This window comes from Archocentrus centrarchus, chromosome 13 (genome assembly GCF_007364275.1).
Source record: "Archocentrus centrarchus isolate MPI-CPG fArcCen1 chromosome 13, fArcCen1, whole genome shotgun sequence".
NCBI lineage: Eukaryota > Metazoa > Chordata > Actinopteri > Cichliformes > Cichlidae > Archocentrus > Archocentrus centrarchus.
In genome coordinates this window covers 18,310,750-18,454,928 of record NC_044358.1, presented here as the reverse complement: position 1 = coordinate 18,454,928, position 144,179 = coordinate 18,310,750, and the positions used below count along the sequence as shown (strand labels likewise).

At 42.2% G+C, this 144,179-nt stretch overlaps 8 protein-coding genes across 11 annotated transcripts; 3 read left to right on the top strand and 5 right to left on the bottom strand.

The window, feature by feature from the left end:
• Positions 1 to 8,154: 8,154 nt before the first annotated feature.
• On the bottom strand, positions 8,155 to 9,084 carry LOC115790396 (odorant receptor 131-2-like). The gene has a single exon (XM_030744232.1). It carries the CDS (start codon positions 9,082 to 9,084, stop codon positions 8,155 to 8,157), a length of 930 nt encoding a protein of 309 aa, XP_030600092.1.
• A 9,915-nt stretch (positions 9,085 to 18,999) lies between these two features.
• Positions 19,000 to 19,938, top strand: LOC115790395 (odorant receptor 131-2-like). The gene has a single exon (XM_030744231.1). The coding sequence runs from the start codon at positions 19,000 to 19,002 to the stop codon at positions 19,936 to 19,938; it is 939 nt and encodes a 312-aa protein (XP_030600091.1).
• A 37,529-nt stretch (positions 19,939 to 57,467) lies between these two features.
• On the bottom strand, positions 57,468 to 58,406 carry LOC115790394 (odorant receptor 131-2-like). The gene has a single exon (XM_030744230.1). The coding sequence runs from the start codon at positions 58,404 to 58,406 to the stop codon at positions 57,468 to 57,470; it is 939 nt and encodes a 312-aa protein (XP_030600090.1).
• A 7,176-nt stretch (positions 58,407 to 65,582) lies between these two features.
• On the bottom strand, positions 65,583 to 66,521 carry LOC115790393 (odorant receptor 131-2-like). Its single transcript, XM_030744229.1, has one exon. The coding sequence runs from the start codon at positions 66,519 to 66,521 to the stop codon at positions 65,583 to 65,585; it is 939 nt and encodes a 312-aa protein (XP_030600089.1).
• Positions 66,522 to 76,666: 10,145 nt separating this feature from the next.
• Positions 76,667 to 78,238, bottom strand: LOC115790392 (odorant receptor 131-2-like). The gene is made up of 2 exons (XM_030744228.1): positions 77,318 to 78,238; positions 76,667 to 76,771 (listed from the first exon to the last, which is right to left on the bottom strand). Exons 1-2 carry the CDS (start codon positions 78,236 to 78,238, stop codon positions 76,667 to 76,669), a joined length of 1,026 nt encoding a protein of 341 aa, XP_030600088.1.
• A 3,653-nt stretch (positions 78,239 to 81,891) lies between these two features.
• Positions 81,892 to 83,749, bottom strand: LOC115790391 (odorant receptor 131-2-like). The gene is made up of 3 exons (XM_030744227.1): positions 82,829 to 83,749; positions 82,193 to 82,282; positions 81,892 to 81,945 (listed from the first exon to the last, which is right to left on the bottom strand). Exons 1-3 carry the CDS (start codon positions 83,747 to 83,749, stop codon positions 81,892 to 81,894), a joined length of 1,065 nt encoding a protein of 354 aa, XP_030600087.1.
• Positions 83,750 to 91,640: 7,891 nt separating this feature from the next.
• Positions 91,641 to 95,376, top strand: LOC115790675 (diablo homolog, mitochondrial-like). Its single transcript, XM_030744551.1, has 6 exons — positions 91,641 to 91,728; positions 92,128 to 92,260; positions 92,369 to 92,491; positions 94,267 to 94,377; positions 94,510 to 94,606; positions 94,924 to 95,376. The coding sequence occupies exons 1-6, from the start codon at positions 91,685 to 91,687 to the stop codon at positions 95,127 to 95,129; spliced, it is 714 nt and encodes a 237-aa protein (XP_030600411.1). The 5' UTR covers positions 91,641 to 91,684; the 3' UTR covers positions 95,130 to 95,376.
• Positions 95,377 to 101,103: 5,727 nt separating this feature from the next.
• Positions 101,104 to 136,796, top strand: nectin3a (nectin cell adhesion molecule 3a). 4 transcript variants are annotated; one of them, XM_030745451.1, is made up of 7 exons: positions 101,188 to 101,321; positions 118,541 to 118,691; positions 122,076 to 122,423; positions 125,943 to 126,245; positions 128,985 to 129,102; positions 130,487 to 130,638; positions 132,825 to 136,796. In XM_030745451.1, exons 2-7 carry the CDS (start codon positions 118,613 to 118,615, stop codon positions 133,478 to 133,480), a joined length of 1,656 nt encoding a protein of 551 aa, XP_030601311.1. In that variant the 5' UTR covers positions 101,188 to 101,321; positions 118,541 to 118,612; the 3' UTR covers positions 133,481 to 136,796. The 4 variants fall into 4 exon arrangements, with proteins under 4 accessions (XP_030601308.1, XP_030601309.1, XP_030601311.1 ...); XM_030745450.1 differs by having other exon boundaries at positions 122,073 to 122,423; XM_030745448.1 differs by lacking the exon at positions 118,541 to 118,691 and having other exon boundaries at positions 101,104 to 101,321; positions 122,073 to 122,423.
• The last annotated feature ends 7,383 nt before the right edge of the window (positions 136,797 to 144,179 follow it).

The following is a 144,179-nucleotide window of genomic DNA, read 5'->3' as shown; positions in this document are numbered from 1 at the left end:
TTGGGAGACAGGCGTACATTGGCTTTAATGCCAAATTCACTCATAAAAGAAACATAAGGAAGGGAGGGCTTTTAAAGGGCAGATAATCCAAGAACCAAGGAATCTTCAGGAAGTGAGAAACATAGTCCTCACTACCAAGAAGGGCAACTTGACAATGGGCAAAAGGAAAACACAAACATTATTCATTAACTGTACAAGGAGGTGGAATGACCTGCTGGGCATTATTGCCTGTCACACCTCCTCCAGTGCCCATTGGTCACAGCTGCAAGGTCTTCAGCCAGATAGCACCATTCACCAACATTTCGCTCCTTTACTCCTGGGACGTCTCCTGGTGGCGGAGCAGTGACCTCTTACACCTGAAGGATGTTCACCCCTGCAGCCATTGTCTGGGTTTGTTGTGTTCCCAGTGCTGGTCCTCTTTCCTTATCCAGAGCCAAAAGCTGCTGTTAGGGTGACAGGAGTCCTTGGTCCCGCTCCCCCCCGGGTTTGTTGATAAAAGACGGTAAAGGTCAGACTTTCAGTTTCGTTATTAAATTTATTAAAACACACTCAAAATACAAAAATAGTAATAATAATGCAGATTCATAATGATTTTACAAGCATGCTTGGAGACCACATTAAGCTTTTCCTTACCGCTCTCCAGAGGTGGGAAGTAACGAAGTACAAATACTTCGTTACTGTACTTAAGTAGATTTTTCAGGTATCTGTACTTTACTTAAGTATTTATTTTTCTGACTACTTTTTACTTTTACTCCCTACATTTTTACACAAGTATCTGTACTTTCTACTTCTTACATTTTCAAACAGACTCGTTACTTTTTAACACGTCAGAGAGAAGTTTGCATTTCCGGTCAGTGCGCCGTCAAACATCAAACGATCTGAGCCTAAACGGAGGAATAATAACACATTAGAGACAATCGTACTGGCGTATCCTCCATCACCGGGGCTTATCTCGTACAAAGGGATTAAATACGCAAACCCATATAATTAACGTCTCATTTATAGCGCTATAATCAGGGGTTACAGCGGGCCGGACCGAGTCCGTAAGTTGCGCTGCGGCACATAAACAGCTTAGCTAGCGCTACTGAAGAGGAGCGAGCATGAAGGAAGTAACGTGTGGCAGGTAAATGCAACGTTTCTAAATGCTCAACAAATATCAGCAAACACACAAAGTGTGTGCAGTTTGTTACACAGTGTGTCTGCTAGCTAAAAGAAGAGCTGCTGTATTTCAGGGAGAGCAAAGAGAGAGAAGTTCACTCAGAGATGGAGAAAGAGGACAGGAGAGGAAGAAGAGAGGTTAGAATTAAAGGTAAGGACTGGAAAATAAACTGAAGTATGCTGACGTTGTGTAATTCAAATATTCTATGAAAATACTGCAGTTTAGGTTAGTTTGTTGTACTGTATTTACAGTAAAGCTCTGTGTTGGACTGGAGCACAGTGTTTGTGTTCATGGTCAGAGTTACAGGTTACATCAGTGCAGCAGAGATGAGTTTGAATCAAAGCTGCTGATGCTGAGATTCATTCACTGAATCCAACATTTCTACAGCCTGTATGCTGTCAGTGTAGGGGATGGAGATCAGCTCAGATAGCTGTGAAATACCGGGTTACATCTTTGTTAATTCAGTTCATCCACACAGAGCAGTAAACCTCAGAGCAGCAGCAGCAGGTCAGCTGATCACAGCCTGCACACCAACATCATTTACTGCAGCTACAATAGAAATTTGTGATTCTTCTCCCCATGCAGAGCCACTACAGCTGATCTTAGGGTTCCTCCACCTTCTGAATCCCACTGTAACCCCTGAGTATCCTCATGTTGGTGTTTAGGTGGAGGCACAGTCACCCTCTACTATGGAGGACACAGAGAATAGAGCTGTGTTTAAATTCCCTTTCACAGTTTGTGTCCTATAACAGATTCAAGCTGAGTGCATTCATTAGGATTAAATTTTAGATTGGAGTAACGTTTGTATTCTCATGTAATATTATTTTATATTATTACAATAATATATAATGAGGTTCGGTTAGTTTTACACAAAAATAGCAGGTAGAAACATCCTCCAAAGAACTACTTTTACTTTCTTACTTTGAGTACATTTCAGAGCCTGTACTTTTTTACTTTTACTTAAGTAGAGAAGTTGAACCAGTACTTTGACTTTTACTAAAGTATTTTTTAACATAAGTACTTGTACTTCTACTTAAGTACAGAATGTCAGTACTTTTGCCACCTCTGCCGCTCTCTAAGCGTCTCTCTCTCTCTCTCTCAATCTGCAATGTAGTCTGTCTCCGTCTCCCCCTCTGCTCTTGTACCCCTAAGTTGCCTTACCATATAAGGAGTTCTTTTCCCTCCAAGGCCTCCTTTTCTATCTGTCCCTGCTTTCCATCAAGCCGCACCCTAACTGTCACTAACCTATTCTGCTCTGATTATACCTTATACTTCATAATATGATTATAATTCTTAAACAATTCCTTCTGTTCACAGGACAACATACATTTTCTGTAATGAGCATACAATAAAACAAATATCAAAACAGCCCTTGTAATATTTTCATCTCTCACTGCCTTTCTCAGCCTCCTCTGCCAGATCTTTAATTGCCTTCCTCAGATTTCTTCCAGTGATTCCTGCATCCCTCAAGAGGTGTGCGGCTGATAGCCCCACAAAGCCCCGGCATCCAGTCTCCACTGGATAGATGGTGGTCTTCCAGCCTGATTTTCGGCACTCTGCAGCCAACTCTTGATATTTGGTCTTCTTGCACTCAAAGGCAGCCTCAGTCTCCACCTCCAGTGGTACTGTGAGCTCAGTGAGGTACACAGATTTTGCCTTTGTGGACCACACTACTATGTTGGGATGTAGAGACGTGATGGTGATCTCAGAGGGGAAGCGAAGCTACCCTATCAAAGTCAACCCTCATGTTCCACTCTTGGCCAGGGGAAAAAAAGAGCACTGGTGTTTCGTTTGGCCTTGAATTTCTTCTTCCCCTGCCTTCTGTGACAAAGTTGGTGTGGTCCTCCGCTGGTGGTGGCTCTTTGTTGTCCTGGTGATGCACCTCCAGCAGTTTGGATAGCTTTCTCAAAACCTGGTCATGGCGCCATCCATAGCGCCCCTGTGAGAGTGTGGTCTTACAGCCTGATGGGATGTGCTGGAGGCTTGCATTGGGAGCATTGCAGAGCAAGCAGCCATCTTCATTCCCAAACCACTGGTGAAGGTTCCGAGGACAGGGAAGCATGTCATATATGGAATGAATGAGGAAGCTGAGCCTTGCTTGTGAGATCTTCCACAGTTCAGACCAGCTGGTGTTCTGGCTGACGACAGTTCTCATTAGGTGCCATAGCTCCTTGGGGCAGTTCTTATAGAGTTATAAGGGACTCCGTTGGGGCCTACTGAAGACTGCTTTCTTCACAACTTGTCTGACTTCACTCAACTTGGGGGGCAAGATGTTGAACTCAGCTGTCGGTGGCACCGGCTGAGGCACATACCCTGGTGTCCCTAGCAGGACATTCCCTAATGGATCACTGTAGTGCCTCTTTGCATGTTGTTCGAGCTGCTCCATGGTGGTTTTGCACTTCCCGCTCTTCTTCTCCTTCAACAGTTTTCTGGCATGCTTGAAGGGGTCCTTAAAAAAACTAGCTTCCTCTTTTTGTTTACATTTCCTGCGGATACGGATGCGTTCCGTTCTGTGAAGCCTGGATAGCCTTTGCCTGAACTTTTTTTGCAGGGCTTTCAGGCCTTCTATCTCTGCCTGCATTGCTTTCCTCCAGCTCTTATAGAGCTGTCGGCGCCTTTGCACTAGTTAGATTATTACCTTTTCCCTCCTCCCCTTTTCTCGTAGGATGTTCTCTGCTTGGACATAAGTTCACCAAACCTATCTTTGCAGGTCTCGTAAATAATGTCTATAATCAGGCTGAGTTTGAATTCAACCCCTCCAGGCAACGATTCCTCCAGTGTCTTGATCAAGTCTGTATCCCATATGCACCATTCTTCTGCATTGTTTGACTTTGGCCATATGAGCTTGTTCCTTCTGGCTGGTGATTTGGTCTCTACCTGTGGCTCTGTTCTGTGTGAGTTGGTGGGGATTGGGTCTTGGTGCTCACATTGGGATGGGAGGGGGTTGCCCTCTGCACAATGGCCTCCTTCCTCTGTGCCTTCAGTATCATTGGGTCCATCAGCTCTGTGGTTTTCAACCTGGCTTTTGGTCCCTTTTGTCTGACCTGCAAAGGCTGTGCAAAATTGCTGTTGGCCTTTCTCCACATACTTTGCTTTCCCCTGGTGGATTTGCAAGCCCCTGAATGAGGTCACTTTTCCCCATCCACATACGCACTTCTGGAGGATCTTCTCATTTCTCATATTCTCATTGTCCATTTCCACTACAGTCATTACCATGTGGTCCATCCTGTTAGGTCCAATATATATATATACACAAGGTAATGGGGGAAAGTAGGCTGAGACACAGGAAAAATACTAAAAGCACAGTACAAGGAACAACTCACCAAACAGGAAGTGCTAAACTAGAAAGACGGATACACATGAATGAACAAAACAAAGGGGCTTGACACATGGGAAAGAACACACCATAAGAAAGTCAATGCTAGTTAAGGTTAAAGGACTACTTAGCTTCAATGTAAACCTGTTAAATAAAGGAGCAATATCCAAAATATACACACACATTCTGAATAGCTGCCCTTATACATAGGATAAAGCCAAGGCAGCTTGGGAGGGAGAAGTTCGTAAAACTATATCAGAAGATACCTGAAAAAATATCATACAACATATACACACGGCTTGACTCAATTTAAGGTTGTCCATAGATTGCATTATTCCAATGAGAAACTGTCTAAACCAGGGCTCTTCAACTCCAGGCCTCGAGAGCCCCTATCCTGCAGGTTTTAAATGTGTCCCTGATCCAACACACCTGAATCAAATGGCTGAATTACCTCCTCAGTATGCAGTCAAGTTCTCCAGAGTCCTGCTAATGACTTCTATATTTGACTCAGGTATGTTGACGCAGAGACACATCTAAAACCTGCAGGACAGGGGCTCTCGAGGCCTGGAGTTGAAGAGCCCTGGTCTAAACTATACCCTGATGTTGTTCCAGATTGTCCTAGATGTCAGTATTCACCTGTCTCCTTAGGACATATGTTTTGGTCATGTCCATCCTTGCAGGGTTCCTGGACTTCAGTCTTCCAATCACTTTCGGCAATATCTGGCAAAATACTGCAGCCTAACCCTTTAACAGCTATCTTTGGTATAGTTGGGGGTGAGTTGAAGTTCTCCCACTCCCATAAAAATGCAATCTTTTTTAACTTTTTTTTTTTTCTATTTAAAATGTTTTTATTTTTTGTCTCTTTTTTATCTGTATCTATTTTGGGCTTTGTTGTTTGTTTGAGATGTGTGTGTTTCTGGGGATGCCACCTGGATTGCAAACTGGGGGGGGGGGGGTTAAAATGTGTAAGAAATACTTAACTATTGATGTCAGTGTTTTTAATATGCAAAAATGATAAATAAAGTTAAAAAGATAAAAAGGACTACTTAGCTCAACAGAGCTCTGATTGTGACTCAGGTCTATAAGTAAACTGTGTGTGATCTGTTTCTGAGTGGCCCAGAGTGCCCCTGGCTGTTGACTCTTTTCTCCCCTCCTGTTTTTTTTAAGATAAATATGGTCCACACTGCACTGACACATTCAATCCACTCAATTATTATGGAGGGTCTGCTCTTAATTTTCCCATTGCAATGGTGAATCCTGGTATTGAAGCTCCATTGCTTTCTTTTTCTACTTATCCATGCTCTTAACTCAGGGGTGAACATACTCAGAGTTGATTGAACTATCTTGGATCAGCTCTTTCTGGACCCAAAAACTCAGAGTTGCCAATCTCAGAGTTAATCAACTCAGAGTTTATGATTAGACTCCGAGTTTGTTGAACATGCTTCCTGGAATAGGCTCCCAAATTATTTAAATGACTGAATACTGTTAACATGAATTTGGAGGTACTGTGCATTACTGATTCAGCTGGTATTTGGATATATAGTTACAAAGAATAAAAAGAAAGTTTGTTTTTACATCTGAAATAAGAATTTTAGTGGTAAATTGATATTTTGAAATCAGATGTTTCCGCACTCCCATCAAGCACTGAAATAGTTAGCTTACAACCTCTTCGTATATCTGATTTGATAAATGGAAAACTCTATACATATATAATGTTAAAAGCTGATAGCTAAATAATTGCCATTTCATAATTATGTGATTCATAATCCGATTAGTCAACTAATCGTGTCAATAGTCGATGACTAATCGACTATCAAAATAGTCATTAGTTGCAGCCCTACTGTCATGCAGATCCTCCAGCTGCAGTTTGATCTCTGCCCTGCTCCTGCTGCTGTGTTAATAAAGTGCATTTAGTAGCTGGCTGCTGGGAGGTAGTGATGGGAATTCCAGCTCTTTTCAGAGAGCCGGCTCTTTAGGCTCAGCTCCCAAAGAAGAGCCGGCTCTTTCGGCTCCCAAATGGCTCCTTAGATTAAATTTTTTTTTTTTTAAAGTGTAAAATGAATTACTAATGTAAAAACATACATTAGGCCTATATCAAACATGTCTTTATATACTCAACATATAATAGAGTGCTCCAAATACAAATTATAAAACAAAAGATTGGAAATCAGAAAAAACAAGGGCCTTTGAGGAGTTGATCCTGTTTCTCTTGCCTGATGACCTGCCCTGTTTTGTTCTTCTAATTACACTGAGGGATGAACAATTCATATACAGTATACCTATGTAGGTTGTTTGTGCAGCCTGCTCGATATTAAATTTTAAATTTGCAGTCTACTTTCTGTCTATCAGAATAATCCTTTAACCTCAGGCGATCGCTGCTGAATCGTAGGTTTCCTGACCTTACTAGCCGCGGACAGCTGATTAAGACCTAGCTTCTCACCAGAGTCAGCTGGTCAAAGGAACTTGATCAGATGGCTTTTCACCTTAACTCCTCGACCATTCCTGCTATCGAAAAAATTCAAACGCTCCGAAATTACACTTCACAGTCACGTAGTGGTATTATGGTATTTGTGACCGGAAGTCCGCAAACGCCGGCACTTTTGAAGTACGCTGTGTCTCGTTCGACATGTTTGGAGGTATAAGGTTAAAATGAGTCCAGTCTTTGCTACGCTTTCCGTCACTCATTTTCCTCACCGTTCCGTGTGTAGCCTCTATGTAACGCGCAACTTCCTCTGGCTTATCCTGTGTCCCAGTGCATTTTGCAGGAGCCCCTCCCTCTCTGGTGTTTGTTTACTCACTGCGCAGTGTGTCCGTGGACCCTCCCCTCCCGCTCAGTATAGACGATCATATGCTACCATTCATTTTAACCAATCACATGCGGCTTCCACAATAAAAAAAAAAAAAAAGGAAACGAACGAAAAGAAAAAAGAAACGGCTCACTACCAGGAGCAGGCTCCTGTCGTTCACTTCAAAGAGCCGGCTCTTAGAGCCGGATCGTTTGCGACCGACCCATCACTAATGGGAGGGACTACAATGAATCTATATCCACTTCAGACACACACTCCAGTCCACGTCACACCAGAACAGTGTTCCTCAATTAGAACGATGATAACAACCTTTTTGACCGGCTAGGAGGTGGAGACGGCCCCTCCTGGCCCTTAACTATGGGTCTGATAATCATTGATAACGTGCATTTAATGGACTGATAACGTTCGAAGCGGGTGCATCAATCAGTGTTAATTTCGTTGACGAAATATTTTCATCATCCAATAAGTACTAAGGTAGGAGAGGCTATTAGATTTAGGAGGTAGTAAGTTTATGTTGCATAGAGTTGATGAAACACTTCAAACATTGCACTATTAATAAATGATAAAGACACATTTAATATGTGCATGCAACATAACTACATTTATTTTTAGCACGTTTTTCATTGTAACAACTAAATGTTTTATTGTTTGAAGAAGTTACAATCAGGAGTACAATAATTTTTGTTTGCACACAACTATTGCTAATGTGAATGAATGCCAAATTATAAACAATGAAAAGAATAAAAAGGTCAGATATTATGCACCAGTTTAATGTAATACCAGCAAAGGGAATGGCCGCTTTTATCAGTACAACTTTGAGCATCCCTGGAAATCTGAGTATTTCTATTGGAACATCATAAAAATTCAACAATTTAAGCTGCTGGATGTTTCTTATACAAGGCACAGAAAGCATAGTATTTCAGTGCATGAGCAAACATTTCATCCCTGAGGCCATAAATTAAAGGACTCAGACATCTTGGAGCAAGAATAAAGGTTATGTAATTAAAGTACCTCACATTAACATATAACTTAAAATCAATTTGGAGGACAGCAGCCTCTATGAATGAACTCCAGAGCTGGATGAGACAAAGCAGCAGCTGGAAACCATGAAGAACCACTGTACTGAGGCCTTTCCACATCAACTTCTTATTCTCTCCTGATGCAGCTTTAGCCACTTTCATTATTTGCACATAGGAGAAAACAATAGTGATGGACATAATCAAGAAATAAAGCTGACTTATAGCTGCCCTAAGATGACCCTGCCAACTGTGAAAGATGAATATTTCAACAGCACATATTCTTCTCTGGGTATAGAAGCTGTGGTTTGCTGATGCAAAGAAAATAGAAAGAATAACAATGCAGGGCACAGAGCTGAGGCTGTGAATGATCAGGGTCACGTGCAGAGCTCTCTGTGTAGAGCACAGCTCTGGATGGTGCAGGGGCATGCAAATGGCCACATAGCGCTCCAGGGTCATTGCTGTCAGAGTAACTGGTGTGACAAATGTGTACACAGACAAAACAATGTATATAATAACACACAACCACATTTGTATGGTGAAATTCAAAAAGCTCAAAATGAGCAAGACATCAGTGACAAATAAAAAGAGAGAATCGGACATCAGTGTAACAGCAAATAAGATGTAGCGCATGGTTGTGTAAAAAACATCTTTCATAAAAAATGTGGTGATTTGGAAAAGGTTGATGCAAATAAACATGGAGATAAATATCTGTACTATGATGACCTGATTACTGACTTTGTTTACTGCCAAATGATCATCAATCAGTGAGTTATTAGATGCCATATATTTCTCAGTTTTAAGCAAATGGTGGTTTTCAACACTCCATATATGGAGAGACCCAAAATTCAAGAACTCATCTATTTATATGTCTAGTTATAGATTATAAAACTAAATCCCACACAATGTATCTACTACAAAGCTTAAATAATGTCAACTCTAACAGCCTCACAGCAGCCTTATCTGGAATATTAATGAAGGAACATAATCAAAATGCATGTTAATGAAATAATTACATATCTATAATACATAAACAGATCAACAAATCACAAGACACCAGAGACTCATTTTACCAGCCCATCGCTGCAGTAGGTAGACCAATTCTGAGCAGTGTGCTGTCATAAGCTGCCTTTTATAGGTAAAACAAAAACACAAGTTGGAAAACCAAAGATGTGACCAAAGGAAATGCATTTGGGAGATGAAAAATCTAAATACACAACTACTGCATGTATCAGGTTTGTCTCAATGCAAATTATTAACTGTTTGAAAACAATGTCTCATAACTCAACTGATCTAAACTAATTAATGATAACAATATTGCCACTAGAAATGCGCAAAACATTTGTTTTGTGTATCCCAAATGACTAGAACCAGTTCTTTGTAAAGATTCAAAATAATTTGTTCACTGAATTGTTCAGTGCTTGTCTGGAACTTTGACTACACAGGCCGATTCTTTGAAATGAAATATGGTCACACAATGTACATTTCTCATGATCTCCAGCTTCGAATACCAGAAGTTCTCCTGCTTTGACAAATATGCTAAGTGGTCTTGAGCAATAGTTCTCCAGGCTTTCCGAATGTCTTTCAAAGTAAAAAGGCACCTAACCAAGATATGAACCAGTGTTAACATACAACTAAGCAAAGAACCAATTCTAATTTGCATCTAAAGACACTTTGGTACTAGCAGCCTTTTTAGAAAACATATTTGTTCCCATTTCTTAGTTGAATCTATTTTTTAAAATGCCAATGATAACACAATTTGACAGACATGAAATAGCATTTTTGCACCAACAAATCACTGCAGCATTTTGGGTCACCTGAAGGCTTTTAGGAGTTTTTAGGACAACCTGGTAATAATAAATTAGAATAGTCCCACCTAGCAGTAATAAATGCATGAATAAGCTTTTTAGAGATGTAAAAACCCAAGAAAGGAGTCCTACATGTTTGTTTATTATGTGCATTGAAGAATGTATTCTAGTCAAAAGGACTCCATCTGGTTAGACACCATGTTTCTAATATTTGAGGTCATCCAGGCCTTTATGTCTTGAAGACATTTCTACAGTTTAAATTATTGGTGTGTGTCATCTGGCTTAATGGGTAGATAAAGCTCAGTATCATCCACATAGCAGTGAAAATATACCACCTAGGGGAAGCGTGTATAATGAAAATCGGTCCTAGCATGGAGGTCTGTGTATGTATTTGTCATTCTTTTTTCATTTTAAAAACATATATTAAAAAATAAAAAATGCATCTGTTGGGTTTTATTTTTGCTTCATGAACAAGATGATAATGCCAAGGGTCAAACTGTAGGAAATAAGTATTAAATAATAAAGTAGTAGCTTAAGCGATAATTAAATAAACAATTATATTAAATAGAGAAGTAGAGAGCAGCAGATAAAGAGGCGGGACTGACCTTCACGCTCTCTGAGAGATATATTTATCTTATGACCTTCATGGTATCAAGAAAATATATTGTTCTTATTTCCATTCTTGATGGTTTTGCCAAAACATGTATGACTATGTCTAAGGAGGGTGAATCGATGTCACCGCGCTCTGGTACTAAGTAGAAAAAAAGTCAGGGCGAGTAGGCAGGTGTTTCCTCTTTCAGGGCGCTCTCACTGCTGATTGGAAGAAGCTTGTGCCAAGAGGCTGGGACCAGCCACTGGACCAATGAGGGAAGGCCAAGTCTAAACCACTGCTTTTCCCATCTGTTTGAACTGATGGGGTTTGTAGATAGAGGTAGTAAAAAGTGTAAAGTTTAGCCTAGAAAATTCGCTCTTCTCGGAAAAGGGTCACAACTAACTGTTTTTATGGGCTGTGATTTTCTGAACCGAGGGAGTCCATCTGCATGTAAAAAAATCTTCTGATTCTTTAATATATTAAATGTTTTAAATGAGAACTAAAGTGATTTAAACCTTCCTTCACAAATTAACGAACACCCTAACAGATGGTTATTTTATTTTATTTCATACTCCAAACCCATATAATGTAGAACAAATTATATTTCTTTTTCCTTTGAAATTAAAATATAATTTAATAAAGAATAAGAAAAATGGTCTGTCTTTTTATTTTTCTCAAACTGGAAATTTAATTCAATTCTATTTTATTTATATAGCACCAAACCTCAACAAACAGTCATCCCAAGGAGCTTTAAGACCGTAATCAAGGCAATTCAAGGCGCATAAATACAATGTGCTCACTTTGATTTGATGCTTGCTCTTCTCAGTTTGCTGCTTTCAGATCTGTCAGGCTTTTGAAGCAATTGTACACATGGCAAGAAGGGGACTATCTTCTATCTCAATATCTGCAGCTATTTTGCATTGTTGTAGAGAAGAAAGGGATTTTCCCCAAGGAGCATCAGATTTTGCACAGAAATGGCTTGAGTGGACTCTCTGATGCACATCTACAGATGGAGGTGTCAAAAGCCATAGATGAGGTTAGTACATACTTTTATGATGCGTTGTAAAACGTGAATACAGTATACAGTATGTACAAATATACTGTGGCCGGACAGGTTGCTCTCTCTCTCTCTGTCTCTTCTTCCTCTCTCACTCCTGGCTGTTGTTGTTTTGAGTGGAGGTGCACCTGTGGGTTCATTGCAGGGTGGCATCTCCTTTGGTATAAATTCACCTGGGTTGAGGGTTTTCATAGGTGCAAGGTCCAGTTTGTGGTGAATTATAACTTTTTAATTTATATTATTTTATATACTACCAGTGGCGGTGTGGCTCACTCCCCAGGTGGTGGATCCCCCACGGTTAAGTTACCCATTGTTTTTAGGTTTTCACTTTTAAATTGTATTTCTTAATAAAATATTTCTCCTTTTCTACCATTGAGCCATTTCTTATGTCCAGGTGTATTTGGCATAGAAGACAGACTTGTGAAATACTGCATGTCCAACCTAAGAGTTCAATTGTGCCCGATTGGTCTGGGGAGAGTTGTGAAGTGCACATGATTCCAGGTAAAAGAAACGACTACCTAAAAAGACTGAAATAACTACAACAAGCACCTGGTTTATGAACATGTATTAATTAAGGGCACATCAAACAACACCGTGTGCATTATTTCATAGGAAAGTGATATCAAACCACTTGGCTAACACAGGGTGTCCTCGAAGAATTTCTCAAAAACTGCTGCCACTTGAAGCAGCAGACCTCTACAAACAGCACCTGGGATCATCCCTAACTATGTACTCCACTTTTGGAGTTGATCCTTTTACAACTGAACAGGTCAAACTAATTGTCGGGAACAGTTTTGCAGACAAATATCCTGATATTACAGAACGCTTTTCTTGAGTGGTAAACAATGATTTTGCTCCATTTAAAGAGTCATTACTAGGGATGCGCCGATCCGATATTCAGTATCGGTATCGGTCCAATACTGGCCTAAATTACTGGATCGGATATCGGAAAAAAATTTAAAAATGTAATCCGATACATTAAATAACGTTTCGCTCACATTAGCTGCATTACAGGGCTCAGTCGTCTTCTTCTTCTTCTTGTGGGTTTGCGGTTGACCAAACCAGCTTAGAGCTGCATTACCGCCACCTACTGGAATGGAGTGGGGGATCAGGAGTTAGAAAACAACCCCCTCAGATCCTCCGTCGCTGCGATGGATTCCCTTGGACACTGAGTGGATCATCGCTGACATGTTTTTCCGCCTCCACCACTCTCTGCCTTGTTTGTGTGTTGTGCTCGCTGTGCTGAGAATCAGCCGTTATTTTTTTTCTCTACTTCAGCTCCCGGACATACTGCTAGCGAGCGCAGCTATTAGCACTAGTAACCGTCCAGTACCGGAAGAACCCCTTCCCCGTCAAAATATTTTTGATACTTTAATCCCTGATTTGTGACTAAATATAGACCTGCAGTAGAAATGTATTTAGGAGAATGCTTGTAAATATAAAGCATTACAAGATTGCGCTCACACAGCCCCTAGTTTTTCATGTGAACACTGATGACGCAACAGCAGCAGTCAGCTGATTCACGTGCAGTCTGTCTGCACAAGCGGAAAGAGGCAGAGCCGGCGTGCTCAGATGGAGCAGAAGGAAATGTTTTTCTAGTGTCCAAAAGAATTCAATTCAATTCAATTCAATTTTATTTATATAGCGCCAAATCACAACAAACTGTCGCCTCAAGGCGCTTTGTATTGTGGGTAAAGACCCTACAATAATACAGAGAAAACCCAACAGTCAAAACGACCCCCTATGAGCAAGCACTTGGCGACAGTGGAAAGGAAAAACTCCCTTTTAACAGGAAGAAACCTCCAGCAGAACCAGGCTCAGGGAGGGGCAGTCATCTGCCGCGACCAGTTGGGCTGAGGGGAGAGAAAGACATGCTGTGGAAGAGAGCCAGAGATTAATATCAATTAATGATTAAATGCAGAGTGGAGTATAAACAAAGTAAATAAGGTGAATGAGAAACAGTGCATTATGTGAACCCCCCAGCAGACTAGGCCTATAGTAGCATAACTAAGGGATGGTTCAGGGTCACCTGATCCAGCCCTAACTATAAGCTTTATCATAAAGGAAAGTTTTCAGCCTAATCTTAAAAATTGAGAGGGTGTCTGTCTCCCGAATCCAAGCTGGAAGCTGGTTCCACAGAAGAGGCGCCTGAAAGCTGAAGGCTCTGCCTCCCATTCTACTCTTAAGTATCCTAGGAACCACAAGTAAGCCAGCAGTCTGAGAGCGAAGTGCTCTGTTGGGGTGATATGGCACTATGAGGTCTTTGAGATAAGATGGTGCCTGATTATTCAAGACCTTGTATGTAAGGAGAAAGATTTTAAATTCTATTCTAGATTTAACAGGGAGCCAATGAAGAGAAGCCAATATGGGAGAAATCTGCTCTCTCTTTCTAGTCCCTGTCAGTACTCTAGCTGCAGCATTTTGGATCAGCTGAAGGCTTTTCAGGGAGCTTTTAGGACAGCCTGATAATAATGAATTACAATAATCCACCCTAGAAGTAATAAATGCATGAATGAGCTTTTCAGCATCACTCTGAGAAAGGATGTTTCTAATTTTAGAAATATTGCGCAAATGCAAAAAAGCGGTCCTACATATTTGTTTAATATGTGCATTGAAGGACATATCCTGGTCAAAAATGACTCCAAGATTTCTCACAGTGTTACTGGAGGCCAAAGTAATGCCATCCAGAGTAAGTATCTGGTTAGACACCATGTTTCTAAGATTTGTGGGGCAGAGAACAAGAATTTCAGTTTTATCTGAATTTAGAAGCAGGAAATTAGAGGTCATCCTGGCCTTAATATCTTTAAGACATTCCTGCAGTTTAACTAATTGATGTGTGTCATCTGGCTTCATTGATAGGTAAAGCTGAGTATCATCTGCATAACAATGAAAATTGATGCAGTGCTTTCTAATAATACTGCCTAAGGGAAGCATGTATAATGTAAATAAAATTGGTCCTAGCACAGAACCCTGTGGAACTCCATAATTAACCTTAGTGTGTGAAGAAGACTCCCCATTTACATGAACAAACTGGAGTCTATGAGATAAATATGATTCAAACCACTGCAGTGCAGTACCTTTAATACCTATAGCAAGCTCTAATCTCTGTAATAAAATGTTATGGTCAACAGTATCAAAAGCTGCACTGAGGTCCAACAGGACAAGAACAGAGATGAGTCCACTGTCAGAGGCTCTAAGAAGATCATTGGTAACCTTCACTAATGCTGTTTCTGTACTGTGATGAATTCTGAAACCTGACTGAAACTCTTCAAATAAACCGTTCCTCTGCAGATGATCAGTTAGCTGTTTTACAACTACTCTTTCAAGAATCTTTGAGAGAAAAGGAAGGTTGGAGATTGGCCTATAATTAGCTAAGACAGCTGGGTCAAGTGATGGCTTTTTAAGTAGAGGTTTAATTACAGCCACCTTGAAGGTCTGTGGTACATAGCCAACTAATAAAGACTGATTGATCATTTTTAAGATTGAAGCATCAATAATTGGAAAGACTTCTTTGAACAGTCTAGTAGGAATGGGATCTAACAAACATGTTGCTGGTTTGGAGGAAGTAACTATTGAAGTTAACTCTGAAAGATCAACTGGAGCAAAAGAGTCTAAACAAATACCAGCAGTGCTGAAAGCAGCCGAACATGAAGAATAATCTTTGAGATGGTTATGAATAATTTTTTCTCTAATGTCTAAAATTTTATTTGTAAAGAAATCCATGAAGTCACTACTAGTTAACGTGAAAGGAATACTCGGCTCTACAGAGCTCTGACTCTTTGTCAGCCTGGCTACAGTGCTGAAAAGAAACCTGGGGTTGTTCTTATTTTCTTCAATTAATGATGAATAGTAAGATGTCCTAGCTTTACGGAAGGCTTTTTTATAGAGCAACAAATTCTTTTTCCAGGCTAAATGAGCATCTTCTAATTTAGTGAGACGCCATTCCCTCTCCAGCTTTCGGGTTATCTGCTTTAAGCTGTGCTTTTGTGAATTATACCACGGAGTCAGGCACTTCTGATTTGAAGCTTTCCTTTTCAGAGGAGCCACAGTATCCAAAGTTATACGCAGTGAGGATGTAAAACTATTGACGAGATAATCGACCTCACTGGGAGCAGAGTTTAGATAGCTGCTCTGCACTGTGTTGGCACATGGCACTGAAGAGCATAACAATGAAGGAATTAGATCCTTAAACTTAGTTACAGCACTTTCAGAAAGACTTCTACTGTAATGAAACTTATTCCCCACTGCTGTGTAATCCATTAAAGTAAATGTAAATGTTACTAAGAAATGATCGGACAGGAGGGGGCTTTCAGGGAATACTGTTAAGTCTTCAGTTTCTATGCCATATGTTAGGACAAGATCCAGAGTATGATTAAAGTGGTGGGTGGGCTCCTTTACATTTTGAGAGAAGCCAATTGAATCTAACAATAGATTAAATGCAGTGTTGAGGCTGTCATTCTCAGCATCTACATGGATGTTAAAATCACCCACTATAATTATTTTATCTGAACTGAGCAATAAATCAGATAAAAAGTCTGAGAAATCAGACACAAACTCTGAGTAAGGACCAGGTGGACGATAGATAATAACAAATAAAACAGGTTTTTGATTTTCCCAATTAGGATGGACAAGACTAAGAGTCAGGCTTTCAAAAGAATGAAAACTTTGTCTGGGTCTTTGATTAATTAATAAGCTGGAATTGAAGAGTGCAGCTAATCCTCCTCCTCGACCTGTGCTTCGAAGAAGCCTTTTCGTCCCTGTAACCTCCATTAAACCTTTACTGGGAAACAGCTGGAGGTCCTTCATCAACCACCTGATCAGTAAGTGAAGAAAAGAGAACTTTGTAGCTGCTCCATCCACCCTGTTTGTTTCACACAGGGAAAAACTGCAGTACAGAAGTTAAAATATGCAGATGAACTGTTAATATGAAAAAAGTATTTCTTATCCAGTTACTTGAGTAATCAATATAAATAGAATACACAATTGCTAAAATAATCGATAGTTGCAGCCCTAATGAAATTTGCAACATGCCATAAGCATCACCTTCTCACACAGAAGCAGCAGGATTCAGGTGATAGTTATTGTTGTAAGTAAAGTTTATTTATATAGCGTTTTTCACAGACAGAAAAGCGCTGTACAATAATTAAAACACAATATCACCCCCCCCCCAGAAAACACTATGTTAAAAACATAATAACATTACCATATTAAAAGAAAAAGAATAAAAATAAAGTCAGAAACCAGCGTGGTTAAACAGAAAAGTTTTCAACTATTTTTTAAATGATGCCACAGAGTCAGCTAAATGGAGCTGGAGTGGTAAACAGTTCCAGAGCTTTGGTGCCACTGCCTAAAAAGCTCTGCCCGCCCTGGTCCTTAGTCTTGTATGTGGGACAACTAAAAGACTTTGATTTTGTTGTGTGAGAGACTGTTGACTTCTTTTTTTTTTTCTTTTTTTTAAAAATGTTTTTAAATGCCTGGATCAATTTTAAATATCGGATTTATGTCCGTATTGGCCGATATCCAAATGTAAAGTATCGGTATCGGTATCGGACATAAAAAAGTGGTATCGTGCCATCCCTAGTTACAACTACCCAACCTATTATGGTATTATTGGGCAGCCCAGATTAGAGCAGCTATGTTTGATTTCACTACCAGCCAGCCCCCAGCGTGGGTCACAATCAAGTCTCAGTTGATTTCCATTCCCATCAACTTATACATGTACTCAGCAGACTGGAAAAAGCTCATCAAGTAAACAAAAAACCCTTTTCTTAAAAATACACTGGTGATCTAGCAAAAAGCTCTTGATTATTTGGAGGAAAAACAACAACTATCCCAATTTTCACCCATTTTTGGTAACAGCGATTTCCGACCAGGCAGAGCAGACCCAGGTTTTAAGCTCTGGTCTACCAATGGTATAGCTAAGGTGTCTGATCTCTATACAGGGGGGGTATTGATGCCATTTGAAGAACTAAAAAACAAATATGGCATTACTAAAAAACATTTTTACAAATAGCTTCAGGTTTGGAGTTTTATCTTGTCCAAGCACCAAAATAATCTTGATCTACCCTCTTTATCTTCATTAGAAGACATAACGATGAGGCACCTATATGGTAGAGAGGACAGGTGTCCCCATTTTACTCCTTGTTTGTTAACAAATGTAAAGAATCTTCGATCAGTATACTACAAGCATGGAGAACAGATTTGGGAGAAACTATATCGGATGAGATGTGGTCAGAGGCTTGCACTTTAGCACGTACTCAATCTGCCAATACAAACTCCAAATTATTACAAATGGCTAACTAGGCAATATATCACTCCGGCTAGATTACATCATTTTAACCCTAATATTCCTTACACAGGCATTAAATGCACTTACCAGAAAGGGTCCTTATTTCACTGTCTATGGGGACGCCCTCAGGTGTTATCTTTTTGGAAGGCTGTGTTGACTATGATTAGTAAAATGATTGGCAAAAAGGTTCCTTTAAATCCTAAAATGTGCATCTTGAATATCTATCCTGAAGACTTTGCTATCTCAAGTAATTTAAAATTTCTACTTAATGTTTGCTTTTTGGAAGCTAAGCATTGTATTGCAACCTCATGGAAGGAAGAGACATTGTGTGGAATCACGCAATGTATTAAAGGAATGACTTTATACTTTGCCCTTGAAAAGATCAGCTATTGTATTAAGAACAAGCTTGATACATTTTGGGCAATCTGGGCTGTCTTTTACACTTGGCTGGTCCAAAGTGACATCCAGCTTGACATGTGAATGAGGTCTTCTCATATGCTTATTTGGTAAGAAAATCAGATCTTTTTGGTCGATTGGTCTGTTGATAGGTCTGCGCCTTTTTGTTTTGTTTTACCTGGGGGTACATATTTATGTATATGTTTATATATAAGTGGGCATGCTCTTTTGCTTTTGTTAAAATCAATAAAGAGTTGTTTAAAGAAAAAAAAAAAAAAGAAGCCCAGCTCTGTAAGACAAAGAAGTAATGAGTTTAGCCAATCCAATAAGGATGACACAAAGTATGTTGTGGTGATGACATTGTAGTACTATTCCCTTCAGAGTCACAAGCACAAATAAATCTTACAGGTGAAGACAGCACCCAGAAGAAAGTACTCTGTGTCAGAAGGGTTTGGTAATTTTCTGTATCTATGTGTATGTACCACAGTATGGTACAAAAACAATAGATGAAGTGTAGCGCTGCCTAAGGTTCTTTTATATTTATTTACAACACTGAAACATGGGTGACAACAGCTCATTCATTGCTGGTGGATCCTTATTACGAACGCTCAATGACAGAGTGATCATAGTTCAGGTTTTGGTAGGACTTTTCCTTTGCATTAACCTTATGTTGATCATAACTTTCTTCATTAAGGACACCTTTTACACATCCATGCGCTACATCCTATTTGCTGTCACATTACTATCTGATTGTCTCATTTTAATTATTACAAATCTGTTGCTGATCTTAACCTATTTTAATGTTTCCATGCAGATGTGGTTGTGCGTTCTTGTATTTGCAGTGACATCTGTGTATAACTTTGTCACACCAGTTACTCTGACAGCAATGACTCTGGAGCGCTATGTGGCCATTTGTATGCCTCTGCGTCATGGAGAGCTTTGCTCGATACGCAGTGCGCTGCGTTGCATCCTCATCATTCATGGCCTCAGCTCTGTACCCTGTATTGTGACTCTGTCAGTCTTCTTTGCATCTGTATCCTTAAGCTTCTTCAGATTGTACCAGGTTTGCTCTGTGGAAATGTTCATTTTACACAGTTGGCAGGGTCATCTGAGGTCAGCTATAAGTCAGTTTTACTTCTTGATTATGTGCATTGTCATAGTTTTCTCCTACATTCAAATAATGAAAGTGGCCAAAGCTGCATCAGGAGAGAACAAAAAGTCAAGCCACAAAGGGCTCAGAACAGTGGTTCTTCATGCTTTCCAGCTGCTCCTGTGTCTCATCCAGCTGTGGTGTCCATTCATAGAAGCTGCTGTCCTTCAGACTAATTTTATGTTGTTTATTAATGTCAGGTACTTCAACTATATAATGTTTAATCTCACTCCTAGATGTCTAAGTCCTCTCATTTACGGCCTCAGAGATGAAAAATTTTCCCTGGCACTAAAATATGACATTCTCTGTCCCTTACACAGGAACAAATCTGTAGGGTTTTCTAACTGACAGCCAAAGTCACCAAAGATTACTCACTGAGCATGAATGTAATGATGAGAGTAATAAGTAAGTAAGCAGTATATCCTCTCAATTTAGTTTCCCAGCACCTGATGAAATGCACTTATAATTCTCTGCTGAGTACACTGTTCAACAATTAATATTTGAACTTTAATCCATGATAATGAGAAAACTGACTAATCCAGTGCTGGGATAACATGAAGGCCTCTGGTACCTTTATCCATAGGGTGTAACAGGTCTAAATGAACCTTCAACCTCAAATGATTGGGATATTTGTGGACTTTTAAAATGGACAGGTGCACTGTGGAAACTTTCTTTTACATGATTTGAATCAGTTTGTCTTTTAAAGAACATGAAAATTGATTTTTCCTTTTAATTCAGCTTATTTAATTGCGTGTAGCTTTGCACATCCCCTATTGTTCTGTTTTTGGAATCACACTGTATGTGTGTTCTCTCATCTTTGCAGGTGTTGTTCTACAATGTTGATACCAAGATTCACATCTACACTGTCTGTGACATTTTCAATGAGACCATCGACCCATTCTTCAGCCCCTGCAGCAGCAGGATGATTTATTGCTGATCGTCACGCCAGTGAAAGTGACAGAGTGCCACCTGAATACCTGAAAGCTATGTAATACTGTATTTCTTCCTTCCTGATTTAATTTCCCGTGTGTGCACTTTGTTGCTCTGTACAAATGGATAAATCTGGTCAGGTTTATAAAAATTCATTAATGGCTTCTTAAGCCTCACTGGTGGCAGATTTTGGTGCCAAACCGTGAATAGTTTATCATGCAGATAAAATGTTTTGTGTGTCTCAGATTTGATCATTAAAACATATCTATTACATCTGGATGTCTGTGTGTGTCATTTTTTTTCTGATGTCATCACCTCAGGACAAACCTGTGTTGTATTTGTAGTAGTCTTGTAGTCCTCCTCCAGTACCTGATAATTGAATGTGTATAATTATATATTTTCACTCAGTTTTTTTCTATGATTATTTTGGTATTACCTTTTTGATATTACTTAATATTACAATAATGTGACCTTTTTAATGCCCCTTATTCATCTTAGTGTTCCTCTACTATAAAATGTTTTTTTTAACAGCTAATTTTGCTGGAACAATTTATTTTTTCTTACCTGAAAGCTATATTTTATTCTGCCTGTGGTGTAAACTGTGGTGGATACCTGTAACAATGACTTTTCAGCAGTTTTTGGGTTACAATATAATGGAAGATTCTTCATCATCATCATTTCCCCAAAACTGTTGCGTTTTAAAAATCTTTTGTTTTATTGTGTGTGTCCAAAAGCAGATGTTGCAATCATGCTGCAGGATGTATGTATGTGCAGATATTTATAGTACTTCCAAATCCTCATGCTACTCACCGTAGATAGGGAACATGCAAACATACATGCACATGCTACGGTCATTATACGAGGGTTGGCTGAAAAGTTCACAGGCTGACTAAGAAGGAGTTATCATACAGTAATTAAATTTGACATGCCTTAAATTCAACCTTTACTGATGCTAATGTCATGTTTTCTTTCCAGATAAATCCACATTGGATACAGAATTGAAGACTTGGAAATGTAGTACTAGAGACATTTTGTGAAAATGGATAAAATTTGGCACCGTGGTGTTATCAAATATCTGCAGAAAAAGGGATTAGTCCCCAAGGACATTCATGCTGAAATGGTTGCTACATTAGTGGATGATGCTCCAACTTTATCAACTGTGCAAAAGTGGGCAGCTGAATTCAAGAGGGGTAGGGAGAGCCTTGACAAGAAACACCTTTTATCTTCTGGGAAACTTCTCACTGCTGTGACCTTAGCGAGTTTCTAATTGTTTCTGGGTGCTTTGTCATCTTGTATGATCACTACATCATTGACCTTGGAATTTCTCCTTGTTTTCTGCCATTTCTTCCTTTGCTGCATACCCAACAAATATTCCTTTTTCCATCTGTGCCAGAACTCATTGGCTAGGTATTGAACTCTACGCCATCTCATACAAAGATACAGATCCTCCCTTACGAAGGCTCCAGAAGGTGGTAGCATTATGGATGACTTCATCGTCAAGAGAAGGTTGGGCGTAAGTGGTTGAGGTCCGGTAGAAACATTGAGTAGGTGTGTGGTGATGGGTCGACTGTTCACTATAGCCATCACTTCATAAAGATAGGTCTGTAATGATGAACAGTCCAATGTGCGGGATGACTGATTCAAAATAGAAGACAACACACTTCTGATTGTACAAATTGACTGGCGGAGGGAGGGTTCATAATGAACCCTCCCTCCGCCAGTCAGGAGGGAGGGTTCATAATGAACCCTCCCTCCGCCAGTCATATGGGCGGAACCTGGGAGAGGCAAATTTGTACAATCAGAAGTGTGTTGTACAAATTTGCCTCTCCCAGGTTCCGCCCATATGACTGGCGGAGGGAGGGTTCATAATGAATTCGCAGCCAAGTTGCTTCAGACTTTCCTGGTCCATTTCTTTAACTGTTTCCAGGAACTCTCGCCCTGCCCCAACAAAGTTAGTACCCCGGTCCGACCGCAACTGAGAGACATTTCCACGTAGGGCAAGAAAGCACGGAGTGAATTAAGAAACGCATCAGTTGACAGATCGAATAACTCAATATGTACTGCACAAGAGCACAGGCATGTGAACAACAGTCCATAGCGTTTGAGCTCTTTCCTTCCTTCTTTGACATAATATGGACCAAAACAATCCATCCCACAATATGTGAAGGGGGGAGTTGTTTCCATCCTCTCGCTAAGCAGGTTCGCCATCTTCTGCTCTTCTGTTCCACGTCTGAATTTCCTGCATTTGACACAGTTGTAGATATAGGATGATACTGCTCGACTGCATCCAAGTATCCAAATGCAGTTTGCTCTTAGCTCATTTATTGTCATGCCCCGACCTTGATGTTTCACTCACTGATGATAGTGATCGATCAGTAGCCTTGTGATGTGGCTGGTCTTTAGCAAGATAGCTGGGTGCTTGACGTATGGATGTAGCGTAGCTTGCTCCAATCTACCTCCCACTCGGAGGACACCCTTGTGGTCCAGGAAGGGATTGAGTCGGTAGAGCCTACTTGTCTTGTCTTCAGTTAACTCTTTCCAGGACTGAAGCTCCTTGATCTCCTTCAAGAAGACTGATCTTTGTACAATAGTTATGATCCTAAGCTCAGCTTCTTGTCTTTTTTCAAGACTAGTGGTTTCAGTGGTTCTTCCTTGCATCTTCTTAAACTCTCTTCCAAATCTGATAAGTCTTGCAATAGTTTTGACCAGTCTTGACCGGCTGGAGAATTTCACAAAACGTTCAGCCAGAGGCTCCAATCTTGCCGTCATGTGGTGTATGACTATTTTGTGTACTTCTGGGTCCTCTGATTGAAGTTCTCCCACTTTAATCTCTCCACTGGGAAGCTCCTCTTGCCAGAGAAAACTTGGTCCACAAAACCAGTTGGAGTAACAAGGTCCTTAGCCTTTAATCCACGAGACGTTGCTTTAGTACTCTCTTTGATGCGCTGGACTTGATTTGCTACGAAAACGTGAAAGCATCTGACTTCATTGCTGATGTATCCCAAGACGACTTGCAAATCTGTCCAAAAGGATTCTTCAATGTGTTCAAGCTCCAATTCTGCCTTGAGCATGTCACTTATACGTACTACAACAATTGCTGCAGACAGCTCCAATGTTAGTACTGTAGTCACCCTTGTGGGTGCTACCCTGGACTTGGCAAATACAAGTGAGCAATGGATTTGTCTGGATACACTGATGGCTCTTAGGTAGGTACAAACTCCATATCCTGCAACACTTGCATCTGAAAAATAGTGGAGTTCATATTTCTAAACTGCTCTGAAATCCTCAGGAAGGTAACAATGGTTGATCTTGACATCTGCAAGGTTCTTGAGATCTGACAGCCAGGACTCCCACCGTGGCTTAAGTTCACTTGAGAGTGGTGCATCCCAGTCCACCTTGTCATGACACATTTGCTGCAGTATTTGCTTGCCAAGTAAAACAAAGGGCACCACAAGACAGAGTGGGTCGTAGATGGAGGCCACAATCGACAACACTCCTCTTCTGGAAAGTGGACGCTCATTTACGACCACTCGAAATTGAAAATGGTCTGAGGTGACACACCATTTGACACCTAGAGCTCTTTCAATCTGCTACTCACCAAGTGCAAGGTGTTGGTTTTTGCTGTCTCTTCACAGTCTTCCCTAGGAAGAGATTTGAGTACTTGTTGACTGTTGGAAACGAACTTATGTAGTCGTAGTTTTCCAGTGGTGCAGAGTTGCTTTGCTTTGTTCACCAGACAAATTGCCTCCTTTTCTGAATGGAAACTGATCAGGCCATCGTCGACGTAAAAATTTCTTTCAATAAATCTTACTGTCACTTTACTAAACTGTCCTTGACCTTGTGCTGCGATGTACTTAAGGCCAAAGTTTGCGCAGGCAGGCGATAAAGCAGCTCTAAACAGGTGGACATGCATGCGGTAGACAGATGGGAGTAGAGTGAAAATCTCCATTGTCTCACCACAGGAAGCAGAAATAGTCTTGATCTTCTGCTCTGACTCTGAACTGATGAAGCATGCGTTTGATGTCACACATCACTGCTACCTGTCCTTTTCGGAATCTGCACAGGACTCCTACCAGTGTGTTAGTTAACTCTGGCCCTGTCAACAGGTGATCGTTCAATGAGACTCCTTCATACTTTGCTGAGCAATCGAACAACACTCTTATTTTCCCAGTCTTGTGGGGATGGTACACCCCGTGGTGAGGTATGTACCAGGCTGGATGTTTGTCCAGTTCTTCAGGAGGTACTTTTTCTACATCTCCACACTCTATTGTTTCAGTCATAAACTTGAAGTAGTCCCTGTGATATTGTTTATCCTTTTCAAATCTTTTCTTCAGGCACTTAAGTGGGTGTTCTGCTTGTTGTTCAGTAGATACAGTCTATCCTCTTTAAATGGTAAGGGTAACTCACAATGTCCATCTTCTCAAATTTTCACTCCTTCCTCCATTATTGAAATGAAGCGTAAATCCTCTTGAGAGAGATGAGAATCTTCCACTTTCCTTACATTGAAATCAGCCTCGAGCACTTTGATCACATCTGAAGGTGTGACAACTTCTTTGACCTGGGTGTGACAGATGTAGTGCACTTCTTTCAACAACTGATCAGATGGGGGGCTGGGTGTCACTTCTTTGACAATGATGCTGTGACTGCATCCAATGATGTCTCCATAGTCGACACAAGGATCAACACTTCCGACTATTGTCCAGCCAAGATCTGTCCTTGGGGCACTGTCCTTTCCAGACACAACTTCTCTAGGTACCAAAGCTTGTGAACAGTTATAACCTATTAGCAGACTAACATCGCATTCAATCAGAGGGGCGATCTCTTCAGCGAGGTGCTCCAAGTGAGGCCATGCTCTGGCTGTCTTAGGTGTGGGAATATGGCTTAAACTGGCAGGGATGAACTCTCTTGTGTATGTACTGGGAAGGGAGATTCTCTTTGATGAGTAGAAACCTCTGATTTGTAGCCCTGAGAGCCTTTGACTTGGGACAACTGCATCTTTAGATGAAAATGTGGAGACCCTTAACTGTACATCTCTCTTTTCTGTGTCCAGAACGTCTGCCTTTTCTTGCAGAACAAATGTAGTGTCACTCTGACTATCTAGAAGGGTGTATACTAGCATCTCCTGTTCTGGGTTGCTTACTGTGGATAACCAAACTGGAATTATTGTAGATGTGAGATTGCTCTTATCACCTTGGATGACACGATTTGAGATTGCCTCGCTTAGTGTTTCCTTGCCTTCTTCTTTGGTTTGCTTGGTTTCCGTGGCCGCTTTCATTTCCTTTTGTTCTTTATTGCTGTCCTTATTTCTTCTGGACTCCTTGTCTTGTTCTTCATGTAGACATATTTGTAACATCTTGCAGGTGTTACAAATATTTCTCCTTTCACATTTCTTAGATAGGTATCCAAAGCTAAGACATCCAAAACACAGTCCTTTTAATTTGACAAACTTCAGTCTTTCAGCTATCGCCTTTTCCATGAACCTTCGACATGTCTGAATGTTGTGATTTGATCTTTCACAGAATACACATCTGGTTGTTTCTGTTTTCTCTTCTGTGCTGCTTGCAAACACCTTTACTCCAACACTTCGAGCCTTTAAAGGTTTCACTTTCTCTGAGTCATTTGCCTTGAGGGCATGTAGCGATTGTTGGAATTTTTAGATAAATTCCATTCTGTTTATTCTGAATTACCATATCTTCTGTTTGTATGCTTTTATAAGTTGTTTTATGTACACATTATACTGTTGTTTTTATGTTTGAAATGGAAACACGTGGTGACATTTCTTAAAGAGGAAGTTGTAGTTACCCACAGGCTGTTTCAAGCTTAGAGAACACACATAAAATATGTATCTCACGTACGCCATGTTACGTATGACCATTCCACAGTACACTTACCACCATATATGGTAAGGAAGAAGCCGAGAATGTTGTTTATTACATGTTGTAAACTGAGTTCTGTGTAACCCATGTGATTTTATTGTGAAAGTCCGCAATAAAAGCGCTGCACAGGAAGCCGTCCCTCAGGACAGATCACTTCCGCTCAGCCAAGAGCTGAGCTTAAGGAACGGATCTCTCCTCCTTGCGCAAGTTAAAAAGAGTTGTGTATTTGTTCTTTGAGTTTATTAAAATGATCTGAACCTATCACGATGTCACTGGGTTGCATGCTATCTTGGCCTCTCTTGTGACAAAGTCAACAAAATTGCTAAATGAACCATGCTCCTCTTCAATCTGAATTACCTTTCTATTCCATCTTGCTGTAAGCCAGTCAGGAAGCTTGCTGAGTATTCTCTGGTTCTCACTACAGTCATTCAGATCCTCAAGGCTCTTTATCCGTGACATTGCTGCTTCACAGTCCCTGAGAAAGTCTGAAAACTCTCTTAGTTCGACACAGACCCTTGTTCCAATTTTTGGCCATGATGAAAGCTTATCTCTGAAGGCTTTGGCGATTAGAAATGAACTTCCATACCTTTCCTCCAGAGTGTCCCAAGCTGCGTGGTATTCCATACCTGTTTCTAGCAGGAAGTAACTTTCGATAGCCTTTCTTGCAGGACCACCAACATAATTCTGGAGGTGGTAAATCTTTTCACTTACTGGGATGTTCTTTCTCTTAATCAGCATTTGAAATGAAATTTTCAGTCTTTGTACTTGATAGGGTCACCATTGAAAACAGCAGGTTCTGGAACTGGTAGACGGCTAATGGTAATGGACTCTGCTAAAACCTTACTGTTGTTACATTTTCCTGTGTAGTGTTGCTGGTAGGTTGCCCATTTGAGGTACATTCTGCTGTAATAAATGGCTGTGCGCTTGGATTGAGGTTTGAAGGTGCAAGCTTAGGTTCAGGTTGGCTTACTGGATTTGGTGTGGTCCATCTTGATTTGCTCATATCGTGCAGAAGCTCTGATATTTCTTCATCTGAGTTGCATTCTTGCTCATACACCTTCAGTCGTGCTTTGGCAGCATTCATTTGCTTTAAAGTGTCTAAACGTTCAAGCTCTCTTTTCCTTTGTTCTAATACTCTTTGAGTTGAGTTGCTCATTGGCTACATTTTTAGACCTCAAGAGTGGGACGTGGGAGTCACCAACCAGCTGATAGTCAACAACGTCACTATAAACGGGTCTTCTGAATTAAACCCCAGTATTTCGGCCAACCGTCCTTTACATATGAAAGTAGTTCCTTCTGGCGCTGCAATGTGAACTCTCTTAGTGATAGCATTATGAAAAATATTAAAGTCCACCATCATTTCTTGAAAAGGGTATTTGGAATAAAGTTCCTTTATTATATGCTGTACTGAATCATAATAACCCACAGTAAGATGTTGCTGCAGCATGATGTTTCTTTTTGGGTAGTAAAGAGACACTACCCCATCAGATTTTGGAAAGGCAGTCCACACTATCGGATATTGGAATTCAATCAATCTGACCTCATAAGGCTTGTTCAGAATGATAGGTTTGGCCAACTTTGTTCTGTAATTCCATATCTTATTATTTGGATATACGTGTGCTGAAGCATGTGCTGAAGCATGTGTGACACAAAACCCATTCTTCGTGTCCAACATGTTGTTGTTAGGCTTTTACGGTGTAGAGTGAAATAATGAGTGCTCTGCACAGTCTTTTATTGCACATCAACAAATTCCTTTTTCAGCGATCCACGAATTAAACTGAGACGGCCACCCTAGCCATTTGACATCTTTTTCCGCACCACTTTTTTTTCTGGCCAATATTTTTTCTATTTTAAAGGTTTTGGTTTTTTTGGCTACTGTGGGACTGACTCAAACTCCCTCCTCAGCTAACAGTTCTGATAAGATGTAGAGTTCATCAGCGGCTAGGTCAGGGAGATCAGTCCAACACAGGTCAGAAGAAGACAGGACGGCGGGGGCGTAGAGCATCTGTTTACAAACATCCCGGAGACAATTTGATAAGCGGCAGTCCAAGTCCAATTCCTGATTCTACGACTTGTTTTGGTACAGGCTGTACTGATTAATTTGTTGACAGCCTTCAGTCTTACTGGTACCTCTCTGTGGCAAAAAAATCCAATTCATCCGAATCTTCTTGGTTTGTTCCTTCGCCATGCAGAAACAGATACATACATATCCAAGATCTTACCCCTCCGAATCAGCTCCAGATATACAGAGTCTGAGTTTGAGTCTGTACCCTTCCTGCGTTACTGTCATAAGCAGCCTTACCAAGGCCAGACAGCTGCTTAGACTTCTTTAATTGAAACGACAAGCCAGGTATCTTCAGGTCCAATTCGGAGAAACCCCAGTGTCAATAAGCCGAATGTATGTATTCCATTGACAATATGGCCAGGCACATCATCTTCCACACCACACAGGAACCATAACATAGCCAGCTGGAATATCAATTAATAAGAGGGAATAGGGTTCTCCTTCCCCCAATCTCCTCATGGTGAAAACCTGATCAAAACAATGGTGTTGAGAGACCAGCTGACCAGATCCATAAATTCCAGTTCGGAAGTTATGTGAAGAGAGGCTCTAAAGCAGCAAGCAGCAAAGCAGGGGAAAAAGGAAGGGTTGGGGAGAGAAGAGAAGTGCGACCGTCTCCGCTGAGAGCTGAAGAGAAAAAAGATGATATTATACAGTCATTAACCGTTGGAAATGTGAGTTGTAGAACTCAGTGCCTGCATCTGTTTGTAGTTTTATAGGTACATGCCCCTCACTCAGAATATCCTCAAAAGCAGCTGCTACAGATGTCCCTGACTTGTTTTTAAGACACGTCACCCATGCATACTTAGAAAACACACCTATACATGTCAACAGGTATCTCACATTGTCTGTGGAATATCCACACATATTCACCAAACTGGCCTGAAATTGTTTGTCACTTCCAGTAACCAATACTCTGTTTCTGGGGAAATGTATCCTCATGGGTTTATGAAGTGTGTAAGTGTCATCTGTCTTTAAAAAAATTATTTACATCCTGCAGTTTCGGTGTCACTCCTGTTAAATCCCTAGCGGATAGTCGAAGCTTGTGCACTCTCCCCAACCCCGCAGGGTGGGCTGAATTATGATATATTTCACGCAGTGTTATGCATGATCACGGTGAGAAACAAATGAGCAGCTTTTGAGTGTTAACATGTCTTTTTATTTTCCACCACACAAAAAAACACTGACGTACACAGCGTAAGATTAAATCTTAAGCAATCTTCCCCAATAGTTCCCCATCATGTAAAGCTGGACTGGTTTAGCTTCATAGTCATCGTTATCTACCACAGAAGCGTATGCTTCTTCAATAGCTTGCGTGATGTTTAATGATGGTGATGATTTCAGTTCACGCAGAATACTTTCTGCAACGCTGCAGAATTCCTCGCGCGCTTCCCAAACACGGTGGGCCAGCAGGTAGAGCTAAATTGCCCAGATGAAGCAATCCGTCCACAATATTTCACTATCTCATCATATGCTACTTTTCCACCACCAAAGTGCCAGTGGTCGTGCCAGTGCTGGTGTCGGTTTCAGTGAACCGGTGAAATGCTTAAAGGGACTGCGTTTCCACCGCGCTTTGTGAACTGATCCTTTATGTATGAGTGTGGGCGGGTCCTCATCTGGACACGGAAGCCAAAGAGCGCAAACGTGGGAGAACACGCTCCCCTTTCTTGTGCTACAAACACATTGTATGGTCCAAACCAAACTACTGCAGAATCTGTGTGCAGCACAGATGTAAACACAGACAGCGATTAGAGCAAGATGACAAGTACACGCTTTGCATCTTTTTATCTGTGATATGAACTGATACAAAGCAGCAAGTTCAGCCTTAGAGCCCAACCTAATTCATAGCCTTGAAAATCGCTTTGCTTTTCTCATGTAATACACATGTAATATGGTAGAAAACTTTATGTTGAGACGGCAGAGTCATGCCGTTCTTGGTTCAAGACAAGCTAGCTTGCGGGGCCCGAGTTGAACCTGTTCTTCGACCAAGTACTAAGTGTGTCCACCGCGGGCACACTCGGTACTTGTTCTTCGACCAAGTACCGAGTGTGTTTGCGGTGGAAAAACCGCTGAACGGTTCAAATACTGGCACTGGCCCGGAACCCCGTTGGTGGAAAAGCGGCCATAGTGTACCGCGTAGAAATAATCCGGACTCTCAAACAAGCAGCTGTGCTGGATCTGGCTAGTATGATCTACTATACAGACGTAGCATATCTCTTGTTGATACTTCTGAATAGCAAGCATCAGCAGGTGTAGGATGGCAAGTTTGATGTTTATTGTTTCCTCAGACAGGTCTGGTTGTTCAGATGAACCATGCGAGTCATCCGGCTGTGGAGGTATTTGTGGTGTAGAAGGGGTGTGGATCATCGGTGCAGGCAGAGGAGACTCAGGGGCGCCCTCGATGCATGTGGCATTGTCTGAGAAAATATTAATGTTATTATATCTGAATTATACACAGAGGTGGGAAGTAACGAAGTACAAATACTTCGTTACTGTACTTAAGTAGATTTTTCAGGTATCTGTACTTTACTTAAGTATTTATTTTTCTGACTACTTTTTACTTTTACTCCCTACATTTTTACACAAGTATCTGTACTTTCTACTTCTTACATTTTCAAACAGACTCGTTACTTTTTAACACGTCAGAGAGAAGTTTGCATTTCCGGTCAGTGCGCCATCAAACATCAAACGATCTGAGCCTAAACGGAGGAATAATAACACATTAGAGACAATCGTACTGGTGTATCCTCCATCACCGGGGCTTATCTCGTACAAAGGGATTAAATACGCAAACCCATATAATTAATGTATCATTTATAGCGCTATAATCGGGCCGGACCGAGTCCGTAAGTTGCGCTGCGGCACACAAACAGCTTAGCTAGCGCTACTGAAGAGGAGCGAGCATGAAGGAAGTAACGTGTGGCAGATAAATGCAACGTTTCTAAATGCTCAACAAATATCAGCAAACACACAAAGTGTGTGCAGTTTGTTACACAGTGTGTCTGCTAGCTAAAAGAAGAGCTGCTGTATTTCAGGGAGAGCAAAGAGAGAGAAGTTCACTCAGAGATGGAGAAAGAGGACAGGAGAGGAAGAAGAGAGGTTAGATTTAAAGGTAAGGACTGGAAAATAAACTGAAGTATGCTGACTTTGTGTAATTCAAAGATTGTATGAAAATACTGCAGTTTAGGTTAGCTTGTTGTACTGTATTTACAGTAAAGCTCTGTGTTGGACTGGAGCACAGTGTTTGTGTTCATGGTCAGAGTTACAGGTTACATCAGTGTAGCAGAGATGAGTCTGAATCAAAGCTGCTGATGCTGAGATTCATTCACTGAATCCAACATTTCTACAGCCTGTATGCTGTCAGTGTAGGGGATGGAGATCAGCTCAGAGAGCTGTGAAATACTGGGTTACATCTTTGTGAGGTCAGTTCATCCACACAGAGCAGTAAACCTCAGAGCAGCAGCAGCAGCAGGTCAGCTGATCACAGCCTGCACACCAACATCATTTACTGCAGCTCACAATAGAAAGTTGTGATTTTTCTCCCCATGCAGAGCCACTACAGCTGATCTTAGGGTTCTTCCACCTTCTGAATCCCACTGTAACCCCTGAGTATCCTCATGTTGGTGTTTAGGTGGAGGCACAGTCACCCTCTACTATGGAGGACACAGAGAACAGAGCTGTGTTTAAATTCCCTTTCACAGATTGTGTCCTACATAACAGTTTCAAGCTGAGTGCATTCATTAGGATTAAAATTTAGATTGGAGTAACGTTTGTATTCTCATGTACTATTTTATATTATTACAATAATATATAATGAGGTTCGGTTAGTTTTACACAAAAATAGCAGGTAGAAACATCCTCCAAAGAACTACTTTTACTTTCTTACTTTGAGTACATTTCAGAGCCTGTACTTTTTTACTTTTACTTAAGTAGAGAAGATGAACCAGTACTTCGACTTTTACTAAAGTATTTTTTAACATAAGTACTTGTACTTCTACTTAAGTACAGAATGTCAGTACTTTTGCCACCTCTGATTATACACACACACACACACACACACACACACACACACACAGCCATTACTTACTCATTTCTTAGAAGTCACATGTCTGATGATTTTCAGCCTAAACAGGGTAGAAGGCAGATCAGTCCACGAGCTACACGCAAAATCGTCAAAAACAAGGCGTTGTAGTGCTCTCAACACTGATGGCATAATTCACTTTCGTATACATGTCCGGTTATGGTTAGGTTGTTTGTTCACCGTCTTTAATGTTGTGATTCATGTAATGGTCGCGGTCTCTTTAAGAGTCCCGATGACGTTTTTTTGCTGTTGGAGTTTTTGGCTAGCTCTTGTCCTGTGTTAATAAACACGACTCACGGAGTCTTAAAGTGAGAAGTTTCCCATTCGTTTTTCCACGCAAGGTTAACTTCCACACTGGTGACCCCGACGTTTGTTACTGGACGTATCCAGATCACCATGACTGCCAACGCTGTGTCTCTCAAGCTACCCGAATTCTGGGAATCGTCTGCTTCAGCCTGGTTTGCTCAGACTGAGGCACAGTTTGCCTTGCGCCAGATTACCGCCGACGAAACTAAATACTACTACGTGGTATCGGCCCTGGGCAGTTCTACGGCATCGAGAGTGGTGAGCCTTCTTACTCACCCTCCTCCAACAAGAAAGTATGAAACTCTGAAGGAATACTTACTGCAAACATTCGGACTGTCCGACGCCGAGAGGGCCAATAGGCTTTTTTCTCTTCACGGGCTCGGTGACAGCAAGCCCTCGGAGCTCATGGACCGCATGCTCAATCTGCTTGGTGACAATAAGCCGGATTTCCTTTTCGTCCACCTTTTCCTGCGCCAACTGCCTGCCTACGTGAGAGCCGCTTTAGCCAACACTGTCAGCACTGATTGCAGAGAACTGGCTGCGGAAGCCGACAAGTGCTTCATGGCTAGTCAGCAGCCTTGCGCGGCTGCCTCCCTCCCTGCCGGTGATTTCTCCGAAGTATGGAATGATCACACGCTCGTCGCAGCAGCAGCCCCGTGTCGGCAGCCGTCTTCCGGTTTGTGCTACTACCATGCCAGGTTTGGCTCCAAGGCCAAACGATGCCGCTCTCCCTGCAGCTTCTGCGGGGTGGGAAACGCCAAGGCCGGCGCTCGTTAGTGGCCGTGAGCGTCGGCCATGCCGGCAGGCTGCCATTCATCCACAACTCCATTTCCGGCCGGCGTTTCCTCTGCGACACAGGGGCGCAGCGCAGTCTCCTGCCTGCTTCACAAGTGGACGTTGTAGCTGACACCCACGGCCCCCCCATGGAAGCCGCTAATGGCAGCCCCATCCGTACGTACGGCACGAGACATGTTGAACTGTGTTTTGGGGGGCAACGCTTTGGCTGGGACTTTGTGACTGCCAAAGTCGCTGTTCCCCTCTTAGGGGCAGATTTTTTTGTGTGCATATGGGCTGTTGGTGGACGTTAAAAAATCAGCGCTTGATCAACGCCGTTACCTTCTGCTCTTATGCATGCACGCTCGGAGCCTCTGACGCAGTACACCTCTCCAGCCTGCTCTCTGTCACGGACAGTTTCCAGCATCTGCTTGCTGAGTTTCCAGCACTCACACAGCCCACCTTCTCCTCTTCCACAGCCAAGCACGGTGTCGAGCATCACATTGACACCACTGGCCCGCCTGTATACGCTCGTGCTCGGCGCCTTGAGCCGAGCAAACTTGCCGTGGCCAAGGCGGAGTTCGAGTCCATGGAGCGTATGGGGATTGTTCGACGCTCCAACAGCCCTTGGGCCTCCCCCCTTCACCTCGTCCCTAAACCCGGAGGGGGCTGGCGTCCTTGCGGGGACTACCGACAGCTCAACGACACGACAACGCCTGACCGCTACCCAGTGCCACACATCCAGGTCATTTTTTCAAAGGTGGACCTGATCAGAGGATACCATCAGGTGCCCGTACACCCTCTCGACATCCCCAAAACAGCTGTAATCACACCGTTTGGATTGTTTGAGTTCCTGCGCACACCATTCGGACTCAAGAATGCTGCTCAGACTTTCCAGCGGCTCATCGACTCTGTGCTACGAGATCTCCCTTTCCTGTTTGTGTACCTGGATGACATCCTGGTGGCCAGTTCATCACCTTCAGAGCACCTTGTGCACCTTCGCACCTTGTTCGAACGGCTCACTGAGCACGGGCTCATCATCAATCCAGCCAAGTGCGAGTTTGGCCTGTCCACCATACACTTTCTGGGGCACAGAGTCACGAAGGATGGGGTCGTTCCTCTCCCGTCAAAAGTCGAGGCCATCACCACTTTTCCACGCCCAATCACTGTCAAAGCCCTGCAGGAGTTTCTAGGCATGGTTAATTTCTACCGCCGTTTTCTCCCCGGGGCCGCCCAAACCATGCGACCCTTTTTCCGTTCCGCCTGCCCCTCAACCATGCCGCCGCAGAGCCCCTCAGCCGGCCGCTGAGGACGCGGTTCTGCCTCCTCCCGTTTGGTGGAGCCGTGCCGGGCGTTTGCTTCGCCCACCACGCCGTTGATGTTTTCTTCTTCAGGTTTTCTGTTGTAGTGAATTCTGGGGGGGCATGTGTAGTGCTCTTAACACTGATGGCATAATTCACTTTCGTATACATGTCCGGTTATGGTTAGGTTGTTTGTTCACCGTCTTTAATGTTGTGATTCATGTAATGGTCGCGGTCTCTTTAAGAGTCCCGATGACGTTTTTTTGCTGTTGGAGTTTTTGGCTAGCTCTTGTCCTGTGTTAATAAACACGACTCACGGAGTCTTAAAGTGAGAAGTTTCCCGTTCGTTTTTCCACACAAGGTTAACTTCCACAGCGTTTTCTAATGCCCTCATAAGCAGTGTTGAGCCTGTCGTTCTTGAGTGCATCATTGACCTTGCTAAACACATGCTGCAGCACTCTCCAATCTGCCCACTGAATAAAAACTAGTCTTTAAACCATGAGTTATCTTCTTCAAGGGTGAGGGGATATGGGTTTAACCTCCAGTTTTCAAGGCCTCTGGCTGCTAGTGTCTCTGGAAACCCTGTCTGATCCAGGTCAGGGCACACCACAGAATGAAATAGCTTCCAGTTTTTTGTAGACATTCTATGCTTACCACTGAGCCCCCATATATCACCCTCCCCAGATGTTACACACAGCATGACTTTCCTATCTTGATATTTGACTAAAAACACGTACCGACGTATCCCCCGATATTCTAACACAAATTCAGTCTCTGAAGCGACAGGCTCTTCAAATCTCTTTTTGCGCAGCGGTCCTGGCTGGCGTTAATCTGAAGACGTACCTAGAACATAGGGAACGTTTGTGATGTCCTCACTGGCTGTCATGGGTGCTTGCAGAAGTCTGCTGGAAGTGACGGTATAGACTACACTCCTCTTCTGCTCATACACTCTCTGGCTCGCACTCCAGCTTTCCAGTCTCTGGGGAGAAAAAGGAGACAGAGGGTCAATTGACGTTCAGTGGGCAGGAACTTCTACTTACAAGATAGCTGTGTCTAAACTGACTGGGGGTAAGTAACATGACCAAATTGCCAGCAGCTGCAGAACCGGTCGGGTCACAGGAAGTCTGCCTCTAAAACACAAGGATTGGTTAATAGAAGAAGCCAGAGTAACAGGCCCAGAGAAAGCAAGGCCAGCAGGATGCATGACACAAGTAGTGTTCTGGATCTCATGGTAAGAGAGTAGTTACCACAATGTTGGCTCAATACGGAAGATACGAAAACTGTTCTCCATTCAGGACTCCAATTCTGGGCTCAGGGTCGCTGTCTCCATTGAAAGGATAAATCTGTTCAATCCAGTCAGATGGTTTCTGAATCAGCCGTAATTATTTTTAATTACGCCGTAGTAAAAATAATTACAGCATAATTAAAAATAATTACGGCGGAATTAAAAAATAATTATGGCGGGATTAAAAATAATTACAGCGGAATTAAAAAATAATTACGGCAGAATTAAAAATAATTACAGCAGAATTAAAAAATAATTACGGCAGAATTCAAAAATAATTACAGCGGAATTAAAAATAATTACGGCAGAATTAAAAATAATTCAGCCGTAGTAAAAATAATTACGGTGTAATTAAAAATAATTACGGCATAATTCCACATAACTAAAATTTACTTACAGGATAGTTACGACCTAAGGGCGGGCCTTAAAAGAAAGCGTTACCTAATCATTAATTATTATTTATCTCTGGCTCTCTCCCACAGCATGTCTTTTGTCCTGTCTCTCTCCCCTCAGCCCCAACCCATCACGGCAGATGACTGCCCCTCCCTGGGCCTGGTTCTGCCGGAGGTTTCTGCCTGTTAAAAGGGAGTTTTTCTTTCCCACTGTCGCCAAATGCTTGCTCATAGGGGGTTGTTTTGACTGTTGGATTTTCTCTGTATTATTGTAGGGTTTTTACCCACAATACAAAGCGCCTTGAGGTGACTGATAATTGTGATTTGGTGCTATATAAATTGAACTGAATTGAATTGAATGTAATGAGTGTAATAAGTAACTAAGCAATATAGCCTCTCAATGTGTAATGAAACACACTCATACTTTGATGCTGAATACAGTGTTCAACCATAAACATCTAACTGTAGTCCACATTAAAAAAACAAACAAACAGCACCTGAAAGAAAGAAAAACAAAAATGGATGCAAAACAAAACATACGATCTTGCTGTATTGTTTGGATGTGTATGTGTGAGAGTGAGTGTCTGTGTGTTTGTTATGAATTGTACTAGATAATGACAATGAGAAGCTGCAACAATGCCCTCTGAAAGCACAGAGGCAGACAGTGAAAGACCAAAGAGACCTGTGCCTCCCAAGAATACTGTAGAATGGTAGGCCATGTAGGTCATAGTTTTGATAACCGAGACATCTTACAAAAAGTGAAAAATAAATATTTCTTCAACTACTACTTTTCTTTACCTATTGTGCCATCAAAAACTTCACCAAAATCCACAGGGAATAGCATAAATAATTAATGAACCAATTAACTATCACCTTTACAGGTTTCATAGTGAGCATCACTGTTTTGTTTTTGAGTCTAAATCCATATGGAGAATAACAAACTGTACAACAATCCCCTGACACCTCAGTGTTAAATGCACCTCCCTAAGTGCAGAGACCAGAAAGTGGCAACCAACTAAATTTGATTGCACAACAAACCTCCAGATAAAGAGAGATTAAGTTTCATCATCATAAAAAATGAAAACAAAACAAAAAACAGCTTAACAGGCAAAATGTGTTTGGTTAATCAGAACCAACACACTGGAAGGAAGAGTGAAAAAAGTATGTTTCTAAAGTCAACAATCCAACCTTTAAACACACACAATGACTATGTGTGTAAGTAAGTGTTGTATAATCCAGAACAAATAAGATATTTGGTTAAATAAACTAGAAAAATCTTGGTGAACGAATCAAAAAATTAAGCGTAGAGAAAGTTTAATAGGTCTTCTGGAGATAATGAATCATATTGTTGTGATATATTGGCTTTGTAACTAAGACCAGAAGATAAGCCAGAAAGGCTCTGGGTCACAATTGAACGGTAAACTGGAAAGGTAGTGCAGGCAGATCGAGTGACACTTGGAGGCACAATCAGGTACTAAAATGCTTGGCAGCAGCCCTGGAAAGCAAGCGGGCAGTGGCCAACTCATTACCCCCAACGTCAAGCAAGCCACTGAATACCATAGCCTTTGTGAAGGAAGGACAAAAATGCCCCCAACATCACCCCAACAAGCCACAAATTGGACACCTGAGTATGGCCAATGACTGGAAGATGTTGGTAGACATTGGCAAGCAACTCACCTTTCCACCAGAGATTGCGCCCACCAATCTTAGGCCACATGTGGTACTCTGGTCTCCTACACTGAAAGCTGTCTACATCATAGAACTCACCATACCGTGGGAAGATTCAGTGAAGGAGGCATACAAAAGAAAGAAGCTGCGCTATACTGAGCTGGTGATGGAAGTAAATCGGGGAGGATGGAAAACCAAAATTTACCCTGTGGAGGTAGGATGTAGAGGATTTGTTGCTAAGTCTACTATCAAAAAGCTAAAAAACCTAGGGATCCAGGGAAAAGTGCTGCAGTGGACCATCAAAGCACTTTCAGCAGCAGCTGAAAGAAGTTGCCAATGGCTTTGGATAAAAAGGAATGATCCCTGCTGGGCCCCAGCAAAATAATATCAGGAACCGGATGATAGGACAGGGTGGTGGACCTGGGACGCCAGATGCCGCCGTTGAGCCCTTCGGAGATGTAGTGGGCTAATCAATGAAACATTGAAGATGGAGGGTGTCCACTTGATAACCCTCACCTATCAACCTTATGCCACCCGTATTGTTCTCATGAAAGTGTTACACCTGTTAGCACAAGGGATTGATTAACAGCTAATCCTGTGTTTATTTGAGTTAGATTTTAGTCCATCATTTATCCTGAATGAATGAATGACTCTGTCCTCCCTGTGGTATTTACCACCAGTCTGAAATCTCTTCTACAAGTTAAGGGTCACCATTCAAGTTAAGAGTCAAACACGCTAGCTACTTCATAACTCCAGTGAATGAGTTACGTGACCTAGTTAGCTTTCCAATTTAAATTGACTAAACAAAGGACATAAAAAATGGTTGGGGAGCTGGACCAGATAATCAACCAAGAACATAGCACTTCCATGTGGATATTCAAAGTGCATTTGTCTGATCTGTCAGTCTATCATTGCTATGCCAAAGAAGGCAAATGTGGACAGGCACTTTCAAAATGTTCCTAAATACTACAACACTGACTTCCCTCTAAGTTAGCTGAGAAAGAGAAAGGTAAGGAAACTAAAATCACATTTAATTGGACAGCAGTCATTTTTCACACAGCTGAATTCAAAAGCAAAGGCAGCCACTCCATTATTGAGCATAAGAAGTCCTTCTAAGATGGAGACATGACAAAATAAGCCTTTGTAAGCCTTTTTGGGATTTTAAAATCAAACCACAAATATCTTCAATCAAAGCTCTTCAGCTATCAAGAAACACAGTAACACAGGGCTGTGAAGTAATGACTGATAATTTGACACAGCAGCTTTGCAAGGACATTGCATACTACAAATGCTTCTCACTGCAATTAGATGGTTTAGGGAAGATCATTTAAGCCTATTTGAGACAAACTACCACCAGCAACTGTCATCTACTACTACTACTACTACTACTACTACTTTTCTAAAGCTACTATGAAACCCTGGTTTCATGATCCTGGGACTTAGACCCAGGGTTTTTGAGATCTTAGATTTAGTTGCAGTTGCTATTTGCAGTTGAGTTTAATTGTTCTTCAGGGTTTGCTTTTATTCATTAGTCTCTATGGCTTCTTAGTTCCACATTTTGATTGTTTTACTATTTTCTTGTTCTTGGTTCCCAGTAGGTTTTGAGTCTTGTTTACACTTCGTTTTCTTTGGCCTCTTGTTCCCTCTCCTATGTCAAGTTCTCTATATTTAGTGTTTTCAGTTATTCACTTATTGCTTTGTTTGGATAGTCATTTGTCTCTTGTGCCTTGTATTTAACTTTGCTTTTTGTCTCTTGTTTTAATTAGTTTCAGCTGTGTCTTGTCACCCTCCTGTGTCCACTTCCCATGATTACCTCATGTGGAGACCACGCTCAGTGAATTGGAGGCTTGACTTTGCACTCTGGAAAATCCAGTAGCTAGCCAGGCCCCTGTAGTTGGTGTGTGTGAAGGTAGCTTAGCCACCCAGCAGATTGTCCCGAGCAGCTGGAAAATCAGGCTTGCTGGGTGACAGAGGAGGAAGCATAGCCTTAAACAGAAGCCCACGGTAGACCACCAACCCATTCATAATTTGAATAATTTTTCCCCACTCAGTGACAGACCTGCCAAGGAACAAACTCTGGTTATTAGAAACGTAAAGCTAGAGATACCAGCAACCATTGATGATTGCCTTCCATGTACCAGAGCAGGCAACACAGAAGGAACCTTAAAACTGCTGGCTAAGTCACGAATCATTGATCAACCCCCGAGTCATACTAACTGTCAGAATCTTTGAAGCACAGGCCAAGGAGGAGGAGTAGCAGCAATCTTCCACTCCAGCTTATTAATCAACCAAATGCCCAGACAGAGTTTTAATTCATTTGAAAGTTAACTCTTAGCCTTGTACAACCTAACTGGGTAAAAAAAAAAAAAAAAATTTTTTTGAGTTATTAACTTGAAATTTCCAGTTAAGTATCTCAAAATTTTGAGTTAGTAAGCTGAAAATTCAAGTTATTTTCTCGAAATTTTGAGAAAATAAGTCAATTTTGAGTTACGTATCTCAAAATTTTGAGTTAATAACTCAAAATTTCCCAATCAGGAAGTTCAAAGACACTTAATTTCCTTGTTACCTGGAAACAGGAGGCTGGAGGTATCAATTGTCCAACAGTTAAACATGAAAATATTGATTCTATCCCTTTTATGCAGTTCTTATTCATTAGAAGCCATTCAAAGGTCAAAAACTTGATGACAAGTTGTTCATGTTTCCTATACACTGCTAGCTAACTGATACTGTCGCTACCTGGAGTTGCAGAGGTAACTCAAAATTTCGACTTAACACAAAATTTTAAGATACATAACTTGAAGTTTTGACTTATTAACTCAAAATTTTTAATTTACTTTCTTTTTTTTTAGTTATTTTCTCGAAACATCGACTTAATTTTTTAAAATTTCAACTTAATTTCTCTTTTTTATATGTTTCACTAGTTAACAGTTCATTGTTTTTGGCCTGTTTTCTTATAACCCAAGTTAACGTGTTATCTGGCTGGTGCCAACTGCAGACTGTATTTGTATTTATATAGCTAGGCTACCTAATTTAACTAGCTCCACTAATTTAACTAATTATTTAACTAGCTAGTTATTTACCTAGCTCCACCTTAAATAGTCAGAAGGGAAAACAGTTGGGAAACAATAATCAAAAGAAGAAATCAATTGCCTTTTTTTTCTTGTTATGATGTTTCTGCTTACTGCCCCATATACAATACTGGAAACAGGATGCCTGGAAGATTTTTGCTGTACCAGAACAAGGGTACCAGAAACTGCAGGGTATAAAGAAGAGAAGAATGAAGTATGTTGCTGTAAATTATGTGAATAAATAAACAACTCGGGGTTGGGATGGGGAGGGTGATATTTTGCTGTATTTTGTGGTGATGTTCTAGCTAACTGGGCAGCTTAAGCAAAAATAACCATGTTTGCCATCTTAAGGTGTTACAGGATCAAGTCAGAAGTTAGAACATTTGGTTTGAACAAGACCTACAGTAAAAATATTTAAATATACATCCTAAAAGGACTGATGTGGTTGCACACAGATAAAATGTGTCAAGGAATGTTTCAGCACAGCTGAGATGATTTCTTTTTTTGCAAAAACATTTTAGTCGTGCACTTTTTAATTATCCATCCATCCATTCTCTTCCACTTATCCTTTTCAGATTGGTCTAAAGAAAACAAGTTCTGAACTCTAACTTGATGGTGTAACATTAAGAATGCAGTAGTGCATTCCTTTCCCCTCAAAAGGCTTTGCCTTTTGTCAGGCCACAGTTGTAAATAAGAAATTGTTCTTAATCTGTTTGCCTGGTTAAACAAAGGTTTAAATAAAATAAAAAAGTAGTAGGGTTTAGTTATTTTAGCTTAAGCTGTGTCTAGGTCCAGTTCGGAGGTAATATATTTAGACAGCTAGGGAAAAAAGACAATTTGCCAAATTTGCACTTATTACACTACAAATTTATATTACAATAGTATGATATTCATAAGTATTTAGATGTAACTAAATCATTGGTTGAACTTTTTGAAGGGTTTAAGGTACAGCCTTGAATTAACCCCAGCTGTTTGTGCACTGCGTCCACATCTACCCTCACCATGTACTGTAGTTAAGAAAGACCCCAAACTTCAGGTTTCTCCTCTGGGACTGCCACTGTAGTTTTGTCTGTTTTGGACAAAAATGTCAGTCAACTATAAACGTACACACACATGCCAATATGCATAGTGAAGTCACAATGTTATGTCTTTGTTTCTATATTTACTGTCCATTTTTTAGCGCTACTGTCCCATATATGAGCACTTTGTAGTTAATGTTTGGCTTCTTTTTTTTTAAACAATAGCTGCTCTGTGGTGGTCATGAGCATTGAAGAACAGTGTGAAAGGAAGATTGTTACGACTCGGCTCAAAAGCCACAGCATAAGGTGGAGGCTGACACCCGAGTTTTAAGAACAATTGGGTTTTATTTTGTATCCCTTGGTATGCACTGCTAAAACCATTGCAACCAAGAGAGCAGAAGAGCAAAAGTGGTGAGACCCGCAAAGCTGACCTCATACATGCCTTTATCCACACCTCATCAGGTGCAGATAATCAGCAATTACCAGAGGCAGCACCTGAATTTCTCTCACTGCCACTACAGAGAGCAGAGATTGTAGATGGGCATAACAAGGATAATCAAGTATGCAGAGAAAGAGAAGGACTACAGTCATTATAGAATGGCAAAGTGTCCTGCATGATCAGTGGAGCTAAACAGATAGACATGTAGAAACAAGGAGGTAGAAATATTCTGACTTGACTGTGTACTTTAAGCCTTTAAAAATTAAACTGACTTGTCTTTTCTCAGCCGAAATGATGAAGACAGGAGGAGAAATCAGCAGCGCTACAGGGGAGTTGTTACACCTCTTACACACAAGTTCTTCAGGTAACCAAAAGTGGTTTGTTTATGGCACACTATCATCACTATCATCACTCTAAGAACCCTTTGATGTATCCTTTATTTTTCAGTGTATGACACAGCTAAAACTGACTAATTAACCTTCCTCCTTACCATTCTTTCCACTATTATCTTAACAGAATTTCTGAGGAGCCAGTTTTTTCACAGTGCTGCAAAAGCAGCATTGACTGCAAGGCATGTGTGGAGCAGTGGCAATGGTCCTCCCAGCATTGTGCAAAATGTAGACAGAACAATGTTAACCAGCACTTAATGTAACTGGATGAACAGAAGTGATTTTTCATTTTTAAACCTGTCTTTGCAGAGGTGTAGTTTGGTCAAGTTTGAACTAAAACAAAAAGCACACTGTGTGTGAACTGAAAAAAGGTATTTGTTCAGCTAAGTGTTCTGTAAATTGTTCTATTAGATTAAACTGACCCCCCCCCCGCCCCAATATGTGTTTTCCAATATATCATTGAGTTGTATGTATGAGATACAGTAATGACTAGGGATGGCACGATACCACTTTTTTATGTCCGATGCCGATACCGATATTTTACATTTGGATATCGGCCGATACCGATATAAATCCGATATTTAAAATTGATCCAGACATTTAAAACCATAAAAAAAAAATTTTTTTTAAAAGAAGTCAACAGTCTCTCACACAACAAAATCAAAGTCTTTTAGTTGTCCCACATACAAGACTAAGGACCAGGGCGGGCAGAGCTTTTTAGGCAGTGGCACCAAAGCTCTGGAACTGTTTACCACTCCAGCTCCATTTAGCTGACTCTGTGGCATCATTTAAAAAATAGTTGAAAACTTTTCTGTTTAACCACGCTTTCTGGTTTCTGACTTTATTTTTATTCTTTTTCTTTTAATATGGTAATGTTATGTTTTTAACATAGTGTTTTCGGGGGGGGGGGGGTGATATTGTGTTTTAATTATTGTACAGCGCTTTTCTGTCTGTGAAAAATGCTATATAAATAAACTTTACTTACAACAATAACTATCACCTGAATCCTGCTGCTTCTGTGTGAGAAGGTGATGCTTATGGCATGTTGCAAATTTCATTAGGGCTGCAACTATCGATTATTTTAGCAATTGTGTATTCTATTTATATTGATTACTCAAGTAACTGGATAAGAAATACTTTTTTCATATTAACAGTTCATCTGCATATTTTAACTTCTGTACTGCAGTTTTTCCCTGTGTGAAACAAACAGGGTGGATGGAGCAGCTACAAAGTTCTCTTTTCTTCACTTACTGATCAGGTGGTTGATGAAGGACCTCCAGCTGTTTCCCAGTAAAGGTTTAATGGAGGTTACAGGGACGAAAAGGCTTCTTTTGGACACTAGAAAAACATTTCCTTCTGCTCCATCTGAGCGCGCCGGCTCCGCCTCTTTCCGCTTGTGCAGACAGACTGCACGTAAATCAGCTGACTGCTGCTGTTGCGTCATCAGTGTTCACGTGAGAAACTGGGGGCTGCGTGAGCGCAATCTTGTAATGCTTTATATTTACAAGCATTCTCCTAAATACGTTTCTACTGCAGGTCTATATTTAGTCACAAATCAGGGATTAAAGTATCAAAAATATTTTGACGGGGAAGGGGTTCTTCCGGTACCGGACGGTCACCAGTGCTAATAGCTGCACTCGCTAGCAGTATGTCCGGGAGCTGAAGTAGAGAAAAAAATAACAGCTGATTCTCAGCACAGCGAGCACAGCACACAAAAAAGGCAGAGAGCGGTGGAGGCGGAAAAACATGTCAGCGATGATCGCTCAGGGTCAAAGGGAATCCGTCGCAGCGACGGAGGATCTGAGGGGGTTGTTTTCTAACTCCTGATCCCCCACTCCATTCCAGTAGGTGGTGGTAATGATTAAGATTAAGATTAAGATAGTGTTTATTTGTCACATGCACAGTTATACACAGTACAATGCACAGTGAAATGTATTTTGTACCTGCAACCATATATACACACACACATAAATAAGAAGAATAAAAATAAAAAAGTAATTCACACTATACACTATACTCTATATACTATACACTATACACACTTTTATAAATTATAATATTTACATTGTGCAATAATGGTCCAGTTAGGGCTCAGAGTTGAGCAGACGGATGGCTTGTGGGTAAAAACTCTTCTTCAACCTTTCAGTCTTAGCCCTCAGGCAGCGGTAACGCCGGCCTGATGGGAGCAGGGAGAAGAGAGAGTGTCCGGGGTGGCTGGGCTGTTTTAGGATCTTCATGGCCCTCAGCCTGCACTGCTTGGTGTAAATGTCCTGCAGGTTGGGGAGGGTGGTTCTGATGGTCCGTTCAGCTGAACGAACCACCCTTTTTAGGGCCATGAAGTCCTGCTTGGTGCAGTTTCCCATCCAGGTGGTGATGCTCCCACGCATGATGCTCTCGATGGTGCAGGTGTAAAAGTTCCTGAGCACCTTGAGTGGGAGCTTGAAGTCTCTCAGCCGCCTGAGGAGGTAGAGACGCTGTCTGGCCTTCTTCACAGTGATGTTTATGTGATGAGTCCAGGACAGGTCCTGTGAGATGGTCACTCCCAGGTATTTGAAAGTGTCCACTCTTTCCACCTCAGCACCACTGATGACAAGTGGATGGTAGTCCCTCTGCTGCTTCATGCTGAAGTCCACGATCAGTTCCTTCGTTTTGCTGACGTTGAGCAGGAGGTGGTTCTCCTGGCACCAGTTCTCCAGGCGGGAGACCTCTCTCCTGTAGGCTGTCTCCTCATTGTGAGAGATTAGTCCCACAACAGCAGTGTCGTCAGCAAACTTGATGATGACGTTGGACTCTGACGTGGCCTCGCAGTCATGGGTGTACAGTGAGTACAGCAGAGGGCTGAGCACACAGCCTTGGGGGGATCCAGTGTTGAGGGTGAGGGAGGATGAGGTGAGGTGACCCACTCGTACCACCTGTGGTCTGCTGGTCAGGAAGCTGTGAACCCACCTGCACAGGGATGGGCCCAGGCCCAGGTCCAGCAGCTTAGAGACCAGCCTGGAGGGAACTATGGTGTTGAATGCTGAGCTGTAATCTACAAACAGCACTCTCACATAGTTCCCCTTACCAGTGTCTATGTGTGAAAGGGTCTTGTGGAGGAGGAAGGATATGGCGTCATCTGTGGATCTGTCTGGCCGGTATGCAAACTGTAGTGGGTCGAGGGTGGTGGGCAGTGAGGAGGTGATGAATGTCTTGATGAGTCTCTCAAAACACTTCATCACCACAGAGGTGAGTGCTATGGGCCTGAAGTCATTGGGGCTGCTGGGGAGTGGTTTCTTTGGGACAGGGACTATGATGGACTTTTTTAAGCAGGCGGGAATCACACACAGTTTCAGTGAGAGGTTGAATATCAGTGTAAACACAGGTGCCAGCTGGTCAGCGCAGGTCTTAAGGACACGTCCACTAATACCGTCTGGTCCAGCCGCTTTCCTGGTGTTTACACGTCTAAACGCCCTCCTCACGTCGCGCTCTGTCACAGTGAGTGTCTCCGCCCCTCCGGCCGGGAGCGCAGTGGGCTGTCGGCTTCCCGACTCAAAGCGCGCAAAGAAGATGTTGAGTTCATCAGCCAGAGAAGCGTCGGCACTCACCGGGTGTGTGTGTGGTGCTTTGTAGTCCGTGATGGTGCGTAGTCCCTGCCACAGTCCCCTGGAGTCAGACTGTTGTAGTTTCTGTTCCAGTCTGCGGCCGTAGCGAAGTTTAGCCTCTTTCACCGCTCTGCGGACGTTGTAGTCCTCCATGTTCCCAGAGGCGAGGCCGGAGTTGTAGGCAACGGTGCGGGACCTCAGGGCGTCGCGGACAGATTTATCCACCCACGGCTTCTGGTTGGGAAAAGTCCTGATGGTCCTCCTAAGTGAGGTGTCATCAACAACTTTCCCAATAAATCCCACAACAGTTTCCGTAAACTCCTCGATGACTCCGCCCGCGCTGCTGCGAAACATGTCCCAGTCGGTTGAATCCAACGCACCCTGCAGAGCGGCCTCTGTTTGATCAGACCACCGTGTCACTTCTCTCACAGCAGGGGGTTCCTGCCTGAGCCGTTGTTTGTATTTCGGCATGAGAAGGACAGAGGTGTGGTCAGACTTCCCAAAGGGGGGAAGAGGCTTTGCTTTGTAGCCCTCTTTGAATGGAGAGTAGCAGTGGTCTAGGGTCCTCTCTCCTCTGGTGGGGCAGTCGATGTGTTGAATAAACTCCGGTATCAGCTTTTTCAAGTTTGCACTGTTAAAGTCCCCGGCTACGATGAGAGCCGCATCACGCTGGTTAGCCTGATAGGTGGAAATCGCCTCATGTAGCTCGGATAGTGCAGTGTTTGTGTCCGCCTGAGGTGGAATATAGACGGCGCTGAAGATGACCGAAGTGAACTCACGGGGCAGGTAGTGGAGGCGGCATTTCAGGGTTAGGAGCTCCAGGTTAGGTGAACATGATTGTTTCAGAGGGACAACATTCCTACTGTCACACCAGTTGTTATTAATCATTAGGCACACACCTCCTCCTCTTGATTTTCCAGACTCACTCGTTCTGTCCGTGCGATGAACACTGAAGAACTCCGACGGCTGTACGGCGTGGTCCGGTATGACGGGGGTCAGCCATGTCTCCGTGAGATAGATGATGTTGCAGCTCTAAGCTGGTTTGGTCAACCACAAACCCACAAGAAGAACAAGATGACTGAGCCCTGTAATGCAGCTAATGTGAGCGAAACGTTATTTAATGTATCGGATTACGTTTTTTTATTTCTTTCTGATATCCGATCCAGTAATTTAGGCCAGTATTGGACCGATACCGATACTGAATATCGGATCGGCGCATCCCTAGTATGTACATATAGGGGCAGGTTGCTAGGGAAAAGCATGACAAAAAAAGACAAGGGGGTATAAAAACAATAAAAACCATTTAAAGAATATTTAAAGAGTAACAGAGTGTACATCCCCAAATGAAGTATACCCACCCATCCCACTGAGAACACTCCCCAAGGAGCCATTCAGGCTCGGTCATGAAGTCCTGCTGGACCACTCAAGCACTCGTGATGGAGAGGAACAGCATAAGAAAAAGAAATTAAGATAAAACAGAGACCACCATATGGAGCCCCTTATTAATCAATAACTAAAGTAACAACAACAATTAAACCCTCATACACCAGTTCATATGCATTCACCTGGTTACCCTGACCAAGTTGTATATTGTGAACAATGTGCATTAAGCACAAGATGGCGGTACCACAATATAAACCCACTTGTACCATGCCAAAGAACTAAAAAACTGAAAGAAAAAGATTTTAGAGATAATTTTAAGAATAATTTTAGAAATATGTGAACATATTTACATATGTAGTGAGGAGATAGTTTGTCACTGTCACATATTTAGAACTGCTGCTCTGCCACGAAACAGCTGTAAGCTGATAGATCTGACAGATCAGTTACCCATCATTCAATTTCTACTCCGTTCGCATCTTAGTGCCGTTCACCTTTAAGTTGCCGCACGAAAGACTCTGCTGCCGTGACAAAAAGGTAACATTTCTTATTATAAGTCACCCGGAGTGTGGCAGGGTGCACAATACCATAACACAGCTCTGGTATTGCCAGGGAGAGGGAAACCAGGTCTTTTTTCACTTGGTCAAATATCTTGCTTTTTTTCAGAAGATCAGCAGAGACATCTTGGAAAGAACATGACTCTTTTATTCTCTCGGCATATGTCCTTTTTCGCCCTGGCCGCCTTCATGATCTGCGTTTTATCAGCATAGTTCAGCAACTTCATGATCACCGCTCTAGGTCATGTATCCGTAGCGTTGGCTCGACCGACCCTGTGTACTCTCTCAATAGTCAGCGGAACTGGAAAAGTTTCAGCACCAAGCACTTCAGGCAGCCACTTCTCTAAGAATGCACACATATCAGAACCTTACGTCCCCTGGGGAAGGCCGATAAGTCTTAGGTTGGAGCGGCAACTGCGATTTTCCAGGTCGTCCACCTTCTGTTGCAGAGCATCAATAGCAGTTTTCACAGCAGTGTTATCAGCTTGCAGAGAGACAATAATCAAGAATCAAGAAAGCTTTATTGTCATATATATGTAAACATATAATGAAAACATATAACGAAATTCGCGTTCCAGAGCACCCATCCAAGAAATACAAAAAACAGAAACAACAGGGGGAACAGGTGTCCTGAGGTCATGCAGCTGACTCGCAGCGCTACCTTTAGCAGAGGAACAGAAAGAGATACACTGGGATAGGTAGGTTCAAAAAAATCATCTTGTACTGTATTCATTATAAACACCATACGAGGTTCCAAAAAACACCTCAGCAAAAGCATATTTGCACATTTAAAGCCAGGATAGCAATATGGTGGGTGAGGTCAGGTCAGGAGGGGATGCAGACGGAGACGAGAAGGTGGGGGCATTGTGGAGCCAGATGCCAGCTCCTAGCCAAAACAGTTCGCTGATAGTGATGGAATTTCATCGGCGGCCGTGATACACCAGATCCAGCTTCACAAATCACAAAGCGGAGTGGGGGTGAAGAGCAACTGTCACACATAGTCCTGGAGAGATATAATTGCCAGCTCAAGGCCGGCAGGGAAGCCGAATTCCTGATAATGCAGATGTTGTTTTGGAACAGGCTGCTTGTTTTTTTTTTTTTCCCAACAGCCTTCAGTCTCACTGGGGAACCATTCAGTAAATCCAATATTCCAAATTCATTAGTTACCATCCTCACTGTGCAGAACTGAACCTTATCTCCAGATCTAACCTCGCCTGCGAGCATGTTAACTTTACGGCTCAGGTCCACCAGGCTTTGAGTCTGAGTCTGTACGGCTCTGGACAGGCCGTCCACTTGGGTCGGCAGCCTCTGCAGATGTCGAACTGCCGCCCAGATTTTCTTGATTTCCCGGTAAATCAGGTATCCTCCGAGCCCAAACAGAAAAGATACCGCTACCAAAAGGCCGAATATGTAGGCGTCTTCCACGTCTTCAACCTCAAGGGCCGAGAAGCACACAGGTCTCCACGAGCTCCAAGAATCGATGACGTATCCAACCGGGTCTGTTCCACTTGGACACGCAGGCTCCCCTTTCCCCGATCTCATAGTGGAAAAAATTCGATCAATGATGGTGAAGGCCCAGTTTGCCAGATCCATGCTGCTCTCAATCTTATTCTTATTCGAACAGTGTGTAAGAGACGCTCTCACAGCAAGCAGCAAGCGGAGAGATGGGGAGGGCAGGGAGAGAGAGAGAGTGCAACCGTCTCCGACAAGAGCAGGAAGAGAAAGTCCTCATTAGCGCTAATTCTACCCTCAGCTTCTGTAACACGCGTAGTAACCATTCTCACGTCAGATTGCACCCCTTGAATAGCACTTAGCAGGCAGTCAAATCTCTTCCCAAAGTCATCTTTCATTGAGTTAATAGCCGCCACGAGCCCATCAGTGCTCCCTGGTTCCACAGTCGCCAGTCCATCAGCAGCTGTATTAATGGATTTATTGCTAATGTGGACCACGGTAGTAGCTGAAGTGTTGCTACTAACAGAGGAAGAGGTCGGTCCGCTGCTACAGGTGCTAATTTTAGCGCAAGACATCCTGCCACTGCTAGCCTGTTGTGACGGACTCAGCATAGAAGTAATTAAGGCCTTTTTAGGAGCTGGTTTGGCATTCTTTGGTGCCATCTGGTCAGCGATAACTCACACCTTTGGCTGAGGAGTCGTTATGCTAGTTAGTTCAGGTTGCTGTATTTAACTTTTAAGAGTTTTGGCAGAGGACTCCACTGCGCGTCTGTTCAGCACCGTGACATGACCGGAAGTTCTTGGCTTCTTTTATTAGTTTATGGCAACTGGTCCCCCAGACAAAATTTAAACATAGAGACCCAGTTTCCTGTACAGGGATTATGTCTAATCCTGGACTAAATACTTTTTCCTATTGTGGTCTTCATTGACTTTTTCCTTTCAATCTAAGACCATGCTTAATCCATGACTGGGAAACTGGCTGGTAAAATTTATAAGTAAACCTGTAGTTTGAGAGTGAAGAATTCTGTTGGGAAAATATGATACTAACAGTCCGCTGGTAGTATTAAGCGAGAAGAAGGATTTTAAGTTCAATTTCGCATTTAACTGGGACCTAATGAAGTTAAAATAGTCCCTGGTCTCTGATAGTATTTTTTGTTCAGTATCTCCTTAAAGCTTTTCAGGGGGCTTTTAGAACAGCCAGATAATATGGAATAGTACAGTAGTCCAGCCCAGAAGTAAAAAATGAATAGACTGGCATCTCAGAATTACTCTGTGACAGGATGTTTCTAATTTTAACAATAGTGTGCAGATGAAAAAATTTAATCTTAAAGATATGCTTTTACTAATTAATTTATGTCTGTCCTTATACAATGTAAAAAAAAAAACTGTCATTTACAAGAATTTTTCCTTTAAATTCCATAGAATTTTCCTGTTACTTTAAATAATTTTAAAATTACAAAAAATAGACAGCGAATGAACATGTCTGGTAAAATAACATTTAAAAACTTCTAAGAGTGAGTTAACATAACATTTTCTTTTTTTTCTTCACATAAACATGGATGGATGGATGGTTTGCCTCAGAACCTCATCTCTGCTTTTTGTGGATGATGCGGTCATTTTGGTTTCATCAGGCAGTGGCCTCCAGTTCACAGTGGAACGGTTCGCAGCTCAGTGTGAAGCAGCTGGCATGAGAATTAATACCTCTAAGTCTGAGGCCATGGTCCTCAGCTGAAAAAGGGTGGAGTGCCCACTGCGGCTCAGTGACGATTTGCTGCCCCTGGAGGGGGAGTTCAACTATCTCGGGGTCTTGTTCACGAGTGACGGGAGAAGGGAGATTGACAGAAAGATTGGGGCTGCATCTGCAGTGATGCGGACGCTGCACAGGTCAATCACAGTGAACAGGGAACTGAGCGTGAAAACAAAGCTGTCAAGTTACTGGTTGATCTATGTCCCTACCCCTGACTATGGTCACGAGCTCTGGGTAGTGACTGAAAGAACAAGATCGCGACTACAAGTGGCAGAAATGAGCCTCCTCTGAAGCGTGGCTGGCCTCTCCCTTAATGATAGGGTGAAAAGTGTCACCATTCAGGAGGGGCTCAGAGTAGAGCCGCTGTTCCTCCACATTGAAAGGAGCCAGTTGAGGTGGTTTTGCAATGCCTCCTGGGCGCCTTATGGGTGAGGTGTTCCGTGCATATCCTACTGGGATGAGGCCCCGGGGCAGACCCAGGACATGCTGGAGAGATTATAACTCTCAGCTGGCCTGGAAACGCCTTGGGGTCTCCCCTGGATGAGCTGGAGGAGGTGGCTGGGAAGACTGAGGCCTAGACTTCTCTGCTTAGGCTGCTGCCCCTGCGACCTGGCCCTGGATAAGCAGAAGAGGATGGATGGATGGATGGATGGATGGAAGTACAAGGGTTAAATAAGGAGCTATTCTCCAACCAATCAGATTTCATATCTTAGTTCTGAACAGAAACAAGTGGTGTTAGGTGGGCACTCTGCATTGTGTGATGTAAAATTTGTGTTTCAGGTCTAATAACCTCTGTGTAGCTCTTGGGTATGTAGTTGTAATTTTCGTGTACAAAGACTGAGTGTGTGAAGACAAAAAAAAACAACTAAAATGTAAGCTGTGTCCAAGGTCATGAAGCAGGTAATTATCATGCTGATGCCTACATGGTGGTGGGAACTGGAACTCCCCACAGCTAACAGAATAAGACTGTATTCACACAATGAGTATGAAGGAGCTGTTATTATTTTGTTCTTTGGTCAATGCCGGTGTGAAGGACTGTGCCGTATCGATCTCTTTCGAACAGTTTACTCTTTTTTCAATAAATCATCAGAAAATCAGTTTGGTTTTGGCACTCAGTTTATTTTTTTCACCACACAGTGTAACATAAAGAGCAGTTAACTTTCAAATCTGCGAAGAGAAGGTGAAGACTATTATCAAATATCAAGCAACAAGGGAAAAATTCAAGAGAGGAAAACAGACCATTTACAGTTTGAACCAGGTGAAGGAGTACAAAGGCACCTTACTATCATGGTCTTAGGTCATTGATCCTTGTGTTTTTGAGTATTTGGACTTTCAAGTTTTATTTAAATATTCAGTTTCATACTTGATTTCCTTAGTGTTATATTTTATTCAGTGTATTTCATCTACTGCTTAGTTCCCAGTTGTGTTAGACTTTCGCTCTCCCTCAGCATTCCATCCTCTTACATTAATTTTCCTGTATTAAGTTCTTTTGCATGTCTGTGTTTCCCTGTTTAATTACTTCTTCTCACTTCCTGCTTTATTTTGAGTTAGTCATTCCTTGTAGTTTTCTTCTAGTTTTGCTTCCTTTGTCCATGATTTTGTTCAGCTTCTGTGTGTGTATATATACTGTTGTCCTCCCTTTATGCCTTGCCCAGATCATCTATTCATCCTCCTTCCTCATCCTCCCTTTTGTGTACTCATGCTTTTTCCTTTGTGTTTCTACACTGCTCAAAAAAATAAAGGGAACACTCAAATAACACATCCTAGATCTGAATGAATGAAATATTCTCATTGAATACTTTATTCTGTACAAAGTTGAATGTGCTGACAACCAAATCACACAAAAATCATCAATGGAAATCAAATTTATTAACCAATGGAGGCCTGGATTTGGAGTCACACACAAAATTAAAGTGGAAAAACACACTACAGGCTGATCCAACTTTGATGTAATGTCCTTAAAACAAGCCAAAATGAGGCTCAGTATTGTGTGTGGCCTCCACGTGCCTGTATGACCTCCCTACAACACCTGGGCATGCTCCTGATGAGGTGGTGGATCCTGAGGGATCTCCTCCCAGACCTGCACTAAAGCATCCGCCAACTCCTGGACAGTCTGTGGTGCAACGTGACGTTGGTGGATGGAGCGAGACATGATGTCTCAGATGTGCTCAATCGGATTCAGGTCTGGGGAACAGGCGGGCCAGTCCATAGCTTCAATGCCTTCATCTTGCAGGAACTGCTGACACACTCCAGCCACATGAGATCTAGCATTGTCCTGCATTAGGAGGAACCCAGGGCCAACCGCACCAGCATATGGTCTCACAAGGGGTCTGAGGATCTCATCTCGGTACCTAATGGCAGTCATGCTACTTCTGGCGAGCACATGGAGGGCTGTGCGGCCCTCCAAAGAAATGCCAGCCCACACCATTACTGACCCACTGCCAAACCGATCATGCTGAAGGATGTTGCAGGCAGCAAATTGCTCTCCACGGCATCTCCAGACTCTGTCACGTCTGTCACATGTGCTCAGTGTGAACCTGCTTTCATCTGTGAAGAGCACAGGGCGCCAGTGGCGAATTTGCCAATCCTGGTGTTCTCTGGCAAATGCCAAGCGTCCTGCATGCTGTTGGGCTGTGAGCACAACCCCCATCTGTGGACGTCGGGCCCTCATACCATCCTCATGGAGTCTGTTTCTAACCGTTTGTGCAGACACATGTGCATTTGTGGCCTGCTGGAGGTCATTTTGCAGGGCTCTGGCAGTGCTCCTCCTGTTCCTCCTTGCACAAAGGCGGAGGTAGCGGTCCTGCTGCTAGGTTGTTGCCCTCCTACAGCCTCCTCCACGTCTCCTGGTGTACTGGCCTGTCTCCTGGTTAGCGCCTCCAGCCTCTGGACACTACACTGACAAACACAACAAACCTTCTTGCCACAGCTCACATTGATGTGCCATCCTGGATGAGCTGCACTACCTGAGCCACTTGTGTGGGTTGTAGAGTCCGTCTCATGCTACCACGAGTGTGAAAGCACCACCAACATTCAAAAGTGACCAAAACATCAGCCAGAAAGCATAGGTACTGACAAGTGGTCTGTGGTCCCCACCTGCAGAACCACTCCTTTATTGAGTGTGTCTTGTTAATTGCCAATAATTTCCACCTGTTGTATATTCCATTTGCACAACAGCATGTGAAATTGATTGTCAATCAGTGTTGTTTCCTAAGTGGACAGTTTGATTTCACAGAAGTTTGATTTACTTGGAGTTATATTGTGTTGTTTAAGTGTTCCCTTTATTTTTTTGAGCAGTGTATCTCTCATTAGTTACAGTTTCATTTTGGACTTTCTGTTTTTGCCTTTTTGGATTACCTGTCAAAATCCTGAATAAATGCCTCACCTTCTGTCAATTCCTGCCTGCATTCTGAATCAGTGTTTGGGTCCTCCGCTGCACACTACATTCAGTCTGCATAACTTGTAGGCTACGATATTAAGACCAAGCGCTGTTTACTTTCAGCACTGGTGGGGTGCGAACTATGTGGGAGAAAAGTCAGGCAGAGCAAATGTTTAACATGGGACTAAATAGGGTTGCCACCCGTCCCCTAAAATACAGAATTGTTCCTAACTGCCAAATAAGGGACGATTCAGTAATTTCCGTATTTTCCGTCCTGTAAATATGGGACGGGTGGCAACCCTACAGCAGAACAAGGAATTTACATTAGCATATGTTAGCAGGTAGCGGCTAGTGAAACTCTCCACCGTCTTTTGTGTACATTGAGCTGTGGTGCCGCTTCGGACCTCACTTCGTCACCATCAAGGGGAACCTCGCTTCACGTAGGTACTGGAGGAGGACTACAAGAAAACAGCATAATGGCTTATGGATTTAAACCTGGCCAGAGTTTTAAATAATATATGTCCAGGTAATCACTTTGAGCCAAAAGCTCAGGGCTGTTCAGAAGCCTCTGTGAGAGTGAATATTCCTAATATGGTTATCTCAGGTGCACAAATCTGTCTGTGATCACAGAAGTCCTGCACACTTGCTGTCCAAGCTTCCTGTTTGTGATGGGCAGCCAATCAGAAAAAAGTTGGTTTACAGAGAAGGTGACATTAAACAAAAATAATAGTCAAAATAGGGGGATGACGTGAAGATGTCCCCCAGTCTAGTGTGAGTAAATTAAAAAATATTTTGAACTGTGAATCATTAAAAGCTTCTCTAGCAGAGTAAAAATGGAGCAGAGTAGGTCCACTTTAAGGATTTTTTGTTCATTTTATCTCCTCCATGTAATAACTATTGCAGTTTCATTTTTTCATTTTTAACATACTGATATGAGAATGCCATAAATCTTTTAATCAACTATTCAAAAAAAGCTAAAGTAAAACTTTTGTACTTGATCTTCAGATGATGACGTCAGAAAAAATGACAGACATAAAAAACATTTTATCTGGCACCAACATCTGGCACCAGCAAGGTTTAAGAAGCCACTAATGAAGTTTTATAGATAGGTGCATATACAAAACCCTGACCAAGTTTATCCATTTGTACAGAGCACCAAAGTGCACACACTACAGAAATACTGCATAGCTTTATTACATAGCTTTCAGGTGTTACTCTGTTACTTTCACTGGCGTGATGATCAGCGGTATATCATTCCTTCCTGATCTGCTGCTGCAAGGGTTGAAGTGTGGTTAGATGGTGTCATTGAAAATGTCACTTAAAGTGTAGATGTGGATCTTAGCATCAATACTGCAGAAAGACACCTGCAAAGATGAGAGAACACACATACAGTGTGATTACAAAACCAGAAAAAAAAGGGAAAATGCACAGCTATATGTAGTTAAATAAAAACAGACACTTTCACGGTTTCCACAGCACACCTGTAAATTTTCAAAGTCAAGAAATATCCCGATCATTTGAGGATGAAGGACGTCTGTGTAGGGCTGACTGTGAAAGGAATTAGGGGAAGCAGCAAAAGGAAATTAAAGATGAGAAACTTCCTCATCTTTAATGAGGAACATAGCCTGACATCAGCATCAGGCTATGTTCTATGTTCATACTATATTACATACCTTCATTGCATTCTCATGTGATGTCAAAGTGTTCCTTTAATTTTTTTTTTTTTTTGAGCAACATAGATAAATAAAGATAGATTTACCCCTGAATGATCAGTTAATATGAAAGTATCTCACAACATCACCTCTGATAGGTTTAAAGCAACATTCGCTTTAGAAATTGTGTTGTTTAATTTAAGCAATGAAAATTTAATTACTCGATTTTTTTGCAATGACCTTTTTATTGAACCATTTAAAACAGTGTATATAACAAACAGTGCATACAAATATTACTCAAAGGTAATAAAAAAGGAAATAAACCTGTCATACCGTGTGGATGAAGGTACCAGAGGCCTTCATGTTACCCCAGCTCCACTGGATTAGTCAGTTTTCTCATTATTGTGGATTAAAGAACTATAAGTGCATTTCATCAGGTGCTGGGAAACTAAATTGAGAGGATATACTGCTTACTTACTTATTACTCTCATCATTACATTCATACTCAGTGAGTAAATGATTCTTTGGTGACTTTGGCTGTCAGTTAGAAAACCCTACAGATTTGTTCCTGTGTAAGGGACAGAGAATGTCATATTTTAGTGCCCAGAAAAATTTTTCATCTCTGAGACCATAAATGAGAGGATTTAAACATCTAGGAGTGAGATTAAACGTTATATAGTTGAAGTACCTGACATTAACATACAACATAAAATTGTTCTGAAGGACAGCAGCTTCTATGAATGGACACCACAGCTGGATGAGACACAGGAGCAGCTGGAACGCATGAAGAACCACTGTTCTGAGCCCTTTGTGGCTTGACTTTTTGTTCTCTCCTGATGCAGCTTTGGCCACTTTCATTATTTGAATGTAGGAGAAAACAATGACAATGCACATAATCAAGAAGTAAAACTGACTTATAGCTGACCTCAGATAACCCTGCCAACTGTGTAAAATGAACATTTCCATAGAACAAACCCGGTACTGTTTGAAGAAGCTCAATGATACAGATGCAAAGAAGATTGACAGAGTCACAATACAGGTCACAGAGCTGAGCCCATGAATGATGAGGATGCAACACAGAGCGCTGCGTATCGAGCAAAGCTCTCCATGACGCAGAGGCATACAAATGGCCACATAGCGCTCCAGAGTCATTGCTGTCAGAGTAACTGGTGTGACAAAGTTATACACAGATGCCACTGCAAATACAATGAGGCACAACCACATCTGCATGGAAACATTAAAATAGGTTAAGATCAGCAACAGATTTGTAATAATTAAAATGAGGCAATCAGACAGTAATGTGACAGCAAATAGGATGTAGCGCATGGATGTGTAAAAGGTGTCCTTCATGAAGAAAGTTATGATCAGCATAAGGTTAATGCAAAGGAAAAGTCCTACCAAAACCTGAACTATGATCACTCTGTCATTGAGCGTTCGTAATAAGGATCCACCAGCAATGAATGAGCTGTTGTCACCCATGTTTCAGTGTTGTAAATAAATATAAAGGAATCTTAGGCAGTGCTACACTTCATCTCTATTTTTGTCTAAACTGTGCCATTTATAAACACTCCTAACATCTGCAAATGCTGAAATTAACTCTAAAAATTACACAGATACATTATTGTGATACAGACATATAGATGTAGACAATTACCAAACCCTTCTAACACCCTTCTTCTGGGTGCTGTCTTCACCTGGAAGATATATTTGTGCATGTGACTCTGAAGGGAATAGTACTACAATGTCATCACCACAACATACTTTGTGTCATCCTTATTGGATTGGCTAAACTTACAGCTCTGACAGAGCTTGGCTTCTTTTATTAGTTTATGACAATTGTTCATCCAGATAAAATTTAAAGTAAGTAAATGTTCTCATTTTTCTTGTTTTGACTCACTACTATCAGTACTTTTTTAAATTAAATATTAGAGAGAGAAACCCAATGATCATAATAGCCCTGGATGAGAGTGGTGAGGAAGAACTATTTAACAGGAAGAGAACCACATTTTTATAGGGGCAATGATCTGTTGTGGCCGGTAAGGGGGTGAAGAGAAAGAGAAAAGAAAAAAAGGAAAAGGTTGTGTGTTTGAGTGCCCACTCTGGCTCAGAGATGAGTTCATTATGAACACCTTGCGAGGTTCCAAAAAAAACACCTCAGCAAAGCAGTAGCACATGCTTTAGAGATTATAACTCTCAGCTGGCCTAAGAACGCTTTGGGTCCCCCCTGAATGAGCTGGAGGAGGTGGCTGGGGAGATTGAGGCCTGGGCTTCTCGGCTTAGGCTGCTGCCCCTTGACCCAGCCCTGGATAAGCAGAAGAAAATGGATTGATGGATTTAAGTGCAAGGGTTAAATAAGGAGCTATTCTCCAACCAATCAGATTTCATATCTTAGTTTTCAACAGAAACAAGTGGTGTTAGGTGGGCACTCTGCATTGTATGATGGAAAATTTGTGTTTCAGCTCTAATAACCTGTGTGTAGCTCTTTTGTTCTTTGGTCAATGCCAGTGGAAAGACTGTGCTGTATTGATCCCTTTCCAAAGGTTTACTCTTTAGTCAATGACTCATCAGAAAATCAGTTTGACTTTGAATTCAGTTCAATTCAGTTCAATTTATATAGCACCAAATCACAACAAACAGTCACCTCAAGGCGCTTTGTATTGTGGGTAAAGACCCTACAATAATACAGAGAAAACCCAACAGTCAAAACGATCCCCTATGAGCAGCACTTGGCGACAGTGGGAAGGAAAAACTCCCTTTTAACAGGAAGAAACCTCCAGCAGAACCAGGCTCAGGGAGGGGCAGTCATCTGATGTGGCAGGTTGGGCTGAGGGGAGAGAGACAGGGCATGCCTGCAACACCTCACTCAAGAGGCACCCAGGAGGCATCCTAGTCATCTGGTACCACCTCAGCTGGCTCCTCTCGGTGTGGAGGAGCAGCGACTCTACTCTGAGCCCCTCCCGAATGGTCGTATTCCTCACCCTCTCTAAGGGAGAGGCCAGCCACCCTTCGAAGGAAACTCATTTCTGCCACTTGTATTCACGATCTTATTCTTTCGGTCACTACCCAAAGCTCGTGACCATAGGTGAGGGTAGGAAAATAGATAAACCGGTAAATCGACAGCTTCGCTTTTACACTCAGCTCCCTCTTCACCATGACAGACCAGTGCAGCGTCCGCATCACTGCAGATGCAGCCCTGATCCGTCTGTTGATCTCCCATTCTTTTCTCCCGTCACTCGTGAACAAGACCCCGAGATACTTGAACTCCTCCACCTGGGGCAGGAACTCGTCCCTGAGCCAGACAGGGCACGCCACCCTTTTCTGGCTGAGGACCATGGCCTCAGACTTAGAGGTGCTGATTCTCATGTCAGCTGCTTCACACTCGGCTCCAAACTGTTCCACTGTGAGCTGGAGGCCACCACCCGATGAAGCCAACAGGACCGCATCATCCGCAAAGAGCAGAGACGAGATTCTGAGGCCACCAAGGCACAAGCTTTCCTCCACCTGGCTACGCCTAGAAATTCTTTCCATAAAAATTATGAACAGAATTGTTGACAAAGGGCAACCTTGGTGGAGTCCAACACCCACAGGAAATGAGTTCGACTTATTGCCGGCTGTACGGACCAAGCTCTCACTTCAGCCCACAACAATGGATCAGATACCCCATAGTCCTGCAGGACCTCCCACAGGATACCCCGAGGGACATGGTCGAATGCCTTCAAGTCCATAAACCACATGTAAACTGGTTGGGCAAACTCCCACACACATCCCACACATATCCTTGAAAGGATAAAGAGCTGGTCCAGCATTCCGCGACCAGGACAAAAACCGCATTGTTCCTCTTGGATCCGAGGTTCGACTAATGGGCGGACCCTCCTTTCCAGCACCCTGGAATAGACCTTACCGGTGAGGCTGAGGAATATGATCCCCCGAAAGTTGGAGAACACCCTCCAGTCTCCCTTCTTAACCCTATAAGGCCAGGCAATCGTCACTGAATCGTCAATTATTTGCCCTTACTAGCAGCGAATAGCTGGTTAAATCGTGGCGTATCAACTTTGTATCGTAACTCCATGACTGTTTGTCCTATTGGAAAAATTCAAACGATTCCTGAAAGCTCAGAAACTGCACTTCACAGCCATATAGGGATGTTACAGTATTTGTTGCTGAAGTCCGCAAACGGCAGCACTTTTGAAGTACACTGTGTCGCATTCGACACGTTCGGAGGTATAAGGTTAAAGATGGGGACCACCATCCCGGTCTGTTAATCCAGTGACACCGCCCCAGATCTCCATACAGTGTTGCAGAGGCGTGTAAACCAAGACAGCCCTACAACATCCAGAGCCTTCAGTAACTCAGGGCAAATCTCGTCCACCCCAGGGGCCCTGCCACCAAGGAGTTGTTTAACCACCTTAGTGACTTCACCCCAGTGATGAGCAAATCATCCCCCTGATCCACAGACTCTGCTTTCACCTCACAAGGCGTGTCTGTGGGTTTCAGGAGGTCTTTGAAATATTCCTTCCACCGTCCAACTATAGCCTCAGTTGAAGTCAGCAGCACCCCACCCACACTATAAACCGTGTGAGTGGAGCACTGCTTTTCCCTCCTGAGTTGCCTGACGGTTTGCCAGAATCGCTTCGATGCTGTCCAAAAGTCTTTTTCCAAGGCCTCACCAAACTCCTCCCACACCCAAGTTTTGCTTCAGCCACTGCCCGAGCCGCATTCCACTTGGCCTGCCGATACCTGTCAGCTGCCTCCGGAGTCCCACAGGCTAACCAAGCCCGATAGGACTCTTTCTTCAGCTTGATGGCTCCCTTCACCTCCGGTGACCACCATGTGGTTCGGGGGTTACCACCGCGACCGTCACCAACCACCTTGCAGCCACAGCTCTGAGCAGCAGTCTTAACAATGGAGGTGCGTAACATGGTCGATTCAGACTCAATGTCCTCAGCCTCCCTCGGAATGCTGTCAAAGTTCTACCAGAGGTGGGAGTTGAAGATCTCGTGGACTGGGGCTTCTGCCAGGTGTTCCCAGCGCACCCTCACAACACGTTTAGGTGCACCAGGTCTGTCCAGCATCTTCCCCCGCCACCTGATCCAACTTACCACCAGGTGGTGATCAGTTGACAGCTCAGCTCCTCTCTTCACCCGAGTGTCCAGAACATACGGCCGCAGATCTGGTGATACAATTACAAAATCAATCATCGACCTGCAACCTAGGGTGTCCTGGTGCCACGTGCACTTATGAACATCCTTATGTCCGAACGTGTGTTCATTATGGACAAACTGTGGTTTGCACAGAAGTCCAATAACAAGACACCATTTGGGTTCAGATCGGGCAGGCCTTTCCTCCCACCCCTCCCCTCCAGGTCTCATTGTCATTGCCCACAGGAGCTTTGAAGTCTCCCAGCAAGACGATGGAGTCACCGGATGGAGCACTCTCAAGCACCCCGCCTAGCGACTCCAAAAAGGGTGGGTACTCTGAACTGTCATTCGGCGCATAAGCACAAACAACCGTCAGGACTCTTTCCCTGGCCTGAAGGCGCAAGGAAACAACCCTCTCATCCACTGGTGAAAACTCTGACGTGCAGGCAGCAAGCCGGGGGGATATGAGGATACCCACCCCAGCTTGCCGCCTCTCACCGAGGGCAACTCCAGACTGGAACAGAGTCCAGCCTCTCTCCAGGAGGCTGGTTCCAGAGCCCAGACCATGCGTTGAGGTGAGCCCAACTATACCTAGATGATATCTCTCAACCTCACGCACTAGCTCAGGCTCCTTCCCCACCAGAGAGGTGACATTCCATGTCCCAGTAGCCAGTCTCGATAGCGAGGGATCGGTCCACCAGGGCCTCCGCCCTTGGCCACCGCCCGACACACACTGCACCCGACCGCCATACAAATTTTCATTTGCTTCTGTAGGGGCATCTATAGCCTTGAATCCATAGTTACAGGTTCAGCCTGGGTCTATTTATGAGTGATTACATTTTTAGGCTGATCAGGCAAAGCATGTGCGAACGAGTGCAAAAACAATTTTGTTGTGAGAGAGAAAAACAAAGGCCAAATTTATTGGCCTTGTGTGACAAGGCCGTTGAATAGTCTACAAAACCTTTAACAACTTTTGATGCCCTACTTGTCTAGGTGATGCTGAGCCCTTTTGGTCTGACTGGGTCAAATGCCCTAGGAGATTATTCAAATAGCAGGCCTGAAAATGGCAAAAATTAACACCTTAATTTGAAGATGGCTGACTTCCTGTAGGGTTTTGGGTATAGGTCCAAGAGACTTTTTTGCACGTCTTAGGATGTTACATGAGCCTGCACAATTTCAGTTATGTAGATAAAATGTACCTCCAGGGCTATGCAAAAAACATGGTATTTCATGATATTTCAGGGTCCCAATAGGTGGCGCTCTAACATTTAGGGACTTTATGCATATCATTGTGTTCAGAGCAGGAGGCTTATCAAACCACTAAAGTTTGACGCTGATTGGGCAATGTGGCTTTGAGTTACTGCCATTTTGCCAAGTTGCCATTCTGCCAGGGTCACACCCTTTGATGAAAACTCTGTTTAGAAAACAATGTAAGGCCAACGCTTTCCAGGGGAAATTTGAGATAGTTCTGCACAACCATCTTGGAGCTGTACCTGCAACTGTAAATATTGTCATATGTATGTGTTCAGGGGTGGACCCTCATCCTACTGAGAAAGTTTGATCCAAGTTGGATCATGTAGATATGAATGAGAGCCAATCAAAATTTCCTGGTGGATGATCGAATTTCTCTGTGGCGCCACGACCACACCCTCTGGTGAAACTCACCATTTTTAAAATTTAGAATCCCCCTGGTGTGTAGATTAAACAAACCAAATATGAAGTTGATATCATCCAAAACCTATGACTTATTAGAGAAAGTATGAGGGCATTAAATAAAATCACCCATTTAATTCAAAATGGCAGACTTCCTGTTGGGTTTAGGGCATTGGACCTAGTGGTCTTTTTTGTTTGTCTAGGCCCTCAAAAAAGGCCCTCAAAAAAGCAATTCATTTGCCTAAATAATCAAAAGCAGATACAATAGGGCCTTCGCACAGGTTGTGCTCGAGCCCTAAATATCATAATTGGGGAAATAAAAACATTTCCAGCAGAAGACTACTATTAAACTTGTCCTGGATTTATACATGGCCAAATAATATATGTCCAGGTAGTCACTTTGAATAGATACAATGCACAATGCACCCAGAACAATGTCATGATCTGGGACAGTATTTCTTATGACCTACCGCCGCGTCATGCTCCTAAAAGGCCAAGGTATCCCAGCCTTGTTTTTGCACCACTTTAATCAGATTGCAAATAGTGGCAGGTAGTGTGAAAGTTGAAATTTTGTTGATTTCAACGGTGTTTGTCCCAGAAAAATCAGATCATTTTCACAGATTTTAAGTGAGTACTGAAAAAAAGGTGTAATTTTCCAACCCTCACCACTCCAAACCCTACCTCCGACACAGACACTGATGCTTTAGATGTGTTTAGTAAGTCCCTGTCTGCAAGAAAAATGCCACTTGCAACAATTCTGCGCATGGGCAGGCAGGTCTTAGTTTGCCACAAACATTTTAAGTTGTAATAAAGTGTTAAACAAATTTTGTTGAAATTCCATTCACCCTACAAGCTAAATGGAATCTTGTATAGTGTCCAAACTTCATATCCATATTACTATCCATGTGATGGGTCCATCCTGTGGATTTCATCAAAATCAGTCAATATTCTTTTTTTTTTTTTACCCATTTCGGCCCTGCTACGGCATGGGTCACAAAGCTTACTTTGTATTTCCAATGAAAACAATGACCAAAAAATGCACAATTTTTTTTTGTTGCTTAAATTAATATATCTTTGCTCAGGAATGAGATATAACTGCAACTCAGATTGCAAATTGTTAAGTGAAACAGGCTCTGCAATATGAGATCATAATCTGAAAGGACGGGGTCAATTTAAAATTTCGTGGGAGTAGCTACTTTGAGCCAAATGCTCATGGCTGTTCAGAAGCCTCTGTGAGAGTGAATATTCCTAAAATTGTTATCTCAGGTGCACAAATAGGGCTACAATCACAGAACCCCTGCACACTTTCTGTCCAAGCTTCCTGATTGTGATGGGGAGCCAGTCAGAAAAAAGTTGGTTTACAGAGAAGGTGACATTCTAAAAAAAAACAAAAAAAAACAAAAGAGTTAAAACAGGGGGATGACATGTGAGGCTGCACCACGGTCTTGTGTGAGTTATTTAAAAAATATTTTGAACCGTGAATCATAAAAAGCTTCTCTAGCAGAGGAAAAATGGAGCACAGTAGGTCCACGTTAAGGATATTTTTTACAAAGCAACAAAGTGCACACAGAGGAAATTAAAGCAGAAGGGAAGAAATACAATATTACATAGTTTTCAGGTGTTCAGGTGTCACTCTGTCACTTTCACTGTCGTGACGAACAGCGGTAAATCGTTCCTTCATGTTACCCCAGCTAAACTGGATTAGTCCGTTTAAAGTTCAAATATACTCAGCAGAGAACTATAAGTGCATTTCATCAGGTGCTGGGAAACTAAATTGAGAGGATATACTGCTTACTTACTTATTACTCTCATCATTACATTCATGCTCAGTGAGTAAATGATTCTTTGTAAATGACTTTGGCTGTCAGTTAGAAAACCCTACAGATTTGTTCCTGTGTAAGGGACAGAGAATGTCATATTTTAGTGCCAGGAAAAATTTTTCATCTCTGAGGCCATAAATGAGAGGACTTAGACATCTAGGAGTGAGATTAAACATTATATAGTTGAAGTACCTGACATTAATATACAACATAAAATTAGTCTGAAGGACAGCAGCTTCTATGAATGGACACCACAGCTGGATGAGACACAGGAGCAGCTGGAAAGCATGAAGAACCACTGTTCTGAGCCCTTTGTGGCTTGACTTTTTGTTCTCTCCTGATGCAGCTTTGGCCACTTTCATTATTTGAATGTAGGAGAAAACAATGACAATGCACATAATCAAGAAGTAAAACTGACTTATAGCTGACCTCAGATGACCCTGCCAACTGTGTAAAATGAACATTTCCACAGAGCAAGCCCGGTACAATCTGAAGAAGCTTAATGATACAGATGCAAAGAAGATTGACAGAGTCACAATACAGGGTACAGAGCTGAGCCCATGAATGATGAGGATGCACCGCAGAGCGCTGCGTATCGAGCAAAGCTCTCCATGACGCAGAGGCATACAAACGGCCACATAGCGCTCCAGAGTCATTGCTGTCAGAGTAACTGGTGTGACAAAGTTATACACAGATGCCACTGCAAATACAATGAGGCACAACCACGTCTGTATAGAGACATTTAAAAAGCTTAAGATCAACAACAGATTTGTAATAATTAAAATGAGGCAATCAGACAGTAATGTGACAGCAAATAGGATGTAGCGCATGGATGTGTAAAAGGTGTCCTTCATAAGAAAAGTTATGATCAGCATAAGGTTAATGCAAAGGAAAAGTCCTACCAAAACCTGAACTATGATCGCTCGGTCACTGAATGTTCCCATTAAGGATCCACCAGCAATGAATGAGCTGTTGTCACCCATGTTTCAGTGTAAATAAATCCAATCCAATCCTGCTTTATTCATAAAGCATTTTAAAATCCCCAGAGGGTACAAATTGCTATACAATAAAACAATAAAATGCATAAAACAACTTAATAAAATGCATTAAAATACCTAAGAAATACATAATATAAAAATATAAAAGAATCTTAGGCAGTGCTACACCTCATCTATTTATTTATTTTTTGTCTAAACTGTGTCATTTAGAAACACTCCTAACATCTGCAAATGCTGAAATTCACATTAAAAAGTACACAGATACATTATTGTGATACAGATATATAGATACAGACAATTACCAAACCCTTCTAACACCCTTCTTCTGGGTGCTGTCTTCACCTGGAAGATATATTTGTGCGTGTGACTCTGAAGGGAATAGCACTACAATGTTGTCACCACAACATACTTTATGTCATCCTTATTGGATTAATTAAACTTATTAATGGAAAAAGATTGTCTCTGACAGAGTTTGGCTTCTTTTATTAGTTTATGACATTATATTAATAAATTAAATATTAGAGAGAGAAGCCCAATGATCATAACAGCTCTGGATGAGCGTGGTGAGGAAGAACTCCTATTTAACAGGAAGAGACCCCCGGCAGAACCACATTTTTATAGGGGCAATGATCTGTTGTGGCCGGTAAAGGGGTGAGGGGAAAGACAAAAGAAAAAAGGTGAACATTGAAATTCCACAAACAGACAGGACAAAAGATTAAGGGACAGGATATTTAGAAGTAGGGGCAGGTAAACACATAGGGATTAAAAAGACGGGACTGAAGGACAACCCCTCATTGGAGGTCCCGTAGTAGCTTAGAGTAACCAAGGAATGGTCCAAGGTCACTCGATCCAGCCCTAACTTTAGATTTATCAAAAAGGGAAATTTTAAGCCTGATCATAAAAGTAGAGAAGGCATATGAAGGAAGGAACTGGAGAGAAGTCTGACACAGAAGGCTCTGCTGATAGGTACGGCAGCTCGGGCGGTGGCCAAAGCAAAAACTCAGGTGTGGGAGGAGTTCGGTGAGACCACAGAAAAAGACTTTCAGTCGTCCTCAAAGCGATTCTGGCCAACCATCGGGTGATTCAGGAGGGCAAAGCACCGCTCTACTCACATGGTTTACAGTGCGGGTGGGGCGCTGCTGCCTTCAACTGAGGCTATAGTCAGGTGGCGGAAGGAATACTTCAAGGACCTCCTTAATCCCACTGCCACGCCTTCCATAGTGGAAGGAGAGTCTGGGGACGAGGGGGACGACTCGCCCATCACTGGGGGTGAGGTCACTGAAGGCTTTGGATGTTGTAGGACTGTCTTGGGTGACAAGTCTCTGCAACGTTGCATAGAGATCTGGGGCAGTGCCGCTGGATTGGCAGACTGGGGTGGTGGTCCCCATCTTTAAGAAGGGAGACCGGAGGGTGAGCTCCAACTATCAGGGGATCACACTCCTCAGCCTCCCAAGTAAGGTCTATGGCAGGGTGCTGGAAAGGAGGGTCCATCTGTTAGTTAAACCTCAGATTCAAGAGGAACAATGCAGTTTTCAACCTGGACCAGCTCGTTATCCTCTCAAGGATGTTAGCGTGTGTGTGGCAGTTTGCCCATCCAGACTACCTGTGTTTTGTGGACTTGGAGAAGGCATTCGACCGTGTCCCTCAGAGTATCCTGTGGGAGGTGCTGTGAGAGTATGGGGTGTCTGGCCTGTTATTGCAGGGCATTCAGGTCCTGTACAACTGCAGCGAGGGCTTGGTCTGTATTTCAGACTTGTTTCCTGTGGGTGTTGTACTACATACCTTCTGAATAAAATCCACAATGGTTTTCTGTGGTTTTCTGCATATGTTTTACAAGGCTTGCTGTATTTATCTCCGGCAGCTTTTGCTTTTTTCCACGCCAGCTGCGCGGCACTCGCAGCTTGCTCCCGCTTAATATCGTCATGCAAAAATATGAACAGGTTGACAAAATCATGATAAAAGTAGAGGGTCTTTTTATGAATCGCTAATGGCCTATTCTTAGAAAATTCAATGAAGCTTTTGAATTGATCCCCCAGGCCAGAGCCCATGTTGTTCCTTACACACCGCGCAATAGTAAAGTGGCGCACAAGTGAAACAGACTGTTCAACAGAGAGCAGGCAGAAGCACCACTGTTGCCAACCTCTCAGTAAGGAAAGCAGCTATTTACTGTCCTAAAAGAAAACAGAAAAAGGGTTTTAAAAAAAGTCACTAAATTTGTCACTGTTTGCTTTTTGGAAAAAAAGTCCCGGGGGGGGTCCTGAAGAGCTGCTAATTCCAGGTTGGCAACACTACACAGCGCTTCAATCACGCAGTTCTGACCAACATTTTTTAACTATTTGAAAAGCGTACATCAGGTGTTGCCACCCCCCGTCGTACGGTTTGTACACTTTGGAAAGTGTCAATATTTGCGATGATCCCTTAGTGCGGCCTGGTACCAAATGACCACAAACCGGTACCGGCCCTGGGCCCTGGGGTTGGGGACCTCTGATTTACAGTTTGAACCAGGTGAAGGAGTACAAAGGCACCTTACTATCATGGTCTTGGGTCGTTGATCCTTGTGTTTTTGAATATTTGGACTTTCAAGTTTTATTTAAATATTCAGTGTGATTCTTGATTTCCTTAGTGTTATATTTTCTTGAGAGAATTTCATCTACTTCTTAGGTGCCGTTTACACGAGACCGTTTTCATTTTGAAACGGTGTCGTTTTGATGCGTTTCGGCCTTGCGTTTACACGACAACGGTGTCGTTTTGATGCGTTTCGCCCTTCTGTTTACACGACAACAGAGTGAAAACGATGTCTTTCAGAAACGGGGTCCAGAGTGGAGCGTTTCAGAAACACACTGGCTTGCGTTTTCGTGTAAACACTTGAAACCGGGGTGATTTGAAAACGCTCGACTCGCACATGCGCACTACGGTTGCGACGGCCAGTTTTTCGCGCACGCGCAAACTGATAAACAGTACTCGCGGTTTCACGAGTGCTTCTTATGCTTTTCCTGTGTTTTTACCGTTTTGTAATTCAGCGTTGTGTGCAGCAGCGATCCAACCTCATCATCGGTCCACACAAAACCTCTCACATTGGCCGTTTTGTAAGTAATGAACAATTTGCCGCACTACCTACTGTGTCACTCCACGCATGCGCGTCTTGCGTAAACAAACTTTGCAAAGAGAAAACCAACGCCAACTTGTGGCCTGGCATGGGAACTACATCGTTTTCATCGTTTCACATGTCCTCGTGTAAACGCGGATCGTTTCTGAAACGCCATCGTGTAAACGAAAGGCTGAAACGCATCAAAACGACACCGTTTCCAGTGAAAACGGCTTCGTGTAAACGGCACCTTAGTTCCCAGTTGTGTTAGAGTTTAGTTCTCCCTCAGCGTCCCATCCTCTTACATCAATTTTCCTTTATTAAGTTCTTTTGCATTTCTGTTTCCCTGTTTAATTACTTTTTCTCACTTCCTGCTTTATTTTGAAAGTTAGTCATCCCTTATGCCTTGCTTCTAGATAGATAGATAGATAGATAGATAGATATAGATATATATATATATATGCAGAGTCAACAATTAATATTTAATTTTAATCCACGATAAAATGGTGGCTCTGCATTTCATCCAGAGTCACCATGGGCCCCTTGGCTGCATCTCTGATCAGTGCTCTCCTTGTTCGGCCTGTAAGTTTAGGTGGACGGCCTTGTCTTGGTAGGTTTACAGTTGTGCCATACTCCATTTCCGGATAATGGATTGAACAGTGCTCCGTGAGATGTTCAAAGCTTGGGAAATCTTTTTATAGCCTAAGCCTGCTTTATACTTCTCCACAACCTTATTCCTGACCTGTCTGCTGTGTTCTTTGGACTTCATGATGCTGTTTACTCCCCAATATTCTCTTAACCGACCTCTGAGGCTGTCACGGAGCAGCTGTATTTGTACTGAGATTAGACTACACACAGGTGGACTCTTTTTAGTCATTAACAATCAGGCAACTTCTGAATGCAATTGGTTGCACTCAGAGAAAAGGGGGCTAAATGCTTTTGCACACCGCACTTTTCAGTTTTTTATTTGTAAAAAAATGTTTTGAATCATGTATAATTTTCTTTCCACTTCACAATTGTGTACCACTTTGTGTTGGTCTTTCACATTAAATTCCAGTGAAATATATTTATGTTTGTAGTTGTAATGTGACAAAATAGGGAAAAGTTCAACTAGTATGAATACTTTTGCAAGCCACTGTACATGCACATACACACACACACACACACACACACACACACAATTTTGCTGTGTTATGTTTTAACGTATGTGTGTGTCTCTGTCATGAAACATACTCAGTAATGAGGTTGAGAAGCCACAGCCACGCCCCTGGCAGCTACAGGTAAACAGGGAAAGACCTAGGGGACCCGAGACATCCACAGCCCAACAGGAAGTCATGAGACCTGCAATCACACATCTCGATGACATCCGCAAGCACACCCAAGAACAGGAACGAAGCTCACACACACAGGAAATTAAAGCAGAAATGAAGAAATACAGTATTACATAGTTTTCAGGTGTTCAGGTGTCATTCTGTCACTTTCTGTCATGGCCGGGGAGGAAACAGGCGAGGAATGGCTGACACGAAGGACTCCAGAAGTCAGCGTAACTTAAAAGGGATTTATTTAAGCAGGGGAAAAACAAATACAAAAATCTTGGAAGGGAGACGACGGTCAAACACAGGGAACACACGGGCACACAACATCAACGACGCGACAAGGAACACATGGAAACTGAGGGCTTAAATACACACTGGGTAATCAGGGCAAGAGGAAACAGCAGGGAACAACAGGTGAGGCAAATGAAACTAATTACACAGGGGAAGCAAAGCTGAACACAAAGCACAGGAAAACCAGACTGTCAAAATAAACAGGAAGTGACAACCCAAGGAACATACTGACTAAACACGGGGAACAGGCACAGACTCAGGACAGAGACGCAGACATATCACAACACTAGGAAACACAAGACATCAACCTACTGGGAGGACACACTCAGGAAAATAAACTAACACAAAACGCTGGGCCAATGGCCCAGGACATGACAGTACCCCCCCCTCAAAGGCCGGCTCCCGACGGCCAAAACAAGAAACAAAACCAGACCAGGGCGGGAGGCGGGGGACCAGGAAGGAGGGCCCGAAACAAAAACAGACAGGGAGCAAACAAAACCAGGAACAAACCCAAAAACACAAGGAAGCACTGGAGCAAGGGTAGAGCACGAGGGCAAAAAACAATAAGCAAAAGGAACCGAACAAAGAAAAGCAATGGCACAAGCTGAATACAGTCCAAAAACCAGAGCAAAAACACGGGGATGAGAAAACAAAAAAAAACAACCGGATGAAACAAAAGCGACGGCACAAGGCCGGAGAGCTCCAATGTCCAAAACAGGGGGTCGAAACAAGGAACAGTCCAGGAGCTATGACAAAACAAAAACAGCAAGGGAAAAAACAGTCCACAGTTCAGGGGAGTCAGTGGGAAATCCAAAACAAAAAACACACAGTTCAGGAGGCCGCAGAGGCAGAGGGGGCACAAAGCAAAGTCCCAACGAGGGAGGCCGACCGCGCTCCCAGCGGCGGCGGCGGCGAGGACGAGAAGGAATCACTGGAGGCCGACCGCGCTCCCAGCGGCGGCGGCGACGACGAGGGGGAGTCACTGGAGGCCGACCGCGCTCCCAGCGGCGACGACGAGGAGGAGTCACTGGAGGCCGACCGCGCTCCCAGCGGCGGCGGCGACGACGAGGAGGAGTCACTGGAGGCCGACCGCGCTCCCAGCGGCGGCGGCGACGACGAGGAGGAGTCACTGGAGGCCGACCGCGCTCCCAGCGGCGGCGGCGACGGGGAGCAGGCACCGGAGGCTGACCGTGCTTCCAGCGGCGGCGGCGGAGACGAGGAGAAGACACTGGAGGCCGACCGCGCGGCATGCGGCGGCGACGAGGAGGGGTCACTGGAGGCCGACCGCGCTCCCAGTGGCGGCGGCGACGAGGAGGGGTCACTGGAGGCCGACCGCGCTCCCAGCGGCGGCGGCGACGAGGAGGGGTCACTGGAGGCCGACCGCGGGGCATGCGGCGGCGGCGACGGGGAGCAGACACTGGAGGCCGACCGCGGGGCATGCGGCGGCGGAGAAGGGCGACCCCGGGCTCTGGTGGGGAACCCTCGGGTGACGTGGAGCGCTCGGACTGAGCAGAGACCCCCACCGGCTCGGACTGAGCGGGATCCCCTGGCTCGGAGCGCTCGGACTGAGCGGAGACCCCCATCGGCTCGGACTGAGCGGGACCCTCGTGCGCGGAGCGCTCGGACTGAGCGGGACCCTCTGGCGCGGAGCGCTCGGACTGAGCGGAGACCCCCATCGGCTCGGACTGAGCGGGACCCTCTGGCGCGGAGTGCTCGGACTGAGCGGGACCCCCTGGCTCGGACTGAGCGGAGACCCCCATCGGCTCGGACTGAGCGGGACCCTCTGGCGCGGAGCGCTCGGACTGAGCGGAGCCCCCCATCGGCTCGGACTGAGCGCGACCCTCTGGCACGGAGCGCTCGGACTGAGCGGGACCCCCTGGCTCGGACTGAGCGGAGACCCCCATCGGCTCGGACTGAGCGGGACCCTCTGGCGCGGAGCGCTCGGTCTGAGCGGGACCCCCGGGCTCGGACTGAGCGGAGACCCCCATCGGCTCGGACTGAGCTGAGCCCATGGGCTGAACGGGGCCTACATAGTGAGGCACCGGATGCGTAGGCTGGGACCGCGGAACAGGGCACACTGCTGCTTTATTGAGCAGCAGGGGCTGCTCGGGGAATAGCCGAGGTGCAGGGGACTGCGTGGAAGCAGGCCGGGAGACGACCGGCTGCGTGGAAGCAGGCCGGGAGACGACCGGCTGCGTGGAAGCAGGCCGGGAGACGACCGGCTGCGTGGAAGCAGGCCGGGAGACGACCGGCTGCGTGGAAGCAGGCCGGGAGACGACCGGCTGCGTGGAAGCAGGCCGGGAGACGACCGGCTGCGTGGAAGCAGGCCGGGAGACGACCGGCTGCGTGGAAGCAGGCCGCGAGCTAGGGAGATCTGGCTGCGTGGAAGCAGGCCGCGAGCTAGGGAGATCTGGCTGCGTGGAAGCAGGCCGCGAGCTAGGGAGATCTGGCTGCGTGGAAGCAGGCCGCGAGCTAGGGAGATCTGGCTGCGTGGAAGCAGGCCGCGAGCTAGGGAGATCTGGCTGCGTGGAAACAGACCGCGAGCTAGGGAGATCTGGCTGCGTGGAAACAGACCGCGAGCTAGGGAGATCTGGCTGCGTGGAAACAGACCGCGAGCTAGGGAGATCTGGCTGCGTGGAAACAGACCGCGAGCTAGGGAGATCTGGCTGCGTGGAAACAGACCGCGAGCTAGGGAGATCTGGCTGCGTGGAAGCAGACCGCGAGCTAGGGAGATCTGGCTGCGTGGAAACAGACCGCGAGCTAGGGAGATCTGGCTGCGTGGAAACAGACCGCGAGCTAGGGAGATCTGGCTGCGTGGAAACAGACCGCGAGCTAGGGAGATCTGGCTGCGTGGAAACAGACCGCGAGCTAGGGAGATCTGGCTGCGTGGAAGCAGACCGCGAGCGAGGGAGATCTGGCTGCGTGGAACCAGACCGCGAGCTAGGGAGATCTGGCTGCGTGGAAACAGACCGCGAGCTAGGGAGATCTGGCTGCGTGGAAACAGACCGAGAGCTAGGGAGATCTGGCTGCGTGGAAACAGACCGAGAGCTAGGGAGATCTGGCTGCGTGGAAACAGACCGAGAGCTAGGGAGATCTGGCTGCGTGGAAACAGACCGAGAGCTAGGGAGATCTGGCTGCGTGGAAACAGACCGAGAGCTAGCTGACACTGGGGCCTGAGAGGGAGCTGACACTACTGGAGCTACAGAAGGAGCAGGAGCTGAGGGAACTGGGACCAAAACCGAAGGAACTAAGACAGGGGCTGAGGGAACTGACTGAGAGGGCACTGAAACAGCTGACACTGGGGACCGAGGAAGAGTTACTGGAGCTGACTGAAGGCGAGGGAGAGCGACTGGAGCTAGAGCTGACTGAGACCCTGCTGCTGCAGCTAACACAGAAAACCGATGCGAAGGCTTGGACCTGGCTGCCCCCACCCGCGGAACAGGTGCGAGTGCCGAGGTCAGCCCGTCCGTGGCTGCCCCCACCCGCGGAACAGGTGCGAGTGCCGCGGTCAGCCCGTCCGTGGCCGCCCCCCCCCGCGGAACAGGTGCGAGTGCCGAGGTCAGCCCGTCCGTGGCCGCCCCCACCCGCGGAACAGGTGCGAGTGCCGAGGTCAGCCCGTCCGTGGCCGCCCCCACCCGCGGAACAGGTGCGAGTGCCGAGGTCAGCCCGTCCGTGGCCGCCCCCACCCGCGGAACAGGTGCGAGTGCCGAGGTCAGCCCGTCCATGGCCGCCCCCACCCGCCGAACAGGTACAGGTGCAGGGGAAGCTGGAGCTAAGGGAGCTGGAGCAGGGTGAACAGAGGGAGCTGGAGCTAACTGAGGGGTCTGGGACTGCGACTGAGGAGGAGCTGGAGCTACAGCTGACATGGAACACTGCGACTGAGGGGGAGCTGGAGCTACAGCTGACATGGAACACTGCGATTGAGGGGGAGCTGGAGCTACAGCTGACATGGAACACTGCGACTGAGGGGGAGCTGGAGCTACAGCTGACTTGGAACACTGCGACTGAGGGGGAGCTGGAGCTACAGCTGACTTGGAACACTGCGACTGAGGGGGAGCTGGAGCTACAGCTGACTTGGAACACTGCGACTGAGGGGGAGCTGGAGCTACAGCTGACTTGGAACACTGCGACTGAGGGGGAGCTGGAGCTACAGCTGACTTGGAACACTGCGACTGAGGGGGAGCTGGAGCTACAGCTGACTGGGAAGACTGCGACTGAGGGGGAGCTGGAGCTACAGCTGACTGGGAAGACTGCGACTGAGCAGGCGCTACAGCTGACTGAGGCGAGAGTGGCTGGGGAGGAGCACGGCGACGCCGGGAGCGCTGCTTCCTTCGCGTTCTGTTGGAGTGGGAAGCACGATTCTCAGCATCCAGGATGTCCACCAGCAGAGGTGAATCAATAATCTCCACATCATCTGGCAGCCAAGAGAGGTCTGGGGAGGCGGTGGGCTGTGGGTGAAAGGATGAAAATGACGAGGTGGGAGAGGTGAGTTGAAGGGATGACGGCGGATCCGGAAAGCGAGGCAGCGCCTGTGGTGCTGAGCTGCAGTGGTGCGGAGGAGACGACGGAGGTGAGATGACCGGCTGCAGGAGAGGTGAATTAGTGATGGCTTGGAGGAAAAAGGTTGTGTCTTTGCCCTGGACAGGGCGACCAATATTATACAGTTTAGCTTGTAAGTTTTTCCGGAGCATGATTATGGAATGGGCAAGGGAGGCAGTGTCAGGATGGGTGAGGAGCCAAGTGGAGGAAGTAAAAAGTCTGCAGCAGAAAATTGCCTGAATAATCTGACGGGGTTCATCAGTGGCATGAATGATGTTCCTGGAGAGATCTATGAGCTCCAAAATCACTTCCTCTTGCTCGGAGGGGCTCCTGGTATCCGCGGGGTCCATAGTCTGGTCGCGTCGTTCTGTCATGGCCGGGGAGGAAACAGGCGAGGAATGGCTGACACGAAGGACTCCAGAAGTCAGCGTAACTTAAAAGGGATTTATTTAAGCAGGGGAAAAACAAATACAAAAATCTTGGAAGGGAGACGACGGTCAAACACAGGGAACACACGGGCACACAACATCAACGACGCGACAAGGAACACATGGAAACTGAGGGCTTAAATACACACTGGGTAATCAGGGCAAGAGGAAACAGCAGGGAACAACAGGTGAGGCAAATGAAACTAATTACACAGGGGAAGCAAAGGTGAACACAAAGCACAGGAAAACCAGACTGTCAAAATAAACAGGAAGTGACAACCCAAGGAACATACTGACTAAACACGGGGAACAGGCACAGACTCAGGACAGAGACGCAGACATATCACAACACTAGGAAACACAAGACATCAACCTACTGGGAGGACACACTCAGGAAAATAAACTAACACAAAACGCTGGGCCAATGGCCCAGGACATGACAATTTCACTGGCGTGATGATCAGCAGTAAATCATTCTTTCCTGACCTGCTGGTGCAGGGGCTGAAAAATGGCCTCACTGAAAATGTCAGTGAAAGTGTAGATGTGGTTTGTAGCATCAATATTGTAGAAAGACACCTGCAAAGATGAGAGAACACAGATACAGTGTGATTACAAAGACAGAAGAAAAGAGAAAATGCACAGTTATGTAGAATTAAATAATAAGACGAACTCATTCAAATTATGTAAAACAAAGTTTCCACAGCGCACCTATAAATACATCATTTCAGAAATTGTGTTTAATTTAAGCAATGAAACTTGAATTACTCAATTTTTTTGCATTGATCTTTTTATTGAACCATTTAAAACAGTGTATATAACAAACAGTGTATACAAATATTACTCAAAGATAATAAAAAAGGAAAGAAACTTGTCACACCCTGTGGATAAAGGTACCGGAGGCCTTCATGTTACCCCAGCTAAACTGGATTAGTCCGTTTTCTCATTATCGTGGATTAAAGTTCAAATATGCTCAGCAGAGAACTATAAGTGCATTTCATCAGGTGCTGGGAAACTAAATTGAGAGGATATACTGCTTACTTACTTATTACTCTCATCATTACATTCATGCTCAGTGAGTAAATGATTCTTTGGTGACTTTGGCTGTCAGTTAGAAAACCCTACAGATTTGTTCCTGTGTGAGGGACAGAGAATGTCATATTTTAGTGCCAGGGAAAATTTTTCATCTCTGAGGCCGTAAATGAGAGGACTTAGACATCTAGGAGTGAGATTAAACATTATATAGTTGAAGTACCTGACATTATTATACAACATAAAATTAGTCTGAAGGACAGCAGCTTCTATGAATGGACACCACAGCTGGATGAGACACAGGAGCAGCTGGAAAGCATGAAGAACCACTGTTCTGAGCCCTTTGTGGCTTGACTTTTTGTTCTCTCCTGATGCAGCTTTGGCCACTTTCATTATTTGAATGTAAGAGAAAACAATGACAATGCACATAATCAAGAAGTAAAACTGACTTATAGCTGACCTCAGATGACCCTGCCAACTGTGTAAAATGAACAGTTCCACAGAGCAAGCCCGGTACAATCTGAAGAAGCTTAATGATACAGATGCAAAGAAGATTGACAGAGTCACAATACAGGGTACAGAGCTGAGCCCATGAATGATGAGGATGCACCGCAGAGCGCTGCGTATCGAGCAAAGCTCTCCATGACGCAGAGGCATACAAATGGCCACATAGCGCTCCAGAGTCATTGCTGTCAGAGTAACTGGTGTGACAAAGTTATACACAGATGCCACTGCAAATACAATGAGGCACAACCACGTCTGTATAGAGACATTTAAAAATCTTAAGATCAACAACAGATTTGTAATAATTAAAATGAGGCAATCAGACAGTAATGTGACAGCAAATAGGATGTAGCGCATGGATGTGTAAAAGGTGTCCTTCATAAGAAAAGTTATGATCAGCATAAGGTTAATACAAAGGAAAAGTCCTACCAAAACCTGAACTATGATCGCTCGGTCACTGAATGTTCCCATTAAGGATCCACCAGCAATGAATGAGCTGTTGTCACCCATGTTTCAGTGTAAATAAATCCAATCCAATCCTGCTTTATTCATAAAGCATTTTAAAATCCCCAGAGGGTACAAATTGCTATACAATAAAACAATAAAATGCATAAAACAACTCAATAAAATGCATTAAAATACCTAAGAAATACATAATATAAAAATATAAAAGAATCTTAGGCAGTGCTACACCTCATCTATTTATTTATTTTTTGTCTAAACTGTGTCATTTAGAAACACTCCTAACATCTGCAAATGCTGAAATTCACATTAAAAAGTACACAGATACATTATTGTGATACAGATATATAGATACAGACAATTACCAAACCCTTCTAACACCCTTCTTCTGGGTGCTGTCTTCACCTGGAAGATATATTTGTGCGTGTGACTCTGAAGGGAATAGTACTACAATGTTGTCACCACAACATACTTCATGTCATCCTTATTGGATTAATTAAACTTATTAATGGAAAAAGATTGTCTCTGACAGAGTTTGGCTTCTTTTATTAGTTTATGACATTATATTAATAAATTAAATATTAGAGAGAGAAGCCCAATGATCATAACAGCTCTGGATGAGCGTGGTGAGGAAGAACTCCTATTTAACAGGAAGAGACCCCCGGCAGAACCACATTTTTATAGGGGCGATGATCTGTTGTGGCCGGTAAAGGGGTGAGGGGAAAGACAAAAGAAAAAAGGTGAACATTGAAATTCCACAAACAGACAGGACAAAAGATTAAGGGACAGGATATTTAGAAGTAGGGGCAGGTAAACACATAGGGATTAAAAAGACGGGACTGAAGGACAACCCCTCATTGGAGGTCCCGTAGTAGCTTAGAGTAACCAAGGAATGGTCCAAGGTCACTCGATCCAGCCCTAACTTTAGATTTATCAAAAAGGGAAATTTTAAGCCTGATCATAAAAGTAGAGAAGGCATATGAAGGAAGGAACTGGAGAGAAGTCTGACACAGAAGGCTCTGCTGATAGGTACGGCAGCTCGGGCGGTGGCCAAAGCAAAAACTCAGGTGTGGGAGGAGTTCGGTGAGACCACAGAAAAAGACTTTCAGTCGTCCTCAAAGCGATTCTGGCCAACCATCGGGTGATTCAGGAGGGCAAAGCACCGCTCTACTCACATGGTTTACAGTGTGGGTGGGGCGCTGCTGCCTTCAACTGAGGCTATAGTCAGGTGGCGGAAGGAATACTTCAAGGACCTCCTTAATCCCACTGCCACGCCTTCCATAGTGGAAGGAGAGTCTGGGGACGAGGGGGACGACTCGCCCATCACTGGGGGTGAGGTCACTGAAGGCCTTGGATGTTGTAGGACTGTCTTGGGTGACAAGTCTCTGCAACGTTGCATAGAGATCTGGGGCAGTGCCGCTGGATTGGCAGACTGGGGTGGTGGTCCCCATCTTTAAGAAGGGAGACCGGAGGGTGAGCTCCAACTATCAGGGGATCACACTACTCAGCCTCCCAAGTAAGGTCTATGGCAGGGTGCTGGAAAGGAGGGTCCATCTGTTAGTTAAACCTCAGATTCAAGAGGAACAATGCAGTTTTCAACCTGGACCAGCTCGTTATCCTCTCAAGGATGTTAGCGTGTGTGTGGCAGTTTGCCCATCCAGACTACCTGTGTTTTGTGGACTTGGAGAAGGCATTCGACCGTGTCCCTCAGAGTATCCTGTGGGAGGTGCTGTGAGAGTATGGGGTGTCTGGCCTGTTATTGCAGGGCATTCAGGTCCTGTACAACTGCAGCGAGGGCTTGGTCTGTATTTCAGACTTGTTTCCTGTGGGTGTTGTACTACATACCTTCTGAATAAAATCCACAATGGTTTTCTGTGGTTTTCTGCATATGTTTTACAAGGCTTGCTGTATTTATCTCCGGCAGCTTTTGCTTTTTTTCCACGCCAGCTGCGCGGCACTCGCAGCTTGCTCCCGCTTAATATCGTCATGCAAAAATATGAACAGGTTGACAAAATCATGATAAAAGTAGAGGGTCTTTTTATGAATCGCTAATGGCCTATTCTTAGAAAATTCAATGAAGCTTTTGAATTGATCCCCCAGGCCAGAGCCCATGTTGTTCCTTACACACCGCGCAATAGTAAAGTGGCGCACAAGTGAAACAGACTGTTCAACAGAGAGCAGGCAGAAGCACCACTGTTGCCAACCTCTCAGTAAGGAAAGCAGCTATTTACTGTCCTAAAAGAAAACAGAAAAAGGGTTTTAAAAAAAGTCACTAAATTTGTCACTGTTTGCTTTTTGGAAAAAAAGTCCCGGGGGGGGGGGGGCCTGAAGAGCTGCTAATTCCAGGTTGGCAACACTACACAGCGCTTCAATCACGCAGTTCTGACCAACATTTTTTAACTATTTGAAAAGCGTACATCAGGTGTTGCCACCCCCCGTCGTACGGTTTGTACACTTTGGAAAGTGTCAATATTTGCGATGATCCCTTAGTGCGGCCTGGTACCAAATGACCACAAACCGGTACCGGCCCTGGGCCCTGGGGTTGGGGACCTCTGATTTACAGTTTGAACCAGGTGAAGGAGTACAAAGGCACCTTACTATCATGGTCTTGGGTCGTTGATCCTTGTGTTTTTGAATATTTGGACTTTCAAGTTTTATTTAAATATTCAGTGGGATTCTTGATTTCCTTAGTGTTATATTTTCTTGAGTGAATTTCATCTACTTCTTAGTTCCCAGTTGTGTTAGAGTTTAGTTCTCCCTCAGCGTCCCATCCTCTTACATCAATTTTCCTTTATTAAGTTCTTTTGCATTTCTGTTTCCCTGTTTAATTACTTTTTCTCACTTCCTGCTTTATTTTGAAAGTTAGTCATCCCTTATGCCTTGCTTCTAGATAGATAGATAGATAGATAGATATAGATATATATAGATATATATATATATGCAGAGTCAACAATTAATATTTAATTTTAATCCACGATAAAATGGTGGCTCTGCATTTCATCCAGAGTCACCATGGGCCCCTTGGCTGCATCTCTGATCAGTGCTCTCCTTGTTCGGCCTGTAAGTTTAGGTGGACGGCCTTGTCTTGGTAGGTTTACAGTTGTGCCATACTCCATTTCCGGATAATGGATTGAACAGTGCTCCGTGAGATGTTCAAAGCTTGGGAAATCTTTTTATAGCCTAAGCCTGCTTTATACTTCTCCACAACCTTATTCCTGACCTGTCTGCTGTGTTCTTTGGACTTCATGATGCTGTTTACTCCCCAATATTCTCTTAACCAACCTCTGAGGCTGTCACGGAGCAGCTGTATTTGTACTGAGATTAGATTACACACAGGTGGACTCTTTTTAGTCATTAGCAGTCATCAGGCAACTTCTGAATGCAATTGGTTGCACTCAGAGAAAAGGGGGCTAAATGCTTTTGCACACCGCACTTTTCAGTTTTTTATTTGTAAAAAAATGTTTTGAATCATGTATAATTTTCTTTCCACTTCACAATTGTATACCACTTTGTGTTGGTCTTTCACATTAAATTCCAGTGAAATATATTTATGTTTGTAGTTGTAATGTGACAAAATAGGGAAAAGTTCAACTAGTATGAATACTTTTGCAAGCCACTGTACATGCACATACACACACACACACACACACACACACACACAATTTTGCTGTGTTATGTTTTAACGTATGTGTGTGTCTCTGTCATGAAACATACTCAGTAATGAGGTTGAGAAGCCACAGCCACGCCCCTGGCAGCTACAGGTAAACAGGGAAAGACCTAGGGGACCCGAGACATCCACAGCCCAACAGGAAGTCATGAGACCTGCAATCACACATCTCGATGACATCCGCAAGCACACCCAAGAACAGGAACGAAGCTCACACACACAGGAAATTAAAGCAGAAATGAAGAAATACAGTATTACATAGTTTTCAGGTGTTCAGGTGTCATTCTGTCACTTTCACTGGCGTGATGATCAGCAGTAAATCATTCTTTTCTGACCTGCTGGTGCAGGGGCTGAAGAATGGCCTCACTGAAAATGTCAGTGAAAGTGTAGATGTGGTTTGTAGCATCAATATTGTAGAAAGACACCTGCAAAGATGAGAGAACACAGATACAGTGTGATTACAAAGACAGAAGAAAAGAGAAAATGCACAGTTATGTGGAATTAAATAATAAGACGAACTCATTCAAATTATGTAAAACAAAGTTTCCACAGCGCACCTATAAATACATCATTTCAGAAATTGTGTTTAATTTAAGCAATGAAACTTGAATTACTCAATTTTTTTGCATTGATCTTTTTATTGAACCATTTAAAACAGTGTATATAACAAACAGTGTATACAAATATTACTCAAAGATAATAAAAAAGGAAAGAAACTTGTCACACCCTGTGGATAAAGGTACCGGAGGCCTTCATGTTACCCCAGCTAAACTGGATTAGTCCGTTTTCTCATTATCGTGGATTAAAGTTCAAATATGCTCAGCAGAGAACTATGAGTGCATTTCATCAGGTGCTGGGAAACTAAATTGAGAGGATATACTGCTTACTTACTTATTACTCTCATCATTACATTCATGCTCAGTGAGTAAATGATTCTTTGGTGACTTTGGCTGTCAGTTAGAAAACCCTACAGATTTGTTCCTGTGTAAGGGACAGAGAATGTCATATTTTAGTGCCAGGAAAAATTTTTCATCTCTGAGGCCGTAAATGAGAGGACTTAGACATCTAGGAGTGAGATTAAACATTATATAGTTGAAGTACCTGACATTAATATACAACATAAAATTAGTCTGAAGGACAGCAGCTTCTATGAATGGACACCACAGCTGGATGAGACACAGGAGCAGCTGGAAAGCATGAAGAACCACTGTTCTGAGCCCTTTGTGGCTTGACTTTTTGTTCTCTCCTGATGCAGCTTTGGCCACTTTCATTATTTGAATGTAGGAGAAAACAATGACAATGCACATAATCAAGAAGTAAAACTGACTTATAGCTGACCTCAGATGACCCTGCCAACTGTGTAAAATGAACATTTCCACAGAGCAAACCCGGTACAATCTGAAGAAGCTTAAGGATACAGATGCAAAGAAGATTGACAGAGTCACAATACAGGGTACAGAGCTGAGCCCATGAATGATGAGGATGCACCGCAGAGCGCTGCGTATCGAGCAAAGCTCTCCATGACGCAGAGGCATACAAATGGCCACATAGCGCTCCAGAGTCATTGCTGTCAGAGTAACTGGTGTGACAAAGATATAAACAGATGCCACTGCAAATATAATGAGGCACAACCACATCTGTATAGAGACATTTAAAAAGCTTAAGATCAACAACAGATTTGTAATAATTAAAATGAGGCAATCAGACAGTAATGTGACAGCAAATAGGATGTAGCGCATGGATGTGTAAAAGGTGTCCTTCATGAAGAAAGTTATGATCAGCATAAGGTTAATGCAAAGGAAAAGTCCTACCAAAACCTGAACTATGATCACTTGGTCATTGAGCTTTCTCATTAAGGATCCACCAGCAATGAATGAGCTGTTGTCACCCATGTTTCAGTGTAAATAAACCAAATCCAATCCTGCTTTATTTATAAAGCCCTTTAAAATCCCCACAGTACACAGTGCACAAAGTGCTGTACAATAAAACAATAAAATGCATAAAACAACTCAATAAAATGCATTAAAATACCTAAGAAATACACGATATATGAATATAAAAGAATCTTAGGCAGTGCTACAACTCATCTATTTTTTTTGTCTGAAGTGTGTCATTTAGAAACACTCGTAACATCTGCAAATGCTGAAATTCTCTTTAAAAAGTACACAGATACATTATTGTGATACAGATATAGATATATAGACAGTTACCAATCTCTTCTGACACAAAATGCTTTTTTGTGGATGCTGTCTTCACCTGGAAGATATATTTATGTGTGTGACTCTGAAGGGAATAGTACTACAATGTTGTCACCACAACGTACTTCATGTCATCCCAATTGGATTAACTAAACTTATTAATGGAAAAAGTTTGTCTGACAGAGTTTGGCTTCTTTTATTAGTTTATGACAACTGTTCATTCAGATAAAATTTAAACAAGTAAATGTTGTGTTTTTTTCCTTGGTTTGACTCACTACTATCAGTACTTTTTTAAATTAAATATTAGAGAGAGAAGCCCAACGATCATAACAGCTCTGGATGAGAGTGGTGAGGAAGAACTCCTATTTAACAGGAAGAGACCCCCGGCAGAACCACATTTTTATAGGGGCAATGATCTGTTGTGGCCGGTAAGGGGGTGAGGGGAAGGAGAAAATAAAAAAGGAGAAAGCTGAAATTCCACAAACAGACAGGACAAAAGATTAAGGGACAGAATATTTAGAAGTAGGGGCAGGTAAACACATAGGGATTAAAAAGAGGGGACTGAAGGACAACCCCTCATCGAAAGTCCTGTAGCAGTTTAGAGTAACCAAGGGATGGTCCAAGGTCACCTGATCCAGCCCTAACTTTACATTTATCAAAAAGGGAAATTTTCATTTTCCAACAGGACTTGGCACCTGTACACAATGCCAAAGCTACCAGTACCTGGTTTAAGGACCATGGTATCCCTGTTCTTAATTGGCCAGCAAATTCGCCTGACCTTAACCCCATAGAAAATGTATGGGGTACTGTGAAGGGGAAGTTGCAATACGCCAGACCCAACAATTCAGAAGAGCTGAAGGCCACTATCAGAGCAACCTGGGCTCTCATAACACCTGAGCAGTGCCACAGACTGATCAACTTCATGCCACGCTGCACTGCTGCAGTAATCCAGGCAAAAGGAGCCCCAACTAAGTATTGAGTGCTGTACATGCTCATACTTTTCATGTTCATACTTTTCAGTTGGCCAACATTTCTGAAAAATCCATTTTTTTTCTATTGGTTTTAAGTAATATTCTAATTTTCTGAGATACTGAATTTGGGGTTTTCATTAGTTGTCAGTTATGATCATCAAACATTTGGAATATATCAGTCTGTGTGTAGTGAATGAATACAAGGCTACGTTCACACTGCAGCCTGAAGTGACCCAAATCCGATTTTTTCGCCCTCATGCGACCTGTATCCGATCTTTTCATTCCAGTCTGAACAACACAGATCGGATATTTTCAAATGCGACCCAGCCCTTATAGCTGACCTCAGATGACCCTGCCAACTGTGTAAAATGAACATTTCCACAGAGCAAACCTGGTACAGTCTGAAGAAGCTTAATGATACAGATGCAAAGAAGACTGACAGAATCACAATACAGGGCACAGAGCTGAAATTATTGTAGGGTCTTTATCTTATGTAATGTAAAGTGCATTGAGGTGACTGTTTGTTGTGATTTGTAAATAATTAATATTGAATTGAACTGAACTGAACTGAGAGAACTCCCACACTGAAGGCTCTGCCTCCCATTCTACTTTTGGAAACCTTAGGAATTTACAAGAAGGCTGTAGTCTAACTGTCCCCTGAGAGCTGTAAATGAGAAGAAGGGTTTTAAGTTCAAATCTGGATTTAACTAGAACCTAACGAAGTGAAGTTAGTATACTCTGTACAGGCTTTACAGGGGGCTTTTAGAAGAGCCTGATAATAAGGAATTGTACAGTAATCCAGCCTAGAAGTAAAAAAAATTAATAAACTGGCATCTCAGAATTACTCTGAGGCTGGATGTTTCATTTTTTTTTTTTTTTAGCCTCACTAGTCCAGTAGCTTAAGCAAGCAAAATTATTGTCTGCATGCTCTGTTGTGCCGAACAGCTTTACTGTGCCAAGAGGAGCTCTATTGTAGGCTCCTCTTATTGGTTTCTTCCTTTATTTTCATTCTTTGTTTCTTTATTTACATATTTAAATGGCATGGCCCAACAACACCAGAGCCAACAGGCAGGAAGCGGCAGAAGAAATGATAGAGAAAAGAACTCTTGTTCTGTTGCTTGTGTGTGTGTGTGTGTGTGTGTGTGTGTGTGTGTGTGTGTGTGTGTGTGTGTGTGTGTGTGTGTGTGTGTGTGTGTTTGTGTGTGTGTGTGTGTGTATGCGTGCATGCGTATTCTTGTGTGTACTTGATAATGAGGTTAAGAAGCCGCAAAAACGACCCCCTTCTCATCCAACATCAGTTTCTGACCTCACAAATGTGCTTCTGGAAGAATGTTCAAAAAGTCCTGTAAACACTCCCAAACCTGTGGAAAACCTTCACAGAAGAGTTGAAGGGGTTATAGCTGCAATGGGTGGATGGACATCATATTAAACCCTATGGATTAAGAATGAGACGTCACTCAACTTCATATGTGTGTGAAGGTAGACGAGCGAACACTGTTGGAAATAAAGTGTACATCAGGAAAAAAAATGTGTTTAGTTTTAAAACTTTGCTGCATGACTGTTTACCTGTCACCAGTTTCACTTTGAGACTCTCATCGGGGAATTTCGGCTTGTTTGTCATCAGCTGATGTTTTCTTGAATGCAGCCGTAATGATGATAATTAGCCGGTTGTCTTTATCCCTTTGTGTAATAATAATCTCCACTGAAACTCATTAAAAATGATCATTAATTGCATCATTAATTATTTAAAGACTGCTCTGTTGACTGGCTGTTAATGAGAACACATGTAATGGGAGGTAAACAATCTTAAAGTTATTAGAAAAACTAGTTAAAAACTTAAACTGATATTGTATAAATTTATTTTTAAAATATACCCCTTACTACTAAGTCAGGGATCTTGTCATTTATCGAACACGTCACTGGGTCATTACGTTAAAAATCAAATCTGAAATACCTGACTCCCTCAGAATCAGCCGAGTTTTTTTTTGTTTCGTTTTTTATACAACATTAATCTATTTAATGAAGGTATGCAAAATGTTACATGTATATTATGAACATTTTCAGAGTAACAGACCACCAGACTACATCAGGTTGGACCCTTGTATGTTCTGAAGTACAGAGGTTAGCTACATGAAATTGCTGAAAAAACACATTTAAGCTCTGTTAAAAACAGCAATCAAATCAATTTGATATCCACTCCAAGAGTCATGATTAAAACCAAAATCTTATTTTTTGTTCAAATTGTTTTAAGCCAAATTTGTGCATCGTTATACTGTGATGTGTCAGTTTTGATAGGCAAACCCACCACTTTAATGTTTATGTATAGAATGACAAGAATGCCCTTTGAATGTTCCATCTCACATGTGTCAAACTCAAGGCCCGCGGGCCAGATCCAGCCAGCGAGATAATTTCATATTACTATTATTAATGGCCCACCGGTAAATAGCACTCCCACCACTTAGACTACAAATCCTGTGCATTAACTTGTTTTCCCCTTGCCAATGACATGTTGATCAGTGGTTGGTGGATTAAAACATCAGTCAGCACTTTTTACAGTGACATTTAAGTTACCCTGACCCCTAAAAATGGCCAAACGAAAAGTGGACCTGTTTGCTGACATCAGCGGTAAACCCGCGTCCATCTGGACTTGTGGGACAGATGCAGAAGAAGATGCAGAGAGAGACCTGCACAGGTGAGCTGACAGTGTATCACTGCATCACACACCAGGAAACGCTGCACAGAAAAGTCTGTAATACAGATTTATAACTTTCTAAGAGGCAAAGTTATAAATCACCGTCAGTTTCTGTCTTTTCTGGAGGAAATACCTTCTGAATTTGGTGACGTGCCTTATCACACAGGTGCAATGAGCTGCCTAAGGAAATTTGGCAGTTCAGGGAAAGTAAAAAAGAAATGGAACAAGAGAGAAAACTAAATAGTTCGTTGTTTCTTATTTTTGGAGTTTTTACTGTTATCACATCATAGTTTTAATCTGAAAAACGTACAAATTTTCCATCCATCTATCCATCCATTTCCTTCTGCTTATCTGGGGTCGCGGGGGCAGCAGCCTAAGCCCAGCCACCTCCACCAGCTCATCTGGGAGGACCCCAAGGCATTCCCAGGCCAGCTGATAGAGATATAATCTCTTCAGCGTGTCCTGGGTCTTCCCCGGGGCCTCCTCCTGGTAGGACATACCAAGAATACCTCACCCAGGAGGCATCCTAGTTAGATGCCCGAACCACCTCAGCTGGCTCCTTTCGATGTGGAGGAGCAGCGGCTCTACTTTGAGCCCCTCCCGAATGGCTGCACTCCTCACCCTATCTCTAACGGAGAGGCCAGCCACCCTTCAGAGAATGCTCATTTCTGATGAGATGAGATTCTGAGGCCACCAAGGAAGAAGCCTTCCACCACATGGCTATGCCTAGAAATTCTTTCCATAAAAATTATGAACAGAATCATTGACAAAGGGCAAGCCTGGTGAAGTCCAACACCCACAGTAAACAACCACCACAGTACCAAGTCCAACTTATTGCCGGAAATACTGACCAAGCTCTCACTGCGGTTTTGCAGGGACTGAATGGCCCGCAACAATGGGCCAGACACCCCATACTACCGCAGCACTCCCCACGGGATACCTGAGGGACACGGTTGAATACCTTCTCCAAGTCCACAAAGCACATGTAGACTGGATGCGCAAACTCCCACGCACACTCAAATATCCTCGTCAGGGTGACGAGCTGGTCCAGCGTTCTGCAACCAGGACGAAAACTGCATTGTTCCTCTTGAATCTGAGGTTCAACTAACAGACGGACTCTCCTTTCCAGCACCCTGGCATAGACCTTACTGCTGATTAACATATTTTCAGTTTTCGACTGTTCAATAAATGTTAATCGTGTTTGACCTGCAACTTACACTGTGTATTCAGTTTTGACTTCTTCTGTGATTGCGTTTGACACCCCTGCACTAAAGACTATTCAAAAGGACAAGACACAACTGAGAAAATCAGGTGAAACTGTGAGCGTGAGACAGGGGACATAAAACTAAAGCACAAGTACCAAAATACTATCAAAGTAAAGACAAAAGTTTCATATACAAATAACATGAGGGAAGTGGAAACTATGGCCAAAATTCTAAAGACTAAACTAAGAATCTAACTAAGGAAATCCATTACAAAAATAACACAAAACTCCAAACACCATACGAAGGAAATATAAACTCATCTAAGGATAAAGCAACAAGCAGTGCACACCAGATAAATACAAAGGAAAACACAAAGGAGAAAAAATAAACAGTAAGCAAACTAAGAATCAAACTGAACATAATAAAGGATAAAAAACGCAAAATGCTGGATCCAAGACCCGGAACCAAGACACAACTGGCCAACCAGTTACTTGAGCTTAATCTCTGAGAGACTCAGCTTTCAGAAAACCCGATTAAAACAGCAGAAGAAGATTCAACAACAAACAAGGCCTGAAGGTGATTATAGTGAAGGCCTCCGAGGCCATCACAAGGAAAAACACAAAGCATCTCCTGATGTCTGTGATTAGAAGACTTCAGAAAAATTCCTCACAAAATTAAATACAATTGTGTTTCACTACATCTGAACTGTCCGCTTATGTTTGAACCCCTAACCTTTCGTTAGGAAGCAGCTCCTTCTCTAACGAGCTTAGCCTATTCAAATTAAAGCCGAGACGTGCACACCTGATTTTATTTCTCATTAAATGAGACAAAGCATGCAGCCTGAAAAACATGTACTTCTTAGGCCCACTGTGTGTAAGAGCAGCTGGATAATGTAGTGGCAACATTAGGGGCTTTGAAACAATAGGATTAACAAGGTTTGCATCAGGTGTTGAGGAACCAGAACATACTGACGAGAAGTGGGCTACTGCATTTAATCATTAGTTATATCTAGATTAATGTCAAAACAACTAGTAGCTCAGTGTTCCAGCATCTGCAAGAAGCAACAACAGATTGATGAGGTACAGCACAAATACTATGGCAAGGGGGGAGCCAGGTCAGAGGTCAACCCCACACTCCGAGATTGAGTACCAAACCCAGAGAGCAATTGGTAATGGAAGGCCAGAGCAGCTGACCTGAAAGAGAAGATCATGGACCCTCTGTGGTTGATTACCAGGACTAAATGAAATTTTACTAGAAGCTTTTGCACAGTGTTCACATTATGATTATCACAATCCACAATTAAAAATAAAAAAAACTTATGACACAAAGGACTAAATAACTAGGAAGGACATAGTAATTTCATATGACTCCATGAGGTGCAAAATGGCCACAAAAGGACAAAAACACTTCTTTTAGGATGGGTGTCTTCCTTTAATAGCTTTTAACTTGTCTGTCCCAGGATCCAGGGTTTCCTCATTTATCTGTGCCAAATGAAAATCTTAACCCTTTGATTTTAACATAGATTCATTCATTACACTGAAATGTAATTGCTAACCTTTCTTACAGGGAGACGAAAGACAAAGAGAAAAGTCACAAACCACAGGAAAGTGAGGGCACATATTTAATGGCTTACAACTCATAAATAACAATGCATGGACAGAAACGGGAGAGAGGTGTTCAGTGCATGTTGCTCTTTCACCACAAGAGGGCAACCGTGCTCAGTCTTTGCCGAGTTTTCGTTTCATTGTTGGGTTAATTTAAAGGTTCGAGATTGTCCAACACAACACACATTATGGTCTTGTAGAGAAAATAAAATGAAGATAAGAAATTAACAGTTACACAGAAATGTCTTTGATGAACAGTCAAACTGTAGTGTTACCAGCACCAGTTAATACCTTATAATTCTATTCTCTGAGAGCTTTAGTACGTAGTTTCAGAGTTTAATCATAAGGGGTAAAGAATCAATTATGGTTGATTTCTTTAACACAGAGAAATGCTCACGATCTCAAAGGACTTTCAAGTTTGGAAAGTTTGTTTTTTACGTGCAAGTCCGTTAAAGCTCAGTTTAAGCACTTTAACACTTGATACATGGGAATATGATATTTCTATAAATACCTGTGTCTGATGAAATTAAAGGTTAGAGATGAACAGGTATGAAATCACCACCCACTGATCAATAAGTTCTCTGGAAAATAGCGTCACCATTTCTGGAAGATCCCTCGGACCTCTGTGCGTGGAGAGAAGTTTTTTTAATCACATCTAAAGACACTATTGAATATAGATTCTTATACGCACCTTTATTCCTGTAGAAATTCCACAACATTATAGCCGCACATCGTAACATCACAGATTCATTTTTATTTGTTTGTATTGTTTTTTTCTTATATTGTGACAACCCAACGACAATAAGAGCCTAATTCTTTGCCTAGTTTTAGACAATACAGGGAGAAAACAAGAAATAAGAATAAGAAATGCATGGCAACAAAAAAGCATTTTATTCATTAGGTTTAAAACACAAATTATTCTTTCCCTGAAGCGCCGCTGTAATTTGCATCCTCTCACTGCCATTAATGAGCAAAAAAGCTATTTGTCATTACAATGATGCAACGTGTTTGTTGTTTATAGATAAATACTGTGTAGCGTTGACAGCGTTATAAATAAATATGTACACTGTATTGTAGCTATAGCAAGCATGTCGCTTCTCGGCTTCCGTAGAGTTCTTTGTTTGGTGACGTAATGATGGTTGTAGTGCCGGAGCGACATGGCGGCGCTCAGGAGGGGTACAGCGTACTTCAGTTTCGTTAGGTAAGGTGTGAATTAAGGTTAGATAAACATAATACTGGCAAAATTTGGCATTTATTTTACACACGCTAGGCTGAACTAATTTCCTCTTGAAAAAAATGCTTTAATATGGGAAAATCGAGGTGTTGTGTTTGATATCAGTGTTAAGAATGACAACAGGAAGTCATGAGTCTTAAAGTCATAACACATCTACGCTTAGATTTGCATCATTTTTAATGACGCAGCATAATTCAAAGTGACTCAATAAAAATACATTGATTTGAAAACTAGCTTCAGTTTTGTCTTGTTTTCTGTTTTGTTTTGGTGACTCTGTGAGCTTTGGTACCTGACAGACAGGTGACAACGTCATGGATTTCACCGGAACTGGCAGGCTGCCAGTGAAACTGTGTTTTGTCTTTGCAGGAATTCCGCTCGTGTCCTGTTCAGCAGCAGAAAACCTGCAGTCAGTAAACTGGGAAAATGGACAAATGTTGTCTACACAGGCGTAGCATCTTTAGCTGTGGGCGCTGGGCTGTGTGCTGTACCTTTCAAACAGGTGAGTCTGCCCCACTACCTGACCAGACCAGACCTACAAAGTTTACAGCAGTATATCTGCTACTACATGACCAACAGTATGTATTAATCTTTTGTGTGTTTTCTGCAGGTTGAACCCCTTTCTCATGACACCCTTATCAGAAGAGCAGCCTCTCTGGTGACAGATAGTTCAAGCACGTTTCTCTCTCAGGCCACCTTAGCTCTAATAGACACCATCACCGAGTACTCCAAAGTAAGTCTCAATCTCCAGAAAACTATTTCAAGTGTATTGTAGCCATTTCACCAACACAGTTCATAGGAATTTGTATTTGTGTGCTCACACATTCCACAAGACACATCCAAAAGTACACAATGCAGCACATGATACAAAATACAAGTGCATGTAACAGATCAGCCTATAAAGTAGTGCAGTGCATCAGTGTACCCTTCTTTAAAATGCTTTTTAGTGTAATGAGGTACAGTCCAGCTCGCAGAAGGGAACAGTCTAAACTGCAAGAAGTTCAGCAAATGCTTAATACATACATATAAGTTTCAGTGCATAATACATTCAGATTCTGTGATCACAACCTGATGTAGGTAAACTGAATTAATTAGCAATTCAGTGCATATTTAAGTGTTCAAAAGCGTGAAGGGTAGGTACTGGTTCAAACTAAAACTAAATATGTTCATGCTGCCCAAACAATTATCACCTGTTAGGGCATGGACACGGGATCTCTGTGGCCATACTCTTAGGTGCTGGCAACAGATCCTTTGTGTTTTGGGTCCATCACCTAATGCAATCCAAGGTGTTTGGGGGCATCATGTTCTGTTTTGTTAATGGTTATTTGTTTTATTTACCTGTGAGCAGTGGGTTTCAGCAAATACGGTTTTCCTCCTGTTGTGTTAACATACCTGATTCTGTTTCAGTTGCTTTGCAATTCAGTGCAGTGTGCACCAAACCAGTTTATTAAATACAATATATTGAGAGTAGAGTGGCACACTTATTGCAGGCATGCATAGGTATTTTAAATATAAAGCTGTAAATACACAACACGTTCTTGCCAATAAACCGGTGGATCGTGTGCCCTTGGAACAAATGCATAACTGAGGTATTTTTTGACCTCTGCAGTGGCATCGGCGGTTGCACTGTGGCTACTGTGGGTTTCACTAACCCAGCTGTCAGAAAGTTCCTACAGACTGTTGACTTCTCTGCTGTGGTTGCTGCTGACACTCCTCCTCCTGCTGCAGATAATGATGACTTATAAGCTTTGTGGGAGTCATCAGCTTTGTTCTACACTCTGTCGATCAAACCCAGAAGCAGCAGAGAAGCCGCCTGTCGAAACGGGGGGGGGCACCAAAACCTCAATTAGATGTCGTCACGTGATGTGGGCATTTTCAATCACGCTTTAGAGCAGAGTTTCGAAACATCTGCACATCAGACATCTAATTTCTGTTCCCCCCAAATAAATAAAACAAAACCACTAGCAATATGTTTAACTAATGTAATGTAGTGGTTAGAAGCTGCTTTTCTGCTTCAGTTTATATTGAAATTATGTTGAAATGGGTTGAACATGTGTAGAGGAGGGATAGTTGACGTACTGGGCAATGGATGAAATGAGAAAGCACATGCAGACTGTTGGCATGACAGAAGATGATGTTGGGGACAGGGGAAGGTGGAGGCAGATGATCTGCTGTGGTGAAGAGTTTGTTTTCAAATAGGCTTGAAAGGCACAGAAACATAACATAAATTTTAGGTCAGGAAGCATATATATATATATACTGTATATATATATATATATATATATATATATATATATATATATATATATATATATATATAGCGAGAAAAAACTTTTTTTTTTTTTTTTCCTTTCCATCAGAAAAGCTATCCTGGCTAGGTATAGGCCTGAATTTATCAGCTACAGTTCTTTGAAAAGTCTTCCTACTATAGAAAATTATCCTGTGTGCTACTGTGCCTTAATTGTTCTTACATAAAAATTATACTTACACTCCTTGTGCTTGTTCCAGGCTGTGCACACACTCATTGCTCTACAAAAACGATATCTGGCCTCACTGGGAAAACTGACCCCTGCAGAGGAGGATTCAATCTGGCAGGTGATCATTGGCCAGCGTGCAAAGGTCAGTGTGTGTTGCTGTCTTTGGTTAAAAGTTTTTGAATCAAAGCATTTCTGTTTTTCATTCTTTATAAATGTGATCACAGAGTTGCAGATGAGTAGCTATAGATCTATTTGGTTTTGTAATTCCCGGCAGGTTAACGACAGACGGGAAGATTGCAGGCATTTCGAGTCAGTCTGGTTCACTGCGGTGAAGCTCTGTGAAACAGCAGCTGAGGCGGCATACACATCAGGTGTGTAAAAAAAAAATGTGAGTTATTTGGCCTATGTGGTAAAACGGTCGGGTTGTGGCGTTGAGGCAGGTTCTCTCAGGGTTCATCTTATTGAAACTTTGGCAATTGTCGTTTGTGGCAGTTTCTATTCAGCTGCTGTCAGTGTTACACTTTGATCGGCGTATGGATCATTTGCTGTCACTCTGCAGACAGCCAGGTTTTTGCATTTAAACAGAATAGAGATGATGGACAAGGGGGTCTGCTTAATGACTACACCTGAACTGGAAGGGGTGTCATGTGAGTCTTTGAACTTTGTATTTGTGTATTCTTTTTTTCAGGAGCTGACCATGCTTCTGTCACAGCAAGGACAAACATTGAGGTGGCCCAGTCACAAGTGGAGGCGGCACAAAAAATCTCATTAGATGCAGATAAGAAGTTGGCTGAGACTAAAGTAATGGAGGTTGAAAGGATGGCACAGCATGCTGCCTCCTTAGAGAATAATGATGAGGAAGAGGTGCCTGAGGCTTATCTAAGAGAAGACTGAAATAAACATCCACAAGTATCAGACAACAATAACTTTTTATGATCCGTAATATGTTTGGTTTGGTCGTTTGACTCATTTGTTCAAACTTGTGTGCTTATATCAACATAAATCTCTGGAAAAGAGAGAAGGTCATCTCAGTCATTAAAAGGTTCTTTGAAGAAGCAATTTATTTTTGGTTACCGACAGATTGTGAACCAGCACAAATCATTTGTATTATGTCAAAACTGATTGCAATAAAGACAAAAACACAAAAAACTGGTTTTGTACCTTGGTGTTAATCCACTAAAAATGCTTTAAATTTCTGCTAAAATTGGATGGAAAACAATGTGTCCACTTTACATTGTTGCCAAAAGTAATTGTTAGTTTTTCAAATGAGATGCATGTCTGCCAACTGTGTGAACAAAATATCCCCTGTGGTCATCGTGAAAATGTTCTGTTTTCTAAAAAGACCCGAAGCAAACGCAGTCAACACGGTGAAATTGTCCAGATTGAAAACCTTCTTTTGCACATTACAATAATTCTTGCATGCTTTGTTTTGGTGGTGCAGCTGAAATCTCTACAGATTCCCACCCGTATGAAAACATCTATAAAAACAGTGTTGCCTTGCTTGTTATTTGTATCTCTCTCTTTCACTCAGCAGCTTTACTTTTGCTGCAAATTACCCATGTCCTGATTCTCTCCAGTAGAGCTTTTAGGCAGGTTTCCAAGCCGCCGCCCCCCCCCCCCCCCCCCCCCCCCCCCCCACACACACACACACACACACACACACCCCCAACCCTCCTTGCCGGTCATCACTTCATCTACAGCAGCAATCTTTCCACGCTGCCACTGAACGGGAAAAACGACATGACCATACCTGTGGAAAGCATTAAAAATCTTTGAATTATGATATTTTTAGGCTAAATTTTGAAATGGAAAACAAGTGACTTCACAATTGGAAAGTTCCCGGACAGTTAAGACAGTCAAACTTAAAAATGTGATGAATGCAGAGTGACCTCACTTGCGTTTGAAGAGGTTTTCCTTTGGATCAGTTTTCTAAAATGAAAACTATAATTTACAATTTTAGAATACAACTCATTTTGTTTATTTATGCTTTATGCCAGCAGATGGCAATCTCAGTCCACTATAGTTTCTGCTTCAGCTGGATGCATTGTATTTACACTTTCACATCATGTCACAGGTAATTTATCTACGCAAGATACAACTCTTATTTTACTCCATCAGTTCCAACCAGTATTGATTTGTTTGGGGGGGGGGGGGTTTGTTTGTTTGTTTTTTGTTAATGGTTATGATTAAATAAACTGCACGGCATACCTACATTTACATTTTGTCCCTGAACCAGCGTGTGCACATATAATGCAACTATGTATGAATTTGAATTAGTTTGAACTCTAAACACTTCAGTTACTTATATTCAAGTCTTAAAAGATGTTTAAATATTGAGGGGTTTTTAATAATATTTTAAAGACATACACAGTTATTACCAAATCTGCATGATTTAGCTTCATCCACAGTCCTCTTAATTTCACATATACTTTCTAAAGGTCGATGCATACTACAGAGGTCATTTCATACAGAGCTCATTATGGAGGAAACCTACATGGAGGTGCAAACAAGTGTGTAGCGTCAGCAGCGAGGTGACCTCTCCTTGTCCTAGATGGTCAAACCTTGGCAGGAGATGGGACTGCAAGTGTGGCTACAATGGGGGGAGGAATGGGTGGGAGGTTTTGAGGTGCGCAAGGGCAAGCTGAGCAGTGTGACTAGTGAGGAATGTTGTGTTTAACAAAGGCTGTTTTCACAGACTGTAAAACCAAATGTCCCAGACAGCCTGTGTGGATGTGCACCCACTGGTCACAGGGGAGGTGGTGCCAGTGCAGCATTGCCTGCCTGGAAGAAAATGTAATAATGCTTCGTGAAAAGTATTTTGCTGCATAAAACCTCAATGAGGTAACCACAATTACAAATGTCACGGGCCATAAATGCTCATAAACTATTTAGTGCTACTGAGGGGGTTCGAGCATTTATGCAGCAGTATGCATTTATGCCAGTGGTGTGAAATAAGGCTCGCTGAAGCTGTTTTTACCTAAATTGTGTTTATAATTAACACATTAAGTGTTTGGTGGTAGAAAATGAGATGTGAATTATCATCTCATAAAGAAACAAGGCTGCTTGCTGCACTAATTCAATGGTCTCAGTGCAAAGTGCCCCAGGAGGGGAGATTGATTGGTGAAAAGGGCAGCACTTTCACCTGGGGATTTATAGCTCTTTGAGGATATAAATAAAACACCAGAGGGCATGAAGGTAGGGTGTACAGTGTGGTGACATATCATGGGTCATGCTTTAATCCCTGTACAGCTGAGCTATAGCACTGAGAGAGGGAGGCTCCCTGCAGAGTTCCCCTGATGAGGACTCAGAGCTAATAGAGGCTATGAAGACGTCACTGCGGAATGAAACCGGTGGCTCAACGTGAGGGAGCCACTTCGAAACGAGCATTTTTGCTTATCTTCAGCGAATAAATATGATGTCCGCCTAAAACTGCTGAGCGAGCAAGTTTATCAGTTCAAGCTTCAGCGAATGATAATAACACAGTGCTGCGAACAGCAACGGATTCCTGAATGTGTAAAAGCTGTAATTATCTCAAAGAAAAGAACAATGCAAGAGTGTTTCATTACCACTTTGTTTTAGGACAGAGTAGTCGAAGTGTGTCTGTATTCACGCTGATGAGTGCACACTTTTTTCAGCGCTGTACCTGCGTGTGATTGCTTTGTCCTTCAGTGACTGATCTCCTGGGGTTTATATTAACTTTCACATTCACTTCTTTGTTTCCTCTGCAGTTTTAATTCAGCATATCTGTGACTGAGTTAACATTAATAAGCTATTTTTTTAAACCTTTGTGTACACTGTGTGCACTCAGGCCTGGTTAATGGTACAGCAATGTTAGAAGCAATGTTCGCATTTCTGGTGTGTGTGTGTGTAGAGGTTATCTAAGTTCCTTTTTCACATGCTAAAGGACTGTGGAACAATGGCTCAGTGTGTTTATTTCTATATTCAATCTGAGATTAAAATCAAAATAAAGTAATTGATTGGACCTGCTACATTTACTCCAAGAACCCTCACAAATGTGTAACGTGAAAGCAGCACTTATATCATCTTACAATCTGACACCTGCTTATTAAAATGCAATCTAAAAATAGGATGGGCTTGGTCATTGGAGGGGCTGAAGGGTAACTGGTAGGTCCCTGGTTTTTATCCCCACAGCACCCAAGGACCAGCCGAAAACACCTTCAGTGTGTCCTTTAAGCAGCACGATGAACCTTTGCTCAGTTGCTGCTGTGAAGACGATAATCATGCTTAAAAAGTAAATGGTTATTTGTGCAATAAATGGTTCTGTGCACGTTTAATGCCTGTTTTCACAAATGGGCCCTTAAAAGGAGGGGATTCCCCTCTGATTCCAATACAGTTTTCATTTTTTTCTTCTTTTTAAAGAAAGAACAGCCACAAAAAATGCAATCATGTTCGAGTTTTTAACACCGTTTCTTAATCTTAATCTTAAAAAGTGAAATCCAGTGTCACGATACGATCCTTATCCTGTCAGTTTATATTGATTTAGTGCTGTAAACAGTATCTTTTTTAAAAAGAAAATGCTGAATTATAATCACGCCTTTGTCCCATCGAACAGCAAAAGTCTTATGAAGGAGAGTCTAATAGTAAATGTCCATCAATCATGCATATGAAAATGTTTGTGAGTCCTTTTTGTTAATCCCGCTGTTCCTACAATAACAACTCCCACTGCTGTGGCTAAGGTTATAGCATTACATGTGGAAATAATTAGGCAGTTTAGATGTTTAGGCATTTTTCCCATCAATGGGGAGGTTTTTGATCAGTCACGTATTCTGCAGCCTATTCTTGCAGCAACAGATAATTTATATGGCCCCACAGAGACACCATTTCAAATCATGCAGCCAGCTTTGGAGTGCATGAACAAGCAGAAGCTACCAAGACAGCTTAAATCCACTGGAGGACTGTGGCAAGATACCCAAGATGTTTGGACAACCTCATTTGCCTTGACAGGAAGAGCTGGCACTGGTCAAAAGATAAAGAGCGCTTACACCAAAAAGTTCTATTTTAGTCTTTGTTTAAATGCATTTTATATGAAAAGAAAAACATTAAATAGGCATCTTGCTTTACACCAAAGTAAGGATGCTTTCAGAAATAGATGATTTTTGTTTTTCATTATATAAAGTCACTTTAGTGTGGCAGTTAGGCTAATGTATACCTGAAGTGGATACTGTGACCTCTCATCTATCACAGTTGTTATAGTTAACTATAAACTTTGTGGACTTTGTGGACTGGTGCCAGCGGAACCACCTCCTGATCAACGCCGCTAAAACCAAGGAGCTGGTGGTGGATTTCCGCAGGCGCAGACCCACCACACGGACACCGGTGAACATCCAGGGAGTGGACATTGAGATAGTGGACTCTTATAAGTACCTGGGTGTTCACCTAAACAATAAACTGGACTGGACTCATAACACTGATGCGCTCTACAGGAAGGGTCAGAGCAGACTCTACCTGCTGAGAAGGCTGAGGTCTTTTGGAGTGCAGGGGACACTCCTGAAGACCTTCTATGACTCTGTGGTGGCATCAGCCATCTTCTATGCAGCAGTATGTTGGAGCAGCAGCTTGTCTACAGCTGAGAGGAAGAGGATAGACAAGCTCATCAGGAAAGCCAGCTCTGTCCTAGGATGTCCTCTCGACTCAGTGCAGGTGGTGGGAGACAGAAGGACTCTGACCAAAATAACATCACTGATGGACAAGGTCTCCCATCCCATGCATGAAACTGTTGCTGAGCTGGAGAGCTCCTTCAGTGACAGACTGCTGCATCCTAAATGCACAAAGGAGCGTTACCGCAGATCCTTCCTCCCAGCAGCTGTAAGACTTTATAACCATCACTGCTCCCAACAAAAACCACAATAGCCTACACAATGTAGGATAATATATAATATACTGTAAATAGTCCGGCACATCATGCACATTGTATATAGTGTTATTATTATTAGTAGTATTAAGGTTAATATTGTTTGTTGATTTTATATATATTCTTTTCTTAATAGTGTGAATTATTATATCTTTATTTATATTTATAATAACTGCGGCTGCTGTTACACCCAAATTTCCCCTCTGTGGGACAATAAAGGCTGTTTCTTCTTCTTCTTCTTCTTCTTCTAAACAAAAAAGTTAGTGTGAAAAACTAAAAGCTATCTTAAACTATATTTTGTGTTTACAAGACTGAAAAAATAGGGAAAAAATGCGCCTTCAGTTCCAGCTTTTGGTATCTTACTTAATTTTATCTTGTACTATTATTAGTCAGTTTGGGGCAATTTTTTTTTCAACACAATCAACACTAGGAGGCTTTGGCGTATATGGATATTGAAACTGGGTTGTCTACATGACTAACAATCAAGTGTTTGTATTGGTATCTGTTCCAGGCTTCTAAAGTCCCCCTAACAAATACCACTGATATTATAATGGGAAAAAAAATACTAATACTAAGAAGAAGAAGATGAATGAGAATAAATAAATAATAGATAAGTGGAAGAAGAAGGACGGAACGACGGACGGATACATAAATAAATAGATAACATTTTTAAGCAATCAAACTAAACACAGACGACTGAGTCCACACGCAAAACTCATTGAAACTAAACGGAATGATTTTTTTTAAAAAATAAATTTAAAGTAAAGACTATAATGACTCTGTTATCTATATTTATCTTATCCGAAGTTGTATATAAAGTAGAAACAAACAAACAAAAATACAAATAGCTCATATTGCTACCATGCGCTACCATGCACGCGCTGATGTGCACATACTCTGCCGTCCGGGGATGACTGGGGCAGCGCGCGCGCGCGTTCTGAAGCGTGTTTTCTGTTTGTTGACCTGCGGAATGGTACAGCCCACGCGCCTCGGTCGCTATGGAGAGAGGCTCCCCAGGAGCACGAGCCAGCCAGAGAGAGAGAGAGAGAGGGAGAGAGAGCAGGGCCGAGCGAGGAGCGAGGAGGACGGATCGGAGAGTGCCGAGGCGCACAGACACACAGGAATCATGGAGAAAAGATTACCGCTCAGGACGACTTGGCAATCTAACGGACTGCGACTTTTGATATCTCTCCTCACCTTATACGGACTTACCGGTGAGTTAACGGTTTTTGTCTCATTCCTCCCGCTCCTCCCGCAGTACTTTTGAGGCCACTGAAAGAAGTTGTGGCAGTGGGGTTGCTCGGAGGGTCCTCACGGATACAGCACACAACCCAAACCGGCTGGCTAGTTCTTGTTTTGAGGTGGGCTCGTCCTGCTGTATTTAAGCTAAGCTTAAGGGGGGTAGTTGTTGCCTGTGGACAGTTATCTTTATGTTAACGTTGATGGGAAAGTATATCCTGCGTCAGTCGACCGTTAGCTCACTCTCCTACCCCCCACTTGAATTCAACTCCGTTATAACCTTAGTCAACTTCTTTGCATTGGAGCGACTGTTACACACAAGCTAACTGTATTAAAGTCTTCAGAGCATTCCACGAGCCACGACTCGAGGCACGGCACTGATTTGTGTTGTGGCGATAATGCGCAGACTTTCCTGCTAACGTTACTTACAGTATGTCACATCCTGACTTAGCTAACATCATTCAGGGACTGTGGGGGATTTACCGGCTAGTTTGTCCCCCACCCACATGGCTACAAACTGAGGAGGAGCAGTGATTAGAGGTGCGCAAAAATAGAAATGAAATGGAACAATCTGGGTGTCACTTATGGCAAGGAAGAGAGGAGCTCCTTTGTGAAAAGTTTGCCAAGTGGTTGGTTACAGATGGTGGTGGTGTAATGGAGAATCAGAAAGCATTTACTGTCATCAAACACAGGTGGTTGATGAAATACAGGGGAGGAGAAGAGGTAGCGCAGAATCTTCTGCTGTGGGTGTGAGGGGTGGCAGGGGAAATGAAGACATATTTGAGTGCAGGCACTGCAGTCGCAGAGTCTGTGGAAGTATTGACCTGCAGTTGGGCTGCATGCCAGCTGAAGCACCTTCCAGCCCCCAAACTGTCCCGAGGAGAGCAGCTGGAAAGCTTTGCTGTGTCTCAGACACAAACACAGATGGATGCTTAAGTAAATACTACCCAGCAATACACCAGTGCTTTTTGTTTTGTTTTGTTTTCCCCTGAATCCAAGGGCAATAAAAGCTTTCCAAATATGCATACACTTTATGTAAAAGGAAAAGAAAACTTTTACTCCATTGCTGATTGTAATGTGACATAGTGTTGGGTGGTATGAGGAAAAATTTGTATGATTTTATTATTTTTTTTTAAGATTCTGGCTGTTCACAATATATCTTGGTTATTATTATAGATATTATTTACGTAGAAACATGCCTTTAATGCTCCTTCTTCTGTCAAGGTTAAATAAAATGTAAAACGCTTTAATGTCATCATAAAAAAGAAAAAAAAAACAACCAAAATAAAAAGCAAACCGCTCTTATGCCCTATCAGAAGTGCTCATGGGTTCAGTAGATTCAGTCCTTAATAGGCTGCTTGTTCTGCATTTAGATGGAATGCTGCTTCTTGTTCCCACAGCAGAGCTGGCTTTGAAAAAAAAAAAATCCATTTATATTTATTCTTCCACAGTTTGTGGCACAGATCTTTCAGTCTCTGGGAAAAAGTAAATAAATAAATAAAGATATTACCTGTTAACCTTCAGTAACAGCTTATCATTTCCTCACCTGGTTCCCTGTTGTTGTATGGAGCTGCCTGAAATGTTACCTGCAGTGAAAGTCCAGCACACAGGCAGCATGAGGCAAAGCCAGCCTCTTTTTTTTTTTTTTTTTTTGAAAAAAAAGTGAAAAACCTCCAAACAGCAGGCCCAGCTCTTCTCTTGGTCACAAGTTATTTTGGTGCGTCCCCAGTCTTGTTTTCGTCATCACCCATATGCCTTAAATAATTACATTTTGGCACACACACAAAAAAAAAAAATCCGCTTCACTTTTACATAGAGGCAAAAAATAAAGGACAAGTCTTGGAGAACAGTGAGTGAAATCTTAGTAAGTTCTGAAAATATGTTATCATAACTTGACTCTAACATTGGCATTTAGGGCTGGTACATTTAAGCCACTTGGAAACCCAAGCGAGCATTTTGCCTGGTCACTATTATTTGAAAAATTCAGACATGCATGAAATTAGGATCAGTATGCTGCCCAGCACCAGTCTGGCACTCTCCCACCATAACAGTAACTAATGGCCTTTTTAAAGCTGCCCTTTCTTGCACAGACACTTATAATTGTTAATGATGCAGCTCTAACTAGTTTCTTGCTTAATTGCTTGATCTGAACAATCTTTGTTACAGTGTTCTAGAGCTCAAGTTGATGTACATAGATGCTTTGTTTTGTCCGATCAGTAGTCAAACAAATATATTTGGTTTAAAATACAATGAGCAAACAAAACATTTAGATCTGAGAAACCACACCTTGTTTTCAGTCGTATAATATCTGCCAATATAGTGGTCTGGCAGATTAATCGGTCTTTTGCGCCTTTCCTGCTGCAGTCAGTCTCGTTTCTGTCACTTGCGCGCACGTCGACACTTGCAACACGTTTTTATAGAAGCCTCTTCATACCGTACTTTTTCTGTCTCTGCCCACAAAACATTGGTTCATAAATCAACGCTGTGAACCGATAAACAATGCACTGTTGCAATCTAAGATGATTAGTCTCCACAACGTGCTCCAGTGTGTTTGCAGATTTCCAGTCCAACGAGGCACCTCTACAGCCAAATATTCTTATCATGAACACAGAGAATAATTTAACGAGTGAAAGTTTTGTTTGGTTTTGCGTTTGGATAAAAATGTGCGCAGGTTTTTGACTCTTAAAAACACATGGTTGGCACCCATGTGGTCCCAGGAGGACATTGTGATGTAAACACTTTTGATGTCAGTTTTCCTTACTTAGCTGTAGCGTGTGGACAGGATTTTTGAGGAGGGGATTTGTTAAAAGGCGTGTCCACTGGCTGTGAGGTCTATAATTGAAGACTCTAGTTTTGTGGTTCCTTCTCTTTGGGCCACATGATTCACATTCTAAATAAATAATGTAGTAATGGAGCCACCCCAAATTACAGACTCAGAAATAGATTTGAAAAAGCAGTGCAATGACTGAGCAGATTTGGCTCTTATAAGGCTTAATATGATTCTGGACTCATTAATTGACAGCATGATGTAGCCAAGAAATTTACTTTGTCATTAAGAGTAAGATTAAAACAGCTGTGGCTCTGCCACCACATGGTATAGGGCAGATCAGGTCAAGACCCCTTTGTCGGGGGAGGAGGTTGGATAACTCAATATAAAGTTAGATCCCAGTCTTACTGGCTTTTCCAAGTAGTTACAGCAACTGATACAGCTTTTTTTTAGTAACCAATTAGGTCAGTAACCTATATTTTTGATATAAATTTACAAAAAATAGTAGTAAAAAATTAAAACTTGGTGTCAAGATTTAAGAAACTTCAATTATTTCAATTTTTAGCTATTAAAAATATGTTATAGGAGAAAATCCCTATGCCTTATGGCTGGTTCTTATCTAGAGCTTTGCTACTCGAGCACTCAAACACTTTATACATGTATTTTTTTCTACACCTAAGTGCTTTGTGTCTAACATTCACACACATTCACATGCCGATGAACGCGTGAGAGAGCAATTTGGGGTTCAGTATCTTGCCCAAGGATACTTTGGCATGAAGACTGGATTAAACCACCAACCTTCTGTTTTAGTAGATGGCCTGCTCTACCTCCTGAGCTACAGCCACCCCATTTATTGTGTTTTTTTACATACCGTGTTGTTATTTTGCTATTCTATTACTTATATGCTTTTGTATGTTTCCTTTAAAACCATTTCAAGCCATGAACCTGTGAGAGGGTGCAGTGAAACTGGGTATGTGCACAGCATCAGTGTCACATGACTGTTTACTGAGAGACAGAAATGTTTGTTTACTTCTGCTCTTCTTTTTTTTCCTCAACCCTTAACTGTTTGAACATTTTAATTGCCCACTGAAAAACCTATCTTAAAATTTTGCCTGCTATGGTTTTGTATTAACTATTCGGGATAGTCTGAAGCTGACTGCTAACTTAACCACTAGGATAGCCCTTTGCCCTTTTGCTGTTATAGTGTAGCTTTAGCTGCTGTGATGCTTTTTCCTTATTTAGTGCCAATACCTTTGCTTTTCTTGTTCAGTTTTGGCAGCATTGGTGTCTTTTGTCTTACTGCAAGCCTGTTAGCCATAGCCTAGCCTTCACTGGATGTCACTATAAAATATATTCTTCATTCAGTCATTAATTATAACTGTGAAACTCTGCATGCTTGTCATGGTTGTGTGGTTGTACAGCAGAAAGAATTGCAATGTTTATTGCAGCGTCAGCTGTATCTGCTACATTAAGTCCAAGCCACAGCTCCACTACTTCATTGGAGCTGCTTCGGTTTAAATGCGCTACTCTGTGTTCAGTGCTGATAGGCTTTTATCCATAACATGTAACCAATGAGATTATTCTGTGGGCAGGACTCTGTACCACAGAAAGGCGCACAGAGAGCGTGCCAGATCAGCATGGAAAGATGCAGAATAATGGTCCAGATAATCAGCCTATCCCTAGCTAATTTTAAAAAAAAAGCTTTTATCATGATAAATTTTGCACCACCCACTTGACACTTATTCCATTTTTCAGATAGTCTTTTCCAAACAGTGACAGTGATAATTTATAACATGACTTACTGATTTATTTATCTGTAGATTTCAACATTTCTCTTCATTGCTGATGTTAATTAGCCACAGTTGTTATTTGTTATCAGGATTATGTGCAAGAAAAAGGTTTTTAAAAGAGCATTTTGACATTTGGATGCACATGTGTGGGTCACAGCTGTCACATCCATCTGAGCCTCCTTATTTGATCTCAGTTGAGAAGCAGCTGACTGAACACCCCTAATCACATTAAACACACGCAGGGTTTTCTTTTTGAAGGAAGGCCATAAGCAGATGAGTGTGTGGCTTTGTTGTGTAGGCTGTGTGTGGAGTCAAGGGAGCAGGCTGTGGTCACCAGCTCCTGTTGACTCCACCCTTTGCTTCCTCTTCCATGACAGATGTGACTGACTGTCAGAGGCTGGGAATGGCAAGCAGCTTTCTGGTGGTCCCTTAGTGAATATGGAGTTATAAACCCCAGTTTTGCCTTTTCAGCAAAGAAAAGACATCATCATCTGTGACATTGCTGTATGTTACACCTTACAAGTTGGGCATGAAGGATGGCACCAGTTTCCATTCATTCCAGTTTAAACAGCTCTCTTCTTGTTTGCTTTCTTCTTGAGTAGGCTAATGCATATGCACATAACTGTCTCTTACCTGCTTAAAGTGACAAATTAAGGAAAAACCAACGGTGTCATAGTAACAGCTTCAGTACACTTTGGTATTGACTGAGGTGCTGCACCAAGGCTCAGCAGAAGATAAAATAAATAAGAATTATTTTGATCTGTGAATTAGCCAAAACAACTCTGGTTTAGTCCAATAATACAAATATGAAGGATTGAGCAAAATATGTCCACTTTAATGATTACACAATATATAACTATAGAAAGTGATGTACACAATTGTGTTGGCGGTGGCTGAAGGGATTAAAGTGGTCTTGAGCAATAGTTCTTCAGGCCTTCTGAAGGTTTGTCAGTTTTTCTTTGGACAATGGCTGCTTTTTCCACACATTTTTAGTCCAGTCCCTGTACCTGACCATTTTTAGAGGAATGTTTGTTGAACTACTTAACACTGACCTATGACTCATTCAATGATCAAAGACACCTGATTCAAGAGATGAACTTGCGTCTACGCATAACAGAAAACTTGGCAAAGAACCCATTTAAAATTTTATCTTGAGACACTTTGTTAATAGCAGTGTATTGCAAAAGCACATCACCATTTTTTCAGTTTAATCTATAAAAATGCCAAAGATAACACAAATTGACAGGCATAAAATAGTATTTTTGCACCAGCAAAGTGATTCCCAAAAGTGTTATTGGCTGAAAACTGGGCATATTTCAGCATGGTGTGTAGTGTGTCCTTAAAAAATTTGAGGAAACTGGACGAGTGGAGGACAAAAGCAATGGCAGGCCTAAGAAAATATCTACAGCAGATGAACAGTGTCTGAAAGTCATGTCATTAAGAAACAGGAATAAATTCATCAAAGACCTGATGTGGGACCTGAGGGATGCATCTGGCCCTTCAGCTGATCCATCTACTGATCACTGAAGCCCAGTCAGAAATCGTCTCAGTCGAAGGCTGGCTGTCAAGAAGCCATTCTTTAGGAAGGGAATCAAGGAGAAGAGGCTGAGATATGCCAGATTACACAAGAAAAAAGTGAAAAACTGAAAATCGGTGGCAACAGGTCTTAAAAATCAATCCAAATGTGAAAATTTTGGTTCAAATCATCATCAATGTAAACAGAGAAGGTCAGGAGAGGAGTACAACAGTGAATGTCTGCAGCCATCAGTAAAGCACGGTGGAGGCTCTGTCTTGGTTTGGGGCTGCATTTCAGACAGTGTTGTTGGAGATCTTGTTGAAATTGATGGAATTATGAATGCAGAAAAGTACCATCACATTTTGATCCACCATGAATTACCATCTGGAAAGTATCTGATTGGCAATGGTTCAATTTTCAGTATGACACTGATCCCAAACACACTGCCAGTGCAGTAAAATCATACCTAACACACAATGGAACACTAGCACTTTAAGTGCTCAGTTAGAGTAGAAAAGCGCTATATAAGAACTAGTCCATTTACCATTTATCAGTCATAGACTGACCTACCCTGAGCCCACACATCAACATTATTGAAGCAGTGTGGGATCATCTTGACAGAATGGAATAAATGGCAGCCAAAATCCAAAGAAGACCTTTGGCTCTCCTTCAAGAAGTCTGGAGAACAATTACTTAAAGAAATTACCAAAAAACTACCAAAGAGAGTTCAGTCTGTGTTGAAGAATGAAGGTGGTTATACCAAATATTGATTTTCAAGCTCGTTAGAACTGTACAAACTCTGTTTTTGCCTTATATACTATATTTCCATTTATTTTTACGGATGTTTCAGTAAATCGCTGCACCTATTTCCCATTGTCATAGCAAAATATAACGAAATGAGGGGTCACTCAAGACTTTTTCACAGTACTGTATTAATAGTGGTACAAATATAGAATGCATCCAAAACTTAACTTTTGACCCGACTGTCTGGTTTCGTGAGTCAGTGACTTCTGGTGGCATTTGTTGTTTTATGTCTGCTTTTTCCCCTGTACCAACTTTAGTAGTTACCAGTCATTAGGACTGCAGTGCCTGAGTATTCAGCCATTCAGACTTGGGAGGAAAAGGGAAAATGCTGAAAAATGCACAGAAAATGCTAATATTAGCAGTACTAGTTTGTCTTGCCTACTGAATGAATCGTGGATAGACAGGAATTGACTGTTTCAATTACTGAGTCATAGGAAACGGTGCTGTATAAATGGCTTCCAGATATTTCCATGGTTAATTACCTACTGTGAATGAACAGAGGGAAACTTTTTAAACAGTTTTTTTGTCTGCTGTTTTCAGGAGACCAGGGTTTTTCCCAGAAAGACAGAAAGAGTAGATCATATTGTGTGGCTGAGGTTGGGGTCACTTGAACACACTGTTGCTTTACAGTCCATATTAAAGAGCTATACATGCAGTACGTGCACAGTCAGCAATCGAATTCCCCAGGAGAGGAGCACAGAGGTTATGGGAAACAGGTGTGGCGGCTGAGCTTCATCTGCTCGGTCTTATTTGTTTCACTCTTTTCAAGTGTGGGATGAGCACACAGTCAGTTGTGTGCACTGACACACCCCCTACCACCCAGGTGGGAGATTATTAACACCCACTAGTCAAATACTGGGCAGTACTGACCGTAGAGAGTAAGCTGTCTGCAGTGTTTCATATACACAAAGAATGGTGAGTTCCAGTACATTAAACCGAAGCAGATAAAAAGAATAAGCACACCTGCCCATATCCTCATCTGCTCTCTGCATCCAGCCTGGATGTTATGTCACCATTACAGCTGATTGGCATCAAATAATTTTCTGTTCTGTTCTGATTGTGTGCCTGAGTGAGATTGTTTTAACTTGTGTAGTGTAGCTAACTACAGTGAAGACTTGCATTGTTGAATGAAGAAAACTTCGGCTAATATTTACTATGTATAAATGTAGTGTTTCCAGCACACATAGTTTACTTACTTGAGTTTCACCATTTGAAATGTGTTGGTTCTTAAGAAAACTTTTACTTGGAAAACAAGCGTTCTTCGGTCCCGGTGTGTGCAGCACGTTTCACAGTTTCACTACTGCTTGACGAGTAATTTTACAAGTGTTTGCAGACTAGTTCACATCTTTTCTACAGACTACTGGTGACTGCGGCAACCTGCTAGCCAAAAAAAGTTTTTACAAGTAGGTTTTCACCCTCTTTGCCACTGATTTCACCTAGCAGGAGCCAGTAACCTCCAGCAACCACTTGCGAGTCGATCAGGGAATACACATTTTCCCCTAGCAACAGGAGGAAGCCAGGGGGCACCAACTGATCTGTGTGACTGAGGCCTTAGTTATTGTAAAAAACAAAAAAGTATATAGAGTATGATTTATTAATGTATTTAAGAAAGCTTGAGTGCACCTTCTTTCATGTGCATATACTCGCACCCCTCCCTCACGCTCCAGCTTTTATTAAATTTTTTTAGGATTGTTTATGATGCATGTTTATTTAGTAATAAAACATGATATGCAGAGAGAAAGAAAATAGACATTTTATTTAAAGATGTTTTCACCTAAGTTAATCAAAAACACATTTATGGTATTTATCAAAGACTTTAATTTACACTCCTTGATCTAATCCTCATTATATGGCTCTTTTTTACATGGATACTTATTGATCTACACCTGACTTAAGCAGTAAAAACAGAACAGGTTTGGCTAATTGGAGGGTGAGTGGTTCAGTCCCTTGCTCCGCCCACCACTACTCAAATATGCTTGGGCAAGATACTGTGCTCCAAATTGCCTGTGTGTGTGTGTGTGTGTGTGTGTGTGTGTGTGTGTGTGTGTGTGTGTGTGTGTGTGTGTGTGTGTGTGTGTGTGTGATGGGTGAAAAGCGCTTAAAGGCAAAAAAAAAGAAGAAGGAAAAGTCATATGAATCAATAGCAGTTCACTTACCATTTACCATTGAATTTTGATCCAAACCCATAAGTGAGAAGGAAATGTTCACTGCATGCATTATTTATAATAATGGACTTTCTTATGAGTGACAGCCTAAAACAATTTCTCGCATTACTGAGGGCAGAGTTGAAACATTTAACTCTGGAAGACTTATTTTGGTTGAAACAGCCTATTTGCGTTTAAGAAAATCAATGTTCTATGACAATTTTTGGATTTCATATTTACGGTTTTATGTGACAAGAGTCCAGGTTTTCAGGCACTGACCTCAGGGAAAGAAGACCTGTCTCCTCCTTCACAGTTAGCTAACTTGTCTTTCTGAGCAGTGCTGGTCCATGATGCAGATTTGGTGCAGTAAAAGCTTCAACACAATATTGTACAACCGTACTCTTACTGGTTTTCAGACAGATTGTTCTGTGTTCCCCTGAGATTCACCACTACACCACCCATGTCCACGCAGCTTCCTTCTCCGTACTTAGGTTTCCCTTCATCTGTTTTAGTTTCTGATCCTCTCTTCCCTTCAGCTGAATACATTTCCCCATCTTGATTAAAGCAGCAACAAAGAAGAACAAACAGACTGCAGGTTTTATTACTGTTTAATATTGATGAAGGAAAGTGGAACATATCTGTACACTGTATTTTCCTACCACATTAAGCTGCTCCGTCACAGAGGGGAAGAGTCGTAAATCAGTGCTAATCTCTGACAAACTTCATGGCTGCTGCTGTTTTTGTCTCAAAAAGAATCATCAACAAAACAACTGGCCGGGCTGGCTCCTTTTAGGTGTTCAGGGTGTAAGAATATCGGATAATACGTCTGAAAAAGGAGGGCACACACTCTACAACCTAAACCTGTTTGGCAAGCTCCAAAAAGAAATGTTAGCTCCTGCTTTTATGCAGTCAAAATATTTGTGAGCGTTGTTCACATGTAACCTGACTTTTTTAGTCTAATTTTTTTTTTTTATCAGTTTGAATACATGGGGAGTGTGTAGTACACTGTCTACACACACTGTTGCTGCATCTATATGTGTTTGTCTCTTTCTCTGAGGTCCCTGTGGATACGTACTTCAGTCAGCTTTGTTGTTTTCGTTTTAACAAAAGACCTGAGTGACCCAGACACCTACATATTATCTACTTGTTCTATCTGTTCAAAGTGGGTGGCACATGTGAATCAAGAGAAGTGCCTTAATCTGCTGCAGAATAATGGTGAGAGTATGCGAGTGGGTGTGCCAGGAAAACAAACTTTGTCTTAGCAGGGTAATGCTGGGGCACTGCCACACTGACCAAACTACTTACTGCTTATACAAACAGTACTGAGGCAGGGTTTTGCCTTTTTTACTGCTTTACTTCCTCCCCCTGTTGTGAAGCAGTCAATATTGCAATCTCGGCCTTCATCAGTATTATGAAACTATAATATATACTGATCAATGAGGAGAAAAAACATAAGGAATAAGAACAACAGTCTTGACTGTGCACTAATTAAAATACACAATATGTAATCCAATCTGTGCAATATCTGAACATATTTCAGAGCATACATGCATACATAATTTCTGTCTCTATTTAAGTCACTACAGGTGTCTGGGCAATATTTTATATGATGGATCTGTTTGATTATGGCAGAAATAAAAAACAGGATTATTTTTAGTAATTGTAATCTGGATTGTTTAACACTTTCATGAACTTAACATCATGCATTTATTGAACTTTAAAATACGTCTTGAACTTGGAAACAAGTGAAACAGAGTCACCCAATAGGGAGCAGCAGGTGTTTTACTGTAAAAGCCATCTTAGAAGGGCAGCTGCTGGTCCATGCCAGCCTGTAGCCTCCACCTGGGTGTTTGCAGGAACAGCAATGAACAACCAGCTGACACCTCGATCACATGCCACTGAACACCAAGCAAAGGCAGCTGCAGTCAACTGTTAACGATCATATCACAGGTTTATCTTCGGGAACTTTGCAAGACTTTATGCCTGGATCGATCTTGTTGAACAAAGACTCTCTTTCTGTCATCTTGGCTCAAGTTCAAGTAAACTGTGACAGTGTTTTGGCTTTTAGACTTAGTTTATGCTCCATTTGTTGCCCTTGCAGAATGTGGCACATGGCAAAAGTGACATCACAAATACTGGCAGCCTCATTGTTTTGGTCTGTAGTGTACCTCGAGTTTTGTAATCTGACACACAGCCGGCGTGCCCAAATCTTTTTTAAGGATTTTGCTTCATACTCATATTAAAAATTAGTATGATAATGTGAAATTACAATTTTTGGGCACTTTAGAGCAACAAAAAATGGGAATGTTAGGACATGCAGTAAACCTCCTTAGCCATCGGTCAAAACTTCACTTCACAAAACTATATGTGCTTCAAGGATGCGGTCGCTGGGGTGCCTCTCTAATGACTGATTGTTAGGTGAAAGAAGTATGAAGTCGACTGAGTGCTTGCAGTCCAAGCAACTCCAACAGAGTCACATTCTCCCGCTTTTCATTCATTTCGAAAAGGTTTTAATGTGGCCATTTGCAACATATATGTAGTCAAATGTGTAACCAATATTTAAGGAAATATAAGCAACAGATAAAAGTGTTTAGCTGATTAGCAGATAAAATGTCATAAATGTATCTTTTTCATATCCCACCACTATTAATTTTCCATTTTTGTTAAGACTGAATGAACACAACTCTTTGTATAGCCACAGATGATGTCTAGTGTGAATAGCGTTATATTTGACATTCATGGGTCCTTTATATGATGATAATTTTAAATGCTGGTTGTTGGCAGAAACAGGCATCATACAAGAAATCCAAAATTGGACAATCATGAGAATCATTTGAAAGCAAAACATTGTAATTCCCTCTGGGGTCTCTGCGGCATGTGGGAAACTATGTTTCCATTATGTTCGATTGGCCTAATGAAAGTACAGTAGCCCATTTAGACCCACTGAAGGGCAGTGGAGTCTGTGATTAGTACAGAACCCATTTTCTCTTCGCTGTAAAGCCCCCACCGCCACCCAACAAGGGCGGGATCTATTTCTGTCCTAATGAATGAAAATTGAGCTTAGTTTTATAAGATTTTTCATCAGGAAATTACAGTAATTTTCGGAGAATAATGACATGTAAATGCGGTGGCAACAGCATGCGCCTAAAAACAAAGTGTGTGTCTAAGGTCATTGCAAGGTTTAGGAGGCTGTTGTTTTCACTCAACTTCTTTTATTAGCACAGAGCCTGGAGTGAAGGGTTATCCTTGTAGCCGTGCTATGTTGTCCTTGCTTGGCCTGTTTGTGGATTTTAACAAATGCTGTGAATAATTTACTGAGATCAGCTGATCAGAAACTAAGCCATCCATGAAGCTCACCTTGTGACACTTCACTAGTGTAATGTCTGACCAGTTGACTAAACAGTTACTAAAGCATTGCTATCAAACCTTTATACAGGAGGTGCCAAGCATATTTTAGTTCAAATACGATCCAGTTTGATCCAAGATGGGATGCACTTTTTCCCTTTCATTAAATGTAAATACATTCTGAAATTGTTCACCTGAACCATGGTTTAAAAAAGAATTAACCATATGTTCAACTGAAAGACCCTTAAAAATTTACCAGAAATCAGAAGTTATTAGAGAATTTACATCCTCTGATGTGTTTAGAATAAGTTGGTTTTCAACAGTATACCTCAGCTTCAGTAAGTGTATTGTTGTTACATGTGGATACTAACTGATCACAGTGGAAAGTCACAAAACTTTCACAGTATTCGGTATTTTACATCTTTTATGATTCAGACAACTTGTTTAGATTTAAATATGCTTTAAAAATTTCAGACATTTTAACTCCTGTGTAGGAAGCCTGGCATCATCAGAAAGTGTGTAAGAAATTTTGAGTGATTAGTGACTTCACTGCAGCTTTCACACTTTGCAAAAGTCATCCAGTGGACCGGTTCTGGTTCCTTGGCCTCATGTTTGACAGGCCTGCTTTATACTGTCTAAAAACGGATAGGAGTGCACTAGATGATCTAGCAGCACATGTCATAAAGCCACTTTTCTGCCTAAGTGCAGTTTTCAGCACTATGTTGCATAGTGAGAGCGGTCTCTATTAGCATCTACTTGTCAGGGATGGCATACACTTCAGCTCTGAGTAAGAAAGACTCCAATTGTTGCCTCTCTACTTAAAAAAAGAGACCTCCAAAATTAAGTTGCTTATTCTCACAGCACAAGATATGCCGCTCTTTTTCTTTACGCCTCATTCTGTATAAAATCATTTGAATCTGGTAAAAGTTTCCATCTAATCCCCTCAGAATCAGCTGATTTTTACTTCAGCAAGGCTTATTTAATATAATAAGCCTTGTAAAATTTGTTATTGAAACTATGACATACCCATGATATTGATGCAGGTTACAAGAAGCTGGTTATAGAGAAAATCATACTTAACTGTAACAAGATTTTGACTGTATATTTTGACACTTGGAGTGGAAGTAAAATTGATTTGGTTGGAAAAAGTTTTGACCCATGTCTACTTCAAGGGTCTGTATCTCACAAAGCTTTTGCACAGCTTTGTTAAATATACTGAAGTTGTATAAAAAACATCAGATGATTTAGATTGGAGGGAGGCCGTGGATTTTTCATTGAATGACCATCTCAGACCATCTGTGACTTTTGTAAATTGCCTTCTCTGTTCTTTTCTAACATTGCCGCCCATATTTGGGTCTTTTAGCATTGCGCGTACACATACTAAAATACCACAAACCCCCACAGCAAACAATAACAGATCCCATACAATAGGACAGGACACTGTAGGAGTGTTTGTGTTTCTTGGTACACAGTGGCAGACATTGTCCTTCACAGGTCCTACTGCGTGGCTATAGCTGACTCTGATGAGAGTTTGCTTTCTGTCATGACACGCGGTATACCAACATTATTGATCTTTTTTTCTTTTAAGTGCTGATCTTTAATCAAATGTGACTCGGATGTGAAGGGCATACAAGTCTGCATTGCTGTGCAGGAGCGAAGAGAAAAAGGTTTTTAAGAGGACAGTGACATGTGAAAGAGGCCTGACCTGCCCCATTTTTTAAAGGCCTGTCACCCTGTGTTTGTCTATGCCATGAATTAGTCCCGTGAAAAAATACCTCACACCCTCGCAGGATACAATACTCGGAAGGATGGGGGGTAGGGTTGGCAATGTTTTTTTTTTCTTCACGCTGCACAAATATTTCCAACGATAAAAGCATACTATTCACCAGTTCGCCACTTGGCCTGTCCTGTTTCTAACTGATTAAGGAAGAGTTATAGGTGGTGCAAGAATGAAGAAAAGGTGTGGGGGCCTGTGTTTGGCATATAGGCATTGTCTAATGATTTCTTTCCCCTTGCTACTACTTTAGAAACTAACAATACTAAATGGCTCCACACTGCCAATTGACTTCATTATGTTGACGGTGGACCTGTCACCCTATTGCTGCTGGGACAGGCTTCAGCCTCCCTGTGACCCTGAATTGGATAAGCGTGAGAAAATGTATGGATGGGGTGTTTAAAGTCATTGACGTCTCTCAAATAGAAGAGGCAGTAGAAGGTCTGATAATAAAATTCCCTTGTCCACTTAGAGGGGTTGAATTTTGTCAGGAAGAGTTGATGTTTTAGCCTGTTCAGATATTACTGGTTAATTATTTTATGAAGCTATTATGGCCTGCTGTTTTGTGTGATATTAGCAGAGTTTGCAAATGCATGTTAATGAACATTTTTCAATGTGACCTTGGTCATAAGAAGGAATTTTTAATAGTAAACCAATGGTACCGTTGGCTTACACTGGAGGGAGAGAGTGCCTGTAAGGAGTATAAATTACTGCGCTCATTAAACAGTAATGAAACACTGCCCTTCAACCTGCCTACCTCCTACACACACTTGAAAATCACTGAACCAGGAAAGAGAGCAAGCTGTAGGCTAACAAACTGGAGAGGAGGGTGACATGGCTAACCTAACCCATCTTCAGTATGATTGTTTTGCCTGCTTTGTTCAGAGCAGCTTCAGATATTTACTGTGATGTTACTAGAGTGCAGACAGCTTTACTGCTGTCAGTGTCTTAATTTCCAAACCAAACTCTGATTTTAATCATACCTTTCTTTTATTTAATTTCTGTTTTCTGGATTTGATTTTAATTTGCAAATCACTGGATCCCTGTATTTAGTTATAAACAGCAAGGAGCAAGCAGCAGGAGGCGACTCCTGCAGTTGCAAAAAATAAAATGTTGATGTAAACCAGCACTCAGCTCCCTTGCTCTCTGACCTCAGTAAATATTTTCCTGATGAGTTAATGATCTCAGTGATTAGTTTCATGTCTTACTGAATTTTGTAATGATCTCCATTAGAGTCAAAAGGGGAGGATAAACCAGGATGTGCCTCTGGACAGACCCACCATGTGAGTGACAAGTTGCTACCCTGTAAGCAATGCAGTAGCGCTCTGTTTCAGTCTGAGCTGCGCCTCGGCGGTCATGTTCAGTTTCAAAACCCCAAGATGTTGAGGGTGGAAAGTCTCAGCCTGAGATTTAACAGTGAGACTTAAAGGTTTTCTTTGCATCTAAAAAATGAAAAATGAAAATAGGCTTCTCTCATTATCTTAACTGTATTCGGCCAGTCCTGATTTTGTGCATAGGAACTCACCAAAAGGTGCATTTTGAACTAGGAAAAACCCTGGACTTGGCCACGTTACAGTGGCTACATGCATCTTTTACATACAGTCTTTGGACTAAACTGCAGGTTTGCTATGGTCCTATATTATTATTTTGGTATGAATGTACAAAAATGTCATTACAATATCATGATCTAGTGTGCTGCTGCTGAAGTGAGATGTCAGCTTAAAGGAATCAAGTATCAGTTCATGTCAAAAGTTAAAATGACCCAGCCCAGATTAATTTCTGTGACCTGACATAGCTCAGGATGTTTGTCCACTCTTCTGTCCATCTCACAGCTGAACTTCTTCTAAATAACTGCCCTGTTTTTTGGGGTTTTTTTTTTTTTTGCTTTGTGTTGTATTCATTCTCTGCTCAACTCGGAGTTTCCTCTTGCTTTTAGTCCTAAACCACACTCCCTCTTGCTCAGATCCTATGTCTGCATTCTTCTCCTGTGAGGTCTTCAGATCAGTTCCTCAAGAGTGCTGTTTGACACAATAATCTATGCATGGAGTTTGTCTACACGAACCTGACATATTGTCTATTTTGTTGCTGCTCGTGAATGTTTCTGGCTGTGGATCCCTCTTGTTTCGCACTGCTCTGACACAGACTACAGGGTTCATTGGGAGGATCTCAAGCCACGAGACTGCTTCCTCGGGGGAGGTCAAGACCGAAGCTGGGTCAGGCCTCAGATAGGTGGAGATTTTGGCTCATCTATTGGCCGACTTGGACAGTTTGAGTGTTGCCAGGCAAAAAGGAAGGTTTTGATTTACCATTGCGTCTTCCGAGCAGCTTGTCGCAATTAGTGATGTCAGCAGGGAAAGAAACAAATATGAAGCATTTCTTCAAAGAGTAAGCATATTCTTCCCATGAGTTCATTCTTTCCTTGGGTTTCTGAAGAGAAAGGGGGCAAAAGTGCAGCCTGTTTCTCTTTGGCTGAGTTAGATTTTGCAGGTCGGGGTGTTCTTAGTGATCTGTATGTTAAATGTCACATTTAAAGTGGATCAAAAACAGTAACAGCATATAAATTTGGACAGCATAATAAGTTTAGTGTGTGTTTATTTCAAAAGCAGTTTTGGTTTTCTTTGTTGTTGTTTTTTTTGGTTTACTGGATAAGACGGATAACCAGTAATGAACTTAGTGACACTTCTGTGCTGTGCCTCAGCTCTGCATCCCATTTTCTTGATTAAACTGTGTGACGGTGTTGTTTAACGCATTGCTTACATTTCATTTGCCTGCAGTATTTTAGACAATATGTCACAGCGTTCTAGTTTGTGAGCACTGGCTGTGTTTTTCATGGTTGCAGCTAGCAGTGCCAAGTTTCCCCATTCTCCTCCTGGCTGTAGGTATCCCATGCAGAGGCCATCTGTCTCTCCTCCCCTAATGGTAAGGGTGGAGTCCTCTTTAAACACCCCCCCCCACACACACACACCCCCCGTTCCTTCTTATTTCCAAATGCCTACTGCAAAACAAACAGAGCATGGCATAGATGGAGTTTTGTTTCTTTGTGTGCTTTGACAGGCCTGAAAACTGACACGAGTCAGACAAACTACCTACAGTAGCAGTTGGAGTGTCGTGTCAGGTAGCAGCAGTATGTGGAGCATGTTGAAGAGAAGTCCGGTCAGGGACACGTGTCTGCATTCATCAATACAGTGTCATGCATGCCAAGCATGTAAGTGTGCTTCAGGAGGGTTTTTCTCAGCCTCCCATCTACATTCTTGTTTCTGTCATAGATACAGGGTAGGTCTTGATCCTTCTGTCAAGCTTTTGTCATTTTTTTCCTCAAGCTAAACAAATGCGTTGCACTAGTAAGGTGACAAAAAAGAAAACAGCTGTTGTGATGGCTCAGATGACCGTGGAGTGGAGAATGTGGCTCTTGACCCTGAGTCTCCCCCCACACCAGTACACCCAGAGGACTTCTACAGAAGTAATGCGAACATGGCAACAAATGCACTGCAAAGCACATTATAGGACCACAGGCTTTTATTTTTTTCTTTAGACCAGGTCATGATTCGAAAAAGTGTGGATGTTTAAATTTTTGTGGGGAAATGAAATAATGATCCAAAGTGACTTTTCCAAATGTCTTTTTCAAGTAAATGGAAATTAAGGCAACCTGAGCTAAACAATTCAGGTTAATAGGTTAAAAGCTTGGATGCAGCACAGAGCTGTGCTGGATCACTCTACACACAAGAAGAAAATGTGTATCAGAAAGAAAAAAATAAAACAGGAAAGCCCAAATATGATAGTACAGCACGAACCTTCACAACACAATGCAACATACATTTAAGACTCAGCAGCCATTCAAACTAAATGCTCAACTCTCACACATGGTAACACACTTATTTCTTATTTTGGAAGAGAGAAACTCTGTGTGTGTTTGTCTGTGTGTGTGTGTGTATGTGTAGTCACTGAAATTACAGGGGACGTAATGGAGCACGGGGAGCCTCAGCCTCATTGGCTGTATTCCTCACAAACCAAGATAGCATTGCTGTGGTTTACCGCTCACATTCATGCCAGCGACTCAAAATACCAGCCAGTGAACCGCTTTTATAAGCTTTACTCCATACACATCCGAGACTACGTACAAAGTGGAACTTTATGGCTCCCAAATATAACTAACTCTGCAAGCATGTCAAGAAACCTGAGAAATACTGTTAGAATATTTTGAATAAAATCAGCTTTTATGTTTTATGTATTGAACATTTTCACAAGGTTTATTCCCGATGTGTTCTGCAAATGAGCCTTAAGCAGGGTTCTGAGTCTTTGTACAGACTCTGAAAAATAAGGATACGTGCTTCGATCAATGACTCATTGGTGGGATTTTTCTAGAAAAAAAAAAAAGGATTTTTTTCCATTCAGAGCAATAGCCATAAACCTGCTATTTAAGATTTATTTCAGGTTAGCTTTCCAAGATACAGCATTCATTCCCACCAAACAAGATGTTGTTGTTTGTTTTGCTTAAATGCAGCAGTCTGCTTGTCAGCAGTGATCTGTAAATTGAAAGGGATGAGAATCTTTGGCAGTAACAGTATCCAGTTCTGATTGCTGGTGTCATGGTTCGATCCATTCTCAATTCAAAAAGGAGAAATAGGATTACTGTGTTTTGGTTCTTAATTCAGTGCACAATAGGGTTGGAGCATTTACTCCGTAGTCCATAGACTGATGACTTCACCTCCAGGGCGGCAGAGGAGGTTAGTGTGCGCCCATTATAGTAGCACTATCCATCCATAATGCTCAGTGTGTGGGCCAAATAAAAAGAGAGAAGTATGCACCCAAGGAGTCTATTTCTGAGTTCCATCATGAAGAAACGTTTAAACATTGACGTACAAGAGTGAATGATTTAGCCAACTGCAGTTAGTTAACAGAATTGGTTGGAAGTCAGCTGAACACAATGTTAAGTCCTAACATTTGCTGAGCCATTTTTACCCTTAGACCTCTAGTTTATATTGTTTGGTTTTGGGGGGGTTTTGTTTGTTTGTTTTCCTATTTCTCCTATGATCGGCCTCCACATTCACAGCAGAGTTTTTCACTGACAAAAAAAATCCTTGGGGAAAAAAGTTAAGTAGACAAGATAAAGGAGCACCTCTCCAAGTGCAGTCACATTAAGCTCACACATTAATTTCAAAATGTGCAGAAGTCCAAGCATGAACTTGTCTGTGCATGCCTTTGCATGCCATGTGTTGGTTATGTGGATATGTGACATGAAACTACGATTTTAATTTAATGGATCATTGGGGAAATTAGCTAAAAATCCCCTTGATTGGTGAGCGATAACCAGTTACTTGTTAGGTTGTTTGGTTATGTTTTATTGTTTTGTTTTTGTAGAGTTTTTTCTATCAGTTCAAAATTGATTGGCTAATTTGTTTCATTAGATTAGATTAGATTTATTGTCATTGCATATGTCACATATGTTTTTTACAAAAACTGGAGAGACAGCGTTGTTCACATGCCGCCATCTTTATTTCATAAGAAACAAAATAACATCATCAGCATAAGGCAGTAGTTCATGTTCCGTCTGTCCTACAGTTATTCTATTAATTTATTGATATAATGTATGGCTACTAGTGTTAACAACAGACAGACCAACCCTGGCATAAGCCTCTTTTAGTAGAAATTGGTTGTCAGTTCTATTAAAAGTTCATTTTCCTTTTTGCCAAGATAAATCTTTTTCTCAAAGATGTCCCTTTGATATAAATGTAAAGACACAGCCATTGATGTCTCCAAGCTGCAACTTTTTGCTGTGGTACTGTATTAGTTTCTCTGTCTACAGTATTCAAATAGCCATTAATGTTCAAAGCCAAGTTTATGTGTTGCATAAAAAAACTGTGGTGGGCCTTAATTCAAATTAAGGGCCTCATAAAAAGAAGCAATGAAACCATCCACTGGCTCGCTTCGTTTCATCTCCTTCCTGAGATTTTTTTTTCTTGCTTGTTTAAAAGGTGCTCTGATAATTAGCAAAAGGGACAGTCTGAGTGTCCTGTGGTGAGTGTGTTGCTTGTTAAGAGGCAAAGCAGAGCACTCAGCGTAACCCAGAAAATATTTGGTGTGCTTTTTAACCACAGGAAGAAACATGAATGAAACAAATGGCTGTAAGCATGGGAAAACTACTGAGAGCGTCATGCTATATTGCTCCATTATGTTTGGTGCAAACTATTAACGTCAGAAAAATCGTTCAACATCTCACATAAATGGCAATGAATTGTGTTGTGGTGCAGCAAGATACCACATGCCCTGTCAGTATGTGCTGATGTCTTATTTCCAAGAGTTAACAGTCCTCCAGAAAAGCACAGTTTTTCTCCCCATTCATCCAGAATTAACTCATCTCTGCTACTCTCTTTCAAATTGAATCTTGCCAGGTGATATCGAATGTATTTGACTTTTATTTGACCAGAAACCTTTCTTCCACCAGTCGACACCCGAGAATTAAAAAAAAAAAATCTCTTAATCCAATGAAGTGACACCGTCATGAGAAATTCAGTCTTTCTATTGAATTATAGCTGCAACAGTGTGTGTTGTTGTATATCTGAATCTCCTCTCTGTGCTTTTCTCTCAGCAGGTGTGAGCAGTAACCAGATAGTTGTTCCTGAAAAGGTGAACGCAGTGCTGGGGAAGAACATCACACTGGGCTGCAGAATAGAAGTGGGCCCCAACCTCAGCTTCACACAGAGCTCCTGGGAGCGTCGACTTCCTTCAGGCACTATTACCCTGGCAGTGTTCAATCCTCAATTTGGAACCTCTTACTCTTCAGAATATGTCAAGCGCATCTCATTTGTTTCCCCTTCAATACGAGATGCCACCATTACCCTTGAAGGAGTTGACTTTAGAGATATTGGGTCCTACACCTGCAAAGTGGCTACATTTCCTTTGGGCAATAACCAAGCATCAACCTACGTTAATGTATTAGGTAAAGTACTGCTCTCTTTCTTCCATCATTACTAAGTGATTCTTCATATTGTCCTTAAATCTCACTTTTTAATGCAGGACATTGTTTGTTGTGATTAAGCAAAGCCTAAGTGAGCACTTAGTATCTGCCCTGGAGGAAGCAACTACTCCCTGATACCACCTAACATTTAAATTACAACCTGGACAGATGCCATGTACATTTAAATCCCTGCAGGAATCTGCAGCTGCATAGAGGCTGCTTTGGTGTGGTCCCACCTATCTCCATTACGCCAGTGTTACTTTAAAAGAAAAGCTGCTTTAACTGTTTTCATATTCACAGTGCTATATCAAAATGTTTCACTGAGTTTCTATAGAATCCTCTTAGGCCACTTAGGCCTTACATGCAAGACACAAAACAGAAACCTTCTCATTCAGCAAGCACATAAATACAATGCAGGAAGTTCAAAGTGTCCTAGCTCAATGCAACTTAGTTGCTTGCAACAACAGTTTAATTGTAGGGTGTGACACAGGGTGACTCTCATGACATTTAGTTGCATTTTACTAAAGTGAATGAAACTACAGTCTGCATCCCTTTCCCTCAAGGCAGTGACGATTGTTATTGGTTTTCTCTCTCATGCATTTGTCACTTATGTCAAAGCAAGGCTATTTTTGAGGTAACAGAACTAAAACCTAAAACTACCTGTGGATCCCATCGGATCCTCCAAGAACAAAAAACAAAACAAATCAAACCCATGTTAAAATTTTAGTGAGGATTCTCATTATCATTATGTTTTTATTTTACCAACTTAATGCATACATATGTAGATCATAGTATAGGTTCACGTACATGAATATACAAGTTTCTCACTGTAATTTCACGTCTCTGAGAAGCACAAACGCTGGACTTTCCCTGTGGTCAGCGTATGTTTCAAGCCCTAAATTGGTGCCAGTGCTGAGAGGAGGAGATTGCAGTATATGCAGCAGCAGCTTCTCATCTCCCTCCAGAGACTGAAGGAGACTCTGATGTCTAATGAGTGGTACATTAAGTGCTGCTGCGACAGCCACAGTGTCTAGGACCTCACAGCGTTCAATTACACCTTGCTGTCTTCTCTGAACGGCTTCTCATGCATGTTTTTTTTGTTGTTGTTGTTTTGCTTTTACAAATGCATGAATTCACACTCAAACACAAACACATGCTTAGTCCTACTTGACAATTCAGATGTAATTAGAGTGTGATTATGTTGGAAATGTATTTTCTTGGCAATATGATACATGTCAAGTGAATTTAGGTTAAGCCACAGGGTATTTTTGCCTGAAAGTGCACATTACGATTACAAAACCAAAGGTCAGCAGGTCCAGGGAGGAGTGCCCTCTTCATCTCTACCTTGTTTAGAGGTGATTTTCACAGTTTGCACTGCACTCTTTTAATCATGTAGCCCCACTGTAACAATTCCAGTGTGAACAACAATGATTCGAAGGAAGAGTTTCTGGAGAAAACGTTATTGTTCTTCCAGCATTGATTAACATTTTGTGTACATAATATTGGCCATACAGTGTAAATCAAACTTGTTTTAGTTTCAACTTCAGTTTGTAAGTTAACTTAAGATTCCCAGTTTTGGTTCCTGTTTATACTCTGAGGTTTATGAGAAGACAAATGACTGCATTTTCATTCCTTTCAAGTGAACTAAAGTAAATCTATGATACATTCAGGCCCATGACTAATGGACCGAAGTCACGACAAAACTCATAATGATTAACAGGTGCAACAGACAGTGAGTTAATTTCAAATCACACAATCTCAATACAAAACTTGTCGTCAATAGTATCAGTATTATGAGACGCAGACACAATAATTGTATTAGCTTTCTCACGTTCTTTTTTATCTTTGTGTCAACAGCTACTCATAGAAAGGGCCAAAGCTTTTAAGGAACGGTTCAACAGGAAATGTGCAGCATTATGTGAGCCAGAAGTCCTCACCAGTAAGCAATAGGAAAGGATCAAGGGAGGAAATTATGACACATGACCCATTGTTTTCAGATGCTGGCAGGTTAAAAGGAAACGCACTAAAAAAATAAACTGTCTTTTAAATAAAAACAACTTGTAAGTATATATTACTAATAAATATTCCTGCAGATCATTCTTTAGCTGTTTAAGCTCCTCTGATTGTGAGCAGCATCATCTGGCCAATAATGGAACTCTTTTCTTGAGAAATCAGCCCAGCGGAGAGATGGCGTTCAGTTTAATGTCTTCTTTCAGTCTGTTACCATACCAGATTTACTGCTTCAAACTGTTAATATGGCCAGTTTGTATTTTTTTTATGCTAGATTTTACATAAAAATATCCCAACATTTAACTGCATGGCCGTTGACTATGCAGTTAAACCTTTTCTTTATAGAGGTTTCCACTCAGCATTTAGTGTGCATATGTGGACAGGAAAGGGCCAGAGCAGCCAGTTTGCTGAAGGGAAATCGTTATCCTTTCCCCCAACACATTTTAACTCATCCAAAGCGTCCCCCTCCCTTTTTGACAGCAACTTCAAATTAACACTTCTGACTGATTTAGGTATTCTGATGCTTCAGCCAGCTCGCCTCTGAACACAGAGCCGCTACTGTTTATAGTCAGAGGCCTGTGAGGAGGGGCAGGGAGGAGGGAGTGAATAATGTGAGGTAGAGGACTGGGAGCAGCGTCCCCACCCCGGGACAGGAGACGCCAGGTTATTTTTGGAAAAAGGCGGTGCTGGTAGTTATTTGAATTTGTTGTTGTAGCTCCTGCCTGGCTGGGGTGTCATAAAGATGATGGCCTGGCCTTGCGGTGTGCCCTCGTGCACCCCCTTTTAAAACTGTCACCACTGTAGTAAGTGGAACAGCTGTTAGTCTTCATTTAAAAGAGGCAGATATATGGGGGGGTGCTTTGCAGCACAAAGGATGAGGAGATGGTTAGTGATATGTTTATTTTATGCCAGATTAGAATAAGATAACAGAGCGGCATTCTTCTAGACACGTCCCCCTCACATGGATCTGTTTTGCCTCTGTTGAGAAAATCCTTGTTAGGTTTAAACCCTCAGTCATTCTCGGGAAGCTGGTGTAACATTACTTCACCTCTAAAGTGCTGAGAAGAGTACGGTAACTCAGCTCCTCGTCTTCCAGTACAACAAAGTCAAATATAAACACAGAACAGTGTTGGGTGCTCAGTGTTTTTCTTCCAAGTCGCATCCATGCTTCAGGTACTGATGCACAGAGTAGGACTGATGGAGGTTACTGCTTTGTTTTACCTTCACTCAGACATACTTTATGTTTGACACACAACAATAAAGAAGTCTCCACTGAAATGTCTACCTATAATTGAATAGCACGGTTCATTAATTTTAAATGCATATAGGTGAAATGGAAGAAGCCAATCTGTGCTCCTTTGGCAGTTAAGTACACTGAGACCTCTGGGCATTATTATTTCATATTCATACACAAAGAGATCAATATTCATTTTGTAATCTTTCCTCCATTCTGTCATTTCCTCCTCCTCCTCTTCGCTCTCCTTTACACAGTGGAGCCAAAGGTGTACGTGTCTGCAGGCCCCACAGCTCTGCTGGACGGCGGCAATGAGTCACTGGTGGCCACCTGCATTGCAGAGCGTGGTCGTCCCGCTGCCGAGGTCTTCTGGGAGACGGAGCTGTATGGGCGATCTGAGAAGCAAAGTCGGGATGAGGAAAATCGCACCACCACCACCGTGCATGTGCGCTACATGTGGCAGCCACAGAGCTATGCCCAGGGGAAGACACTCACCTGTGTGGTGAAACACCCGGCCTTGCAGACAGACTTTCGTATACCCTACACGCTAAATGTCCAATGTAAGTGTTGAAAGATAAGGCCTACTTAACTTAACTAATATTTAACTTATACTTACCTTAGGTAACATTTAGGGATGCATCATTCTAATTTTTCCAGTTCCAATAAATATAAAACCTTGGCTTTGGCTATCTGCAGATACAGAGTATGGCTCTGATACCAGAGTTAAATTAATACGCTGTGACAATGAGCCTAGGAATCATTCTAGGAATTATTCTTTTAGGTTTAACTTAACATTGTTTTTCTAACTTTGTAAAATAGAATGGAACAAGTAATAGCAATATGGGTAGCACGGTGGCATGGTGGTTAGCACTGCTACCTCACAGCTAGAAGGTCTGGGTTCGATTCCACCTTCCTCTCTCTGTGTGGAGTTTGCATGTTCTCCCTGTGTTTGCATGGGTTTTCTCTGGGTACTCCAGTTTCCTCCCACAGTCCAAAGACATGCAGTTAGTGGGGTTAGGTTCATTGGTGATCCTGAATTGTCCATAGGTGTGAATGTGAGGCTATCTCTCTGTGTTAGCCCTGCGACAGGCTGGCGACCTGTACAGGGTGTACCCTGCCTCTCGCCCTATGTCAGCTGGGATAGGCTCCAGGCCCCCACAACCCTGAACAGGATAAGCAGAAGAGAATGGATGGATGGATGATAGAAATGTCCTGATTTGGTATTTATTAGTAAAATAATAGACGATAATAGGCCCGAGATAAACACAATAAAAAAAAACTGATAATTCATTGTCACAATCAAAGTCTACTTTATTGTCAGTTTTGCCATATATACAGGACATTCGCAGGATCAAAATAAGGGGAGACGCCGAAGCATTGTCTCGTATAGCTTTTCAGTTGCGTCAGCTCACTTGACCATAGTTTTCAGTTAAGTAAAAAATATTTTTGCAAACACTCAAAGAAAATCCCTCCAACATGCCTCTGCTCTTAGTTTCCTTCACGCTTTGTTAGCTGCTGCATGGCAAAGTCATCACTGATACCACGTCTCACTTTTTGATCTGGTCTGCAAATATTGGATTGATGCACCCCCATTCTGCTTTTAATGTCAGCACTGAAACTACTGGAGCATATAAACAGAATTATTAATCATCCCTAAAAAAAAAATCTGCTGTATTTGGATTTACAGTGAGTGCATTTTTGAATCAGTATTTTTTTTTCCCAATTTTCTCAAAAATGAACTTTCCAATGAATGAATATGCTAAATGACCTTCACTCATATAAGTGCTTTCCTACTTTAATGGACAAAGAGGTTGGGGCTGAGTGTCTCAATCAAGGATACTTTAAAATGTAGACAGCCTGTGATCAGACCTTCAACCCTGCAGTTAGTGAGCGTGCCACAGCTGCCCCGAGTGAATATCAAAGAAATAAAAATACAAAATAATTAACATTCACTCCTCAGAGCCCTAATGTTTTTGTGTTGTCCACTGCAGTTACAATTTAACACATTAATGAACTGATAAACTAGAGTTGGTTCCATATACACCATATGGACATGATGCATTTAAAGTTGAGTTGTTTAGTACTCATGATCATTCCTGTGAGTGGTTGACAGAACAGTGGGTCTTGAAACACAACTTGAAATCTACACAGAGGAAAAAATAAAAAACATAATGCTGCAGCCGCTTCACTGAAATGCTTTTATTTTCAATTCTTAGAATTAGGTCAGTCAATAATGTTCAGCTATAAGTTGTTAGTCAGGAATAGACCAAACTGGGTTTGAGCCTTAATCACTTGAACAATAAGTATTGCAATATAGAACAAAATAATATTCATTCTTATATATTTGGAGCCCTAAAAGGTACAGTGTTATCAATATTAACTCATCCCTTGATTTATGAAGAGCACGCTTAGTAAATTTTTCTTCCCCACCCATAAAGGAGCAATTTAGGAGTCATCTTAATGTTATAATCATTAATACATACTTCCTTGGTGAGCAGTACTGTTGCTCTGTGTTTGGACTGAGTGCAGGCTAATGAAGGTGTTTTATGAAATATTGATCAGGGCTCAGCAGGAATTCAAGTAGCAGACTCGGGCTACTGGGGGCAGCGGATGGAGACACAGAAAAATCAAGGTTAATACAGGAAGAAAGGAGCTTCCCAGCTCAATAAATCACACCAAGTGCAGAGGCAAGGGATTCTAAGTGCAAAAGAAGCACAATTTCAACGTTGAACTGTGTGAATAGGGTCAGCAGACATTGTGGGCCAAGACGTCTTCTTGCGTGCAGTAATGAGTTCCTCATTTATCCTCCAGAGAAATCAAAATGAAAAATTGGATATCTAAGTCAGTGTTTGCCATGTTTTATTACAGTGGCATGTGTTGGGCTTCATTTAGGCATCCTCCTGCCTTCCTTCATTTTTTTTTTTTCTTTGTCGTGGCAACACAGTGGAGTTTATTATTAGCTGCAGTTCATCTGCTGTCTGAGTCTGTCATTTCCGAACTTTCCACCAACCCAAGATCATTTGTTTGTTCGCTTGGCTCGCTTTCACCAACAGATCCTGTGCCCTGTTACAGTCCTGCACAGCCTTTGTTTTGTCATCGCTCGCTGCTGTGCTTTATAATACGTGCTTTGTTTCCTCTGGAAAAGCTCATCAGGCTGCAGGGATCACAATGACTGTTTGTGAAGTCTGCGTCTTTTAAAAAGAAGAAGAAATGTTGGTCAGTGTGACAAACCCAACTGCTGTAGGAGGTTAAAAAAAATACAATTAATTTTTAAAAAAGGTTTGTGTTTTGTTTTACAGTCGCACCAGTGGTATCAATAAAGGGAAGAAGGGAAAATTGGTACGTTGGCCAAGTAAATGTGAAATTAATCTGTGGAGCCGAGGCCAACCCGCCTGCTCGTCAATTCACATGGACCAGGTCAGTATCCCCAAAATAACCCTTCATCAGCAGTCTCTGATAGATCTTGAAAAGATTTGATCCTGTAGTCGTGGAATTTGCCCAAAAAAAAAAAACAGTCTGAATCCACTGACCCTGTTTGCTACCTCACGTTTTTATAATAACCACAGAGCCCTCACACATATTGTTATATTGGTCAATATCGAATAGAACAGATGAAAATTATTTAACAAGATTACTTACAAACTGTGGAAAAATTGCAAATTTATTCAACTTCAAAAAAAAAAAGAAACTTGTCTTTTTAATTGAGTGGATTTCCTTAACTTTCATTTATAATTCAAATGAATAAACTAACTAAATAAATATGAACTGAACTAAATGTGCAGCAGCAGCCTGGCAGGGGATGAAACTGGAAGGGAATGTACTGAAGGCGATACAAGAGAATTATTGCAAAACAGAATGCAAAAGTCATTTCATCTCAGTTTCCTTGTTTGTGCAGCGCTACCAGCTACACATATCTAAATTTGGACTTTAGGAATTCAAGGCCAGGTACTGCTTAGGCTCAGCTGTTGTAACCTTTGCAGCGCTCAGTAGTGTTGGAGTGCAGTCAAAGTAACATCCTTGTCAACTCATAAACCTGCACTATTGAAGAATGTAAATAATAGAAGCCAGGAGTAAATACTTTTTTATCCTGTACACGTTTATGGGCCTTCAAGTAAAATCTCACTCGCAGTTGAGTGAATCTATTTAACGCTTGCCTGTTTGTTTAGTTGATCAATAGCTTGTCAAGTCCGAGACTCAAAGGACTCTTTATTAGAAATTACTGCACAACAGATCAGCTGCTGTTTGCTTCATTTGCATACGTCTAAGCCGGGTTTAAACAAACCTAAATGAAGCAGTGCAGTGAAGAAGCCTCAGTCTATAAATTACCTCCAGCATAACTTTCGGGCCTGGACACTGGAGCTGTCGAATGCACTGCTGCACCCATCGGGAAGACTCCCTGCTATAAATAAAAAGATTCCAAACAGTTCATGCATCAGAGCAGCGCTGGCCTATTGGCAGCTCTTTGTCATCATCTCGCTTTGAAAACAAGAACTGTGCTCTCATTTGGGCTGACAGCCTCAGTAAAGTCTAGACAGCCAAGTTCATACGGAAAACTTTTTCTTCTCAACTGATGGAAGAGCAGTCAGCTTAGATTATCATGTGATCTTATAAATAGTTGCAACAGGAAAACTGCACCAACAGAGCAGTGATGTCATTGTAACTCATGAATAGCCTTTTCAGTTGTACATTGAAACATGAAGCAATAACATCATGTATAAAGTTTAAGTGTTTTTCTTTCTGCGGGCTTTTTTCCCTGCTGTACAGCACACTGAAACGTCTGTCATATTTAATTTGTGTACAGGTTGGATGGTTTGATCCCTGAGGGTGTTCAGATCTCAAACAATAGCCTTGCTTTCACTCGCCCACTGGAGCGCAATGATTCTGCCATCTATCGCTGCGACGTGACGAATGACATTGGAACCAGCAATCAGGTTGTGAACCTCTGGGTACAAGGTACTTTTTTTTTTTTTTTTTCTCATAGTTGCATACTGTAACCACCTGCAGGGTTTCCACAAGAGAACATGTCAGACTAGTTAAACCATTAGTAAAATTAGTCACCAGAGACACCCCTAAAAACTAAAAGCACCCATTATATTGACCCTGCAGGGGGTCAACTTAGGCCTTGCATTACCCAGGTGGAATAATCTGATTTCAGGAAACCCTAAACACTTACCTTCTCTGAAATTAAAAGTGAACAACTCCCTTTTTGCATTCTTCATGCCTTCAGTTCTTAGTTAAATCCACCCCAGATCAACACTTCTAGCGGGGCTAAGTCTTTATATACATATAAATGCCCCTGCCCTGATCCGCTTTCACACATTCCTGGCAACAGAGGAGCACGGAGCGCAGATAGAGTATCAGTACCAAACGTTTCCAGTGTTGTGGTTTTGGCAACATTAGATGTCTCAGATAAGGAAGTGGGTGTTTACCCCTGCTTGCTCAGCAGAGTACGCACTCATGTAGCCTTTTTGTGTGCTTTCTTTGAGGTCAAGTTTCACAGCAGGACTTAATGAATTGTGTTTGCAGATTTGCAGTAAACACAAGTCTTTGTTTGTACACCATAAATTATGTTATTCAGTAGTATATTGTTCTCTTACAGCAGTTGCACAAATTATGATCAAATTATGAAACTATGAAATAGTGAAAACCTCTAAGTTGTATACTGGGGTTTCCCTGAAGTTGGATTTGTTGAATGTTGTTGATTCATTGATATAAATTCTTGTCATAAAACATGCAGCTCACTGAGCTGCGCTCTCTGTCTTTAGTTCATTATTGTACCATCGGGGCAGGGATCCGGAGAACTCTGCGTCTTTTTATTTTCATTTCTCCTCTGCTTCTTTTAATCCTATTCCAAACAAAGCTACTGCTGCTTTTGGACACGTATTCCTCTAACACACACAGTCCTTTTGGTTTTCCACTGTCGAGAGGAGAGAGCTGGAGAAGTCCCAGAAAAGGCTGTCAAGCTCCATCTGCGTACAGGCCTGGTTTGGAGTCCCACTCCAAACAAAAGCACAGCTGACATCCTGTCTGGGATGGACTTGCCCTGAGCAATTATCTTGCTTCTCTTGTCAGATATTAAGACTTGGGCATACAGCCCCTTGCTTCCCTGTCCTGTAGAGATAGTCGGGTTTAACTCAGTGATATCCCCCCCCCCTCTGAGGCTGTTTGGTGTAGCTGTTTCACATTCCCAGTTGCGTGTGCAGCCTTGTGGTTTTTGGCTGCTTGGCTCTCAGATGATCAGCTACATAGTTGCAGACGCTCGTAATCTACGTGGGGTTAAAATGTCTCGCTGCAGGGTGGGATTGATGGTGACTGATGAAGGAAGTGATTGCCAGTATATCAGTTCTCTGACCTTGTTCTGTCTCCCTTCTCCTGTTTCCTGCTTTTGCTTCACTCCTGATCCTTCAGGCACACACGCTGTGTGTAATTGTAGGTAATTAGATTCTTACTCAGTTACCAGATCATGGAAATCATTATAGCTCTATGGGGATTCAGATTTTGATAACTAGTACTTAAAAACCTCCCGGTGATGCAGACCTTTTATTAGTGCAAGTCATATTGCTTTGTAGTCAGGCCTTTGATGTGCCTGCGCACTGATCGACACGCAGTATCAAACTGCTCTTCATCTCAGAAGCTGGGGGGTCATCATGGAGGCACTTATCCTGACCTTGAGCTCCACGCAGCCCTTTCCCCTGCGGCTGTAGTGAGAACAAATCAGATGCAGGAGCCTCACATCGATCAGTGTTTCATCTTCTCACATGACTTCCCCACAGCAGAGATTTTTTTTTTAAAGGGAGAGCTAATCACACTTTCTCTGATCATCACGAGTACACGTCCTCCGATCCTTCTCTGGCTCGCTGTCATGTTCACACACACACATCAACATTTAGCACTTAACCTCTCACTGCTCCACTCATTTCCCCTCTTTTTGCTCTACAGTACAGCTTTCAACAGACTTTAGCTCTCAGGAGAGGCATGTGTCTGCACAGTGTTGGTATAAATTGATCTAAAAACCATTCACACTTGCTTTTTTACGGAACATAAAGTGTAGTCTTTCTCCGTTTCAGTTTTATGACTCTTCTCTCCATCTGCTGTCTTTCTTCTCTGGTTTAAATCTTTTCATCACATTTGCTCTGCAGATCCTCCCCCCACCACCGCACCCCCCAGTACCACCGCTTCTCTCCTCCACGACACCTCTGGAACCGGCACTGCTGGGGACCAGCAGAAAGCCCCATTCGCCTCCCCGACCTTGGCATCCTTACATGACAGCAGCCTGGGTACTATAGTTGGTGGGGCAGTGGGAGGAGTTCTCTTCCTGATCCTCCTGCTGATCCTTGGTGGAGCTTGTTTTATGCACCAACGGCGAACCTTCAGAGGAGACTACTATACCAAACAGTACCTGGGACCCTCCGACATGCAGAAGGAGTCTCAGCTGGACGTGCTGCAGCCGCATGAGCTGCAGGAGGTCTATGGGGACAAAACAAGCAAAGGCAGCCAGGATCTGAAGCCCAAACTGGGTGGAGATATCATTTACCCCGACTACACACCTGAACGCAAGGACAGGGATGACTGGGTCGAGAGGGGGGATGCCAACAGGGGCTTCAAGGAGGGAAACTACTACCCAGATCACTACAACACCCAAAACATGCACCCCTGCGGGCCTCCTGTGCACAGCACCATAGTGAACAACGGCTCCCCCTACCTCCCGGAGGACTGCTATGACAATGGTACAGACAGCGACTATGTGTCTCACATGGACGGATCTGTGATTTCACGCAGGGAGTGGTATGTTTGAGGAAACTAGCAGAACAAGAAAAAAATGGACAACTGACTGAGAATAATTTAACAAATGACAGATACAAATATCATTAAAAGCTGTGTCATTTCAGTTAAAGGAAAAAAAGAACATTTCTCAGCTCAGTTTCACAATGAGCTCTGCCTTGATTGTAACCACTTAAACCTTAAGGATGCGTACATGGATTGCGTTTCACTTTTGTGGCATTTCAAGGAGCTGCGAATAAGCTGGAGCGCCTCAGTGATATTTTCTGTAGGTTTAAGAGGCTTCGGCGTACGGTGAAGTTTCAAATGATGTGAATGAGGTTTTCCTGTTTTGTGTTTGCTACCTGTCTTTGTCACAGGTCATACGTCAGGTGTTCAGACCCTTGTTAGTGAAGTATTTATACCGCTGACTGACTGAGTTCTGCTTTCATAAAATTCTTTGGCATTTTTTTTTTCTTCTTCTTTTTAAATGATACCTTGATTGCTTACAGCCTTTTCGTACAGGTGAGATTTTTATCATGGCCGCAACTAGTATTTAAACCAAATTATATTTTTTCTTTTTTTTTCAAACAAAGTGTGAGTCAGTGAAAGGGAAAGTCATGTTCAAAAGGGAGAATTACACGGGCATTGTATCAAGGGAAAAAAAGCTGACATACATAGAAACTGCCCCATGCAAAGCTGTCCTGTGGCGTTCGTCATTTCACAGCATCTCCTGGAAAATAGTCGTGAAATGGAAAACCTGCCACCTGAGCGCAATCACGCTGTGTAGATGTAGTTTTACTTTAAGCTTCACTTACTTAATCTTACAGATGTCTCTAATCTTGAAGTTGTTGTTTGTAAAATGTCAGACCTGTTTGATTTGGAAACACCCGAGGACTGGAAGTTACAGCAGCTATGCACAAAGTGTAAAGGGTTTATCTGTTTAACTGCATCTAAACTCCACACGAGTGAAGGATGCAATGAATCGTTGAGCTCGGAAAGCTCGACACGCCTGATGTGGAACAGTATAAAATGTTTTTGGTTAAGTTAATGCGGCTCCAATACAGCGTAAAGTAATGATGAAGGTGACGCTTCATTACATGCATGTATCTTTAAATCCCTTCAGTTTAGGTTAGCAGCACAGTAATGGCACACTAATAAACACTACTATAATTAGTGACTGTAACTACTTTAAATGGCTACTGCAGAAAAAGTGCTGATCCGAGGTAGCATTAAAACATTTGCTTTGATATTAACTTTATATTTCTCACTGTAGAAATGTGTTAATACAGTCACATTCATGCAGTGAAAAGCACAACTCTGTTATTACAGCCGTGAGCAAACTTCAAAAGGAGCCGCCCGGGCCTCGGCCTTCCCCACTTAGCCATGATAACAGGCTGTGTCGCTGTCTTTTCCATTTTCCCTCCTCAGTATCCTCTGATTTCTGTCGGTAAGACCAACACCAATAGAGGTTTTTTTTTTTTTTTAAACTTCACTTCAAAGTAATGTGTTATAAATACCAGATGTGACTGTAACGGCTGTCATCATCTAACATTATGCGGCTCCATAAAAACCACCAGCAGTTTCACTGCTCCCGCTCGACACTCGTGCTTCATTATTGTAAATAAGCAACAAATGGAGAAGGAGCGTTAATAAACTGATCCTTCAGCTTCAGATTGGATCTGTTTGTTTGAAGTGTGATTATTTGAGTAGCCTGGAAACGGCGCGGGCAGCTGACGTCACTGCTGTACAGGCCTGAATGCTGGGGTTTGGCTCCTGTGAGGACACGCAGCGATCATGGAGACAGGAAACTTAATCCGCGTGTTTTAAAAAAATCAGAACCATGTAGGTTTAAGCTGTCTCTGCAATGGCTCCCCAAGGGAAATATATATATTTTCTTCTTTTTCCTACAAACAACAAATCCAGCAATATTAGGTTCAAGCTAAAAGTTGACATCATCAGTGATCTCATCTGTTCCTGCTTGATTTGACCTCAAACATTTGTTTCCTCAGGAATGATACATGGATCAAAGTGGCCTGTGCTAAGCCTCGCATGAAGGGGAAAACTGACCCTTTTTGGAAATGCTCCACTTTAGTCAATCAGGGTGTTTGTAGCCAGAGAAAGGACCGCGTACGTGGATTACAGTCAGATCAGGACAGGCGGTCAGGTGTATTTCGACCTCCTTTCTTATTGCGGGGTTTTATAGATTTTGGGTGCGCTTAAAAAAAAAAAAAAAAACTTCTCCACCCTTGTTTTCTCGTGCCTGAGCTTCAGTTGAAGGTTCAGATGCCTGAGAATAAACTAGTTTAATCTCCTCAGCTCGCTCTCACTCTCATCGCCAAAACACACGCACCCGCCCGCCACACATCTGCCACTGCAGCCCACATTCAAAGAGCAGTCCTCGCCTCAGACTTTATCCTTTTTAATTAAGTTTTTTTTCTTCCCCCCCTTCATCACACTCAGCAACAGAGGTGCCCAGGCTCTCTGATATATAGCACGTCCAAGTCTGCGTGTGCATTTTGTTTCTTTTTTTAACGGCTGATGATTCATAGCTGTCTGCTTCAGTTTCTTATTCGGTCTCAGCTTCATCTCAGAAAGACAAAACGAGCTGGAGTGATGAATGTTTTTGTAAAGTTCTTTTTCCTACTAGTTGTTTGCATGTAGATGAAATGATTCGCTCATTATTTCTCATCACAGATGTTTATATACGTGTACATATTGGGATTAGGTTTAGTGTAGGATTAGCTGTTCTCTCGGTTTGGTTTAAATGTTGGTGTACAGTTTGTTCTGGATTCCCCTACTGAATAGTTGGTGCCTTAAATGGGCTGAGCAATGCACAAGCTTAGGAACTTAAAAATATTAATGTCATTAAAGAGGTGGACTGACTGGTTCTTTAATATGTATTTCATATCCATATTTAAGATTTGCTGTTATCAAAGTATTAGAGTTGACAAAAGGTTGATTGTCATGCCTTATACATTTTAAAAAGGACACTTGTAACAAGTTGGTTACTGAGAAAACTGCAATAAGCAAAGTTTCACTGGGAATTTAGTCAAGCCAGATTCATAGAAAATATTATTGTCCTGTAAATATGCTGGCTTTTTTTATTATTATTGAAGAATCTTATTTTTTGTATGAGGTCTGTAATTTTCAGAGTATTAGTTTAACTTCTGAGCGTTCGAACTCTTGTCTCATGATAACGTAGACGGCAATCCTGTTTTCACTGCATTTTGTATTTGTTCTTGAGTTTGTGACCAATTACTTTGTATGTTGTCATTTGAATGATTGATGTCTCACATGAATCAGAGATGGAAGTGTGATAGATTTCATTTTGTTCCTTTGTTTGCAATAAAAACTACCGTTATTGCAGTCAGATGTGTCCTGCGGTTCTGTTTTCACAGAGGATTTTAAATTCTTATTATAGCAGTAAGATACAACTTAACTACAAATGAGTGCAATAGTCTTGCAACATATACAGTTGTACTTTGTACTTTATACTGATTTTCCTTCGTTCTTGTCATCCCGTCTGTGTCCCTGTGTCTCGGCCCTTTTGTGTTTAGTCTCCCTTCCCGTTGTTTCCTTGTGTGGTGTTTAGGTTTCCCTTCCCATAGCCTTAGAGTTTAGTTCTCCCTGTGCTTTCCCTTAGTGTCCCTTCTGGTGTGGAGTCACTTGTGTCTGTTTTTCCCTCGTGTGGTGTGAAGTCCACCACCTGTTTGGTTACTTCCTGTTTTATTTTGGCAGTCCCTGTGTGCTTTGTGTTCAGTTTTGCTCCTTTCATGTCTGTGTCATTTTGTTCACCTGTGCCTCGTCCTCCCCAGCTGTCTCTCGTTCCCTGATTACCTGGTGTATGTATTTAAGGTCTCAGTGTTCCCCATCAGTTCTCCGTAGCTGTGTCCTCTTTCTGGTTTGTTCCTTTTTGTTTTTCGAGGCCTTTGTATTTACTTTGGGTTCCTGCCTAGACCTTGGGATTTTTGTATAATGAACATTAAGCATTAAAAGCAACACATCAAGTTAAGTTTTGTCTCACGCGTCCTTTGGGTCCAGCCCTGCCCGTCACACAGCTGCAATCTGACAAAACAGCTAATGCTACAGTCACAGTAGGGAACACAGCGGTCAGAAACCAAAATTATTACCACCATTTTCCAATGAACTTGAGATCTTGAAATGGCTGCTTCAAAGATGGGGAAACAGGTTTGCAACCACTCAGTCGGTGGAGTTAAGTTGGCAATAACATACAATCAGTGAAAGTCACAAATCTGCTACACATACACACAAATGCACATAAACAGAAATTCACACTAACTCATCAGAAACAGATGGACCAATTGCAACTTGTTAGCAATCTGTCTGCAGTTCTAAATTAACACAACAATCATTTGCAAACCTTTAACAATCTGTCTGAGAGCGATTACAGCCAGTCTGAGTGGATTGTTTGGGAAGATTGCTGCCAATTTTTAATAGTTCCAAGGAGGTTGCTGTCCTACTTTTCCTCTACTGTGAGCCGTAATGCAAACTTTAATAAACCCTTCAACTGATGCTGAAAGTCACTCATTGATTATTTGATTTAAAATCCACTGTGGTGACGTACAGAGGCAAAATACAAAAAAACTGTCATTGTCAGAATACTTAAGGGCTTGTTTACACAGCACTTGATAAAGACTGAGTCGGAGGTCAATATTAGTTAAAGTGTTTTCATGTGATGTTCCATTTGTGACAGAAAGTTCATTCTTTTTCTGTAACTGCAGCGCTGCTCTCTTTAAGTTGATTGCTAGGATCTGTCCTCATTGACCGTACCAGTCGGGTATGGTCCATGTTTATCCTGAAGATGTTCGTTTGCAGAAACATAGATCTTTATTTGAAAAAGGTGCATCTGAGTTATGAGCACGAAGACTTATGTGAGCCTTTTATGCACCCTCTGGCCCCCATGGGTTAAGAATTTGAAAGATCCTTTTAACCTCTGAGTAGAAGTAATAGATAGTGTCGGGGGTGTCAGTGTTATCATATCACCTGTCAATGGTTTTAGTGTTGTGGGGCATTGGTGTACATACCAGACTAATGTCTATCTATCTAATTATTGTGGTTCCAACATTATAAATATAACATGGATGGATGGATGGTATTCTCCCACACATGATGTGAAGAGGTCACTGAGGCCACAGACCATTAATCTCTGTCACCTTCCTCCTCTTCCACTGTCCACACCTGTGTAGTCACTAGCTGACCCATCTCAGCTCTCCATCTTGCCCGACTCACCACTCTCTTCATCACTGGTTCACGGACAGAAGAGAGCGAGGCTGCTGGGTTTTTGTCACACCTGCACTGACTGTAGGGCTACTGACCACCCACAGCTCCCCCCCCCCCACGTCACCCATTAGTCCTCAGAGAGTGAGATGTTTCTCTTCAAATACTGTGAACTTCTCACACTAAAATTATGCCCTAAAAACATTTACAAAGGAATTTACAATGGCATCCCTAATCCAGGCCCTCCCATTCTAAGTGCCTGTGTTTAATCCCCAGTGTTAACCTGGCTTTGGGAGTGCCGCTCACTATCAATATGTGTTGTTTAGTAAAGTGACAATCGCTCCCTCTGGTCTAGATTAAGCCCTGGAGGAGAAACCAGATACTTAATCCTTTGTGGCATGGACAGAAAACTCCCTTCTTGGACTTCACTTTCATCACTTCAGGGTCCACGTCTGCCAGAACCCAAAGCACTCACTCTGTTATCACAGTGTTGCCTGACTGGGATAACCCCAGCCTAATCCATCACTGCTACCATCTGCATGTTTGTGCAGGCAGGATGAGTAAATAACGCATTGTTGGTGGGCTTGGGTTACCTCTTGTTTTTCCTTTCTTAGGTTTTTGGCAGATGGCTGCAAGGGGCATTTTTTCACACATAATGAATCAGTCAGCAAATGTGTTTAGTTTTGTTACCTCGTAAAACAGCAGCGGGTTCTTTCAACGTTCTCAAAGGACCCCACCCAAAGAAGTTAACATCAAGACTTTAACAGGTAAAAATGCCTGTTGTTTTCTGCTTCTTTCCTTTCGTAACAGCATTATTTTTATGTTTCGCTTTTTTCTGAAGCAGGAGTGCGAGGTGGCTGCTTGTATTTTGTGCTGCGACCTTCCTCCTCTGCTCCCGAAAACAGAGATTTTAGCTAATGAACACGATCACAGCCCCGGGGAGCTCACATCAAAGGCCACAGCTGACTGAGCTGAACAGACAAATTGTTTGAACGCATGGCTTTGGAAATAATGAAATGCTGCAGAGGGTGGGAGAGTGTGGAGCAGTTACAACAAAAATGTTGTCACATGGCCCGCGGCCTCACCGGCTCCTGTCTCGGTGTGAAGCGTGTGAGGCTTCGGGGCAGGGGGCCACCTGTGGCGGCGAATACCGGGAACTGGGAAAAAAAACACTGTAATATGTTTCCCATAAGCAGCTACACTTTCTTTTCTATAGACTCTTCATATTTTCTTATATTAAAACTTGATTTTGTTGGTTTGTGTTTTGTAGCCGTTTCCATAGCCTGTATGTGAAAGGTGTTACATGTAGTAATGAATCAGCCTCTGCAGCTCCTCTCAGGTTTACTGATCTTTGCACTGTGGTTCAGCTCTCCGCAAAATCTTTACTGTCTCGGCTCATCTTGAAGCTCTCACAGGACTGTTTTTGGATGGCGGTCTTTTTTTTCCAATATCTAGCCATGGTTCAATAATAGCTCAAGTGACGTCTGTTTGAGGTACACCTTCAACGTCCTTGTTAGATTTTTTTAGCAAGAAAAAGTTTGTGTTAAAAAAGTTGGTTTCTATCTCTTAATCAATTATAATAAAATGAAATAACACATTCTCGACAGGAAGTGAAGAAAAAAAGGGATCAATGGCGACTCAAACTCAAGATCTCACACTTTGAAGCCCCTTTATTTTCCAAAAACTTCACACTCAGCCAGTCTTATCCCTGGGTTTATGATGCTGACATCGGGGACACAACAGTGATGCTTTAAGTTCACAGTGCAAACAAATGAGACAGAATTCTAGACACATACATAAATGTAAATAGCTTCAAGGTGTTTATTTTCTTTAAAAACTGGCTCTGGTAATACAAGACAAGAGGCTGTGGGGCCCTCTGTTTACAGCCATGTGATAACTATGTCTTTGTTGTTGTTTAAATAAAAACAAACACAGATGTAATTTATATTTTCATTGCAATAATATGATTTGAGCCAAAAGTTCTCGCTCTGATTAGACCTCCGTTCTGTGTGGAAGCAACGTCAACATCCATCTGCGGACCAGTTTTGACCAAGGAGATGACGTCAGGGTTTCAGCCATGTTTGCTGAGATGAAGCATGTGATCCAGTGCAGGGTCACTGATGGGGTCCAGTTAAATATTTGACCCACAGATTGTGTTTAAAAGATAAACGCAGCCACACTGACATCACCCATTAGTTTTGGGGGCTGCAGTCTTGGTTTTTCAAGCCAGACAGCTGAGCTGAGCCGAGCTATCTGTTAGCCAGCAAGCATTTACTGTGATTCACGTTTAACAACAAAACATTGTTCATACAGAAACTGAATGACCAACCCTTTGAGCGTCTTAGAGTGCAAACCAAACGCTGTAAAGTTGGACATTTCAACACAGTTGGAGTGAACCTCAAGTGGCCATTTAAGGAACTACAGCTTTTGAACAAGATTCTCACTGAAGAGCTGAAAACGGAGCTAAAAAGGGCTACATGTCACACCTATACTCTCAACGTGACAACAAATGTAAATCCAAATGAATCATTATGTCTGACATGAGCTGAATGTGTGAAAGTAAAATGTGCTAAGATGTTAGTGTTGTGCTCACCATCGGTTTTAATAATTAATAATAATTTGGGTCCTTAAAGTACTCAGAAAGCATTCAAAGGGAAATTTATCTGATGTGACACAGCTCGCAAATGGACCATACAATGAGATTATTTTTGCTTAGATTATGACACAAAGCAGGACACATTTCAGGCCACATTTTGTTTCTCGTCTTAGTTTTTTTCCCCTTCATATTTATTTTGAAATGATCCAACAACAAATTAGGGAGTAAGACAGTTAGTGAAGTAACTCTTTATGCAACCAGTCATTCACTTAAGACAGTCCATTGTTCATAAACCAGTATAAATAAAAGACAAAAAAAACTTCCATTCTGTGTTAAAGTTTTCCTTCAGCGCACGGTTGGAAAAAGTGGTGTCTGCTCAGAGGGGTACTCTTTCACTCCGCCTTCTGGTGATTTACACGCCGTAAGTGTAGGTTTTCATTGTTACAATGGAGCATTTAAATGATGCCGTATATCACCAACATGACGGCCATAAAGGAAACCATCTTTATTATCTACCTTCCGCTGCAGAAATAAAAGACTATACATATTTTTCTTATACAAAACTTCCAGGAGAGGAAGGGTTCTTATCTGAAGCAAGTCATATTTAGAAACCTTTTAAGCAGTAGATTTGACTTGTTTGCCATATAAATGGGTGTACTTCCGACAAAGGAGAGAGGTTGGGCACTGTGACAAAACCCTCTTTGTGCAGTGACTCCTCAGAGACTGAGAGCAAAGACAATGAAGGTTTTCATCGATGAGCCACATTGTTACCCTGGACTGCACTGAGGGCCATTCACAGATCAGATCCCGTGTGCTGTTCCCGGCCTGCTCTGCTGCAATGGAAAAGCTTGCTGCTGTGAGGCTGCGTTTCTCTCTGCTGACTCAGAAAATTTTCCAGAGACACTTTAAGGAAAAGTACCGAGAGCAGCAGATCTTACTGTGCAATATAAAATTAAAAGGGGGAAGATAGAGTGGTTTTCTCAGGAGTCCATTAAATACAGTATAAACATACAGGTTGGGGGAGTGTGGCAGTAAGAAAACATCAATCAGATCATTCGTGGAGGAGAATGGCTATCACTGAGGTCACCTTTAAAGACAAAAACACATGCATGTCAGAGTGAAAGGAGCAGACAGGTACCTGTGTGGTTTTTATATAAATCAGCTTCTAATTAGGCTCCGGGCATGCCGCGGGCTCTGATCAGAATGGGTGGGCGGCCATCTTACTGGGCGGTGACAGGGAGACCCCCACATCCCCCTCCATTGTTCTGCAGTGCTGAAGCAGATATAATCTTCAGTGAATTTTAATCCCTGCAAAACAATGCAGTGGTCCCTGGGAAGTGACCACAGGGGATATAAAAGGTAACAACAACAACACACATTTGAAAGGCACAGACTGAAATGCCACTAGGAGTGGACCGGACCTGCATATTTATTATTTGTGAAAGATATATGAGGTGCCTGGAGAAACTCCCCATTTTATCATTTCAGGGCATTCGTCCAGTAACTGTCAGGATAGTTCAATAAAACACAAACATATCACATTTCTGGTGATGCTGGAGGACAAGCCAGAGGTTCACAAAAGTCATTAGAATACGTCATCTGGGAACTATGAACAGCTATTTTGTAGATATTTTACTGTGAGAACTTTGTCTAAAGCTCCAGACGTGGGTTTCTGTAAGTACGCAGTGGTTCGAGCTACACAAGACTGTGTCCTTGCGTTCTGGGGTGTGTCACCTGAGAAATTTTAATGCCAAATAAATCCAAACTGTGGTTCACATGAAACAACAAAGGAAGGTTGACCCTGTTAATTCAGATGGGATTTTGCTCTCTTCCTGTTGAACTTTGTATTTTTTTTTCCTGTTTTTATTTTTTTTCTGCAGTAGGCTATAGGCTATATCCAAGGACACTGTGATTGTTGACTAGTGTGGTCATGGAAACATTTAGTATATTTTTAACTAGTCCATAGTGCCTTTTTTTAAAACTGAGATTGATGACCTCCACCAGTGCGTTTAAAAAGGGTGCTTTTTTGTTTGTTCGCTGGGGTTGCATGTTTACACCAGCTGGGCCAGACGTCGTCATTTGCATTTGCATATTTGAGTTGCGCATGTTTGAGGCCTTACTGCGGCTACCACAAAAACCATGGGCATTTCCAGGATGTTTTAAATGGGGTGGTACGGGGGGGGGGGCCGGAAACTGACCTGTGGGAGTGGGCCGGCCCACGGAAAATAACAACATTCTATCAGAAATAAATATGAAGCAAAACCAGTTTAAAACTGTTTGAAAATTTGTGGTGATGTTTATCATACAGGGACCTCCTGCCTCCAGAAACACGCATTAGGAGAAGTGGCTGGCCTGCAATAATGTGGCGGCCACACTGAAGCACATCAGTCAACCGCAGGATAATGGAGTTAACAAAACCATAACAACCATAAATCTATTTTATCCTGTTAAATGGTTAAAATAAAGAGCACTGTTTCACATGTCTTTTGATTTAGGTTATGGGAGGTGGTGGATTAAACCACTGTGGAGCAGAATAGGGGGAGTAAAAACTTTAAAAATGGACTGTATTTCATTTATGATTATCACAGAAACTTTAGGTGCATATTGTATTGTATTGTATTTTTTAACATCGTTTACTTACAGTGCCATGAAAAAGTATTTGCCCCTTTTCTCATTTCTTGTTTTTTTTTTTGCATTTGTCACACTGACATGTTTCCAATCATCAACAAATTTTAATATTAGACAAAGATAACCTGAGTAAATACAAAATGCAGTATTTAAGTGATGATTTCATTTACTAAGGGAAAAACACTATTAAAAAAAACTACAGTTTTTTAGGGCCCTTAGGGGCCAGTTACTTTTCGGCATAGGGCCGAATAACTGATTGTGCTACCCTTGG

What these genes read in the sequence shown, in the direction of transcription:
- LOC115790396 (XM_030744232.1), bottom strand. Translation starts at nt 9,084, where the DNA reads ATGGCATCTAATAACTCACTGATTGATGATCATTTGGCAGTAAACAAA.
- LOC115790395 (XM_030744231.1), top strand. Translation starts at nt 19,000, where the DNA reads ATGGGTGACAACAGCTCATTCATTGCTGGTGGATCCTTATTACGAACG.
- LOC115790394 (XM_030744230.1), bottom strand. Translation starts at nt 58,406, where the DNA reads ATGGGTGACAACAGCTCATTCATTGCTGGTGGATCCTTATTACGAACG.
- LOC115790393 (XM_030744229.1), bottom strand. Translation starts at nt 66,521, where the DNA reads ATGGGTGACAACAGCTCATTCATTGCTGGTGGATCCTTAATGGGAACA.
- LOC115790392 (XM_030744228.1), bottom strand. Translation starts at nt 78,238, where the DNA reads ATGGGTGACAACAGCTCATTCATTGCTGGTGGATCCTTAATGGGAACA. An exon ending in CCTCACACAGGAACAAATCT is followed by an intron (nt 76,772 to 77,317) that starts GTAGGGTTTTCT and finishes TCATCTTTGCAG; the next exon opens with GTGTCTTTCTACAATATTGA.
- LOC115790391 (XM_030744227.1), bottom strand. Translation starts at nt 83,749, where the DNA reads ATGGGTGACAACAGCTCATTCATTGCTGGTGGATCCTTAATGAGAAAG. An exon ending in CCTTACACAGGAACAAATCT is followed by an intron (nt 82,283 to 82,828) that starts GTAGGGTTTTCT and finishes TCATCTTTGCAG; the next exon opens with GTGTCTTTCTACAATATTGA. An exon ending in TTCAGCCCCTGCACCAGCAG is followed by an intron (nt 81,946 to 82,192) that starts GTCAGAAAAGAA and finishes GTTTACCTGTAG; the next exon opens with CTGCCAGGGGCGTGGCTGTG.
- LOC115790675 (XM_030744551.1), top strand. Translation starts at nt 91,685, where the DNA reads ATGGCGGCGCTCAGGAGGGGTACAGCGTACTTCAGTTTCGTTAG. An exon ending in GCGTACTTCAGTTTCGTTAG is followed by an intron (nt 91,729 to 92,127) that starts GTAAGGTGTGAA and finishes TTGTCTTTGCAG; the next exon opens with GAATTCCGCTCGTGTCCTGT. An exon ending in CCATCACCGAGTACTCCAAA is followed by an intron (nt 92,492 to 94,266) that starts GTAAGTCTCAAT and finishes TGCTTGTTCCAG; the next exon opens with GCTGTGCACACACTCATTGC.
- nectin3a (XM_030745448.1), top strand. Translation starts at nt 101,234, where the DNA reads ATGGAGAAAAGATTACCGCTCAGGACGACTTGGCAATCTAACGGACTG. An exon ending in CACCTTATACGGACTTACCG is followed by an intron (nt 101,322 to 122,072) that starts GTGAGTTAACGG and finishes CTTTTCTCTCAG; the next exon opens with CAGGTGTGAGCAGTAACCAG. An exon ending in CGTCAATTCACATGGACCAG is followed by an intron (nt 129,103 to 130,486) that starts GTCAGTATCCCC and finishes ATTTGTGTACAG; the next exon opens with GTTGGATGGTTTGATCCCTG.